The following is a 130940-nucleotide window of genomic DNA, read 5'->3' on the forward strand; positions in this document are numbered from 1 at the left end:
GCATGCCATCTCCCAAAAATGATCAATTTGCATGTTGTCTTCAGATTGTTTGTCCAAGCTGCAAAATGTGGCAGTGTCAGTGAGTGCCCTGATATACTTCAAGTTTTTAAGTTGTTCTTCTTCAGTCTCACCAAGGAAATCTTGGCACAGGCCGAACCAAATGAATTGGATGACATTGCACATTACAAACAGGTGTTGAAATTTTGCTTTAATTTCAACCTTCCCATCCTGAAATAATTGAGTGAAGTCTCTGGGCAATGGATGAAAATGACAATGTACCTGACCAAAAGTGTAGATGTGCATGAAAACCAGACTGTTGGCATCCATTATGACCTTTTGGATCACTCATTTGCAATAAATGATAGGTGGTGTAGCACTGTGGAGAGGAGGGAATAGGTGATACACATTGAAGATGCCTTGCACATGAATTTAACAAATTTCCTGTACATTACTGACAACACATTTGCAACATCTTTGTAGTGTTGACTGGTTATAAAATGTTTGAATGTAACTAGGGATATGCACAGGTTTTGGAAACCTATGTGGGTCACAGGTGTGGGTACACCCTGGGTATGGGTGGGGGTCTGGTCCCAGCCCACCTGTACCCTTACCTGTACCCTTGCCTTGGGTTGACACATGAAACCATGTAGACTTACAAAACCAAACTCTGCTACTGTACAGTTGTCAAACCTTAATGATACTCACTATGTAGATTTACAAATGAAAGTTAGTGCACCCTACAGCCTACACACCATGTTACAGTAACATCTGCTCATTTAGCCCCTATTCATTTTCCTCACTCATGCCCTCACTGGACTCCTTCCTCTTTGGGTAATTGCCCCCTTTCTCTTTCTCAATTATTCTATCTCTTTCTCTTGATTGTTCTACTGACCATTCTGTCAGTTGTACCCTATCTTTGGTTCGTCCAATGACTCACTGACCATATGCCCTTACTGTCCAACTGGTCCTTCTTACTTACTATGGTATTCTGACTCATTATGACTCACTATGACTCATGTCTCCTTTACCCTTACCACTCAACTAGTACTTACTACTTACTTTGGTATCTTGACTCATTGTGACTCATTCACCCTCTACCCTTACCACTAATACAGCAGACCTGTCCTTATCCCTTCCAATGGTATATACTTTGTGGGTAGCACTTGTATTATCTAACTTGAATCTACTTGGTTCATACTGTTTACTCTTTGAGCCCTAAGCAAGCTCTCCTCTTATCAAGTACTTTCATTGGAGCTCATTACTGCCAACATCCTTAGCCTTGAAAGAGAACAATTGATGACTTTGCTGTCATAATCATTGATAATCAATCATAGCCCTTGTAGCTAGATTGATTGCTGTGAACTCATACCTATGAACACTTGCTGGTTGCAGCAGGCTTGGTGCAAGCCCCAATCCAAGTTCTATGTTACTCACTTGCTTCATCCATGTGTTGCAGACTTAGCCTGATTGTAACACACCATACAGCTCAACTTGCTTTTGAAAACTGCTAAATGAGTCACCAAATTGACTGACAAGGCTGGAGCTACTATTGAAGAGAAGCTTGATGGTGCCTTGACCAAGAAAAGGAAGAACCACACAAGCAGAGAAAGCACAACAGCCATAAGTGCTGTCCAAATATGAATAAAATAATCCTAAGGGTGTATTTTATTCTAATCATATTTTATTCTCTATCTGCCCCAAGATATTTAATGATAGCATTACTGTATTCATATTGTATTCATAGGTATTCATATCTAATCATATTTAATGGATAGAAACACCATTGAGATACTGAATTCCATCACCAAGGCCAAGCTTCAACAATTCCTTTGTAATGATGGCAGTGGAAGCAGTCTCTACAGTCATTGAAGAGCATGAATCAGAAAGTGTGTTTGCTACTAGAAAACAGGTGCTCAATGGCAACACTGACAGCAGGAATAGCAAGGACATCATGAGCAATGTGCAACAGGATAGGAAATGTTGTCTCATGTTGCTGCAAAGACAATAGTTAGACATTTTTGATGGGAATTATGTGAGAAGGTCACTCACCTTCCACCACTGAAGTGAATTGGTCATTTGTTCAGGTGGACAAGGGTAGAGACCACCTAAATAGATATCTACCTCATTCTGCACTGCAGAGGAACCACCACTAGACATGGTTAAAGCTGCAATGAGGGCAGACTTTGATGGTGAGATTGGGGCTGATGCAGGAGTGGTGGCTGACATAGTGCTGTTGTCAATGTCATAAGTCTTGTAAAGGTGTTTGAGCAGGATCTGACCATGACTGCTGAGATTCCCAGTAGGCCATAAGTTCTGGTCTTTGAAGTATGCAACTCATATACATGGATGCAAAACTAGTACACAACATAGTACTATGAGCTTGGTGACCCATAAGACAATAAAAACACTTACAGTGGCTCAAAAAACTGTCCACATATTTTTGCATTTTTTACTATTTACAATATTGTATGAGAATACATAAAGACCTCAGTGACATGCTGACACCATATTGTAGTGCTGCTTCAGGGCTTTGGATTGAGCACCACATCGCGGGAATCAGAGGAGATATGGTGGAGATACAAGGCTTACAAAATCATGACTCATGTGGACAGTTTTTTGAACACATATTAAAACTATATAAATCATCATTTATGACACCATAACAATCATGCCACCATTAAATAAATTATAAAGTGGTGTCATTATGTCATTTTAAAACCATATCTAACTATACAAACCAAAAATTTCCATATGTCATGGTTATATTCACCATGAAAGCCACCCCCCCTGCTCAAAGGGATAATATCCTCTCTCTTTCCTATTCTGGCCTCTCTGCTTGTCAAATTTCCTCTAGAACTGGAGTATCCAAGTCCACTGTGGCCAAGTTCATCAAAGAAAGTCACACAGACAAGGAAAACTTCTGTGAAGGGCATCCATCCAAGCTCACCTCTACTGATAGGAGGGCTATTATTCAACATATCACTACAGGAAAGGCTGATAATGCTGTCCAGGTCACCTATTACATCAATTCCACCATCACATTCCCTGTCTCTTCACACACTGTGAGAAACATTCTCAAGACAGCTCATCTCAGGTCAGTAACAAGGAAGAAAAGGCTCTCCTCTCTATCACACATATGCAGAGAGGACTAGCACCCTTCTTTTTTCACATATATACCTTGCCATCTGACCCAATCCTGTTTATTGTGGTCTTATATGATCATATAACATGCTTCCAGTCCATGTAATCCAATTCTGATGGGCTAAGGCAAAGGTTAGTCATCTCTGTTTATGTGTGATAGAGAGGAGAGCCTTTTCTTCCTTGTTACTGACCTGAGATGAGCTGTCTTGAGAATGTTTCTCACAGTGTGTGAAGAGACAGGGAATGTGATGGTGGAATTGATGTAATAGGTGACCTGGACAGCATTATCAGCCTTTCCTGTAGTGATATGTTGAATAATAGCCCTCCTATCAGTAGAGGTGAGCTTGGATGGATGCCCTTCACAGAAGTTTTCCTTGTCTGTGTGACTTTCTTTGATGAACTTGGCCACAGTGGACTTGGATACTCCAGTTCTAGAGGAAATTTGACAAGCAGAGAGGCCAGAATAGGAAAGAGAGAGGATATTATCCCTTTGAGCAGGGGGGGTGGCTTTCATGGTGAATATAACCATGACATATGGAAATTTTTGGTTTGTATAGTTAGATATGGTTTTAAAATGACATAATGACACCACTTTATAATTTATTTAATGGTGGCATGATTGTTATGGTGTCATAAATGATGATTTATATAGTTTTAATATGTGTTCAAAAAACTGTCCACATGAGTCATGATTTTGTAAGCCTTGTATCTCCACCATATCTCCTCTGATTCTCATGATGTGGTGCTCAATCCAAAGCCCTGAAGCAGCACTACAATATGGTATCAGCATGTCACTGAGGTCTTTATGTATTCTCACATAATATTGTAAATAGTAAAAAATGCAAAAACATGTGGACAGTTTTTTGAGCCACTGTACCAGCACCTAGCAAAGGATAATTGGATTCTAAGGCTTTGTTCATGTGGTGCTGAAGCTTATCAAGGCCAGCTTGCAAAGCCTGTGTCAGTCCATACACTCACCACTTCTTTGGAACTTGCTTCAGGTGCATCTCAAGATATTTCTCCATTTGTATGTAGAGTGGGAGTGTTTGGCAGATTGTAGGAATGCCTTTCTTCTGCAAAAATAGTGTTGAAGTATGAAATACCTTTGAGATCATGAGCACATGGAGTACACAGTCAAAAAAAAATACCTCAAGGATATCAGATTACTGGCCCCAAAACTCCCAGTCAAGCAAGCTGAGACACCATTTCTTTTTCTTTTGTGCTGCCATGTCCTTTTTCTTTCCAGTGAGACCATCATCAAGACATTCAACCCAAAGGTTAATTGCCTGCACAACACATGAAAACCACAAGTAAACAAATACAAGCCAATGTGCACACCAGTTTGAGTTTGATAGACTGCTCAATCTCTGCATGAGTTGTGTTCCAACATATGGGCATGCTACAAATAGGAATGAGATGACACATCTGTTTATGATGGACTTCAGATGCAAGGAAATCAACAACAATGGCATGAAGCTGTGCATGCCCACATTATGAGTCAATAGCCAATGGACGAGGTATGACATACCTTGTCAATAACACTGAATTTCTTTGTCTTCTTGCAAGCAATATTTGACATCTTCTTGCTTTAGAGCCTGGCCCTGTGTGAAATCCAGTCTCAGGAACATTAACCTCTGCTTGATCTAAATCTGTGTCATCTCTATCCTGTCCATCATCAGTCTCAGATTCTGTGTCACTTGCACCGGAGACAGCATCAACATTAGTATCTGATCCCTCTGCCTGAACTCCCTTTGCTCATTCCTCTTTCATCTTTGCTGTTTCTTCCTGGACTTTGGGGTCATTGTCAGGGTCAGAGGTGAGTGGGAACTGATGGGCAACCAAGTAGAGATCATCTTCATCAGGGTCTGGTATGCAGCTGAGCTTATGGTGCATAGCTCTAATGAATAGCATATTTGGTGAGCTACATTCCAGAGTATTTTTTGCCACTCACTGCATGTCAAGGTTGATGACATGGGCAGCATACCCAATTTGCACATTAATTTGATTCAAGAACACATTTTCATTTCCCAGCTGCTTGACAAGATTCTCATTCAAGACTGTATTACTGGCTGTATTATTGGTAGCATGAGCAACTATGCAGATTGTGAGAGTAGAATGGTATGGCATGATTTTTATATGTACTGAGTTTGTGTGTCACTTTACATGCCTGCAATGCCTTGAAAAGAGCACATCCTGTTGCCTTACCAGAGTAATTTCCATCAAGTGGGAGTAGTTCAATTGGACAAGTATGTAGGTCCCAGTTGTTGTCAATCCAGAATGCGACAGATCCAACAAAGGCATGCACAGAATTTTTGCTTGTCCAGACATCACTTGAAAAGCCAATCTAAGATGAGTTTTCCTGAAAGTGAATCAATGAGACTTGGCACAGACAAACATAAGGCTTGGAAGGCACAACCTGGAGTATCTTGTTAATCTTCTCATTCATCTTGAGTTCTAGCCAGTCAAGATCACACCAAATGGTCTGATGAGATGGAATTTTGTACCTGCAAGGTAAAATATATGTCAAGGTTTTCATCATACCCACTCGTTCACCTAATGAAAAAGGCAGATCATCTTCTAAGATGCCCTTGATGAAGTGTTCTCTCCAACCCCTCTGTGTCACTTGCTGGGCTGGGTTCTCAAAACCTCACTTTGTGTATGCCTGGATGAAATCTTGCTGGGCAGTGGACCCCAATGTGGTGGTGGTGCAGGAACTATTATTACCATTCTGCCATTCTACCCATGCTTCATAGGAGTGGTCAGCAGAGATGTTTTTACAGCCATGAGAAGGATGGGAAATGAAGTTACTTGTCATTGGCAGCTTGATGGTCTTATTGGCATAAGATTTGCATTTTAATGTTTGAGGGGATGTTCAGATTGTGCTGCAACACTTTAGTTGCAATATTAATATATTATTTAGCAAGGATAGCCCTCACCTGCACCAGCAACAGTGCCATTTCCAGATCAGCCTCCCATCATGTATGGCAAGCTTTGGTTCATCATGTTGCTCTAAGGCCCACTTTAATTTTGTTGGGGCTCGACCAGATTTGACCTTCACATCCTCCATCTCTTCATCTACAGATGTATCACCATCTTTCATTGTAGTACACTATGAACATGTTAGCAAACCATGATCCAATATTGTCACACTCACATTATCTTCTTTTTTGCCACTTGTTCTTTTCCAGGCTGCAGATTTCATCACTATTAGTACTAAGTATAAGCATGATTTTATAAATAACTTACTACTACATCTTCATCAATTGAAATATCAATGTCTGAGGTCAGATGTGTTAAGGTTGCATGCTCAAGGGGGGTCAGATCACAAGGGCTTGGCCTCAGCTCATACACTGTGCCCCTTTCCTGAGTATGTGCCCTCAATTTCTGGGGGCTGAACAGTCTTCTGGAGTTTCCAGGTTTTGACTAGGGTGGACAATGGACATCTAGGTATGAAATGTGAGATAAATCTGGTGGACATTCCAGATATTGATTGGGCAAGGAGATAAGGCTAATCTGGACAAAGTCCAGACTAGAAACTGACAGAGGATAGACTACCCTAAGGTAGAGCTGGAGATATAGTCTAGGATACAATCCTAAGACTCAGATGATGACAAGAGACTTAAATCAAGTCCAGAGTGTTACAGTGCCCCACTCTTTTTCTCATCATCACTGTGGACTCCTATATGGCTGTACTTCTAACGCTTCCTTTTCACTGTGCTGTTCCCTCATGGTCTCCCTTATCTTTGACTCATACCTTGTTTTCCCATGAACCTTCTTTTCTCAGTAGTCGCTACCCTTTGACCAGCCTGGTCTGTGCACAATTCCCTTACGTATATAAACCCTAGTTACCACTTGTATTCTCTCTAACTTGAATCTACTCAGTTCTCTTTGATACTCAAACTCTAGATCCTGTGGGAGTCTAGACAATTGCTCCTGAGGGAGGCACTTGACTCGATAAGGCTTAGTCCTTGATCAACCCTGATCCTTGATTCCTTTATTGGAATGACGCTCTATCCAAGTTCGTAACACAGAGGACACAGGAATGAGCAGGAACTAAAATGATATTTGAACTGAAGTATTTCTGAGAGTTACAGGAGGTTTATATACTGTAGGTATCATATAGGAATCAGTCAGCAAACACAAAGGCTATGTATGAAGCATGTGCAAAGTCTATTAGTAAGTAGGACAGATCACTAATAATGAATACTGGAAATGAAATGTATGTAACGGATCAGTAATCAGAAGGGAAACATAGTTAACCAGAGTCCAGAGACAGGGGAAGTCTAAATGGGGTTGGGTGCTGATATAAGGTTTTGGATTCCAGAAGGAAGATAAAGATAGAACAGATCATTGGAGATCCAGATTTAGAGTTGAGAGTCTGGAATGGCATATGACAGGATGATTCTTTGGAGGGTGATAGTCATGGTCATCCTTGTCAGTGTCTAGAAAACAATTGAATAAACTGACACTAGACAAACAATACTAATGGACATACCTTCTTGTCAAGGTCTCATAATCTGGAGTACAAGTTTCTCAGCAGTCACAGTACCTTTGTTTTGGACTGGGCCTTTTGCTAATTGGGTTTGCACACTGCTGGCAGCTATAATAGCAGTCTTCTGAAGTGTTAAAACCCTGATAGGACAACTATAAGTGATCCAGTCGAAGTGAATAATGGTAGTAAACATACACTTTATAGATTAGACTTGACAATGCTTCCACCCGAGCTTGTATGAGAGTCAGGCCATTGTTTGCTTCAATCCCAGGAACTCAAGTAAAATGTGATGTAAAGCCGTGGGCAAGTTGTAGACCATACTTGCCATGTACAATGAGTTTCTTTTTCTCATCATTATTACATTGTTCCCATGAGCGATTGAAAGAGTAAAATGGCCCCTCTTCCTCATCAACTTTAAAATCACAAAGATGCATAGTGAGAGGGCCATCTTCTGTTCCTTCTGGCATAGTCATTGGCAGGTTTGTGATCACATTTTGAAGGTCAATAAATAACCATGAAAGCTGATCCATGCTGCCAGATATGGCCATGTTTGTGATTTGAAGCACTTAACTGATTCTACTTGCAGATTTTGGTGGGTGGGAAATTTAGAGATAAACTGTACAGTTTATAATATATATTCTATGCATCATTTCATTCATGTTCCTGGTCAGGCCAACCTGGGTCCTAAATGTTGGTACCATATTCAGAATATGAATAAATACAGCGACCATAATGTATTGTAACCTATCTGCTCGTATTCCTCAAGACCGAGAATATGGGGCCAAGGTATTATATCCAGGGTATTCAAATATATTCACAATAATATTCAATCACATCCTACATATACTTTCTTTGACCCAAAACTGTGCTGAAGGAATCAACTACTAAGCTATGGCACTACAAGGAATACCAAGTCAGAGTATATGTGTGGTCATCTCTGCTCTGCCTAGACTGCTATACTTTGCAAAGGCAAGTGCATTCAACCCAAGGGGAAGCGAGTGCAACACATCCACAGGTTGTGTGAAGCATGGGAAAGTCACACACACGGAGGCAAAGGCATGCACAGAGAGTGGTAGGGTACACAAAGCACAGGAAAGTTGCACACTAATAGGCAAAAGTGTGCAGAGGGCTAGGAATGTGATGGGGACTAAGGGAAGATGATGACTGATACTGATGGGCATGAGAACGACAAATGTGATGATGATAGAGTGTGATTGCCAAAATGCTACTGACTATGGCTCAAAAAAGTGTGCACTATGCTGAGGGATGCTAAGGGATACTAACTGCCCACTAAGTGATAGCTAACTAACTGATAAAAATGCAAATGCTAATGTGCAAAAGCCAACTAAGCACATTCCCACAATATGGAGCCAACACGAGTAAGGTGCGGGAACAAAGAAGGTATATGTAAGTAAGGGTCCATGATGGAATATGGTGTCATGATAAGAATAAATGCAAAAAACATACCAGTAGGACTTGCTGGACAATGGATGGATGCTCCTGGATGATGGGTGATGAAGCGTGGGAAAGCGCGTGGGATGTGCATGGGAATGTGTCACAAGTTGCACAATGCACTATAGGCTGAGTGAAGGAATGATATAGGGAATGATGCCACAAGTTCGTGCTGTGAACTGTATGCAGATACATTGCAATATAGGGCTCTATGGGCATACAGAGGCGCAAGTCTCTACAGTGCATCATTGAGAATGATGATCAGTGGGCACATGAGTTCAAGTGTAGTGCGCAAGGATGCAAGACCACCATCTGACAGTATTTGGACAAAAAAGATGCCCAGTCCACTGGAAACATGCAGAAGCATGTCAAATTGTGTTGGTGTGGTGCAGTACTGCAAGCTGCTGATGACACAAAGGATGCCAGCAAGGTCTGCACCAAAATCATTCCAGGAATCCTGTGAGACAGATCAATAACAGCATCTGTTACAAACTAGGATGGTCATAACAACAGCAGCTCGATAAGAGCGATGGCTGAAGTTATAGTCAAGACCTTTGCAAATGCAAAGGTTGTAAGACAAGATGAAGAGAGTGTCTTCGGCTTGAATATCGGTTCAGATGACTTAGGATTGGAGGTCCTAAGCAAGAGAAGTTTCTGGGTGAAAACCTAGTAAGATTAAAGTGAAGTTCTACTAGGTACATGACCAGGTTTATATAGGACATAAGTACTTTAGGGCAAGTACTATGAGTCAGAGATAAGAGACGCGTCATAGATAAGAGACAAGTCACAGATAAGCGATGAGTCATCTAATGACAGTGATGGCAATTGCAATGTAATACAAGTATAGAAACAGATGAGTCAATGATGGCATGGCGTGGCGCAGTCATGACGTAATACAACTGTAAGTGAGGGAAAATAAGTAGGGGCAGGCATAACTGTAACAGCATCCTTTGAATGCAAGGGGAAGGGGAAGGTGACATACTCCTACTGTCAACACACCTGTGCTGAGACCAAGTAAGTCTTTGATACTATGCAGCCAGACAAATTTAACATGACACGGAGCTGAGCTTGTGTGTTAGGTCTCCAAAAGCCTGCAACTATTCAAGATAGTCAAAGACCGAGGATTTCAATCATTAATGAAAACAGGCTGACCGGAATACTTCTTACCTTCCCCAATCACTATCTCATGTGACGTACAGCTTGTTTTTGCATGCACTCAATGTCGCATTGCTAAAATGTTGAGAGTTAGTGACTTCATGCTCAATATGAATGAAACTGACTTGACTTACCAGGAATATGATGGCAAGATAAATTTTACTATGGACACTTGGACATCCACCAACCATAGAGCCTTTGTGGCAGTATTGGTCCATCTCAAACACAATGGAATCCCACTGAGTCTGCCATTAGATATTGTTGAGGTGGCAAAGGTATGTGAAAGACTTATGACTTGGAGGTGCCCACACACAATGACATGACAACTTGACCAGTCCCATACCAGTGTGGAACTTGCTGCAGTATTTGCAAAGATGCTACAAGAATTTGGAATATCAGACAAGGTACAAGGTGTTTAGGAGAAAAAGGAGAAAAAACTTACTTGCTAACTTGTCCCACAGATACTGAGTGTAACATATGATAACACCTCAAACAATGATGTCATGGTTGATGGGCTCAAGGACTTGCTTCCTGACTTTGGGAGGGCAGCAAGTCACACACAGTGCTTCTTCCACACTGTAAATCTGATTGCCAAGTCCCTGCTTGGTGAGTTCAACATAACAAAGAAGGCCAAGGCTGGAAGAGAAACAGACAATGATGTTGCAAGTGATACAAGTGATATGGAGCTTGCTGATCTGAGCAATGAAGTTCAGAGTGAAGATGCCAGTGCCAATGTTGGAGATGAGGAGTTGCCAGATAATGAGGATGGTTGGGTGGATGAGGTAGCACTGTTGGACCAGGATGAACAAATTGAGCTGCAAAGAAATATCCAACCAGTAAAGTTAGTGCTTTTGAAGGTAAGACAAAAAAAATGCAAGCACACCTTGATATTGACTGCTCCCTCTAGTTGTGCAAGCTTTCTTACAAACTGATCAATTCCATGACCATCTTGCTTCCTGCCTGGCACAAAATCCTCCTCAACCTTCAAATGACTCCAATGAATATGCCATGGGACATTTGCACCCACTGGAACTCAACCTTCAATATGCTGGATTATGCTGTCATCCATCAGGAAGCAATTGACACAGTCACTCAGTGGCATGACCTAGGATTGTGCAAGTTTGAACTTGTCAACAGTGATTGGGAGATAGTCAGCCAGTTGCAGGATGTATTGAAGGTAGGTGTGGGTCACTTACTGGAAATTGCTTACTAAACATGTCTTTCAAGATTCTCAAGGACACCACATTGTTTTTCTCACAGGGGACACCTAACCTTGCAAGGGTTATTCCCACAATGGATTTGATTGACAAGCAACTCACCACCTGCTCACACAACAAAAAATATTCTGCTTCTATTTGTGTGGTTGTTTGCCTTGCAAAACAAACACTCAACCAGTACTACCAGTTGATGGACAAGTCTGAGGTATACTGGATTGCTATGGGTGAGTCTTGTTTTGATTTAAATAATAATATGATACTGACCTTTGTTTATTTATTACTACAGTACTGCATCCACACCATAAATTGGCCTATTTCAAGAACACACAGTGGGAGGATACCTGGATTGGGACTGCAGCCACACTTGTCCATGATGAGTTTGAATGGTCATACCTTGAGGTGGGGATTCAAGAGAACAGTGATGATATTGAGATGTTGAATACTATGGCTCATGAGGTATGTGTTTTTCTTTATGTTTGCATAGCTCAATATCATTAACTGCAACTTGACCTTTGAGAATTTTTTTGACAATATGCCAGCACTGGTGCCACCCAAGTTGAGTGACCTGGGGGATGAACTGGAGCACTACCTCAACACCAATATCAAGGATGTCCCTGATCCTATTGCCTGGTGGTACAAGTACTGTGCAGTATATCCCCACCTTTCTCATATGGCCTTAGACTACTTAACAATACCTGGTGAGTCCATGCCCACCCTCCTTTATGGGTTCATTCTGACATATTTTTGTCACACATTTTTCATAGCTACATCTGTTGATGTCAAATGTCTGTTCAGCCAGGGATGCCTCATTCTGTCTCATGTGCATTCATGTCTGATGGCTCAGTCTACTCAAGCGCTCCTATGCCTCAGTTATTGGAGCTGCCTCAACCTCATCAAGATGGAAGACATTGTCAAGATTAGTTCCCTACCTGATGTTGAAGATACTAATGAGAAAGAGCTCAAGGATGGCTGGGACTGCATTGAATAGCTACATAGTACATTTTTTGTATCATTTCATTATAGTATTCTATACCCACAGGGTATACCCACCATGGGTGGTACCCTGGGGTGTTATATCCTCCTACCCATCACTACACCCATACCCTCAGTGTGGGTATGGGTACATCTCAGGGTAAGGGTACAGGTGGCACCTGTGATACCCTGGGGTTTACCCATGCACATTCCTAGACATGACAGATGCATTGTTTGCCAGACCACCAAATGCAGTAATTCTCCCCCTAGATCTTTGGTGTAAAAATTATATCACCTCCTGCAGCCACTTCTTCATGAACAAGTATTCCTCATGCTTGTCAAAATATGTTCATTTATACTATAGAAAGATATCCTCTTACAGCTGATTCCAAAACTATGCGGAATCGCAAAATCAAAACTTGAGCGTCAGAAACAGCTGAACAAGGACCCCATAAGCATACTGTGAGATTTGCGCTGCACAGTGTCTGTGTCATTCATTAATGCCACCACACACTGTTTCGAACAATCTAGAGGCTCAAATCCCTGTTCTCCATCAATGTGGGCACTCCATTAAACATATCTGCCATCTACTTGGAGTAAAAAAGACTCTGGTGTACAAGGTTTTACAGCTCTGTCCCTTGACTTGGAGTTTACAGCACTCTCGTATCCACAGCAAGCATACAGGCCAGTGTTGCACCCTCACCATTGATGACATTGCCTTCATCACTGCCATTCTTCATCACCACCCTACTATTTATCTCGATGAGCTACAGCATGAATTGCACTCTCACTGTGGTGTGCTTGTGTCTCTGCAAACACTTCTTCACACATTTTTGCAGTTGCATTTCAAGCACAAATGCATTTCCACTTATGCTCTCGAATGGAACAAAGAAAAACATGCTATTTTTATGAATAGTATTGCTAACATTGCACCTGACCCTGAAATGTTGATGTTTGGTGACGAGGCTGCGAAAGATGAGAGAACCCTCATTCGATGCTATGGCAGATCAAGGATTGGAATGAGGTATGTCAAATTTTACTGTGATTGACATGCAATGACCAGTCTAAATCAGATGCATCCAGATAAGTTTAATTTCTATGATTAATACAAAGATCACTTGCCCACAAGAGTTTCCAAGGAGGTACTTGAAAGTATATTTTTTCCTCTCAGTGATCCTATAGTGTGATTTGTCATGTTTCATGAGAATTGTTGTCAGAAATTTGATGTAGTTGGACTCAGAGACTTGAAAGACCAGTTCCTTGACTTTTGTAGATTTCACTTCCTTGGTTTTTGCTTTGCCATTATTTTCAGTAGTAGTCTTGGTGTATGTATCAAGGTAAATAATGAATGTTGCCATGAATCCAGGTGTCTCTGGGGAGGAATCTGATGGTGATGACATTGTCTTTCAGTGAATTGCATATACTACACTAGCGCTACTACAAATCTCGCAGTCATGTGCTTACAGGGTCCTTGTTCGGCCATTTCTGATGCTCAAGTTTTGATTTTGCGATTCCACATAGTTTTGGAATCAGCTGTAATACATCATGTTCAAACATACGAAGAACAAAAAGATAGACAAAAAGTCAAATCTGAGACCCTGAAAGTGAACAAACAAGTGCAACTAGGTAGGTTGGTGTTCAAATTCATTAGAGTCCATTCAGGAGGTCAGATTTAGGCCAACTTAGCTAACTTTTTCGAACTTCAAATCACATCAAGTAAGCTGGAGCTTGAATTCAAGTCACGCTGTTATCTCTGATACATACTACCATGTTGCTTCACCTGTTGCACCATAGCAGTGACCCTGACTCAGATCCACCATCCCATGATACTAGAAGTGATGAAGTCTCGGAAGATTACTTGAACTCTTGGGGTGATGATGAGGTGAATGAAGGGGATGAGGAGGACAATGAAGATGATGTAGAGCGGGCACATAAGAAGACTCTTCAAGTGGTCATAGGCCTATTCCACCAAATAGTCACATCAGGTTCTGAAACTCTTGCCATCGCGATGGACACCTTCAACTCCTACACAAATACCCACTACAACAAGACACCCTACCATACCTCAGCACTATGAGGGATTGGCTGGGTTACTGAACTTATCGATGGTCACACTGAACATATCCGATGTGAGCTGGGCATTCACTGCCATGTATTTATTGTATTACTCAATGTACTTCAGGAAGGTGGGATCAATGATTCAAAGCATGTAAAGCTGGAGGAGCAATTGGCAATTTTTCTGTATGCTTGTGTCACCAGTCTTTCTGTATGCCACATTGGCAAGCATTTCCAATGCTCTAATGACACTATATCAAGGTATGTTTTCACTGACTCTCACATCCTAATGAAGCTAATTTCTTTCCAGATATTTCAAGCGAATCCTTATCGCATTCTCCTCCCATCCTATCTACCCTGCCTATGTTCAGCTTCCTGAGGCAGATGCTCCAACCCCCCCTAAAATCCTCAACAGTCCTAAATTTTACCCTTACTTTGCAAATGTCATTGGTGCCATTGATGACACACACATCACTTGCCACCCATCAGCCACTGATCGCCAATCTTCCCATGACTGCAAGGGAAACTTATTGCAAAACTGTCTTGCTGCCTGTGGCTTCAACATGCAATTCACCTACATGTTGAGTGGGTTCCAAGGGTCTGTGGTGGATGCTCATGTCTACCATGTGGCTCATTTGTCAGACTTCATGATCCCTCTGGGAAAATTGTATCTCACTGACACTGGATTCACGGCATGCAATGAGTTACTTGTACCATATTGTGGTGTTCACTACCACCTTGCTGAATGGGACCGTGTGGGCCTCTTGTATGTTGGCTCCCAACTTACCACACTCTAGTACTTACATACATGGCTTGTAGACCCTGCAACCGCCAGGAACTCTTTAATCTATGTCATGCAACACTCTGCAATGTTGTTGAGCAAATTTTCAGTGTCATCAAGAAGTGCTTCCGCATCATTCAGCTCCCTCCTGAGTACAGCTCAGATATTCAATCCCACATCCCTCCAGTGCTATGTCTAGTTCACAACATCATACGTATTCACGACCCAGATGATTTATTAGACTACCACCATGTGGAATCAGACGAGTGGAGCACTCCTTACTATAGCAGTACACTTTCTGATGGGCCTCCAACTGAAGCAGCACGCACTCATGCACATCCACTATGTGATCAAATTGCACAGGACATGTGGGAGGATTATTTGGCAGAAAGAGTTCATCGAGGGCTGCCAATGCCGCCTGGTGTAGAAGAATAGTCAATCTCACATTATCACTCTCAAATGTAGCACAGCTGGTTGAATTGATGAACTTTGGATATGCTAATACATCGAAAACCTAGTTACTGCTGCTCACATGAGCCTGTAGGTAGTCTGCTAAGAACAATTTGCAGACACCAACTCATGTGATGTTAAGGTAAGAATCAGCAACTATAACATCAGATTGAAACACTTTGATCATCTTGAGAACCTCATGATCATCAAGATCAGGCTCCTCTTGCACCAGGCAGATGGCCCTTTGCTTGCAGACTGGGGGCGGCTCATGACCTGCAGCGACTTCCTTAAGCACAACAGTTGCAGTGTCAATGCTGCTCTTCACCTGTCCGCCCAACTCCTCCAATGCATTCAGCAAAGTGCACTGGGATTTTGATGACCCTCCTGCACTCTTGCCAGACTTCAAAGAGTGAGGAGGGTGAGATTCCTGGCATGAGGTATCATTGTCCATAGTCTTGTGTTTGATGGCCATTGAAGAAGCTGGTGTGGAATTGGACACCAATGAGGGTGCGGAGGGTATGAGGAAGCGCGGCAAGCGTGGCGCTGTATTGGAGGATTGGGCCACTGAGATGAGCTGAGGTTGGACAGTGGAAGATGGGGTGGGGGGGTCTTTGGGGACAGGCATCATCTCAGTGTTGGTGTTCTTGTGGAACTTGATGTTTTCGAGCAAGTTCTCTAGTGACTTCATTATGATGTCACTAGCACTTGTGCTGTCGGTGGGCATTGATGTGTTGGCGTTGATGTCGAGGCTTGTGTGGAAACCAGTCCAGGTACTGGTGTGAGATGGGAGGATTTTGGCGAGGGCCTTGTAGTGTTCCCAGCCCGAGGATTTGATGGACTTTACTTGAGGATCTGCTTATGAAAATTGTGAGCACAGCGGTGAAGAGATGGCTGAAAAACACATACCTTAAGTAAATCCACCCAAATTGTCTCAGATTCAGTGGTGATATTCACACCCTTCTCACGAGTGTAGGATATACCGGATGAGTTGGCTATCTTGTCAACAACTTTGAAGAACTTGTGCAGCTATAAGAGTAGTGGTATCAGTAATCATAGTGCCACTGGAGATGAATAGAATACTTACCTGCCCCCACTTCTGATGGCATGCATCAGGGCTTTTAGGGGCACCCACCCCTGGAGTGCCCTTATTAGCCATCTCTGCAGCTGCGGCAACCCAGAACGATTTGTCGAAGTTCATCCCATCACCACCCTTGGCTCGATGGGTGGCGATGTATGTGATGAGGGCACTCTCATCCACCTGGGTCCAGATGCAATGGGATTCTTTTTCAACCATTTCGTTGGTTTGGGCAGATCTCCTCTTTGCCTTGACCATAGTGGTCCTAGTATGTACACGGAGGTGTTGGGATGAAGCTCGGGTTGCAGGCATGATTGATCATTGATAGGATAAGTAATTGTGTGACATGTGTTGGTCACATCGACCAGCAGTTCGGCAAGCTTACTTAATGTGGTTTGAAGTTCGAAAAAGTTAGCTAAGTTGGCCTAAATCTGACCTCCCGAACGGACTCTCAGTCTCGCAGCGCTGGTCGCATGCCCGAGAGAAAACGACCCTCCAAGTTTTCTCAAGAACTTGAAGATAAAATTCAACATGCCTGCTCTATTCTACATGCTTCTCCTTCTCCTAATATTCGTGCCATTGCAACAGAGCACAAAGTCCCATATGACACCCTTCATCGCATCCAGAACTCAAGAACAACAAATGCTTTGCAGGCCTTTTTACTGGCCGCTCTCGTGCTGGACAAAAACGGACCTTTAATGAAGGTCCATCTGACGAAAATGATCAGAATGTTCAACCCCCTGCCATGCGCCCTTGTCTCGATACTACTCCTTCCAATTCAACTGGTGCACACTATTTTTCAACTTACTCGACTGCCGCTAGTCAACAGGCATCCCCTCTAATTTTTCCTGCAGCATACTATACATAATTTCATATATTGTACCTACCTAGGTAATACCTTACAGTACTGTATATACCCATACTTACTTGAAACCCAAGCCTCAGCGCTGTATTACTCGTCAACCAGTGTGAGGTTCATCAACGGCGTCGGAGAGTCAAAACGGCAGTGTGATGTTGTGTGACACCATGCCTTCTGTACGGGTGAGAATTTTTGCAACTTTGTGCTCAAACACTGTTTTGCACCGGCTTCTCTCTGGCAATGTAGCTTTGACATATTTCTTTATTTTTTAAACATAGCATTAAAGCAGGTACTGAATACTACCTGCTCCTGTTTTCGCCTTATTTCAATGTTGTGTAGTTGTTGCGTTATGAAAACCAGGTCGAAAAGTTTTGCAACTCTGGGCCAGAGATAGCACCCCCCTGTAGTGACGAGCCAAAAACAATGCAGTTACACAAATGATGAGATAGGGTAGCGAGGAGATGAAAGCAACAGACAGGATTACTGAATGAAATGCGAGAACACGGATGAAACTAGACACCTATGTGAACAAATACAATTTGCTGTTCTAATGAAATCTTCTTGCGCAACGATTTCATGGCCTTGTGCAATGCTACCGCAGCCTGTGTGCAGCACAATCTCCCCGAACTATCAACCAGGTGGCCATAAAAAGCTGACACAACCTGGCGTGCAACATCGTCATCAACAGACCACATGGAACCTATGACACTGCGAAATCCGCTGAATTGCATAGCCGCAGCAAGATGGATCGACTCATCGGGACTGTCCTCATCGCCCACGGTAGTGTGGCAAGCTGATAAGAATGCAAATTCTGGATTCTGCCAGTCTGATCGGATGATGTCCTTGATCATCAATGGCCCGTCACGCATGGCGAAGGAAGACTCGAAAGGTTGTATCCGATTTGGCATTCCGTGGCAGGCAAGATGGAGCCACTGATTACGGTTTAGTGCATCAAGTGCACCCTGCACTGTTGCGTCGCTGTCCTCGAGCAATGTGAAGGACGACACGACAGGCTCGAGACATTGAGCTACGACAGTTAGTTCGGGAGCGACACATTTGAGCTCCTTCCCTCCCTCCGGGTTTCCTTGACCAATGGCAACAAAATGTTGTGGGGACACGTCCCGAAAAACCCGCCGTCTCGCCCGAACGAGCGTTGTCAAAGTGGGAGTATAAGAGGAGATGTAAATGTCAGACAAACTGTCTCTGTGCTTCTCATATGGTCCTGCTGCATGTAGAGGAAGCAGCGTGAACTCGGCAGTGGGACACCACCAGATATGCGAACCAGGACAAACATCTGACTCCCTAAGAGCTTGGACCACGGGGTCAACAATATCATTCCAAAGCTTGCGAAGGATGCCAACAAGCTTGTGTTGACGATCAGAAGAACCAAACAGCTTTGCGAGTGACTGGAACTCGGAGGACAACTCGGACACTTCGGCTTGTGTAGTGTCAAGCGGAACATGGACAGGACCTTGCCCACTCAAGATAATCAAGGCGTCGCAGCTGTACCGACTAGCATTGACAATGATGACCGGACCTTCTTCAGCCACCTTCTGTAGGTCAGAGAAAAGGGGAGGTAGGAGAAACCGAGAAAAGTCAGGAAGTATGCGGATGCGCAAGACGACGTCGTCCCATTGCATGGTCAGTTGCCGGATTTGCGGAGACTTGTCTTCAGTAGCCTGATCGAACATGTTACGAAGGCAAAAGCTCAACCGCTTGAACTCTTCTGCCAAAGCCATGCCAGTGTCACCTGACACAGAAAGTTCATCGAGTAGTGTGCTGAAGCGTGCCAACTGGGTCCAGAATACCGCACGACCTTGCTCAACCAGCTCCACCGCAGTCGTCAGGGCACCATGACGAACACTGCATGAAAAAGTATCTGTGGCAAGGGAAGAGACAGCCTCCCTGATGACGTCGAAATGATGCGAAGAGGACGACAAGAGAGCAACTTGCTGATCTAGGAATTTCAATGCAGTCTTATAGGCAAGCAATGCAGAGTCGTGATTGAGGGTGTGGGCAGAGGCCGCCCACGACTTGGCAACACCAAGATCTGCGCGAGATGCTGCATGTGATAGGTGGGAGAGTTGCGAATACAGGCTAAACGCTTCATCAAGGTCAGGCTGGACGTTCTGCTGCCGGAATCTGTGTGCTAGACTGAGGGCAAGATTGTCGAGAAACACAGATCGATTAGAATGACATGAGGGGAGGAGCTCCAGTGCAGCTCGATGGTGCTCGATGGCCTCATCAAGGTCAGACATGATGCCACGCTGCCGGAATCTTTCTTCAAGGCTAACAGCAAGATTATTCAGAGACTTGGATCGTTCTGAATGACGGGAGGGATGGAGGAATAATGCAGCGCGATGGAGCTCGATGGCCTCGTCAAGATCAGATATAATGCACCGCTGCTGGAATCTGTCCTGAAGGCTGAGTGCAAGATTGTTCAGAGAGATGGATCGTTCAGAATGACCAAGGGGACGGAGGTGTAATGCATCCCGATGGAGCTCGATGGCCTCATCAAGGTCAGACATGATTCCGCGCTGCCTGAATCTCTCTCCAAGGCAGATAGCAAGATTGCTGAGAGACATGGATCGATATGGGTGATACGGGGGGAGGAGCTCAAACACAGCCCGATGGTGCTCGATGGCCTCATCAAGGTCAGACATGATGCCATGCTGCTGGAACCTGTCTCCAAGGCTGACAGCAAGATTGTTCAAAGACATGGGTCGCTCAGAATGACCATGGGGATGGAGGAGTAATGCAGTCCGATAGAGCTCGATGGCCCCATCGAGGTCAGACATGATGCTACGTTGTAAGAATCTGTCTCGCAGGGTGGCAGCAAGATTGTTCAGAGATATGGATCGTCCAGAATGACCAGGGGGACGGAGGAGTAATGCATCCTGATGGAGTTCGATGGCCTCATCAAGGTCAGACATGATTCCACACTGCTGGAATCTGTCTCGAAGGCTGAGTCCAAGATTGTTCAGTGACGCAGATCGATTTGAATGATGTGGGGGGCAGAGCTCCAGCGCAGTCCGACAGAACTCGATGGCCTCATCAAGGTCAGACATGATTCCACGTTGCAGGAATCTGTCTCGAAGGCTGAGTGCAAGATTGTTGAGAAACGTGGATCGACCTGGATGACCTGAGGAATGGAGTAATGCATCCCGATGGAACTCAATGGCCTCATCAAGGTCGGACATGATTCCACGCTGCTGGAATCTATCTCGAAGACTGAGAGCAAGATTGTTCAAAGACGTGGATTGTTCAGGGTGACCAGGGGGATGGAGGAGTAATGCAGTCCGATTAAGCTCGATGGCCTCATCGAGGTCGGACATGATTCTATGCAGCTGGAATCTGTCTCGAAGACTGAGAGCAAGATTGTTCAAAGACGTGGATCGTTCAGGATGACCAGGGGAGCGGAGGAGTAACGCAGTCCGATTGAGTTCGATGGCCTCATCGAGGTCAGACATGATGCTACATTGCAGGAATCTGTCTCGAAGGCTGAGAGCAAGATTGCTCAGAGACGTGGATCGTTCAGAATGACCAGGGGAACGAAGCAGTAATGCAGCCCGATGGATCTCGATGGCCTCATCAAGGTCAGACATGATACTACCCTGCTCGAATCTGTCTTGAAGGCAGACAGCGAGATTGTTCAGAGATGCGGATCGATCTGAATGGCCGGCAGGACAGAGGGGCAATGCAGCCCGATGGAGCTCGATGGCCTCATCAAGGTCAGATATGATGCCACCCTGCCGGAATCTGTGGCGAAGGCAGGCAGCAAGATTGCTCAGAGACGCAGACCGATCTGAATGACCGGGGGGATGAAGGAGTAGTGCATCGCGATGAAGCTCGATGACTTCATCAAGATCAGACATGGTGCCCCAGTGCTTGAATCTCTCTCGAAGGCTGACAACTAACCTGTTCAGAGACAAGGATTGATCTGGATGACCGGGGGAACGGAGGAATAATGCAACTCGATGGAGCTTGACAGCCACATGGTTTGCTAGGTTAGTGAGGCAAGATGACCACTGCCCCATCTCGCTGTGAAATTTAGGTCTCCCACTGAGTCCAAAATGGAGTGAGATCAGAATGAATACACACTTGGGGGAGCTGAAACTGCAGCACTGGCGCACCAAAGACCCACCAGTGCAAGGGAAACGATACAGTGAGTACTCGACGATCCCTGGAATTTAACGGCGAGCTGCAAGGAAGGACCTCATACCCGTTCCCGCGCGGGTGCCGAGCCAACCATAGGTACCCGCGAGTCGCGAGGGCCCGGAGCTCAGGAAAAGGCATCCAAAAATATCCGAGTCCTTCACTGCCAGCTGAAGAATGTGCGCCAGTTAAACGTTGACGTGCTTCAAAGGGAGTCCAGAGAGGAGGAAAGAAAATAATCATTGGTTGATGTAGCTAGTAGTACATCCCTAACGTAGAACACTGGCGCATCAGTACCAAGAAAATAGTCGTTACACTCTCTTCCGAAACTCTTGAATCACATGTTTGTGGCGGTTCAAAAATAGTGAAAATAGTGGGATTCAAAGTAGAATTTGGGATAATATTTTGGATTTCGCACGAGACACTGACAAAATTTGAAGTTATGTACCCAGATTTATGTCAATTTAAATTTCAAAAATATTCTTTGCATTCTGTACAACATCAAAACCTATCTTAAATATCTCTAGCGCCGCTGTGTCATGTCAGCGGGTTTGCCCATGGTCGTCCAATGTTGCAGGATACAACCTAGTGCTTCTTGCCAATAGTACAAATCCTAAGTGCGCATGTACAAGTCACTATTTCGTGTTCAAGATCCTACAACCCTTCCTTGTAATGAGCCATCGCGCCTCTCAGAGATTCCTCATCCCCAAATCGCGGCTGAAAACGCGCAGTGAACGGTTTGGGGTGTGCAACCACGCCGTCCACGAAGCCCATGTCATCAATTGGGTTCTCTGGGTCCTGAGTGATCTTGAACGACCACAGAAGGAGCGCGATGTTGATAAAGACCGAACGATCCGCTATGTGCCGCCCGGGGCAGATTCTGCAGGTTGTTTTTCAACAAGGTTCTACTCGGTCCGATATCAGGCAAGGCCGTACCTGCGTCCAAAGCCATATGAAGGGAACTTGATGTCGTCCCGAATTTTGCCTTCGCTGTTGAGCCACCTCTCAGGATCGAACTTGTCAGGGTTGGAGTAAACAATCGGATCACGTGAGATTGCCCTGTTGAAGGGTGAGCAGCACATTCTTTAACCAGAATGCATATCAATCTGTACCAATGATTGCCAAAAACGATAGCGCCCTTTGGGATACACATGCCTTTCTGCTCGAGCAGCCATAAGAATCGGAAAATCATGCCAAGGAAATGGAAACGTACATAAACGATATCGGTCGATGCGCAGTGAGCAAATCCAAGGGTTACCACAGGCCTCCAGCGAAGACACTCCAGCATGAACGCCTCTATCTGCGGGAGCGAATTGTAGTCATCGAACGTGGGAGCTGTAACGACCGGGTTGAGATTCGTTCACTAAGATGAGCTTTGACACACTTCTGTCACGACCAACGACGATGTCCAGCTGCTCTTGCACTGTCTCCTGCGCCTTGGGATAACATGCTGAAGCCATCACGACATACATAATCGCCACAGCTGTCGTGTCTGAACCAGCGCCAAAGAGTGATCCAGCGAGATAGGCCATTTCTTCTTGCGAAAGCTTGTGCGAGGACCGGTTCTCAAGGAGGTACCGAGCAAATGAAGGACCAGCTTTTCCAGTCGCCTACGAAGAACTGGTCAGAAGGTGTTTAAGAAAGACATCGAATGAACAAACCAATTCTCTTGAAACGCGATTGAGTTGGTCATGGAAGACTTGACTCTCTTCTCTTCTCCATTCCTCCAACTCGGTCGTGTATCCTGGGACGTATTTTAGGATTGGGAAGCGCTCTATCAGGAATGCCCCAGGTCGCATGAGCATCTGGAAGCGCTTGAGCATTTTGTGGACGACGATGATCTCGGGAGCATTCGTGGCGGTGGGCGTGGACTTCCCATACATGACACGCAAGATGACCGAGGCGGCATAGCTTGCGTTGGATGCGTTAAGTGGTCATAGAACAAGGCACGAAGAGTCACACACCGATTCGCAGCTGCTTGATGTCCTTTAGGGTTATCAAGGATGTCAAGGATGACATCACGGGCGGCGTCCATCTGGATTGGCGCATAGGATTCTGCAGCCTTCACTTGAAGATGAGTGTGTGCTGCCCTAATGAAACAACTTTAGCCAAAAAGTTCGGCAAGAGAAGATATCAACACAACTTGCGAAGTCTCCGGAACTGCTCTCCTGCGGGTGAAAGGATCATACGTAGCCCACGAGACAAGATCTCTCCTGCTGCAACCGCACGAGGGCGGTCCGCTAACTGACCACCTTCCTTCTCCATTATGTCATTCGATTCCTGCGCAGGTGAGTATGAAAGTGCACGCTGACTAGTATTTGAACAATCTTACCTGATATCTGCCAATAATGACCATGACCTTGCCAGGCCCAACCCGAAGCGAGATGATGGGCCCATAGGTATTGATCCATTCAGCAAACTGTTGAGATTGGCTGTAATGCGTTTACTGTCAGCGTCCGCGTAGACCCAGAGCGTCCTCTATTTATGTTCTCACTTGACTTTTGGTAGAGGGTTTCGGAATAGCCAATATCCAGGAGGACCTGGGGGAAGAGGCAGGCGTGACCTTGATCGTATTTTAGCGCGGAGGACATTGGCTGCCAGAACGAGAGCGACCAATGCTGCTAGAGCCTTGAGCCCAAATGACAAGCAGAGCATTGTCTGATAGTCTATCAGCACAAATATGATAACTTCAAGGGAAGCAGGGGAGGAATGAAGGAAGGTGAACACGCGGCGCACCAGCCCCCATTTTATTAATATCCTAGATGAGCTGATATGGGGGAACCCTATTAGGAGATAGGTGGTGGCTCGCTAGCGGTTAGTGCGGTTTCGGGAGGATCTACATGATCAGTATCGAAAGACCTTTAAGTTTACTGGCATCGTGCCGAGGCTCACGTTTAGTTGATCAGGCTTTTGAAAGCCAAGAGGAAATCTAGCTATGTGTCCCCAGTGACCTTGATAGAAGAAATCGTTCCTTCTTTGTCAAGAGTGAGGTCGTCCATGTCTGACATGCAGGCTCGAGCTTAGCATCAACGGAAAAACTTGAAGCTTTGTATTGCAGCAATATATTTCAAACCCATGGATTTAGCGGATATCTATGATGGGTCGAACGTACCACTTGATCTCTCTGAGTGAAAATCTACCTAGTGAGATCACGAAGAACACACCTGCATGCAGCTTCTTGGCTGACCAAACTAGTCCAACTCCTTCCTGACGAAGTTTGATCATATGATCATGTATCCTAGCTATCACCGCCGGCCATAGCATTATTATCTGCAAAATCATGATCAGAGGGAGTCTAACACATTGATAGATGTAATTCACGCACTTGATGTTCCAAGTCCATTGTCCATTGTCGAACATCAAATTCACAAACGTCGCAGTGGCGAAAACAAGTGAAAATGTGCTTACTAACCTGTTTGTCAAGGTACTTACTACTTGGCCAGAAACGAGAAAGCGAAGACCACCGAAATACGGTGCCGAAAGGACGAGCCTCACTTCGGCGGGCTAAAACTAGTCATATGTCATTGCAACGTTCTCCATAGAAAGTGTGAACTTCTGGATCATGATCAAACCATGCTTGCTCCTCATGTTGCACAAGCCATCCCCAAGTCTGCGACACTTTGACTTGCGGATTTACAGGCGCAGAGCTCGTTAGCTTCGATCTGTCAGGATGCTATGCTGGATTGGTGGCCGCAGTGGACACGTGCAACCTCTTGTAGTTGCTCATTCCTCTCACAGGTTTCTACAACTTCATTGCTCGGATTTCTACTAATGTGCGTACGCATTGCGATTCAAGCTTATCTACCTGGATTTTGTGCTGATGAAATGCGGATAACATGACAGTGTCCTCAGTTTCGTCTTCGCCCACTTGCGCTCCTGATCTTCATCCTCCTCCGAGTCGTGTTCCTGACAGTCCTAACTTAATTGTGGTACCATAGCATGGCAGATGATGTAGAACAATGTCGAGCGGCCTTGAAGAGATGTGCCCCTGTATTCTCTTCGATCACAATCTCTCAGCAATCTCGCTAACAGCCTTCGAGACAGATTCAAGCAGCAGGGCGTCCAGTCTAACCTTGATGAGTCCGTCGAGCTCCACCGGGCTGCACTACTCCTTCGTCCCCTCGGTCATTCTGATCGACCATGGTCTCTCAACGATCTCGCCGTCGGCCTGGGCGACAGATTCATGGAGCAGGGCGTGCTGTCTGATCTTGAGGAGTCCATCGAGCTCCTTTGTGCTGCACTGCTCTTTCACCCCCCCGGTCATCTTGCTCGATCGTTGTCTTTCAACAATCCCGCCCCCACCCTTCAAGAAAGATTCAGGCTGCAAGGCGCCCCATCTGACCTTGATGGGTGCATTGAGTTCAATCGGGCTGCACTACTCCTTCGACCCCCCAGTCATTCTGATCGACCACCAATCTCACCTTCAGCCTTGGAGACAGATTCAGGCAGCGGGGTGTCCCGTCTGATTTTGATGATTGCATCAAGCTCCTTCGGGCAGCACTACTCCTTCACCCCCCTGGTCATTATTATCAACCATTTTCTCTCAACAATCTCGCCCTCGGCTTTGTAGATAGATTCAGGCAGCAGGGCGACCCATCTGACCACGATGAAGCATTTAGCCTGTTCTTGCAACTCTCCCACACATCCCATGCAGTCTCTCGTAGCGATCTTACTGCTGCTAAGTCATGGGCCACCTCTCCCGAGGAGACAAATCATAGTTATGCATTGGTTGCATATCAAACTACATTGAAAGTCCTAGATCAGCATGTCGCCCTTTTGTCGTCTTCCTCACGTCATTTCGATGTCGTAAGGATGGCCTCGGGTTCGCTTGCTGCAAACGCTTTCTTGTGCAGCATTCATCATGGCGCGCTGAAAACTGCTGTGGAACTGGTGGTGCAAGGTCGCGCAGTGTTCTGGACCCAGTTGGCACGCTTAAGCTCGCCGTTCGATGGACTTTCCCTACCCAGTTACACTGGTGCAGCCTTGGAGGAGGAGTTCAAGCAGCTGATCTTTCGCCTTCGCATCGCATTCGATCAGTCCACTGAAGACCAGTCCCCACACATCCGATGACTGACCATGCAATGGAACAATTCCGTCTCCCGCATCCGCATGCTTCCCGATTTGTCTCCGTTTCTCCTGTACCCCCTGTTCTCCGACCTACAGAAGGCCGCTGAAGAAGGTCTTGTCATCGTCGTCAATGCTAGTCAGTACAGCTGCGATGCCTTGATTGTCCACCGTGACCACAATCCTGTCCACATTTCAATTGGTATCACGCGGATCGAAGTCTCTGAGTTGTCCTCCGAATTTTAGTCCGTCGCAGAGCAATTTGGTTGTTCCGATCGTCAGAACAAGCTTGTGTGCATCCTCCGCAAGCTTTGGTATGATATCATTGACCCCATGGTCTGAGCCCTTAAGATGTCGAATGTTCACCCTAGCTCGCGTATCTAGTGGTGTCCCACCGCTGAATTCACTTTACTTCCTTTACATGCAGCAGGACCCTATGAGAAGGGGGGAGACAGCTTGTCACAGATTTACATCTCCTCTTGTACCCCCACGTTGGCGATACTCGTTCGTGCAAGACAGCGCGCTTCTCCATATACATCTACTCAATATTTTGTTGCAATTGGTCAAGGAAACCCGGACAGTGGGAATGAACTGCGATGTGTCGCTCCCGAGTTAGCCGACATAGCTCAGCGTCTCGTACCCATCGTGTCGTCCTTCACATCGCTCGAGGAGAGCGATGCAACAGTGCAGGGTGTTCTCGAAGCAATAAACCATAACCAGTGGCTTCACCTGGCCTGCCACGGAATGCCGAATCGACAATGACCATTTGAATCTTCCTTCGCCATGCGTGATGGGCCGTTGATGATCAAGGACATCATCCGATCCAACTGGGAGAATCCGGAGTTTGCATTCTTATCGGCTTGCCACACTACCGTTGGCGATGAGAAGAGTCCTGACGAGTCGATCCATCTCGCCGCGGCGATGCAATTTTCTGGATTTCGCAGTGTCATAGGTTCTATGTGATCCGTCGACGACGAGGTTGCACGGCAGGTTGTGTCTGCTTTCTACGATAAGCTGGTTGATGATTCGGGGGGATTGGACTGCACGCGGGCTGCGATGGCGTTGCACAAGGCAGTGAAGAAATTGCGGCGCAATAAGATTTCACTGGAACAGCAGATCGCCTTTGTTCATATAGGTATCTAGTTCGAGGCTCATTCGCTATTTTCTATGATCCTGATCTCTTTCATTCCCCACTGTCTCAATAATATCTCAGTCATTTGGATCATGTCTGCGCAATACTTTTTTGTACATTAATCATGGCTTGCTCCTATATATTCCTTTCTGCAAACATGTCTTAATCATGAACGTTGAACGTTTGAACAATGAAACACAAGACGTGGTACACTCCGCCTTTACCTTTACCAGATTGGTGTATTCACCTTGTGCATGACTCTTCTTCGATGCGTCCCTCTGTTACCGTGTGTTCGTGTCGCATAGAATGCAGAAATCATTGAGCACCCCCTCTGCATGAGTAAAAGGGAACGAGCCACAACCTCGCTGCCCATTAACAAGGTCATAAATACAACAAGCATGTCGCATAAAGATAGAGAGAAAAAGCATATCGAAAGTGTGTGATTACGATAAAATGATCTTGAAAGGATCCGATCCACCCCAGCTATCGTCGCCCGGCACACCGCATCAAGCCTCCGACTATTGAGATGCAAGAAATCATCATACAGCTTGTACCTCGAATCCGCAATGATGTTGGCAAGCTCCAATGCACGCTTCACATTCCTGTCCAAGATGTATTAGAACTACAGGCACTGCATACAAAGATATGCTTACTTTGTGACATCCAGCCGCAGTGTAAGCTCAGGAACGTATATCTGCCGAACGGGAGTTACACAGCTCACAGGAACAGCGATCTCCTGTCTCGTCCAGCATCATCCAATCCAAGGTGAGTAGTTTCACAACGGCATCGTAAGCCTAGTTGATAAGTCCCTTGTAGTCGCTTAACCAAGTAGCTCTGGTGTCCCGGTTCATTGTCGACACCTCTAGACTCCAGCACTCAACAACGTAGTCAAGACTGTCCCAGATCGTGAAGAACTGCCTGTAGTGAAGGTATTACGTGGCTCGTTCCTCAAACTGGTGGATGGTCCAAGGCAAGTTCACAGGGAAGCACCTCCACGAGGTTCTTGGCAAGTGAAACCCTCTCGTCATCTGAAGCCACGGATTAAGCCGTGATAGTAGAACCTCCACAAAAAGCTTACTTATGGAGTACCGCAAAACAGCGGTACCGGCTTGTTCCAGCGCAGCATGATATGTTCCACCCTTAGACGTCATCCACTCTATGGAACGAAGTAGCAGGAGCTCGATGATGGGAGGAGTGACCTGCAACACAATGACAGAAGGGAGGCGTCCCTCCATTTGGGGTAGGAGCTGCAAGTAGCACTCAGAGCATGAGTTTCGTGGGGTGCGAGTCTCATTCAAACCACCTCTAGAGTCGACCGATTGATAACCCGAAACGGCCAGCGATGGCCCGGACGCTAAATTACATAATGCGGCAACAAACAAACATATCTAAACTTTGATTCTCTCCCCTGAAGATGGAACTGCTTTCAATCAACGATGAAAGCATTCGACAAGAGGAGCATGAAATTACTCCGTGAGATCCGCACAATAAAATCCTTCTCTTGTTCAAGTCCTCCCGTTCCGACAGAGCTGGCGTACATCCATCGGCTCCCAGCGGAACTTCTACAACAGGTCTTCTTGCTCATTGTTAACGACATCCCAGGCTGTCCCAGCATCTTCTCATTAGAATATAACACTATTTCGCTCAATGTTTCCAACCCTCCCTTAGTCTTCACCAGAGTGTGCCGTCTCTGGCGAGCCGTTGCATATTCAACACCAGAAGTCTGGTCACGCATCCTGGTCGCGCTCCCTGGGAAAGTTAAACCATGGAAACCATTTCTTCCATATTTCCTCCAGTGTTGGCTTGCTCGCTCTGTCAGGCTGCCCCTCACCCTTTGGATTGTTGACGATTTCCAGAACCGCAAGTGCAATTGGATTGAACCAGTGGCAGACTCTCGACTTCTTGATATCCTCCTTTCTGAGAGCCAGCGTTGGGAAACGGTGTCTATGTCACCCGTGCAAGGCTGGAATCCTGACTTCAACACACCTCAGTTGAAAGCCTTGGAGTGCAATGAATCAAATCTCAGGAACATCGATGCACCAAAGCTTTCCTACCTACGCGTCGATGGTTATTTTTGTTTGACCGTCCCAAACGGACAGTCGACCCTTACTTGCAGAGATCTATGTCATATCCGCCTGCGGGCCGCTTCTGCGCCTGCTATATGCTCCACTATAGCCAGTTTCGCTCATCTGGAGACCATCGTGGTTGATAAAATCATACCCTTTCATTTTGGGGACGTTCCTGCCCCTATAAGTAATTTGGTGCTTGAATCGATGACTCTCCCCCTCCCCTTCTATTTTCTAGAGGACACCCGACAAGAGTTTATCAAGATATTCACTCGACTTCACCTTCCCATGTTGCGGAAATTGACTCTGGTGGGGGCGCCGGAAAAACTACAAGTGGATTGTCTTTTAGCGATGCTAGCAGTTGCATCTTTCCAGGTGCCAGTGGTAGAGTTTCGGACAGGCACTGCACCGCTGAGCACAGTTCATAAGAACAATATTACGTCGTTGCTCTCAGTTGTGAGAGAGGTTACTTATTATGGGTAGGTGCTCTGCTATCTCGCCCCACGCACTTGATCATGCCTTGTTTAGATATTCGCTTCAGATCGATTGAGTATCGGAATTCACAACTGGGGAAACTGATATGTATATGTACACGCCGATGAATTCTGTCATGCGTTCGCGACGGATGTGAACATCCTGAGATTACACGACTACGACTACAGAAATACTATGCCTCACTACAGATTTCGGCCTTCCGTCTCTCGTCTTGTTCATAGGGTGCCTATAAGTATATGGGGGTGTGATAAGATTGCGATTTGTCAGGTGCAGCTAAAGGTGGAGCTTTATCTTTATCTATAGCGTGCGATGTCAAGATAACGGTGAGTCGCATGTCCGATGCCCTTTGGGGAGCGTAACATTGGTGATTGACTAGCCGCATGTTCGATGAGGGTGTGGGCACGGCGATGGTGGTGCTTGACGTACATGGTTGACTTCTCGAATGTGCTTGTATCAAGTATTAGGGTACAAATTAAATTAGAGTGGAAACCGCACTCAAGTGGAGCGTGAATGACATCATGTGAGAAAAGTCCGGTTACGTTACGTCCACCTCTTCCTCAAGTACTTAGTCCAGTAGATCAAACCATGAGAGCTAAAATATTTCCTTTAGGTGACAACGTCGGCGACGGTGACCGTAACCGACGCGGACGGTGAAACGAACAATTAGTGATTTTGCAATTCCGTGGAGTATCATTTGAATAATCACTAAATAATCATCAACGGGTGCGTATTTTCTTTCATGTCTTCACCGTCGCCTCACCGCTCTAATACGATGCCAGTCAGCATCATGTCACCAACGCCTGGCACCCGTACTCCCCGTCGCGTGCAATGGGCAAGCACAGAACATGTCCACGAACCAGAACCAGAACCAATCAGTCCACACGCACTGGACGAGATGGCTCAGGATGTGAGTACCCTCTTGTTTTTTTTCAACCGTTGCTTACATGAAACGTCTAGCCGAACGCGTTTGAAACTCTCAAAGACGCTCTCGAGCGCCACCGTTCCTCTCGTCCACACTCCCCATCTGCCCAAGTCGTGCCCCCTACGGTAGACATACATACCTATCCCCCAAGTACACCTTCTTCATCCGTGCCTACATCCCCTACATCTTCTACCCCCTTCCTCCCACGTCGCACACACACCGTCCCAGGCGAAGTCTTTATTGACCCCCTAGAAAGCGCTGGCCTCCCTCTCTCTTCAAGACAAGCAAGTGGGGACTCTGAAATCCCGGCAGATGGCCGCGTTGAGCACCTTGCCGTACGCGAAGCAGCAGGCGTCGTCAGAGCACACACGAAACGGTGGGGTATCCTCGGTCGTCGTCACCGCTCAAAATCACGATCACGAGTCCCAATCGTAGAACCAGACTCTGAAAAAGAGAACCTGGATGCAGACGGCAAAGTCGAAGAAGAAAAACGCCATCCAACTCCCCAGCAACCACCCAAGAAATCATGGTGGCATTTCCACACTCCCCCCTCAGTCGCTCCTACCCCTCACCACCCCCCACCTTACGCACAATCAAGCGGTCCTTACGACCCCGAATCTCACCCTCCGACACATGCCTCCCAACCGAAACTCGGGTCTGGCGTGCTGAGTGCGTTGTTGGCGCTCTACGGCCAGGAACACGATGAGCACGATCCCGCGCATAGTGAAGACGAGTCAGACCTCTCCAATCCCGAACGTCCATGGCTCTCCCACTCTGCCTCTCGCCCCAAGTCTGAATCTAAACATAAAAAAACACCCTCCCAAACCCTAACCCAAACCATCCACTCCGCCTCAAGCAGCACCGTCTCTCTCCTCGCCTCCCTCAAACCCAAAGATAAAGGCCCCTCGAGTATGGCTGCGCTCATTACAGGTGCGGGGACCCTGAGCGGTGCTGCTGCCCCGATGCAATTGGGGTTAGCGCCTGATTTGAAGACGAAGCGAGGGTATGGGCTTGTTAGGTATCGATTTGAGGATGGATTTGAGGGGGAGGGGGCTGGGGAAGGGAGTGCAGAGGAAGGGGGGAGACAACGAACACCAACACCTCCACGTCTCAGCCTCCGTCTCCCCCGTCGTTCCAAGAGCACCGATACCGATTTTACGAGGGGGGTCGGTGGGCGTGTTGAGGAGGTCCACGAGGGTGAAGGGGAAGTTGATTCTAAAGCTGCTATCCAATCTCAAAGCGACGCAACAATTATAGACCCCGAGGAAGTGATAGATGTCAAGGAGGAGGAAGAGGAAGAAGAGGCTTCACCAGATACACTCGCTCCTCCAACGACCGCGACTACTTCTACCTCTACTCCTACTTCCACCCCCTCTGAATCAACTCCACCAACCCTCCCCCAAACTTTGACTTCGACCTCCACCACGAAACCAAAGTCGAAGCACTGGAAAGGGGTTCTGAAAGACCTCCCACTCCCACATCACTTGCCTAGCGGGCACTTCAAGGGGTTTTCGCTGAGTTTGCCCGGGACACCTTTAAGGTATCCGGTCAGTGCGAGTGGGGCTTCTACTCCTGAGACTAGTGGGACTGGGACGAGGGCGAGTAGCATTGTTGGTTCGCCTGATGAAAAGGACAAGGAAAGGGACGGTGGAAGTGGTGAGGACTATTTCGGTGCGAAGTGGATGGAGGAGCAGAAGGAGAGGGAGAGAAAGGAGAGAAAGGAGAGGGAAAGAAAGGAGAGAAAGGATAGGGAGAGGAGGGAGAAGGAGAAGAGGAGGAAGAGGAAAAGGGCGGAGGTTTATGTGCGTTTCTTTTATTTTTCCCTCCTTCATTCACGTCTCTACCTCACCTCACTTACACCCACCCCACAGATAACCCGACACGTAGCAGCCATTCTCCAACGTCAAGAATTCATCCTCAAACTGGCTCGTGCAATGATGATGTTTGGGGGTCCTTCACACAGACTCGTCGCGCAGATCCAAAGCACAGCACGTGTCCTCGAGCTCGATATGAGTTGTCTGTACCTCCCTGACGTCATGTGGATCAGCTTCGAAGACAACGCAACGGGGACGAGTCACGTCAAGTTTATTAGGCAGGCGAGTGCGTTGGATTTGGGGAAGCTGGGGGAGGCGCATGGGTTGTATTGGGATGTACGTTTCTCTCTTCCATTCGAATGCTAAACAAACTAATCTCGTCAATGAAACCAACATATCTTACCACTCAAAACGCGCAGGTCATCCACGATGTCATCTCTGTATCCTCAGCCAACACCGCCCTCGACACCCTCATGCGCAAAAAGCCAATCTACTCCTTCCCCAAACTTATATTCCTAGGCGGGTTGTGTAGCAGCAGCATCTGTAGCGTTAGCTTCAACGGGAGCTTCATTGACACCCTTGTCTCCTTCCCCCTGGGTGCGCTCCTCGTCACCATCCAACTCCTCAGTGTGCGCAACGAGCTATATGGAAACGTGTTTGAGATAACGGTTGCTACGCTTCTGAGCTTTGTGAGCGCTGCGCTTGCTAGTACAGAGAGGATTTGTTATGAGGCTGTTGCTAGCAGTAGTGTAGTTTTGATTTTACCTGTGAGTTTAACGTCCTTCATCTGTCTTTCCTCACCCTGCTTCTTTCCTTTCCATCCATCCATCCTTCACGTCGCATCCCACCGCTAACGAACCCCACAGGGCTTCATAGTCCTGAATGGCTCCCTCGAAATCTCCTCCCGGTCCCTAATAGCAGGCTCCGTCCGTCTCTGCTACGCCCTCATGTACAGCCTCTTCCTCGGTTTCGGGCTGGCTATCGGAGCTGAGCTCTACCAAACAATACTCGGCAAACGTCTTGTAGGAGGCACAGATTACATGTGTCTCTCGAGCCACGATCCCAAAGGCGGGTGGTGGCAGCGCACCCCGAGTTTGTGGTGGGCGTTCCTCAGTGTGCCGTGTTATAGTCTGTTTTTAAGTTTGAGATTTGGGGCTGTTGTTGGGAGGAGGGAGTTGGTGAGTTTTTGGTACTGGTTTGGTTTAGTTTGGTGGGGGTTTTGTTCCTGTTTAAGATGTCAAACCTCTTTTGAGATGATACTAATTCCGACACGTACTAGTTCCTCCTAGTCGCCATCTCATGCATTGGATGGGTGACGAACCACTTCGTAGGCGTCAAGTTCCCGAACCAGAGCGATATATCAGCTGCTGTTGGAGCGTTTGCTGTAGGGTTGGTGTCTAATCTTTATGGGAGGTTTTTTGAGGGAAATGCGTTTGTTGTTATGGTGCGTTCTCTTTTTCTCGTGTTTCTCGCATCGAGGAATTGACAAAACTCTTACCTTGCGCACCAAACTCGCATCACAACACAAACGCACACACGCAGATCACAGGCATACTCTTTCAACTCCCTTCAGGCCTAGGCAACGGCGGACTGTTCAACTTCGTCGTTGATCAAACCTCAGGGTCGAGTTCTTCCTATTCAAGCGGGTTCAACACTGCGCTCCAGTTGATCAGCACGAGTGTCGGGTTGACTGTGGGTCTTGGAATCAGTTTGGTGCTCGTTCATCCTGTTCAGAGCAGGAGGAGGGCTGCGGGGGTGTTTAGTTTGTAGGCGGACGTTGGTGTTGGTATACGTTCCCGCTCTTCGCGTCGCTTTGCTTCAAATTCGTACGTATACTTGCATCGTTCTCGCTCAAGTGCATATCGCATTTAATCTCAATATAAATCTAATAGATAGATATCGATGCCCAGGTGCATCCATGCTTCCCCAACTCATCGCTTAATTTCTTTAGATTCAGATGCTCATCTAATTACTAGCATGGTCGTCGTCGTCGTTTATGTCTACGTTTTCCTACATGGACATCGTCTTCATTTTCATACATTCATTTGTCTCTGCGCACGTTCATTCTCATTTTGATCGTTAATCCACGACACAATCGCACGCAATGAACATTCTCTTCATTTTTTTGTCCCAGCTCTTTGTCTGGGCTCGATTACTCATTAGCAATGTATGTATACACCACAATTCATTGGGGAGCTGCGTTGATGTGTGGTAGGTAGACTCGTGAGTACTGTCTATGCGAGCCGCCGTAGAATAGGGGTCAATTGCGTGAGGACGATTTGAATCATTCGAACGAGTGACTGCACATTGACACGCTTGGGGCGCAGGTGATGTAGACATGAGAAAGTGTCAGGTGTACGTAGCCCACAAAACTTCGCAAAGCAACTCCGAGTGAGCTCGGTAAAACGACTGCAAAGAGTTGACACAAGATATTATTGCCCTCAAAGTTATATCTTCCATAATATTAATGTCGGGGTCAGTATGGGGTCCATATAAGTGCAAGTGAGATCTAGTAAGTTGCGCCGCTGAGCTTAGAGTAGAAGAAGACTTACGGATCACGATAGCTTGACCTGTATGGATCCCCGGATTGGAGGTTTGGAAAAGGCTTCGTGTCTTTCAGGAGAAACATACGGAGTCTCCTGCCTTCTGTGAGCAGATACCGCTTCTCTCTCGGGGGAACTTCACGGGATCTGGTACCATTTCCTTCTCCATCGATAACACCGGTGCACCGGTATCGATATACGCTCATATAGCAAAGGCGAACAGTGCCAGGAGCAACATAAATTTTGGACTTGGGAAGTAGGTTGACTAGATGACCTGTGCGAGGATCGAGGAAATCAGAGTGGTGCGTAAGCGAGGACTCGGATCCTGCACAATCGGTATACAACTGATGGACCCCCGTAAGCGAGATGTAAGGTGGCATAAGTACCTGCCACCTAGAGTGGCGGAGTACGAGTCCGCATCAATCACCCAATAGACCCCAACCCAACAAAACAAAGCGAAAGAAAAAAGCTCACGACGAATTAAATGTCCAACTTAGGGTCAATGACCCCAGAGAACTACAATCTGAAGCGAAAAAAAAGCTGGCATAAGCTCGGGAGGAAACCACGTTTTACTCATGTCTATTGTACGACCATCATAACACAGTTAAGTTGTGATTCGGAATCAGTGCGTGACATGTTAAAAAGGTGGGCCCGGCGATAGTCCTGGAGTGAGTAAGTAATTGTTCGTCCTGATACGATGCGTCAGCTTGAAAGAACTGCAGAGAATACGAAACAGACCTTCATAACTGCCAGCCATCGCTACTGGCCGTGGCTCTGGCGGGCCATTATCTCTGAAATCTACAAAGATCAAATACCTACCAATTGGGTTCGTATTCCATATGTGTCCTGAACCTCTAGTAGATGTATTTGAAGCGATCGCGAGTATGAAAACCGAGTTTAGAGCTAGTTGACGATCGTGACGCGCCTGTGACGCAGCATTGACGTGACTTATGTGACGCAGCAATATCACAAATCAGACCAATACAAGTTCTTCCTAACATCTTGAATTCGCAGCCTCCATATCAATATAGGAGTCCTCCACACTCACCTATGATATATTATATGACGCGTCACACCTGACCCTGCATGTCAGCACTTTTTAACTCATCCCTGACATGTTCTTACGCTGTGAGCTCTGTGCACAGACCGCCTTCGATATAAAGTAATGAACGATAACGTTATCAACGGCACTATGACACATTTGCCTCTGGCAGTTGCTTGATATTTCCATTGTTCAATTTCTACTTTGGTATTCATGCAAGAACCTTGAGACGGACCCTCCTATCCTCAAGAGCACTGGTAATGAGGATATTGTCAGGGAATTGGTGTCGGGGGAAGTGTGTCGCAGATACAAGGAACGTAAAACTCGTGTGAGTTCCCCAACAGCTTCTTGACAGCCCCCATAGTGAGATCAACTAACAATCTGACACATACAACTGGGAGAAATTATTCTTTCCAACCTATTTCTTCCCCACATCTGACTTGAACATTCCTCCGCGAATTCTGTTCTAACGAAGAGCATGGAAACAAAGGTTTACGACTTAGTCGTCGGTAAACATGAGACAAGGGACGCTGCAACCACAGATCGAGCGAGCGACGCAAGGATTTAGCCGGGCTCCTCAAGATCTGGGTTTCAGCTGTTGATGCGTGGTTTGCGGAGGACGAGTGGATTTACGTCCATCTCAAGGATGCTCAGAAGGTCGGTTGACCTCGCCCCAACCCCAAGTTTACAATTGCACGATTGAGGGCTAAAAACGGCGAAAGGCCACAAACCAAAGGGTGTAGTGTTGTAAAGAGTGTTTTCAATCTCGATTGATCTGATCTAGGATCACTCAATGCGCAAATGTGCAAAGTGGACGTTGCGACGTTGAGAGTGTGCATCGGCAACCCGGAGAGATGTGCGTTGACTAGTAAGTACTGTTACTTTATAGCATTTTCTTCTTCATTTCTGACTTTCTGATAACGTGCAAGTAGTCACGGGTTTGCGACTCAGCCAGCTGGCGTTAATCGAAAACCCCACGAGTCATCGATGTTCATGACATCATGGTGCCTGTCCAACTTCAAGGCTGTGGTCAGATAAGGGCAACGCCCAACCTTGGGTCTTCTTTTCCACTAGTCCCTCTCTTACAGCCACTGAGTTCGCCGCTCACCCATCCCCATTCTCTACCAACATGACCATAGTCTCAAATGATCCCACTTGGTGGCCGGCCATTAATTTGTACTGTGTTGTAAACTATTTTGTAGGTTCGTGAGGAGTAGTCGGATGTTGACGCCGAAGCCTCAATCTGACATTGATAGCGGTTTCGCAGTTAGCGCCTTTGCTGGAGTGATGTATGATTGGGTTGAGCATGATGATATTAAAGGACTGCTGATAGCCTACAAGTATTTTCAGCACTCACATTCGGACAAGAGGTATGTTAATGCTATGACTGGAGCAGCCATCTCGCTAAGAATGGTTATATAGGTTGAACTGGTCTGGGTGAGTAGAGTCTCATGTCAGAGGAACTCACATGAAAATACGCTTATTTCCAGAGGCAACGCTGGTCCCTAATGACAGTTCTGTATCTCGGTGTATGTAGCTTGCCTGTTACGATTGTCATGTTGTGCTAACTTGAAAGTACCCTAGGTGCGCTATCTTGGAATGTTATATACTGTGTATGCTCGGAAAGTTAAACAATCGGTGTTGTGCTAATCGTCTGTCTCTCATAATCAGCCTCGGCATGCTGGGTATGTCTTCTTAGTACATCATTCACTGTCTTTGCTTCTTCTCACTAACGGTATGCAGGCAGTGTTCCGACCATCTCGCTGACAGATACAGTGAGTCTTCTGCACAGATGCCTGCTACCCCCCTCCAATTGACCGTGGTGCCCTGTAGGAGTGAGTATGATGCCACCCGAGGCTGATCACTGACTGGATTCTGTTTGGCGTATGGAATTGGACGGGTGTTTTGGTATTTCCAATGCTGTGGGGTGAGCTTGGCACTTGCGAGCACTGAGTGGTATTGACGTGACTGAAACATGCTGCAAGTCATCATTATTACTCGGTTGTATGCCATGTATCAACGGTCCAGAAAGATCCTGGTATCTCTCATCGTCACCTCCCTGGCTGACAACATTTCGATGTAGTGGTACCGTAATGACAACAATGCATACTTCAGGAGGTACGCTTAATTGTGGATGACAAAAAATATGAATTTCATTGATGAATACCAGAGGAACTCATTCTCTCCGGCACCTATCAGTGCTCGATGGGCTATGCGGAATATGACCTACTTCTGGGCTCCGTTGCTTGGATACTTTCCACTGTGTCTCGCAGTCTGGATTGTGGTAAAACACTTCTGTGAACTGCGACAACATTCGGCAGGAGGGATTATGAGGAACTGTTTCACTGGTGTTGATGAAAACTCACGTGCTTTACTTTGCGAGGTGAGCTCATGTTGTGAATACGAGTTCCCATCCCGCTAAAGGATCGAACATGCCAGCCAGCTTTGTTGCTGTTTCTTGCTTCACCCTCATTCTTAATTTCTCTCCAACGCTCTCGGCGGTATGTCAAATTTTCACCTACCTCTGCATACGACCCAGATTCATCATCGTTACAGAGTTATTCACTGGATACTCAGATCGATATTGGGTCTCTTCAGGTTGTGAGGGTGGTGCAGATGTTCGTGCTAGGACCCCGCCTGATCCTTGACGTTCGGGAATATCACGCCAAGCTCGTGACCGAGTCTGACGCAGCACCCGGCATGACCTCAATCGCTTTCCAGAAGCGCGTGCATGTATCGACTGGCAGAGGTGTGTAACACGGGAGATGTTAACGGTTGTCTGGAGCTCTATGGGGAGCAGGAAAATTTCTTTTTCGCTCCATTCCCAGCCTCGTTGCGGTACTTATTTGGTGTCCCAAGTAGATTTCAGGGAGACATAGGTCTGGGCAATATTTTTGCTGAGTATGTATACGAATCGTTTGCTATAGGTCCTGACACTGATAATGTTTTAACCAATTATCCTGGATATCCCTACTGTACTAATGAAGAAAAGCTGTATACTGAATGGAAAGGTCGAGGAGCGAGAGATTTTTATAGACAATGTCGTCGGAACGTCAGGGCGCAAGTCTCAATTCGCTCTTACTTCTCATCCTCAAGGATAACTCGTGGCTCACCTCTCGTTGTATCGGAAGCATTATGGGATATTGGCTTTCGTCATGTGATGTGATCGCCTTGTATCATGTATAAGTTCCACGTCTGGGCACGCATGAGGCATGAAAAAACATGATAATTCACACGCGTGAACCCGCTGGCGTGAGCGGGGAATGGAGGTTGAACGTTGAATATTTTGAATGATGGTGTAGTACGCAAGTAGATCGTGAACATCGATACGGATCCCTGGGTAGGCCGACTGGGGCTGCAGACTTTGGTGATCATATGGCCAGGCTCTGGACATCCTCTTCACGCACCTCTTCAAGGTTGCGTCGGTTAGTGTACTCGAAAGCGGTCGAGGATGGGCCTGATACCATGAGGGAATGTGATCTCCGTGCAATATTCAATGGGAGGATACGTATGTGGTTGCGGTATCAAGGGGTAGTTGATGAGTTGTCACTGGTGATGGGGACAATATTTCGGAGCTGAACTTGAAAGCCTGTGAGGTTGAGGCGGGGACTGTGAAAAGATTTCAAGGCCACTCACAGCGATCACCACTCATTGATATCTCTGCAATGTACAGCACACTAGGACTGCTGGCGAGTAGGGAGAGCGATTTGACAGCGTAGATATCATATGAACTTGGACGTGCGTCACTGGTAAACTCGGCCGGTCTATTCAATTGAGTGGGCGTAGTTCCGTCGATTCTCGAAGAAGCTCGCAGTGATAATCAATTCGAGGGTACTTATTGAAGGAGACGGTTGAATGGCTCTATGAGACCGTATAATATTGTGAGAACACTGGAGGATTTGGTGACAAAATCTGTCAGTGGGAGTAGGCAGCGCTACTAGCCATAGCCTTGCTCTCTGACATCTGCAGCGGTTAAATACCTACCGATTTGGTTCGTATTCCACCTCGTATACATGTGTCCCGGACTTGTCGTAGATGCACCACTATTTGAAGCGATCGTGAGCTTGAAAATGTAGAGCTAGAGGTTGGCTTCAAGCCTTCAACGAGTGGGCGCTTGTGTATCCGGTTGCTATAAATGGCAGGGTCTCCGCGAAAGGAGTCTGAACTTGAAGGCGCGTCTTTACAACTTCAACTCAAGGATTCTTGCATCGTGCACACACTATATGTCAGTTAGAGTCTTCCTGAGATAGACCCAAGCTCAAATTATATCCAAATCACTAAGTACCATGCCCGCCACACGGAATGCACGCAAGAAAAATAAATTCGAACCATCTTCAAGTCAAGGCTCCAGGAAACAGCCTCACAAGCGCGTCAACTTGAAGAAACAACCTGGCGAGAATGTCCATGATAAACAAGTTGCTATGTCCACGGATGATGCCTACAAGTTATCAAAGCTGGCTGACGCACAGACCCCTATATCGTCGGTACCGGTGGCGCAGCTGCTTCCTTTGACTCCTTTGATATCTTCTTCATCTGCTTCCATGGCACCTACAGCAAAGCTTTGAAAGGCCGTAAGAGATTCAGTGCTGATCTTCACGAGCTGCACACGAGCTGCCCATCTGACCTTGATAGGGGAACATGGTCTGCGCAAAGTAAGTGTGGTTTAGCGCCTCCGATACTCAGCACCACTAATATTGGTATTCTTAGGTTTCAGAGCGGGAGATGATGATGGCTCAGTAGAGTTTGACCTCATAGAGTCTAGAGATCGGACAAGGATAGTGATGCACCTCCTATGTTCTGGTTAGTCGTTATCGAGAGGGGAAATGTCATCGGTATTGATCGTCATCCATATAGATACTTCCGAGTACCCCAACACTCACTCATTCTTCTGCCATTCCCCAGAACCTGGCAGTTACGGGGAACAGGTGAAGGAGATTTGTGACGGGGTACTCAACGACAGTCCCAGTACGATTCACGACGTGGCGAAGCATTTCTTGATCAGTATTTCTGGTGACGATGACAGCGAAGATGACCACAATTACGATATGACTGCAGATGAGGACATGAGTGCGTTCACCAGACCAGAGATCTGTCGCTCAGTCTTGCGCAGGTGCTCCAATTTCTACACAGATGACTATTCACTTACATGATCACAGAGACTTTGAAGGCACTCATGCAGCTGGTTATACCCCAGGAGCCATTTGGAGTGGTAGCAGCGAGTTCTTCTTGACAATCTCTGTCCCTGTGGTGGAATTAACTGACAAAATTCCTGCTCACGTCCTGATGTCTTGGGATAGCCAATTCCTACTTCCTCGCCAGCATCTCGTGCTGGTCACCTCTGGTTTCTGTGGCGTATATCCGCCTGTTCAGAGCGATGGGACACTCTCCCCTGCTGCAATCCATTCTGCACCTCGTTAAAATTCTATGTCGGCCTTTCTCGACAGTACAAGCCGTCAAAAGAACACGTCGTCGCTTCGCTCCGCCGATATGGTCTCCAGTCCGACCAGCAGAACGGTATTGAAGATGGCGTGGTTGAAGAATATATCGACGTTGACAACGCGTCTGAAACGGGATCGGCAGAGGATGACGGTACCTTTGATAAATTTAGTTTGAGCAGCTCGCTTGAATCGTTACTTGATGAGCACTTTCTTCAACTGCTTCGAGTTCGACGACAGTTCAAACTTGGATGGGCTGCAGCTGAAGAACTCCTCTGGAGATCACAGGAACTTCAGAGATCGCCTGCAATTCTTGTGAAGGAGATGCAGGAGGTATGTCTTAGATCGACATAAGCAACTGCCATATACATATATTCATCTTTGTTCCATTTCTACTAGGAACTTCGTCAAGCTGAGGAGGAGGAGCAATGTCTAGCTGGCTCTCGCTACTTACCGCATGATCCCTTGGAAACCCAAGATGGTCACGTCAACTTACTCGAGACTGCTTTTGCGTACCTTCTCCGCCGATTCACAGTCAGTATTACCATCGAGATGGTCGCATTGACTTGCGCTGATTTAAGAACAGCTATGCAATCGTTATTGTGTCGTCTGTCACAAGAAACTCAATACCGTGTTCGAGGTCCTAAAGCCTTATGTTTGCAACTCTGGTCTGTGTGCATACCAATACTATAGCCTCAACTTTGGGCCCTCCCTAGAGGTCGGCGACTTTTCGCTTGAATTATCAATTGCCTGCTTATTAACTCATTCAGTATGATATTTGCAAGAATACTGAGACGGTAGATCTCTTGGTTTCCCTCGCTTATGTTGCTGCCGCAGAACAAGTTCTCGATGAGCCCCTTCCGCAGTGGCTTATTATTGAAGGTTCCAGACCCCGTCCATAAAAGTCCCATGCGTGACTTCGATAGCTTGACTGTCAACGAAATGCGTACTGCAATTGTGCAACTTATCGACACACTGCCTCCGGTTCGAACGTCCCTCTTCATTGCTGACGCTAATGCTAAGTAAATGCAGATTCAGGGACATGAAGAAACACCTTGAAAAGAAAGTCATCGTAGGGACTAACAAGCCGAAGTTGAAGGATATGGACTCCAGTATCTTGCCCGCCGCATGGTCCATCTTGCGTTGGTACGTTTCATGCCTTTGAGTCATTCACCTAATTTAAACTCCACTAGGTGTGTTGCCTCTTGCACGGCACACCTACAAGAGTTGACCGAAGAGGAAGATCAAGTACAGAACATAGGTGCGTGCGATTCATTCACTTCCACTTCATTTGTTTATTCGGTGATGGTATAGGCTCGCAGTGGCGACAATTCCGCTTTATGGTCGGTGCCCCTGATAAAGAAGCGAAGTTCAAACATGCCTTAGAGCAAGAAACACGTGATGATTCTAATGCGAAGAATTACCCCACTCTCTATGTATGCTTTTTGGTACTTTCGTCAGTCGCGATCTTTTTGATGATGCATATCAGGCTTTCCATGGGTCACCCTTGAAGAACTGGCATTCCGTAAGTCGTCCGAGACGTCTTTGAAAGATACCACTAAGATATTCGATAGATCATACGGCACGGACTGTGGTATAAGACCGTGGCACATGGCCGAGCATACGGAGATGGCAAGCAGACTATCTTATAATCGTCAATAATTTGTCTTATTCTGTTCAGGTGTTTACTTCGCCAAAGACGGTGTGATTTCGATGGGATCCTATGCTACGGCTAGCTCACAATCTTGGAGGAATAGCACGATCGCCCCTTCGGCCTGTGTAGCTCTCGCGGAGATCATCAATCTCCCGCAAAAATTTACCTCGCATAATCCGTATTATGTGGTCAAGCAGACAGAATGGATTATGTGGTAAGAGTCACGCTTCAGTTCGGTTATCAAGGGCTGACGGTCTGCTTGTAGTCGATACTTGCTAGTCAACACATTCGATTACTCACACTCTAACAGTATATTTACCAGCATCAACACCACTACCTCCACCACCCCCTCCAAGTCAAAGGTCCGAAATGTTCCTTTTATCAAACACGATCCAAATTGTCGTCCCCTACTCTCGAATGCACAAGTCGAAATCCCACAACCTTCTTACAAACTTGAGAAACTTCTTGGGCTTTGCCAGGACGCATATGTCCCTCCTAAACTCGATGAGGATGACAGCGCTGTTTTTAGCGCACCTGATGAAGTGGAAGTGAAGCCAAAGAGCATCGCACCGTACATCAACGGAAAACCAAAGCAAGATTGGGTACATGATGCCAGTTGGGTGGAGAAGAACATCAACCTCTTGTTACCTCCGCCTGCTGATTCGACCCCAGGAGCGACAATGGCACTACAGAAAGAGTTCAGGGCGATGATGAAAGAACAGGGGGGCGCGGAGTCACTTGCTACCTTAGGATGGTACATGCCTCCAGAGTTCAATGAGAACTTGTTCCAGTGGGTGGTAGAAATGCATTCGTTTGATCCTGATCTGCCTATTGCAAAGGATTTGAAGTCAAAGTGAGTTTGGGCTGCGTGTTATGGAATTGACTATGTTGATAGATTGTTTCTCTTTCTTAAAGGGGTGTCAATTCGCTTGTTTTCGAGATACGTTTCCCGTCGACGTTCCCTCATTCTCCCCCGTTCTTTCGACTTGTAATGCCTCGGTTCCTTCCTTTCATGCAGGTACGATGTGAATTTTCCAAACGCTCGGTGTAGCTGACTTTTGGTGTCTAGGGCGGAGGCGGTCACATTACTGTTGGTGAGTATCGCTAAAGATTTATTGTTACTCGCTGATTTACCGGTATTTATGTAGGGGGTTCTATCTGCATGGATCTTCTAACTTCAGCTGGTGAGTCGTGACTGTCGGTATGATCTTGATATCTTGATAGCATGTACCGACGTGTATCTAGGATGGCTGCCAAGTTACAAGTGTGTATCTCGCAAGGTATTATTATAATGCTGATCTGACATTCCCTCTATGTAGCATTGCTTCTGTACTCTTACAAATCAAGCTCGCCATCTCGAGCACCGACCCCAAACCTGCGCGGCTAGACCAAAATTGGGAACAGTACGTTTTATCGCCTGTCAGATAGAGGGTCCTAGTTCTGACTCTTAAAGACCGTATCATCCACAGGAGGCGTTGTCAGGGTACACGAGGGCGGCAGCTATCCATGGTTGGAAAGTACATTCGTCCTTTGTTTATTCATCGGGCCTTTTAATGATTGCCTTCAGGTTGCAAATCCGAGGGAAATGGAAAGACTTGTCACCCAGGGTTGAAGTGGTCGTTGCATGGATGTGTGTGATCTTGGGACATTGTATTGGAAATTGTGAATATACCGAACCAACCGAATGTCTTCAGTCTTCTGACAGTAATTGATAATATGCGTGCAGCCCTGTCCGTGGGACGGGAGCTTGGGATGCAGGGTCCTGGGCTGATCCATTGTGGTCACGGGGATGTAGTACTTGCTGAGCCGTTTTTCTGCACTTCTTGCTGTAGTCAGTAGTTTGTTGTTAGTTTTCTTTTGGCGCTCCTCTTCCCTCTCTCTTCTCTCCTTTCCTAAGTGCTGCAAAAGTTAAACTCGATCTGGATGAGGATGACATCAGGAAATTTGCATATTCCTTATTTTGCCCTTCAATAGACTTACCGGTGTCCATTTCCCAGACAAAGTTCTTACGGCATGCCTCACACCCAAAACGGCCAACAGTTGTATGGTTGGAATTTGGGACGCGTATTTCTGATAGTACTACATACTACTGCCCGTATTAGGATAGGATGGATCGCAAGCACGTAGCAGTATTCTGAACGGCAGCCTCTGATTGCGAATTATCCCATGCTCTCATCATCGACATCCACTTCTCAAACCATTCCCAGAATGGACCTGACAACTTCCCTCTATTCCTGTAGAGTTCCTTCCAAAGATCGTCCAAAAAGTCCTGTAGTTTGGAGACAATCGTCAGGAACGCGGCGCGCGGTGCTCGTTGTTTCCGTCTCTCGTCAAATAACAATTGTTGGACTGTTGAGCGGAGAGTACCGAGGGACCTTTCTACCGCACTGCTAGGCGTTAGGACAGACCATCAGCATTTCGCAGGAATGAGCACGTACTTCGGGTTGCTTGTTTGCAATACTTGTAATGCGTCGCTGATCATCTTGATGTCTTCGACGAGAACATTATACGTGTGACTAACTACCGCGTTTTCTGTTTCCTTGGAATCCCACTGAGGTACGACATGACTTGTGTCGAAAATGTCGTTTAAAATGACAGATACAGCGGCCTGAGCCTGTGAATGAGAATCGACAGCATGTGTTACTCTTCGCGCACCTCAGCAGCTTTCGTAGGATTCCGCGAGCGACGCAAACCGACTGCCAAACTTGCCTGTATATCTGGAGAAAAGTCAATCTTAACCGTGATGACAGTCGTCGAGTATACTAGCCTGGAGGTAATGTATCGCCCGGAGAGAAGTCTCTGCGGCTCAAAACCAACCGAGGCTTTGAACCGTCTGTCTTGCTCGATCTCGAGTGCATTTCCGCTGTAGTCAAGGAAATAGCCCTGAAAGGGACGTAGAGAGCGAGATTGACATCTACAAACTCGAGAGCTTCGTTCGTTGTCCTGCGATTCTGGGGGATTTCTAGCCAACACCCTTGGATGAACTGCCACTGCTCCCGAGTGATGGATTTGTTCGAATCGGAAGGTGATGCCGGGGCGACTCCTATAAGCAACTCGACAAGGACGTCACTGTCCTTCAAGGTGGAATATGGTAGAGAGCCCGAAAGGACCTGCATAATTTATTGACAACGCGCGTATTTGCGTGGTGACAGGCTTACGAGATAAATGATACTGCCCAGTGAATACCTATCACTGGATATACTTGGCAGGGGCACTTCTCCGCGACTGGACTTTTTGAAAAGTTCGGGGGCAGTAAACCGTATAGTGCCAGATGTTGACAGGCGAAAGTATGACATGCCTAAGATTTCTGGAACTAGCACACTGAGACCGGCGTCCGCTAGACTAGCTGTACCAAGGGCATCTACCAGCACGTTATTCTTCAGACATATATTAGATTGATTTGCGGGATTAATGGGAATTACCCTTACACCAGAAAGATTTCCATGGACAATGCCATGAGAGTGCACTGCGGAGAGGAAGCATGGCTCAAGCTCACGTCAAATATTGAACGGAAATGGCTGAACGCACAATAGTGAAGTCCCGAGACGATGTTTTCAAGCTATTGTTTGACAGGGGTAAGCAGGAGGTCTCAGTCAAAATGGTAATGCAACGAGAAACCGACACAAACGAGTTTGAATTTATCTTGTACAGTTAATGTTGCATGTTTGCATGATAAATAAGTCGAGAGGGTTCCGTTTTCTTTCCAAGGATGGACTATTGATACTATTGGGCCGAAGTCCATGACAATGCCATATAAAGGAAGTATATTTTCATGTTCAAGCTTCGCCCAAGCATAGATTTGCTGTGACCATCTCTATCATATCATGGTTTATATCAAGGCTTCTGAGAATATAAACATTGGTACGTGCTTTGTGTGTTTTGGCGAGTTCACCCTGGTTTGTGCTCTCGATCCGGAACGTCTTCACTGCAACCTGTACCAGCCAGATGAGTCTCAAAACAGTTCCGTGTAAGCCAAAACGAACCTTCGTGGAACCGGTGTCCTTGAACCATGTACATTTCCAAACATCCGTGGTACCTCCTGATGTTGTCAGAACGCTTGTGTCTGCGACGACATCGCCTGATAAATCAGCCACATGTCTTTCATTGGTAGCTGAACTAGAAGATCCAAAGCACCGTACGTTGCTGGACGACGACGAAGCAAGTAGAGGAGCTACTGGTGGAGCATAAAATACGAGGCCACTCATGCTGACAGTTTGGAGCGGAATTAGCATGCCTCCAGTACTTTAAAGGAGATTTACAAGCCCCCAGCCCTAGTTCATGAGGTGATCCGTTGACCACGCGTGAGCGCCAATACATGGATATGTTGCATGGTTGGAGGCACCCAACTAATGCCTTATCAGCTAACATTCATACATGCTTTAACCTCGAGCCTTGGTGGCTAAGGAAGCAAATGATATCAAACTTTCCGAACACGAGTTCTGCGCTCACCTTACCTTGTGATCCCACAAGTTGTCTGACCAGACAAGTCTGTGAACATTAACTATTGCTTTGGCGTTTTAATTGTTGCCATGGGCTGTTTGGGGGTCTTGTCTGAGTTTTAATATCAAATACGGGATGGACGCTGGCGGCCTCCATCACAACCAGCCCTATTCCCACTACTACTTATCTCCTCCCGCCATTCCTTTCATCCGACCGCGCGACACAGCGGATACGCTCTTTTTCAGAAGGGGTTCTTATACCCAAACTTATAAGAAAAAAACTACATTTCAACGATATGAACAAACGAGGATTGACACACGTTCGCGTTGGGCATGCTGGTGCACCACAAACGCACCAAAAGCGTTCTTGTAAGTTTACGAATGAATGAAATGTGCATTGCACTAGATCTGATCTTCGCAGCATGCGCCACGGGCGGTTTTTATATCAGCCCCTCTCAGGGTCAAACCGTTTCCAGCAGTAGTCCCTTTAACATCACCTGGGATGCATCCTGCTTGTCCAATACACAAGCTGTTGATATCTATCTTATCGCCCCCAGCTTGAGTAGCAGTCGTATTCACGAGTGGCAAAACGTCAATTACGCCCTGGGGACCTATCAGACCAACCTCGAGACCAAGTGGTGGAATGACACCTCCACAGTCAACCTGCAGCTTTCCATCGTCACTTCCAACACACAACCATTCCTTAGCCCCTTTCCCGCGGGCCCTGTATTTACTGCTACATATACTGCACCATCCGATGGCTCTACCCCAGCCAGCGCCGATCTTAGTTCTCCTGGCGGTGTCACTTATGTCGGAAACTTCCCTTCCAGCAGCTCTTCCTCTAGCGGCAAGATCGCTGCAGGCGTCCTGGTGCCGCTGATTTTCATCGGATTGGGCGTAGCCGTCTATTTCAAATTAAGTCGCGCCAAATCCAAGGAAAAGAGCAGGCGCTTCAGCGAGGCCATCGACAAGCGTATGTCGACAATCTCCGTGGACTGGAAGTCCATGTCTGCTGCTGGTGCTTCAGCAGCTATTCGTCACAGCATGGCAGTTTCAACTGGAGGAAATCGCAACTCATCGTTTTCCTTTGGTCCAATTCGTCCCGTCAGCACTGCTGCTGTCGAAGGCGTTCCTTCTATATCAGACAAAGCCAGTTTGGACGTGCCAAGGATGTCTCAACTACGTTCCGGCTTGCGTTCTCAGACTACCTTGGGCGAGCGGGTATCACGAGTATCATTCGCTACAGACATTCGTCCATCAATCGAATCTCGTCGCACCGTCGGAACCAGTCGTGCCTTCCATACTGGCATTGTACCTCCTCTTCCTTCTAACGATGATAAGGAAGAGACGGAAGAGCTCTCCCCCACACAAACCAAGGGACCCTTTACTCTCACTCCGGATGATATTCGTGCCCGCATGTCCATTAGTGGAGCATCGGAGGTGCGTCCGAGTATGGATGAAGTTTGGCCATCCTTGAGCAGTAGGTTTCTTAAGTTGCTTCTTGTGTACTTGAAAATTGACTTTAAAAACAGTGATGCGCACGGGAAATGAAACCAGTGGAGACGATTACTTGCTGCCCCAGGAGCAGCAGAGCGTTGACATGCCTCTTCCTCCCGTCCCAGCACATCCTGCCCCGGAATCAGGTCTCACTATGATGCCCATGCCTGCCAGCGTCATGTCTCCCGACGAGATGCTCCGCGCCTATGCTGAACGGAAAATGAAGTCCCCCACTAGTTCCTTGGCATTCCCTGCCCCAGCTGCCAGCTACAACGGTAATGGTATGCGGACGTTGTACACTCCCAGCCTCTCCACCCAGGAGGGGGGAGAGCAAAACAATCGTTACACTCAGGTGTATGATGACCCCTACGCTGGCACCGCTACTTGATTCTGCAAATCTTTGGTCTGATAGTGTATCTTTACATAAGATAAAAATGTCGCTTCTTTTGGTCTATCGCGTTTCGGTTCCGTGGCCTCGGTTTCATGACGCTTCTGTACTTTTGCAGTGTTACGTTGCCTATCTGATTCCCCCTTTCCTCTTCCAGAATCGTTATCGATAAGTACGTGCCCTCCGTTAGTGGTTCTTATTGCGTATCTATTTACCTTCATACCCACGTCTCCCCATTGAGGACCTTGTACTCGCTTTGTCACGGCGCGCCGCTGGACTGGCAGCCTTCAACTATGATTACCCACTTGTGATTTGTCGGCCTGGAGCTCAGATAGCCGATCGTCACCTTGACCCAAATTTTACCATTATGCGAGTTACATATTGAAGTCTGTGCATGCATGATTGCATACGTGTGCTGTCGATCATCAATCTGAAAGTTTCTTCCCTCCGTCCTTGAGATCCCCAAGTTCGTTTTGCCACGGCTCCCATACTTTTTCATATTTCTTGAGCAGTGCCACCAGCTCCTCCTGCTGTTCCTTCTGTGGCCAAAATGAGTACGCGTCACTGACTGATCTATATACTCACTATATTCCAAGGCTCCTCCGCGTATACATCAGTGAACATGTCCTCTAGGCGAGGCTTTTTGATAGTTTCTGCGCGCTTGAATGCCTTTATCACATCACGTCTCAGACGGGACGCGAGCTCCTCCTCATCCGTCTCGTTCCACCATCCCCGGGATTCCATGAATAGGCGGAATCGCGTAATGGGGTTGTCATTCTTTTTTCTGTCTTCAACTTCCTGGCGCTCCCTATAGACATATGAGTCGTCCGATGTCGAGTGATGGCTAACCCTATAAGTCATCAGTCTCCACTAGAACTGCTCGACCACCTTCCAAGCACCGCTTTCGTGCCTCCTTGACAGCGTTCATTACCGCGAGCACGTCATTTCCGTCTACACGAACTGTATCCATACCATAACCTACAGGTGATGTTCGATTACTATTCACATGAATGCGCGAGGCGTGATCAAGTTACCTGGGCCTCTTGCACTGATACCATCGCCGTGAAATTGTTGCGAGTTCGGGGTACTGATAGCAAAACCATTATTTCTTGCTAGAAGCAATGTTGGCGAGGGTAGCGTCGAAGCAAGGAGCATTCCAGCATGAAAGTCCCCCTCTGACGCTGCGCCTTCCCCGAAAAACACGCAGGCTACATTTTTGGAGCGCCTCGCTGGGTCACGTTTAAGTGCAAATCCAACACCAGCAACTTGTGGTATTTGAGTTGCGAGCGGAGAAGATATGGTATGGAAATGATGTTGCTTGGAGCTGTAATGCTAAGGGAGCGTCAGTAGATACGAGCAAAGCTGCGAAAGGGAAAATACAAGGCGACATACCACACCTATCTGGCGGCCTTTGCTAGAATCCTCATGATTTCCAAAAGCTTGCGCCATGATACCGTCAAGAGTGAAGCCACGCCACAAGAGCACCCCCGTTTCGCGGTACTGTGCTGTAGCAGAATTAGCAAAAACATAAATAACGCAGAACTTAGTCCGACATAATACTCTGAAAACAAGAGTGTCTCGTTTTAAGTCAAATGAGACTACGTGTCTGGAGAAACTCACTCGTCATCATCAGCAAGTGCAGCAGCAGAGCCAATTACAGTGGCCTCTTCTCCATACTTGAGAGACACGAAGGTCAGCGACTAGTATTCATACCCGCACGACCAATTATCTTACGGAAGTCGCCTAAATTTAAGTTATGTAAAGGAATATCTGAGGGGTATTCTTGTCCACGTACATAGAAGGGTATTCTGCCTTGGCGTTGACCACTGCAAAGTATATCATCCAGCGTGGGAAGCAACTGCATGTTTTCGTATCTTCAAGACACTGTAAGACACAATCCCGAGTCATTGCGAAAATAACCCACAATTGCCGCGCGAACTGCTTACTGATCTGAATGAATTTTGATGTCAATGAATTTGTTTGGAGATGGAAGGGCACAATACCTACCTTAGGCACTTCAGCACCTTCTACTGGAACACCAAGCGTATCGAGAACTCTATAATTCGGTATCTTGCTACCGTCGCCAGTTACAGAATTGAAGAACGCGAGCTTTGACACGGCTGATGAATGCGTCGTGGGTACGCAGCCTACCGAAGTAGAAGCTGGTGAAGTTGAGAGCGTCCGACCATTCGAGCAAGCCCTTGTCAGCAAAGAGGAATGCCTAAATAACAAGGAATGCAGCATGTCTGGCTAGTTGCGCTGATACTGAGTAGGATCCGAGTCAAGAGCGTCACTTGGCTTGGGCCGGGTGTCGTCGATTGCGGGACGAATCCCAGGCTATCAAACGAATATCATCAATCTCGTAAACTTCGAGTCTGCCTGATAACTTCAAGATAACCTCCTTACGTCCGAACTGACTCGGCTTCATCTGTGCCGCTTTGTCAATCTGGAGTTAGTTCCAAAGCACAAAGTGTAGTTTGAATGATACTCTATTGGACCTGAGATTTGACTCACGAGTGTATGATCATTGAGACAGACTGGCTGAAATTATTCAGAATGATGATAAATGTTTTTTGGTGAAATCTTTGATCGCAGGAGGTCGATCATACCCCGCAAGGTTGAAGGCAGGGCCGCCATCGTGGTAGCATCCACGATCTTAATTTGATGGAAGAGGGCTAGCGCAGCCTCCAGAAAGGTCCGTGCGGCTGAAAAGGCTGTAGCCATAGCCACATTGTGGCCAAAATAGAAGAGGTAGAATGTCACACACATGAGGTTTCGAAGCCAACTGACTGGGTGATCTAAGTTACCAGAGGAAAGAAAGCAGCTCAGAATACGTACAATTATGTAAGTTTGAAGATTCGAAAAACAAGGGGCCAAAACACTTGGTCAAAAGTCGTTCTCCTACCCGTGTCATACCATACTCAACCCGCCGCAATGCCATAGTGAGGAGGAAGATTGCGATGCTCATATATGGGAGCAGCACTACATGCTCATATTGAAACCCGTCGGGCCTCCGACTCCAGGATTGATCGAAGATCATTGATTTCGCTTAAGATCATCGAGGTAGAATGTTTGATCGTCGTCGACGCTTTTGAGAGCCTGGGAAAATGAGGCGATGCAATAGACACCCAGGCTGGTGGTGTTCTGGACCCAAACCGTCACCTCCTGCCAATATGTCGACCAGGCTACCAAAACTGGTCGCTTTCGATCTAGAGTAAAGGATGCCTCCCATCGAGGCTTGATTGTGACTGATCGCAAAACATGTAGCTATACGCTTTGGGATTTCTGGGTCGACACTCACGTACATCCCCCATTGAGGCGACATCACGTCACTGGCAAAGTCACCGATAGCCAGCGCAATCCCAAGACAATCGAATTCTACAGGGATGTACCACAGATCATGCACCGTCTACAAGCAGCAGGCGTGATGATTGCTGCATGCTCACGGACAGATGCGCCGTCATTGTGAGTGATCTGGACGATTCCACTACCTGCTAGTAGCTCTGCACTAACATGTTGTACCCAAAGAGCTCGTGAAGCCTTGGATCTCATACTTATACCCCCAAGGACTGGTAGCGACAGCAGCGCGAAACCAATCCCCGCAATTAAGTTTTTTGACCAGCTAGAGATTTACCCTTCTTCCAAGATTAGGCATTTCAAGAAACTTCACGAGAAGACTGGGATACCCTATGACGAGATGGTAAGCAGGTGAACGTTATGCATGGAGGTCGCTGTCACGCACGTTTGGGTAGCTGTTCTTCGACGACGAATGGAGGAATCAGGAAGTAGAAGAACTTGGTACGTGAACTTACGAGCTGATGAAATACGTTTACATTAACATCAATTACACCAGGCGTGACGTTCACGCTTGTCTCAAACGGTCTCAATGACCAAATTCTAGAGAAAGGGCTAGAGGAATGGAGAAAGAGGCACCCTGTTCAAGTCATCGAAGACGTGGTAGGAGCAGATGGCACTCTTATCTAATAGTGTTTCATCAGGATAGCGTGATCGCTGATATTTCAATTGAATACATGATCTCGATGAGAGAACACTGCCTATCTGAGTTGATCATATCGATGAGCACGATGGACGATCCAGATTCTATGAAGGGGGGTTTCCCCTGCGATGAACTTATAACTTGATATCTATTCCCCGTATGACAAGCCTAGAATGCTCTCGACCGGACACAATGAGTACTCGCACCGGGGCCCTGTGTTCGTGCTAGGGACATGCCATGGTGATTTTTCGGGGCGGTGTGAGGAGTAATGTTAACATGATTGTGTCATGAGGAAATCATGTTCTGTAAGCACCTCAACAATTATTGTCAAGAGTCTATAAATGTGACTATGTTTCGGGTCTTTCCCGTCAACAGCGAGGCAGACTGGAAGCTAAAATCGCGCAATCCTAGCTTCCACGTAGATAAGCGAGGTCACAAGGAAGGACACTTCCACCGAAATGAATGCGCAAGGGGAGAAGTCACATTAAAACGCCCGTGCTACGATGCGATTGGTGGGGATGTAGAGGAGTGATTAAGAATGATATTTGGTATAGGTGTGGCCTATCACAAGGTGAACCATCCGGTTCAGGATGCAGATCAACAACCAAACTGCAGAGCTTGTGATGAAATATAGTAAGTTTCGACGTACATAGCTCCCAGATAAGGGGAAAGGAGTTGGTTGGGAGGATAAGCTCTGCTGGCTTCATTTCCGCAGTATCTTCCCTCCAGCAAAGATCATTGAAACTGCCACAAACAAACCAGAGCGTAAATGGCGCGAAAATATCCCTGAACTGACACAGTCCAAACTCATCTTGGACATCGATAGTTCCGGAACTGGATACAGCTGCGAAATTTGCGATCCACAGGGAGAAACGGTACGAACTCTGCCGAAGGTGAGGGCAGGGCTGCGCGAGGACTATAAAAGATTGTCTGGTTGTACTCCATTCGACTACCACAACCACACCCTCGCTCATACTTTTCTCTCGTGCAAATAATACACGATGGCCGCTGCAAAGAAAGCTGCTAAGACTGGTATGCCTGACCTTTGTCTCTATTTGGGTGACGTCTGACAGGCGTTTGATATTTTACAATCTTCGATTACTTTGCTGGGATCACTGTTGATACACAGGCGCTCCCACTACTGGCGGTGCTGCTTCCGGAGCTGTACCAAGCCCACCCACCAAGGGTGCCCCTACACCAGTGTGTGACCTGTCCAATGATTATTGACACCAATAAATTTCGTCAATCTTGCAGAGTAAAGGTGCCAAACCTCCTGTACCTGCCGCAGAGGCTCCTGCCGCCAAGGCAAAAACCAAGGTTCCGAAGAAGAAATAAACCCCGCGCGCTTTGTGGTTTTTGTTTGGAAGCACCAGGACGATGGCGGTAATGATGACAGACCAAGCGCCCCTAGAATGCACATGTACACCTGCCGCGATGTATGAGATTTAGTAACATATGGAATTGAGGCTGTACCACAAATGCTCCCTGACGCCTGTGCTCAGCATGTCAACGTTTCGACTCAGTGGGTCCTGAAGCTTGGCCTTTAAAAACAAATAGTAGCGCTTATGCACAATTAAAAAACCGAAAAGAAGTGCATGAGCGCCAGTTGAAGTATTCGCTTCTAGCACTGCTGGAAGCAATCTGGAAATAGACGACTTGATCAGCTGAAGCCCTATGCCAAAGAAGTCGTAGGTCCATGGCGCGCTAGTATAGCCTTCAGAAGAGTTGAACGTTACAAAAGGCAAGAAAAATAAAACAAGATCAAGTGTGTCATAACATTACGTAAACATGCATTGCTTTGTGCAAACAGTCTGCAGTCCATTTTCGCCTCCTCGAACGATTCAAGCGCTTCAGCTACTGGTTTAGCTTCCTCTTATACCCGCCGTTGTAATATCCGCTCAGTGGAACACCAATTATACTGACACAGGCTTTTACCACCACAACCTATTATGACGCCGACTTGCCCGTCCGATAACACTATAGACGTGGACCAATCCAGCTTCTGGAGCTCTGGCAATCTGAACTGGGACGAACATCGAATAGGATGGGCGATTGCGGGAGGATGTGCTATGCTAGTATGTTCATCTTCATTGGTTCATATATATCCCAGGTGGTTTATCATCAATTCCACACAGACAGTTCTTATTTCAATGGTTTCGGTCCTGGGGCATTGTCGGTAAGGCGTCATGAATGTTGGAAGTATCTTTCGATTCCAATTCGTTACATCAGAAATTATACCAAACCCAGCGAGCAGCGTCAAATGTGCGTCCGTCACTTCTTCCTTGAGTGCTTTTCTTCATGCCTTGTCCTACTTTCAGTCTGCGAATCCTGTACATGCCACCAGTATACGCTGTTATTTCATTCTTTTCCTACCGATATTTCCGGAGTTACACATACTACTCGCTCATCGAAACCGGTAAGTTGTCGTGACAGCCCTGTCGCATGCTGAGTTGATAGCGCCCTAATCCTTTTAGCATACGAGGTAATTGATTGCCGTATACACTATCTTTGACCATTGTCTCATAAAAATTTCATCAGGCTATCACCTTGAGTGCATTCCTGTTTGTGGTTTGTTTTTGATCGCATAGACACCCCGCTTACTTGTCGACCGTATGATAGACTCCTTTTGATCGAATTCGTGGCAGACACGGCCGCAGGTCGCGATGCCACAAAGGCAATTGAACGAAAGGGTAAAAGGAGTTTACCGATTCCTGTGCGTATTTTACTTCACATTCTCTACAACTACATGTTAATCTCCCCATAGTTCTGCTGTTGGAAATATCGACCAACAAAGGTATGCTGTTGCTGATGCCTTGGGAGTCTTTCCCTCACACACTTCTTCAGCCTTACTTCATGTACACCGTCAAGGTAAGTCAGTTACTGAGTGCTTTGACAAATACCCATTTTTAGTGTAGTGGTCAGTTTTACAATACGTTATCTTCCGACCAGGTGAGGTCGAATCAGTCCACACACAGATAGACATCTCACGTTATAGCAGCTGTATCTATCGCTGGAATCGTCTGTGAAGTATACAACGTGCTTTGCGAGTCTGGCCCTTACAGCATATATTTTGCCAATGTCTATCTCGAGGCCATTGATTTCGTCAGTATCAGGTGCGTCCAAGCCTTGATGTGATAGAGATCTGACCCATAACGTATCGTCGCTTGAATAGTGTGGCACTCTATGGTCTTTTGCTGTTTTATGGACTCACCAAAGAGGAATTGGTTGGGCGACGACCAATGGCTAAATTTCTCTCCATCAAGCTCATCGTGATGTTCACTTTTTATCAGTCCTTTGTCGTGAGCTCTTCCCTCCTTTATAGTTGTTACCCACTTTACGCCCGAGTCATTTTCAGTTTAGCGCACTGGAAGGCCGTGTCATCAAAGGTGTGTCTTTTCAGAACCCTAATTTACTCGATGCTGACATGAGCGCCGAAGCTACCGAATACTGGACTGCGGCCAATATCGCAGATGGTCTTAATGCGCTGGCCATTTGCATTGAGGTTAGTTACCACCCCCTGCATACAACGCGGGAGCCTCGTGTTGACTTATCGCGCCACAGATGGTTTTCTTCTCGGTACTGATGATGTGGGCATACACAGTCAATGAATACAAAGCGGCAGAAGACAAGAAGACAAGCATATGGCGTCCATTATGGGACAGGTGCGTCTATATCCCATGACAGATGAATATTTCAATTGCTGATATCTTCATAGCGTCAATTACTGTAAGCGCTCCATGATATCTTTCTAATCTATTGCCTAACACACTGCCAGGGGATTTTATCACAGAGATAGGAGGCTCATTCAAGTTCTTCTTTAACTACACCCGTGGCGCCTCGTCAACTCACTCAAGTAGGAAGATGAATTTTGCACAGGCATTTGGGGTCGGCGGTAGGTCAGTGAAAGATGGTGATAAGTCACTCACCGAGGAATCAATAAGGCTAGCTCCATATCCCTACAGTGACCCCCACAACGCCAACAGCGCCAGTCCCGTGTTGTCATAATCAGGTCAAACCAGTGTTACATATCAAGGACATCTTCATTATCTATCTCACTTTACTTGCTTGCTTTTATATATCCACACTCTTTACCTGCGTATAACTGTGTTATCGACCTTTAATACGTCTGACTACGCGACACCACAGAAGTTCGGCAGTGCCGAACATGTCTGCATGTATAACATTGTACTATACCATTTTGTACATAGAACGCGATGAGTATAACGTGCCAGCTTTTATAATTATATTTACAAGATATCTCATCTTCGATGAAAAGTGCGCGTCTGAAACGGCTGGTAGGAACTGCGGACTGGTGGAAACACGCTTCGCGCCTGGGCATTTGCAACTTCTGAATGGACTTGGGGCAAAGCCCGATGTAGACAGTACATGCTATATACTATGGCATTCTATTGACATTGCTAGCATTGGTATAATTGAGACCATTGACTCGCACTCCGTACGAAGGTTTGAGGTGGTGGAACATCGGAAACCAACCTAAGGCTGACGGGGATAGGGTGTATGCGCGGTTACACTAGGTTTTCACGGGTACGGTTCTTTGCAGGTGCGCTTGGGAGGTTGAGTCTGGGTATGCGCGAGGAACGAGAGGACTTAGTTCCTTTTCAGTCGTTGTCTGTGACGTTCCCGAAATCTCGTTCTAGGCGTTTCGTGGCGGTAATGTACTTGAACAAGTCGGAGATGTGCTTGTTGCTACTGAGAATACTGCGGATATGGTAAGCGCGGTTGGGGAATGATCTTTGTAGGGAGCCAAGGTGCCTAAAACCTCAGCGTGTACAGAGGACAAACGAGGGTTAAGGGGAGCCGAAATTGGGGATTCGAAGAATCAGAACGATACCTTACAAGAGTGGAGCCGCGGCGTTTAGATACTAGTAACGCGATGTTGCAGTTTCGCAGCTGCTTGGCAGATGGAACAGCGTCTGGTCCTCGACTATCAAACCTACGCCACCGTGACAGATGTTTTTGAGAAGATCGATCGCATTGAATTAGGAAATTAATAAAGTGAGAAACATAATGCATGACATTATGAAACCACCATGGGTATAATTTCTAGATGGCTGGGAGGTGAGGCGTCGTCAATGACTCAACAGTCTGATCATGAGGAACACGGACCTCTCCCTTCTGCCCTGTCATCGCGACCGCGACAGTTTAACACCCCATTTACGGTCACTCGCGCTAAGACGAAATTTCGATTAATTCATAACTTAAACTATAGTGGGATAGTGCGACTACACTCTGTATATTTGCACCAATGAGGATCAGTAGGGAGTCGGCTCTCAATCAAGTAGCTCCTCTTCATAAGGCGTGCGAGTCTACTCGGGACTCGAGACCTGCATCTAGGTGACCAATTTTGCATTGAGGCGTCTGGGCAGAGGGGATCCAGAGTCTCGAAGGTATACATCAAGAAGTGAGTTTAAAGAGAGCTTGACTCTACTGATCTTTGTTAGATGCACCGGTGCATGCTTCCCGATGCTCCAACATCTCGGACATGGTCCGCCTGAGTTCAGGTTATTAGCCTAGGATATCAATGATCAATAGTCGGAAAATGCCTCACGTCATTGAGTACCAAGTGGATACGACGTCTTCACCCTCGGGTCGTACGATCACGAAAAGCGATATCACGATCGAGCCAGTGGGTGGAATGTATAAAAAGGTATGACGAAGCGGAAACAAAATATGACTGGTGCAGTAACAAGGGATATGATGAGCACCTCGGACATGAGTAACAGAAAAATGTTCACTAACGTGGAACTACTTTGTATACTTGGAACTTGGAACTTGGAACAGTGACTTCACGACCTCGTTCAAAAGCTCTGCGACTTTTATATTTCTTAAAGGCTGATAGTAAGGTTGCTGACAGGCACGGATCGATCAGAAGGGCCGGGGATAGCGCAAGTGTGGTGCTCAATGGTTTCATCCAGTTCGAATAGGAAGCCCCACTACTGGAATCAGTATCGAAACGGCTGATGGCAATGTTGTTCGAATGGCAGGTCAAGATTGCCACTTGAGGCCCTGACTCGGTCAGTCTACCCATAACTTGAAGTATCGGAAATCATACCAACTAGATATCGCTCATCAATCGATGGAGGGCACCAGTGACGCGAAACCGGATGACCAGCTCGGCGAGGAGTATTTCAGTAGTGAGCATAAACCAGATCAAGATAACGTGGACGCGCCAAATGGATCGAAACTTGAGCAAAGGGCGAGCTGAGTGATGGTTGATCCCACGATTATCGACTTGAAAGCGAAAGGCCCTACTTATTGGGAAATTTTAAAAGACCACATGCTCAATTTGCGACTGCGTAAATTAGCCACCCTGTCCGAATCTCAGACCGGAACTCTCCCATGGCCAGCCTCGAGGTAGTGAATTGCATTGCGGCACTTCGGAAAGGCGATGAAGCAGGAACCAACCAGAGATATTCACAGTAAGAGGCGCAGCCCGATTCAGATTAGGCAAAGGCACTGGCTTCCATCTAGGCTATGACCTCATCGATGTACTCAATGTGCTGTGTCGTTCCAGCAAGTTTTGATGACTGTCTGTTGCGGTCGCACAGCAGCATACTGCCTTGAGCAATCTTTATATATACCTCCAGTTTGCGATTAACGTTCATTAGCAACTTGACAGCATACTACTTGCCATGCAAATGTGGTCCTGGAACACGCAACCCAATTCGCATGCGCAACGCAAGTTCATCGAACTTATATTCGATCGAACTGGAAAGTATGCCAACTGGGACCCACCCTCCGAAATTCAGGTGCGTGCTATTGTGGCTTAAATACCTATCTGTTGCATGCTAATCTCGAGCAGGTTGGGTCGTACGGAAGGATTGACAAGGCCACGGGGAACTTGTCGTCGAAGGCAACATCTACTCAGATAAATTCAGGCATTCTCTCATCAGTGCAGGTATCGACCCTGAATCTGATGAGCATCATGCTAAAGACTGTCCGGATGAGACTGAATTCACGACTTGGTCTAAGAACGTGAAACGCATCGAGATGAACGTCGATTCTTATGCGTGAGTTCCCAATTCCCTAGTGTTCAATCCGCCTGTCTTGATACTAATATCGGGTTCCGATCGTTTCTATCAGAGGTGTACCTGGGATTGCCGCAGCAAGTATCAAAGGGACATGGCAGGTTAAGAAAGGCACCACTGGCGCTGTCTTGCTCATGAATAACCCTCGCATGAAACACATCACGTCTGACGTTCTTGGGAAGCTCGCGAGCATCAAATTTCTTCAGACCATGCATCTCGTAACAAAGGTGTTTTATTGTCCTGCGTTCTCTTGTACCTCTCAGATACAAGTGAGAGCATTATCCAATCGCAAAGAAAATCATTGCTGATACAGGTGCAGGCGGCGAGAAGATCAGTATGGCTCTTGTAGCTTCCGCACCCGTTGTAGCGCCCGTAGGCACTCTTGAAACAAAGGCTTCGATGAGATGGTGGAGTGACACACAAACTGGATTGGCACGTCACGGATGCAAGACGGAGCATTGCTTTACCCCCTTGTATGAACTTTTACATGTCAGGCACCCTCGTAACAGGCGGTCGTCGCCATCCCCAGAACGCACAGGCGAACAGTTGTGAGTGCACCAGTGCTGCGGTCAGGCTGACGTTTTGGCTGACTGAGGGACATTCTAGGTGGGTTCCCGCTCCCGTCCCGTGGGCACCTCTCCTCGAGGACGGCTACAGAGGTGCCAATATACATCAACGTGAGTTATCGCTATCTAACTGGCCAAATGTGTAGTTAAGAACTCTTTGCACAGGAGAATACAGATTCCAGTGACTCTGAGGAAGAATGAGGTCGTCAAGAGTATACCAGAAACAACACGACTGTCACACGGACTGCACATTGTAGATAGTTTCAATGTAACAGAATATCATGCTTCTATAATCTCCATCAGGGTTCATGTGTCTCAACAAGTTATATAGACCACCCAGATCTGGACAGCTAACAAGAGCGATCAACGTTTCACTGTTCCAGTGGAATCTGCCTACGCACTGTCTATACAGCCCGATACAACGCTACCTGCAGCGCGCGTGCAATCCAATCGCCCTAGACCACCAATTATGCTGTAAAGGGGAGAAACAACCTGGCATCGACAGACCACAGAGAGCCTATTATAATCCAGAGAATTGCATTGCTAGATCTCCTCATCGGAGCTCGACACATCGCTCATGGTAGTGTGACAAGGTGATAAGAAAATATACCCCGATTCTTCCGATGAGATGGGAGGGTATCCTCAAGAAAGGTCGTCCCATGACTATGGATCGTGTTAAACTGAGGCCAGTATTGCCCAGGACTGTTGGGGGTAACACCGATGAGCCAAAACGATGCCGGATGTGACATTGGAACTGACTTACAGAATGTTCCCTGCGTTCATAATTAGCAAACAACGTGTATTTTTGTGATAGGACTTACTTCTAGATGAGTTCGGGTAATGAGAAGAGATCCATGAGTACTCGAGGCAAATGGAACAGCGTGAGGCAGGATAACGTTGTCTGGACTTCAACCTGTCCTATGATGTTGTAACGGAGGCAGTAATGAAGCTTCCCTATCATAGTTTGATCTGGCCACGATTGTTCGTGATACCAGCAAGCTATTTCACTTGGATGTGTGCTGTGAGCTGGCAGGTCTGCCAAGTAAATCAAGAAGGACGGTCAACATTATGCATAATTAGAGGCAATCAAACTGTTCGATATGTTGAACATCGATCATTGCATCGCTACGCAAGGCTAGCTGATAAGATTGCACTGAGATGGAAGATAGTCTGATGGACTGGTAGGCCGATAGAACGACACCCTGGAACTTGTGTGGTTGCGGAAGTTGAGAGCCGGGTGGCTGGAGTTCAACACCTCGTTGCAAAGGGGGTTCAGATGAGCCTGGTCCAGAGAAACAGTCGAATACATAGTACTGTTATATATACGCACCTGGAAGATTTTACACATGTGGCCAGATCGAATCATATACAAAGCTCAGCACCTAGCGATGATACTCTGACGAGTTAAGTTTTGAATGATATATGTACAGTTAAGGTGCGGCATTTCAAATTCAATTTGAGTGTCCAATGTAGCGCCCTTCTTACAAAGCCCTCATCTGTCCATATTTCCATAATATATAACTAATTCAATAGAATGACACCCATCTTCAATATCATGGCTGCGGAAGTTGCGAGCCGGTTAGCTGGAAACTCCACACCTCGTTGCAAGAAATCGGCGGGTTCGTGCTAGGAGGCCTGAGGAATCAGAATCCATCAACTTGGTTCGAGCCTGCACTTTGATCGATAAAATATAAACTTCCAACTCCAACCCTCCAAGCTCCAACAATCCCTGTGTCTGCGAGTGACTAGCGATCACTGACTGGCACGGCGGTCCATGGAGGGACAAGTTGAAGTATGCAGCTCGGAAGTCGAAGATCGCGGGATATACATGTCATTACCACATGACGCACAGTCATGTTACAACCTCATTTGGCGCATGAATAAGAACTTGGAACGAGAGCTCGAAAAAGTTGGTCGAAGAGGAAGGGAGGGTTACGACAAGGACCTTCAGAGATGGAAGGCTGAAGCACACGATCTCGGCAACTGCAAACCTCGGACTCGAAAGCTTGCCTTTATCGGTAGGACAGGAGCTGGCAAAAGTACAGCTATCAATGCCATATTGGGCGCGCCAGTGTTATCAACGCGAGCAGACGTGAGTGATGATTGTTACCTGCTACTACTATTATTACCGTTAAGTTTGAGCGCTCACTGATTGGAATTATCGGACTGCATCTCGCAGGGGTTAGCTTATTCATTGATACTTACCTTATTTATTCTGACGCTTTTGGCACGTTGTGCGGGTAGCGCGTGCACGTCTGTTCAGACTGAAATAATCTACGAAGATTTGCACCCTTCAACTTGGAGAGCAAGCGTTAACTTCATCGAAAAAGATGAGTGGAAAAAAGTGAGTTTTCGTGACTTTCTCTTATACCCAACATATGGGCCGATGTTCCATAGACTCTGCAAATTCTTCTAGATGATATCGCGTAGGTGTTCACCCAGAAAGCTTTTTTCCCACATCACATCTATCACACGCAGTCCTGTCTGTGAAGTTGGTGCTTTGAAGATCGAACATGATGATTTCAGGCCTGCGTTGGATGCATGGGGCATCCTAAAAGAGGAATGATCTTTCGATGCTACTATATGAGCTATGCTGATGTCATTGTCGATATAGGTCTATCCTCAGTAAGTCGTGACTTCAAGCTGAATTTTCATTCACGGTTGCTTGCTGCAGCCTTCGTGCACTATCATTCCCACCGCCTCATCAAGACGTACATGCACTCCTGCAACACGAACCCGTGGTATCCATACTTGGTACCACCATTCAGACGACAGGCACAGGCTTTGATAGCCTGGAATTGCAGGAAAGTCGGCAATGAATATTTCGTACTCCATTGATCTAAACCATGCACAGCTCCGGCCATATTTAACTTCGTATGTAACAGAGGAACAGCCGGTGCGTCACGCAAGTCTTAAAATCGTAGATGACCCTGTGATTGTTCAAGATCCTCCAGTTGGAGCCATCTGTCTGGCATCTGGTAGACAGGTATACATCTCAGCGACACTAATCGTGTAGTATCCTCACTTTGCAATTTAGTGTTCGTATTTATGGAGCATTTGAAGTGCTCGCATCCGGTGCTGTCACACTCGTGGACATCCCTGGTTTCGGGGATGCCAATAAAACAAGGTTTTGTAGCACTATGGATATTTATTTCCTTGCACTGACCGTGTTTTCACAGAACCAAGCGTACCAAAGAATACCTCAAAAATGTTGAAGTAGTAATACTAGGTTTGAAAAACGAGATGAACGGATTTGTCTTACCACTAATATTTGCATCAGTTGCAGACATCAAGCGCGCAGCTGATGACCAGGTAAAACGGATGAACATACTGATCTGATTTGACTTATCAATTCCGTTGCTAGGCCATGCACAACTACGTTGAGAAATTGTAAGTGCTCAACAACTTCCCGGAACTGTGTGCTCACGTTTCAGCTTGCATCAAATGATTGCAATAGATGGCCGCATAGAATCGCTGTTAATTGTGCTCACCGGAGCGGACGTATGTTGCCATTTTTCTCCAGTCCATGTACCTCACACATTCAGACTAGGTACGAATCAACGAGGACCAGCTGCATCACCTCAGTTCAAACCAACGCCAGATAATCCAGAAAATGCATCAGGTGCACAAGCTAGATTGAATTGATACCAGCTTCGCAGCACTTATGCATGCAGTAGGAGATCGTCCATCTCAGCAAAAGCCTGGATGAGCAAGAGAAACAATTCGACATGTTCTTTCTCGACTTCTATATGGCTCCGAAGGATAGTCCTGAGTTTGTGGGGCTGTCGGAGCGCCTATGCTCGACCAAAGAGATGGTTCGACGTTCATTTACTTCGAGCATGAATGTGTCTGACCTAATTTGCGATCCAGAAGGGCCAGACAGCTAGTAGACTGCATTTGGCAAAAGCTGCCAAAGACACATACATTGCAGTACGTATACCTATTTGATGCCTTGATATCTACTCACAGGCATTTTGTCAGCACCAACGATCTGCTCGGGCACGAAGTGTCTTTCTGGAGCTCTATCGTCAAGTATACTGTAGTATTAAGCAGGTGTGAAGATCAACTTCCTGAAATGTACCATAGTCAACTCTTCTTTTGTTAGGACTCTGCCAGTCAACCCCCTTTGTTACCTATTTTCTGCATTGGAAGTGTGGATTACACCCAACTTTTGGTGACAGATAGACAATACCGAGCTCCGGTGGTTTTTACTGACCTCGAAGATGTTTGTTTCCCCTCTGGCTAACCAAAATCTTTTTGCTGATGATTTTTTGAGTGTAGACTGGTATTCCGCATTTGTGTCGTTATATTCATGATTTTGGTTCCGAGAAAGCGATCTCAGATATCAATGCCCACGTGCACAGGTCAACATTGCTGTGGGAATCAATTGAGAGCTACTTTCTTTCTTCACGGCGAGATTCGAGGCTCGCAGCCTATGAGGATGCAGCAAGAAACCTGGTGGAAGCTCTCAAGGATGTAAGTCAGAAGTTATTGCTTTATAGTACAAATGTACTAATTCAAGCAAAAGACTGTCAACGAGATACGCAAAATTTCAGGAGCGAAGATCGACAACAACATGAACGAACTGGAACAAGCTCTTCGAATTGAAGCTGAAAAGGTGAGCACCACACTCCTCGTCTGTAAATGACTGGTTAATAAAATATCGACCGTCCACTAGGTAGCTGAGCGCAGTCTCAACACCATCAAGATGCTCGGAGAGAATCGTCAATGGTGCAGCTACCGTTCTCTCATGCGCCGAGAGGGTGAATGGCGATCAACAGATCTCAATGAGGACCTCGTTCACGGAATGTTAGAAGGCAATGCATCAAGGTTTGTCACTTCACGACAGTAAAGCTGCTCGCCTAAATTATCGAGAAAGTGTGTGGCACAGGTTATTCAACGATTTTATAAGAACAGAGCTCCATTCGCTCGTTGTGGTGAGCACCGTGGCGCATGATTTATAATCTACTCTGACTTGATTGAAGGATATTTCGAATCTTTGCAACGACACAGTTCAATCTATCAGTAAGTCACCTACTCCATGAATGAGACAACCTGAACATCAACCTCATTTCTGTGCAGAGAACAGAGCCCAACGAACGACAGCAATTGCACCACACATTGACAATGCATGTAACTTTATACATCCATCTAATACCATCAATCCTGCACGAGACCAATACTTGTCAGCCCTTTTGACAATGCAAAGGTAAGGTCTTCTGTCACCATGATCTGTTTACATTGACTGTATCATCGCAGGGAATTTTGCGGTTCGTTCAAGGGACTTCTCCGCGCTGCGTTGGAGGACCACTATCACGTTGTTGGAAGGGAATCTGGTGTAGGAATGTTTTCACGAATGAAGGTGGGTACAACCCTGACTCTTTGTAAAAATCACAACTATTGTCTCACATTAGGCCCAGGATCTGAATGAAGAACAATTTAGTCCAATAAAGGCCCGAGAATTATATACTAGGCTCGTCGATCAAGTCATGACAGCTGTCCGAATGGCAAGGAATAAGGGGGAAACAGCACTCGACGAAGCACTTGCCCGTTTGTACGCAATCATTGACCGTTCTCTTGTCTGTACGTCACGCTGCCTTCAACCTGAACAGGCATGAACTGATTTCGACGTTAGGCGTGCAGGGAGATGATCAAATATGCAAGGTCACACGGAGGAATATGCAGAAATTTCTCGACAAAGAATACAGTACCCCACTGGCAGAAACGATGATGATCATGGATAGGTATCAAGAGCGCAACACAGCACCAAGATAGGTGATAATATAGTAATCATAGATCAATGTATTGCACTGAGGTTGGAATCGTACGTCATGATACGGTTTAGATTCGATGCCAAGATCCAGCTTTGCAAATACCCAAGGTCTTAGCTACGAGTGAATACCTACTAGTACAAACATAGCAATGTATAGACAGCAAACATGAAAAGTGTGAAATGCTGGACAAGAAAGCAGTCAGGACTTAAAGGATGACATGTACAGCTAATAGCAGAAGTGTTACCCAGGGCCCCAGCATGCACAAAGGACTTTGCAAATGTAGGTGAGAGACAATGGTATGAGGTGAATGACAATAGCATGGGCAGGGTAGGAGGAGCAGCGGTCCTAATGGAAGGAGACCAACTAGTGAGGGAAAAGAGATTCTATCTGGGAAGTGATGAGGAGCACACGGTATATGAGGGCAAGCTAGTGGGAATGATACTTGCAGTCAAATTGCTGAGAGAGGAGATCAGAAGAAGGGGAGGGGAGATACCAACCATGGCCTTGGGAGTAGACAACCAGGCAGCGATAAAGGCAACCAGAGCATTCCAATCCAAACCCGGCCATTATCTGATGGACATCTTTCATGACAACCTACACCACCTCCTACCAAATGCAGACAACAAGAAGCTCATCATCAGATGGTCCACAGGCCACATCAGCATCCCAGGCAATGAGGAGGCAGACGAACAAGCAAAACACACAGCCTGAGGAGAGACATTGGAACAGGACAGACTCCCCCCATCCCTCTGCAATAAAGACGGCACCCCCCATGCACTCCCACACAGCAAATCAGCAATCAAACAGATGTTCAAAAAGAAGATCAAAAGCGAGGCAATCCGTGTAGCCCAAAAGTCACACAGACATGCAAAATTCAAAGACATTGATCCATCACACCCATCCAACCACTTTGCCAAAATGTCAGACAAGATTCCCAGACACCATACCTCACTATTGATCCAGCTCCACACCAGACACATCACCCTCAACAAACACCTGAATCGCATCTTGAAAGCACCCTCCCCAATCTGTCCATCATGCCAAGAACAAGAGGAAACAGTACACCACTTTCTACTAGCATGTCCAGCACACACAAGACACAGAAACACCATGCAAGCAGAGATAGGACCCAAAGCGAGACAACTGAAACACCTCCTAAGCAAAGAAAAAAGCCTCAAACCACTCTTCAAGTTTATCACATGCACCCACCAATTTGTCAGCACCTTCAGAGATGTACTCCTGGAAGACAACAAAGCAGAATGTAGAGAGAGAGATGGTTAGCCAGAAAAACCACCAAAAAAACCCCAGCCATGCCTTAAGACAGCACCCATCATCCCTGCACAAGCCCAGACCAGTACTATAGTCACCACCACAACCCATTGCACATACAACCATAGAACACAGTAGATTACCACATGTAATGTCCAGCATAGGGCCCTGCCCCACCAGACAATAAACAAGGATTAAAATAAATAAAAAATTGCATGGGCAGTGAGAAGGTTTGATGTCATGGTAGGTTCGTCGATAACTGGTGCATACGCTCCGTGAGCGCGAGACGACATATAAAGAGAATGCAACGAGGAATCCGACGGCGGTTGTGCGAACGAGAGCTAATCTCGACATCTCCTCACGTGATGTTTTTAACCGGTGCATCGCGTCGTGATTATAGTTGCAAAGTTCCTCCACCTGTCAGGGTTTATACGTATTAGCCCATGGGTCAGAACAGGATCCTTATCCATGTCTCCAGATATGGACCACCCACTGGGTTCAGTTTCGTGCCATGGCGGAGTATGGCCACACTGCACGAGGCGGAACCGTGGAAGCTGTCAACGAATAAACAATATATCAATAGAACAACTTGAACATTCCTACTAGAGCATGCATGCATGAATGGTTGCCGAAGCTGGAGCCAGTTGGCTGTAGATTGAACATCTCGATACAAAGAGGTTCAAAGATGGACTGCTTACCTGTATCGAAAATGACTGAAGCAATAATTATTGGTGGTCCGGGAGCAAGCTGAAACACCCGCCATGAACTTGGTTACTGACGTGACGGCCGCGTTCCCACCAATTTCATCTTATGAAGTCAGCGATATCAGTAAAAGGTCTTTGAATGATTGTATTGTCAGTGATAACGTTTCGCAGCACTAATCTTCAGCCTACCAGTGAGTTGTATTACCGTACGTGACATCATGCGTCAGTGCATTATAACCCATGTGAGCGAAGAGCCTAAGACTCGTCGAGCGCACGACTCGGCGTGGAAGCTTTTCGGTGATAGACCTATGTCATGGCAAACGAACATGAAAGAAGCAAATAATCAGCGTCGTCAGGCGAGAATATGAGGAGTGGAGTGACTGTGCAGTGGCCTGGGCTCATTCGCGAGTCTATCAATCTAGCAACCAATCATCAAAATCCAGAAACGAGCCACTGACTAGACTCCGACGGGTTGCTTTGAAAGTGAGAGCTCTCATCGTACTTTTCCTTCAAATAGACAAAACGCTTGGGACTGACTGGTTGTGGTGAGAGACTGCGCATATCCAAATTTGTCGCAAGAAGTCTAATCTCAGTATATTACTTCTACTGCCATGCTTACACGTATAGTATAATCTAATGCAGTCCAATCCCAAGATTGTCTGCAACAAATAAGGAACAGCGTCCTTAAATAGTCGGCACAATCTTCCGGATATGAGCTGGAACAAGCGCGGCAGGTAAAGGCGCGATCTTGTCAAGTGGGGCGCGTTTCGCAAGAGCCAACAACGTCAACCTCAGCTTCTTAGCTACAGGGTCCTCCTCTGCCTTATCCACATCCATCGCATCGTCCTCTACCTTTACCCTGTCATTTTGCTGCACCTTCCGGTCGAGCTCTTCTAGCGCTTGAACGGCACACTCCAATGCCTGTTCCAAAACTGCAGGACCCTCGGGAATTCCAAGTTCACCTAAGCCAGCTTTCTCCAACTCATCCGGAGATCGGATGAGCGCTGCCATGTCTAACTGCTCGTGTTGTAAAGCCTGTATCAGACGGAACACCGTTGGTCGGAATGTGAGGCTGGCTGCTATTTGTGCTTCCATCGTTGGTGACAGAGGCTCTTTCAAGATTGAGTGCAGGTACGCCGCTGTGGTACAGAGCAACTCGTGCCGGCCGCGAGTGACGACGTCAACCAGATGTTGCTCCACATATCGAGCCACGGACGTGCCAAGGGGGTGGGTATGCTCTGTGTGATGCTGTATGTCGTGTGAGCGGTCAAACAACTTCGGGAAAGTAATAATGGGGTGACTCACAGAAATCTCTTCTGGCGGGCGTACAAACTCGGCTATGCTTCTAACGTAGGCGAAGCCATTAACTCCACCGTATACCACATCCCGTATGTAGTCCCATGCCTCCTCGGCTTTCTCATCCGTCCAGTACTCACTGTCAACCCCCGCTTTCAAGCTTCTTTTGATGGGGCGGTTCTCAATGCTGGCTCGTATAGACGTAGCCAGTTTCTCTTCAGAACATGCCGACGCACCTAACTCTGCCCCAAACGCCGCAAAAGAACCAAAGTCAGATGGAAATGGATCGCGTAGAAATTCTATTGACTGAGGCTCGTCGTCCTCTTTCTCTTTCAGTTTTGCCCGTGTTGAGGCATTGCGGACGATTGTCCAATGCCTGCGCCGTGGTGTGGATTGCGAGGTCGAGGCCGCAAGAGTGGCCAGTGTTAGAGGGGGACGTGTGGAAGGCACATTAACCGGCCCTGGAAAGAGGGGTTGCGCCGTATTATTTACTTGAGGAGAAGGGTAAAGTGGATTAAGTTGGGGTTTAGATAGCGGTTCGGGCACTAAGACGTTGAGTAGAGAAAACGGATCTTCCACTAATCTATCGTTAGAAGTGTGCAGCACGCATGAGTAGAAAGTTTCGCACTCTCTGTGTAGTCGAGACTACCGTCATGAAGATGGGGCAGGCCCTCCTTCTCAATTCTCAGCCGTTCTTTCTTAGTTCTATAACGTTTGCCTTGACACGCAAATTATATCAGGGACTTTGACTCAAAATGCTGCTCAGAGACAATACCTTTTATTTTCAACGCAATCATCATTTCTGCCCAGTCAGAACCAGGGGGAAATGCTCCAACACCATCCTTGGAGCCAGGAAGTCTCCCTTCTGCATCAATGCCCTCAGAGATGCCCATTGATGTACCCTTTTTGTAAGGTCCTCGAGGCCCACGCTTCATATACTGTTGGGGAACGGAAGAAGGGGCGGGTGACGCGGCAACTTGGCTCCCCTCAATCTCTCTCGGAGTGGACGATGTGACATGATCCTCATCCTCATCAATATTCAAAGCAGCATCCTCGTCCTGCTCTACATCGATGTTCCAATCCGTCTCGTATTCAATAACATGCGCAGATGCCTTGGCGATATGGTCAAGTCCCCATACTTCAAGGCGATCAGCTTCCGTGTGATAGATCGTTCCTGGAGGATTGAACATTTTGGCATTGGTGACGACTAGGCGAAAGTCTGTCTGAAGAAAAGAAAAAATGTAGAGTTCAGCTCGTGTCGCGTGAGGTCCCCTCTGCAAGCGTTTCATGCACCCGTGCAGTCTAGCCACCGTGTTTTTCGAAATTGTTCGTGCAAAAACATAGTTGTCTGGGTCGCAAGATCGCATGGAAGGCGTGGAGATAATCCACTGTAGCAGGGTTGAAAGACAAAAGGAGTGTTACTCACTGTAAACTCTTCCAATGAGCGATACTTTCCCCTGGCAACTTTCGTAGACATAGTCCCAAGATCCATAGGATGTTTAATCATTTCCGCGTATCCTTGAACTCGTGATGGATCCACAGGGGAAATAAAAAAAGCATAATCATCTTTCCTGTCATGCCACACATCCATCAGTATACGCATAAAAACCAATCACCCCTGTCACAAACGGCAACTCACTTCTTCAACTGCACAATTAGCTTCATCAATACCTCCTTCAATGGTTTGAGCTTCATAGGCCTTGGCGCTTTCTTCGCCTCTGTATCCTGCGTGGAACTAAGGTTTTTCAGTTTTGACTTCTTACCCATCTTCGCAGCTTTGATAGCTTTGAGCGAGGGCAAGACAAGCGTAATTCCAGATGGGACATGACCGTTCTGCCTAGTTTCGACAGCTGATTGCGACGTGGAGGCACCATCTTCATCTGCAGCAAAAGAGTCGAAATCGTCCATGCTCGAACAGTTGGTGAACTGATTATGTAATGCTGGCCGAGATAAGCAGGGACGATGATCTGAATCTTAGCGCGGCTGGCATAGCCTGCCAAGCATCGTCCATATGGCTCGCCATCGATACATCGATGCATTCCTGGTTTCATACACAAGTCAATTCATTCGTGTTTCAGGGTGGGTTTCTATTTATGCCGTATCGATTTTTACCGAACCTCCCGTGCCCATCGCCAGGTAACGACTTCTTGGCATCTTCAAGTTGCAGTGACAAATTCTACTTATTCCCGCACTATTGATCATTTCAAAGTGGTCGTTTATGACTGTGGAATTTAAACGAACCTCCTGCAGCGGATGTTTGCGATATATATATATATATGCGCCAACCTGTAGGCGAGGTGACCGAGTACTAAATAATCACACTTCATTGTGCGGTCACCGCGGGACCTCAGTGAGGGATCTTCGTCCATGTCGATTTGGCTTTTCTCACTCCCGGGCCGGCTCCACACAACAGCAGTGACACGAGGCTGCAAACGTCATGTGTTGCTCTGCTATAGGTGCGCAGTGAATTTCAAAACCATAACGCTTGAGGTCAATTAATATTTTATGACGGTTCATTTTGGAATCGGAGCGGAAACCTATACGGTTGGCTGCGGAGTACCCCGAACGAAGCCTCAGGTCAGGTCATTATTACTTTCAAACGGAATATTATTAACGCGTGTTTTAAGCCACCGAAATCGGTTTCAAATTCCAATGTTGTGGTCGGGACGCCCTTCAGGGTTGATATGTCTTCCACAGGCGTCGTGGCGCAGCGACATTACGGGGAGATTGCCGCTGATTAGCTATCATCATCGTCCCTGTATAAGCCTCATACTTGACTATTTTTTGGGTGGAAGGCTGTATCTGGGCTGTTCTCATCGTCTTCGGACTCTGCATCATGACGCACATTGCAACACTTCACACCGGAGCGGTGAATTCGCGGCTATCGACGTTCAGTAACTATGTGCGCGTGCGTAAAGAAATGAGGTTGCCTTCGTTAGGCACGCGCGTGATTGTTTACAGACTGGACATTTGAACATTAATAGAGTTGCTTGTCACAGACGACAACCGTCGGACAAGAACTCTAGCCTGTGCACGCATCGGGTTCGTTGCGTACCGTCGTTCCCCTTCTGCGGCGTCGAATCGATTTCACGTGAGTCTTTGGCCCGCGCTAGGCAAAATGGCTTTTGCGATGACTCACATGTCAAGGCTCATATGAAGTTTCGCTGTACGTGTGCGACTGCGCATAGTATGTCACGACGAGATGGTCGGCAAAAGCATACTACATATCTGGCAGGAGTGTGACATATTGCAACATATGAGAAAATGGGATCCGCCTGTCGCTATATAACCCGACGGGTGCCTTTCAAGCCACAATGATAATGCTAACCTGGATGCTAGACTCTATGTATTTACTAGTGTCGTGGCATCGAGTAACGACCAAGATTAAAGTTGGGGTATCGGAGGATTACGGGATATGATGATTGCTCATGATTTTTGACTCGTTCCCATGGACTAAACGTCATCTCGGGGAAATGAATGCTTCTCGATATCATTTTCACAGCCACGGAGCTTAAATGAGAGTTCGTGCAGGAATTAATGGACCTTTAATATGAGCCAAAATAGGATTGTTCCTGAAGAAAAAGCATGTAACTTTTTTTGCTGCAAGAGATTTCTCGGTTGCCATTGACGGCGAGGGAGAGAGATTTTTTGTTGCCGTTGATGCCGGTGCAGGATTAGTCCGGGAATGACACGTAATAGTTTATTTGGAAATCGGGGGCGGATACAGTAATAAACTATTACTTTTACAATTGTCAAGTTCGCAAGTGACCGTCAAATTTTGACCCGACTCGTTCGTTATCCCTCCTCTCATTTCATTTGAGTCCATGTGTCTTTAATCTTGATCATTTCACGACTAACTAGCAGCTTTTTTCGTTCTTTTATTTTCGTTTATTCAATGTCTAATCCTCTCACTCCGACAACGGTTAATATTCCATCAAACTGTCATACGCCCCCTCCGATTCCTTCACGACGCATTCAACACGAGAGAATCCATCCTCTATCCACTCCTCCTCATCATCACGATACGCTACACACAACCAAACGTCCACGAAGGAGCAATTCAGGAAATATGACTGTCGAGAATCTTTCTTCTGCCTCTGACTCTTCATCACAAAGTGGTATGGCAGACAATGAAACAGAGGCAGAACAACAGTCAGAAATATCTGCTCTTACTGCTCCAGCTCCTAAGAAGAAACGCACACGCACTCTCACGACTCCACACCAATCTGCTGTCTTACACGCACTCCTCTCACAGGTATATTTCTTCACTCACAACCATCCTTATCAGAGCGTCTAATTGTTTTACTTTAGTCTCGCTTCCCGACAACAGCGATGCGTGAGGAGGTAGGGCGCCAAATTGGTCTCAGTGCTCGTAAAGTCCAAGTATGTAACATGATCATGTGAATATCATATCTTCAAGTTACTCACAAATCCTGATGACAGATCTGGTTCCAAGTCAGTTTTTTCTAGGTTTTTTTCGAGCCCTTCCGTTTAGACTCATAAATTCGTAATAGAATCAGCGTCAGAAAGCCAGGCGTCCGCAGAGTGATTCTGCACCATTATCCCGTCCAGCTCAATTTGGGCCCTTCCCAAGCGCGCCACAATCAGCTTCTTCCTCCCATACAGCTCCTGATGTTCCTATGTCGGAATCGTTTCCTGACATTTCAGAAGCTTCTGCTTCGCGGAACCCCGTGCCTGGATCAGGCCCGTCACTTGACCCTGGACTTTCAGGTCCTGGTATACCCGGACGGCGCACGTCACCATACCCCGCCTCGTCAGAGTATCCCCGCATCGCACAGAGTCCCGACTCCACCTCATCAATGCCCAACCACAGTTCTCGCGGCCTCGAGGAGTTCCCCAACCTCACGCTCTGTGAACCTGTTCCCCGCATGCTTGCGTCACGCTCATTTTTAATGCACGAGGGCGCACAGTCCCCTCCCTCCTCGCGAGTGCTCCCACCCATCCACTTTAGTGCTTTGGAATCACGCATCAGTACTGACCCTTACGTGTCACCAACGTCCTTCCCACTGCCTTCCTCTCAACCCTCATCCTCTGCCAGCATCATGCATCACCACGAGCCCACACGCCATACAGAACACCGCATCTCCACAGTGCTAGGTATCCCGCCCCCATTCGCACTGCAACCGCAGCCGCAGTGGGATCCGAATAGCTTCGCGCCATTCACCCGCCCCGAGTTCGCTTCATTTTCGAGTCCATCAAGGTCCACACAATTTGCGCCAGGGGGCTTCTTCCCCCCTAGATCTCGTGACCGCTTTGCTCCCCACGTTTCCCCAGAATTTCCCCGTACAAGGGAATATCATTCATCCTCAGGCGAGCGTCAGCTCAGCTCATCCTTGGTTCCGCGTCCTCCCAACACTTTCCGCGATATAATCGATCCCCAAGTGTACCCTGCACGCGAGTCCTCATCTGCAGACCACAGCCGCATGCGCTCAGACGCTGACGAACCCCACCACAACTGTTAATAGTCTCTTTCCTCACCCGTGCATGATGCTGACGCTGACGCTTTTGCGCATTTCGATTCACGATTGAAATATTTACGCATTCCATGAAGAAAAAAATGATGAGTTTCCTAGCAAGCCCGATATACCATGCTCGTTCTTTACCACAAACACACCGTACAAAAGTACAATTTTTAATTGTTCGCTTGTTTCTCCGCACTCTCGTTCGTTCCCGTTATTGTCGTCTATTCGATCGTTGCCGCGCCCTTTTTATCCATATCATCTCTCGTGTCTTAATCGTCCATTTCTACGGAACTCCGTCATACTAATTTCAGTACAGCCTTTATAACCACTGTTCTTTTACCACCTGTTTGTCATTCTGTTCGAGCGCTTCCCCATCTTCACGGAACTATCTCTATCACCACTATCTTTGGCGTCCTGTCAACAATGCATCTAATTCTAGCATACAGAACTCTATTTCTACCAACACTACCGATTTGATACCTTGCAGATACCAACTACCGTTACCCCTCAGTCTTGGCCATTAATGTTGATTTATTACCCGGTGCGACTCTGAAAAGGTACTATCGATCCAGGCGCGCGCGGAGCCATTTACTTCCAGAAAAGCCAAACGCGGCGGTGAACGGGAAGAATTCCGTTACGCACGACACCGTGTTCTGCGATACGCGATCCATCCACCAAGATATTTGGCGAAAAAAAGATTTGCAATCACGTCGGGTCCAACATCAATTGAACCATCCACTGACTGGGTGACCGGGTGAGGATGTACCCCACGGTCTTGCGACTAATGCCCCCGCCGCCCTCTTCTTCTCCCTCCTCCCGATCCAGCCAGAATAAATGAATTACAATTCGATCAGAGTGGTATTGGAACTACTTTTGATCGCCGCGAGACGGACGCGCAATAAGGCCCGGGTTCGCAGCCTCGTTTCTAGCGCAGAAGCTTCCTCACCACCGGAAGAACTTGTCGACGGGGGCTCTACAGTTAGCGACGCAAAGTGCGAGGTCGGGGTCGTGACATCTCTCTGAGCTAACCGTTGCTCCTCTTCAAGTCTCTGCAACAGCACTGCCCGCATGTCCGTGGAAGTGCGTGCTGATCGTTCGGTATCTCTGTTCCTGTATTCATATGTCGCAACTTCCCGATTGCCACGCCGGAAATGCTCCGCCACATCCAAAAGGATATCGACATGATTAGGATTAGAGTAGTGCGGCGTTGAAATAGGGTTTGAGTTTGGGGGTGGGGCGGGATGCGGGCCAGTGGTTCTAGGGTTGATGACGGGGGACGGCGATGTATTGGTGTGCTGTTCTTCTTTACTTTTGTTTCTGTATTTATCTGTGCCTCCACCCGGCGTACCGCACGGACAAGCGATAGTTTTCCCTCCAACTAACGTGTTCTCTTCATCGGTGCCTTTAGCGACAGAATCGGCAAGCAAACCCCGGATTCTTTCGTGTTGATGTCCTACCGCCGACGTACATGCTTTCCTGAGAGGCATCAATGCATCTGAGTGCCGCCCGAGAGAAAGCGAAGATAACGGAGCAGGCGTCGCATTGGTGGGAAGGCCCGACAATTGTGAAAGAAGGATAGGCGTACCATCACCACTACCATTATCATCACGGGCATCTCGTTGTCGTGGTAAATGAGATAAGTATTCAGAAACAACAACATTTTTCCGTGCTGTGGTACCTGCGTGATGATTGTTTCTCGATGATGTGGGTTGGGAGAGATGAGCCTGGACTGATTCTAGTAAAGTACGGTTTCGAGGGGGGCGACCGAGCGTGCTTGGGCGTTTACGCGACGTAGGAGCTACGGGCTCTGGATCGACGTCCATCCTGTCAGCACCTACTGGGACATGAACCGGCGCGGGGGCGACAGGGGAGGGCCTAAGACTGGACTCTACAGAAGGTGTACCGAACTTCCGATTTCCGGGGTTATATGACTCCGTTGTCTCTTTGGATTCGACAACAGCGTTCGGCACAAATTCACCTGAAATGCGTGGTGGCGTGCTACTCGAAGGATGTTCACTCTCACCCCGAAGGGATGTGTCATGGCCTTCTGGTTCTTTTCCTTTCGCCTTTGTAGGATTATTCGTCAGCTGGTCCTGAGTGTCGTCAAGGTGACTCTGTTGGTCATCCGAGGTATCAGGTACATCTCGACACTTGCTGAATGCGCTGCGAGTTCGTCGGCGGTTCCTGCGATCTTGGGAGAGATGGTCTGGAGAGCTTTCTTGAAGGTAGGTTGCGGGAGGAGTTCTTCTGTGCTCAGGACGCAGGATTGAGGAAGGAGGTTGAGATAACGGAGATCGAGATCGGGACCGGTGATGACGGCGATGAGGCGACCGGGATCGAGAACGGGACTCGTAACGCCACCGATCCTCTCTTTTTGGTTCATGGAGCGGACGATCTGGGGAGCTATCATACTGCCTAAATTCAGTGCGGATCCCCGAGCTCGTTCGGAGAAAGTGTCACACCTGCACCAGATTATCATAAATCGATAGATCACGGCCACTCCGTATATAACAGTATATTTCTAGGAGCAAGTCAATGAGAGAAACATAATAGCGTTGCATATGGGTGAAAAATACTACTGACCATGTGCAAAATGTTCGGCGTTTGGGTGCCTCTGGCCCTCGATGTAAGGAGTATCGAGGTCTAAGAACTCGGAGAGAAGTTTGACAGCAGATTCAGCTCGTATGTCTATCGCCTTCATGAGAGAGATGATAAACGTCGTGAGGAACTAGAACATATATGTATCAGCGATGTAAGGCGCAGAGGCATGCATAAATCTGCCAAGCGGCTACGACGCACGTACCTCAACATCAAGATTTTGCCAGACGCGCAGTTCACGACGGAGAAAGATGGTGGCTCGACTTATCATGTTCGGAGATGCTGTAAACTGGGCTGGACTGGGGTAAGGACGGTACCGGGTGAATGAGTTGGACGCGACATGCTAATCCATGACGAGATGAGACGTGTCTGTAGATGCGAAAAGAAGCACATACCTTGGCATAAAGATGATTCTGGTACACCCAACGTCTTCTGGCGATTGCTCGTTCAAGTTCATCAGCGTCATGACGAACCCTGCGGCCCCAGTAGCGATCCCTACGCGCCCGTCGGGCCACTCGTACATGAGATTCCCCTGTTGGCAATAACCGTGGTGACGAGGAGCGTGGTGGGGGTAAATAATGCTTTTGATAGTCGAACTGCGAGCGTATATGATGTATAACATATTCACCGATTAATTGGGAGCACAATGGACACTTTCGTGATTGCTCTAAAAAACATGGTTACCAACTACTGAAGTAGAAACGGAACAGGCTCACCTGCCCAAATCGAAATGCATTCAAAGCAAAACTCATGGGAGCAAGTTGGGATAACAGTTCGGTCTACCAGGGATTGCAGACAAATGACGCAGTGATCATGACTCAGGTCTTCATCATTCAAAGTCGAAGGGTCGTCTGCCAATCGTGGAGAGGTCGGGGACGACTCGAGTTTGATGCGCTTAGGGCTAGGCTGGGTAGGGCTGGCACTCATTCCAGTAGTACAGGTAATAGAGGCATTCGACAGACTTGCACAAGTTCAACCTTTAAGTATTCGTCGATTACTCATTGGTACCGGTATTAAGTCAATCATTTAGTATATAACCAAACTCATTGAAGTTGAGAAGTATTTCCTCGTGAATAGTTTCGTAGTACAGTACACTATCTCATAATGCATACTAACGCTGGGGCCCCTTCATTAGTACATATGTCACGCTCGTGACAAGTTGTGACACTGTATGTGAGCATCACTTGCAATGGAGTATCTAGTGATCTACAGGCGAGCGCAGACGCGAGAAGTGAGCTAGAAGAAAATGTATTATCTCAATCTCGATGAAAGGACTCATTGTACAGGAGAAGAGAATCTATTCTAATGGTATTGTTAGCTTGATGAAGGTAATAGAAACTAAGAGGCTCACATGCCAGTCTCGATAAAAGGACTGAGATGTTCCTACGACGGGAGACGTTCTTTTATGTAAGATACGGGTAGAATGGGAATTGACGAACATATTTTTGTGAAACATATGAGAGACGTTTTGGCCGAGTACTCGACTCATTGCGCTCGCATTACTCCGAGTTCTCTCTGTGTGCGTCGACTGCTTCCGAATCCAACAGAGTATATATCTAATGTGTCAAGTATAGAAGCTCCTCGTGTTGCAGTTCAGCATGGAAAAAGATAGATTCAACTCAAGTGGAAGTGTTGAATCAGCATCTCCGTCGCAGCAGCACAGTGCGGGAGCCGAGAGATATTCAGTCTCCGACTCGAGGCTCAGTAACATTGATATTAATTATAATCATGTAATGCTCCCATGTTCAACATCTAGCACTGAACGCCCTGGAGCCTCCTGATTTTCGATGGTCAGTCCCTCTTCCTACTATCAAATCTGTAGAGTCTAAGGCGAGCTGCTAGGCAACTGAATCATCTCCGCAAGTGCCCGATCATGTCGTAACTCCCACACAGTCCAATACCAACAGTTTGCCAGCTGAGACCGTCAACTTTGCCCACCGAATGTTTGACGCTGCGCGGGAGGGAAACACAGAGCTCCTCTTTCAAGCAGTTGATGCGGGCTTGCCAGTCAACCTCACGAATGATAAAGGTGCGTCTGAGTATCGACATCCCAGCCCCCTGAATGACGCACGACACGTTCATTTAGGAAACACGTTATTGATGCTCGCAGCATACGCGGGCCACGCGGAATTGACTAAAGGACTTCTGCAACGGAAAGCAGATCCAAACAGGCTCAACGATCTTGGTCAATCTATTATTGCTGGCGCTGTGTTTAAGTCGCACGATGCGGTTGTGCGTATTCTGGCCAAAGCTGGCGCAGATCCGAGAATAGGCAAACCTACCGCAATAGAGGCGGCTCATATATTTGGTCGGAAGGAGTTGATGGAAGTACTGGGTGCACAGCAGGGTGATATCGGCACAGATGTGCCCACCCCTCCTAGTGCACGTCCCGAGAAGTGATCGCAGTTAAGCAAGTTTGAAGGTTCCGATAGCTACCCATTCAAGTCGATCGTGGCAGGTCCATAGATATTATGTATGACAATAAAATAACTCTCGCAAAGCAGACGGAAGCATCCATTGCTAAATCGCGCCCATCTCCTTCCCAAGAACCTGTAACGCCTTCCTCGCAAGTGTTCTTGCATCTACCTCCATTGCATCGCCACCCTCTTCCAGAGCACCGATATGAGGCTGCAGAGAATTGTCTCTCCTCTTCTGGTTGGTCTTGGGTGGCGAGGAACTCGTGATCACCCATGCCGATGGTGTCTTCCGTGGGATAGAAGCGATTTCACACAACACCAAATAGAAATAGAAGAGATGAGCAACTGGTGACCGTTTCACCACATCCGCAATGAGTGCAGACGGTGAAAGAGTAACGTCAACAGCTGGGCAGACGTTCAGTGTAAATTAGATCACAGAGCAAGAAAACAGGTACTGGGTTGAGAATCGCTAAACTTCGATGGCGATTCTGACAGTGCGGCCCACAGAGTTCCTGACCAAAGCTGTAGATCCAGGACCTTGCGAAGTACATACAACAGTTCATCTTCACGGGCCCTGTCAAAATTCAGCAACAGAAAATAATGCGACGCGATCACAATTTACCTCGGAAAAGGCATATAACCCCGAAGAGTCTCGTCAGCAATATAGCTCACCATCGTAGTCTTGCATCGATCAAGCAAGGTCGGCAGACACAGTGCAGCAATTCGTTTCCTTGAAGACTCTTGATCTAGGAGAATAGTTAGCTCTGAAAATACGCGCAGAGAGATTGGGCTACCGCTTGTAACAGTAGAACATATCAAGAACAAGAGATCAAAACACCAAAACGAAAATCGCTCCCTCGGAACCAGGACCCCAGGTGCAGTTGTTCCGATGTTGAGGTCCACCTTCTCGAAGTCGTGTGATTCCCGAGAACCGTTTGACACATTCGTAGTATCTGTCGAGGGCGAATCAGGGCATGAGAGATCCATACTTGACTTATACAGCTGGCTGCCCTTGTGCAAGATCTTGGCCAACTGTGCGATGAGGTGATCAGGGACTCTTGTGTCTCCCAGGTGTGGTACGAGATCAATCTCCAATGAGCTGATGAGAGAGAGATCGAAGTTTTCCTCCGCTTCCTGATCTTCGAGTGAGAAACCCTCTGTCGCAGTGCTGCAAACAAGTTAGTTGTTGGGTACGAGAAAACGACAGAACGAAAGGAGAATAAGATGCATACCAGTCAGCCAAAATGCCACCTCGGAAGACTTCAATGATTTGTCGCCATATGCCCTCAACTCGAGTATCAGATATACCTGTATTTTATGATCAGATGAAATCAACCAGATCACTGACTACGTACGATCGCCGAATGCTGCCATCCTTCTGACCGAGTCAGTGACTATACGGAGAAAACTTGTTGTGGCGGTCTTCCACAGAGGAGGATCTTTGCCGAACTTTGATGGAGCAGGGCACTCGTACTTTAGCTTTATCGGTATTGAATAGGCCTGAACACGAAACCACATGAGCGTCCGAAAACCAAGGATATCATCAACGATACACACCGAGAAGACAGCTTCCAAAGTCCCATCTTCATAGATCTCAAGCTCATCCTTAAAGCGCATGTACAACTCAACGATAAGCGGCATGACCTTCTTGGACAATGCAATGTACGTGACTTGTTTTTGAGATGATACCGCAATAGGCGTTCCCGGGGAAGCGGGAGACAAGATGGGCACATGAAAAGCAGCCAGAAACGGAAGTGTGCTGAATTCCGAGAGATCTCGTAAGACGAGAGATGGGACACCAGATCCCGTTAACTTAATATCCGCGATGGCATCCAAGACCACTACCTATCATATCAATAAGACGGTGGTGTTCAATGAATGCTGAACATTCACTCACTTGAACGGGTGACAAACCGTCAATATCTGGGCGGTAGTCCGTCGAGTTAGGATAAGTAAGAACACCTGTGCATGGTTCAGGAAGAGGGACGGCGACAGAAATAGAGAGACGCACCCTTGAGGATTTCCATCAGACGATTGAGGCGCTGAAGCGGCCATTCCTTTGACAGAGTTAGACTAATAGAACGTGTGCTCCGTATGACATCGACAAGAGCAACCAAACTCTCCTGAGTAAATGCGCGGTGGTGCTGTGTCGTATTCGTACTCGGAGAGAGCTGAGAACTCCCACCCTGGAGAACCATGCTCCCCATATCACTGCATGCCTTCCATACACACTCCCAAGCCTCCGACACTTTGACTTGCAGAGAGGCGTCTGCGCCAGAAAGCGCTTTCACCACTTTCCCCAAACAAAGCAGTGCAGGCGGACTCAAGTTTCGGCGGTCCAAGGATACGGTATCGTGAACATGGTTAACAAACACAGACCATGCTTTCGAGAAGGAGTCCAGATGCATGATCTTGATGACCAGGAACTCGCTGATAATAGATCCGATCGACTGCAATGCGAGACTCTTCGATTCGTCCCATGCATGCTCGGGAGATTGCGCCGCCAGACCAGAATTCAGCAGAGCTCCGGGCTCAAAGGCACTGCGCCGGGTTTCGATAGATATTGCGTCGAGTAGAGGGAATGTGATCTTCCATATGCAGTCATTCCACGTATCCAGCGTAAGCGTGGCGCCGTAAAGTTGCATTGCACGGAAAAGGGTCTGGATGGCACCTACACGAACTTCGTGCCTAGCGTCAGTACAAAGACCCAGAACTTCTAGCAGCAGACACATCCACAGCGCGCTATATTCAGGTTCCATTTCTGCATCCTTCCGCTTCGCCTGGATCGAATCCGACACACCCCAGAGAAGGCTTTCTGCGGCAGTAAGCGCAATGTTCGTGTCGGCTTGTCGACCGAATTGTCCGAGAGTTTTGATGCAAAGCCGCAAGTCTTCGGGGGATAACACAGACACGGAGTCACAGACAAGTTTGAGGGACTGAAAAGCGATCTTCACCAGTGCTGTGTAGCTGCGGTCGCTAACGTACCCCAGGGGAGGTGGTTTTTGACGGGGCGTTTCTTGAAGCGATAAGGTGCTGATAGAATCGACCGACTGAGATCTGGAGAGAGCCGCGGGTTTACAGATGCTCCCTAGCATCTCAAAAATGCTACCCCACCCGACGACAAAAGTGTGTCCTGACGCCTGTAGAATTTGGTGCAAGGTCTCCAATCCCATTCGCCGGAGCTCGATATTTGTGCTCGTCGCTGGGACGTCGGATGATACGGGTACTATCTGTTTAAATAGAACGTCGAGAACACGACGCTGAACTTTGGCCTGCAGGTCTCCAGTGGATGACAAGTTACGTGGGACCACGGTAAGAATTTCATCGAGGACGCGTGCTGCCTGCACTCGTATTGGCTGCGGCGCCGAGGATAGACCCATGATCCACAGTAGATGATTTGTAGTAGTGTTCCATGCAACCTCAGGCGCACGATAGATGAGGCGATGGAAGTTTAGCATCGCTACTGAACCCAGCCGCTCTACACCGAAATCACCCTGACGCTGAGAAGATGTTAGATCTCAGTGTGACGCATGAGGATTGACCCTAACTCACCAGCGTACGCGGCAGGTGAATCCCACTGACGCGCCTTCTGTGAGGAGAAATCGGTACAGGACTCAGGGAATCATCCGATTCCATCAGCGTGCTACTATCAGATTGCATCCCGACCATCTCTGAGCTAAGTTTACAGAGCGCAGTGACAAAATCCTGGAAAGCTGAATCCTCCAGGTTTTTGGACGCATCAAAAAGGCGCTGCACGGCAGAAAGCACGCTCTCTGAGTCAATATCCACGAGGAGGGGGTGACGAGCTACTTTCCCCTGTTCAGCAGAGCTCATCGCTGACACGGATCGACTGGGTGTCATGGGTGTGTTCATCCGCCGGTTGGTAGATGCTTGCGCCGCTTTGACATTCAAGACGTAGTCTGCGTTCTGTAGAGCTTCCAGAATTCCATACCAACTCTCTCCTAGGCTCCCGGCGAGGAAAAGGGCACTTGATACCAATACTTTGAGACATGCTAGATTTCGCTCAGAAAGTCCTGGAGCCTGAATAGGTGCTGTTAACCCCAGGTTATCTGTAAAGGAGGTTGACGTTCGGGGCGTTGGAGGTTCAACGTATGACTCCAAGCTGGACACTACTCGCGAAGGTATCGCAAATTTAGAAAGTGAGTTGAACAATGCATCGCGAGGAGTGCTGAGGGCGAGCATTCCCGCAACATTCGTCAAAGCTTGATAACTGCTAAGAACGTCTATGAAGAGCTCGTCTGACAGATTTGTCGAGATAATGAAGGAAAGGGCTGCGAGAAGCGCAGGCCAGCCATTCTCAACCATAGAACGCACGATGACGAGGTGCTGAGTTGCAGGATCATCCTGCGAGAGTGTGGAGAGGTTTAGAGCGGCAGGTGCACGAATGACAGGCTCGCCAGCGGCTCGAGGACGTTGAACCATGATGGACGTGTACAGGGGGCCAGTGAACGACGCGAAACCTTCGCACAAGGATACAATACACTGCACAGCGAGAAGGTAAATGTATGCTTCGGGGATTGGTGGCGAGTCCGCTTTGTCTAATTGATCGATACTGGTCAGGAAAGATGGCTCAGGGTAATCTGCGAGATGTGAAATGGTGACTGTACCATTGGAGCTTCATGGCCGAGTTCTGCACGCTCAGACCAATACCAGACCCAATTATTCCGACAACTCCCGATACAGTAGCACTTGCAGCCGTAGCGACCATTCCAGCAACCCCACCGACATCCAGACTGTAATTGGATCCCGATGGTGTAGCACTATCACCTGCATGAGAAATCCCGACCCCCATCATCTGCGCGCTCACTCCAAGTAGAGCAGGTTTCTCGGTAACAAGGCGTTTCAACGCAACTATAAGAGAGCTGAAGACCTTGGAGCCCGGCTGCTGCGCATCATAGCGATCCCATATGTTTCGCACAAGTTCGGCATCGCTGCATACCCTGAAAAGAAACATTAGTGCAGGCTTTAGGGTGTCAAACTTGAGACATACCCTCTCATTATCTCCATCGCAAGGACCCTTGTCCATATTGGACGTGAACCAGGGTGGTCCGGATTCGAGGCGTCGGAATCTTCTGAGATCATTCTTATGAGAAGCATTAGGAATACCTCAGCTTCCGTCTCTAGCTCGAATGAGAACTGCTTCAGGATCAGGAACACAACTCGTGTGCATCTGAGTGTCAGCGGAAAGACATGTCGGTCGGAGAGAGATTTCAGAATGAGTGGACAAAGGTGGTGTTGCAGCAACATCAAAAGCTCCGTGTGCTTCGATGAGCATCAGTATGAACGTAGCTGAATGGGACCGATAAACTTGCCTTCCTGAACAGCTCGTGGTAGTTCGTGAGTACACTTTCAATTAACTCCAAGGCAAAGGTCTTATGTAGGTAGTCGAGCTTCAAGAAATTGGGTTTCTCAGAATTTGCGAGGAGACAGAGATCTTCGAAGACAGAGAATGCATCTTTGGCACAAGGCCCCAACGCTTTGGTGCTGCCGTCCGGCAGCGTCGCCTCAGACAACTCCGGAGTACCGTTGCTCTCTTGACGATCCCCGTTGACCATTTTTTCAAAGATAAACATGACCAGTTGTCGGAGGGTAGCTGCAGCTGTTGAAGAGACTACTGCGATCCTGGAATCCTGCAGCTTAAAACAGAGAAGCAATGCCTTTGACAGGTGATCAGATATGTACCAGAAAGTATAGACAGAGTATACCTCTCCCAGAAGCTCTCCGTGTATGGAAGGAAAATTGGTGATCAGGGAGACCAAGGTTTGTAGTATCCGAAGTTGAATGTCCACGCCTTGGCTCATGGCATCGTTCATCGTGCTTACGATGAGTGCGACAGCAGACTGTGGTACAGCCTTGAGGGCTATCAACCGCTGCAGCGACCCCAATGAGATGGCGACGACTTTCGCGTTCTTGGTCGCGCATCCCATGAACACTGGACGAAGAAGATCATCTGACTGTGCGCTGTCTGTGGGTGAACGATGAAGAAAGTGGAGCGCACGTTAGTGGAATCACGTACCAGATGCCAAAGATGCTGTCGCTTGCTCTGGAGAGGACCTAAGTATCGCAAGCGACTTCTCTGCTGCCTTTGCGTGGACATAAGACACCAGTACGTGGGATGAGTGCTTTCCATCGTACCTCGCGTATTTCTGGATGCTTTCTTCTGGACTCGCTGGCAAGGGACTTTAGACGAAGGTATGAGTGGACGCTGGCGGGTTATTATTGTCAACACAAACACACCTGCAATTCAGTCACTAGAAAGGCTAGTGAACTCATCCCGTCCTTGAGTTATTATGATATCCTGAACGACTTGGAGATTTGGAAGAGCCCCAACAAATTCCAGCAGGTGTCTGTCAATTATGGGGGAACACGACCCAGTGCGCAGAAGATCAAGGATTGAAAGAAATGGTCAACCGAAGAGTCGAATGATGAATTGTGTTTGGCGAAGTGTATGGGCGCTTGTAAGTTGTTCCTGCGCAGTGAGCGCTGAGCTTGAGGTTTATACATAGAGGGCATCATCACATATGATACATCGCGGCTGCAGTTGTTACACAGTATCATGACTTCAATAGCCTGTACGTTCAAGTCTTTTCCAAATCAAACATTGACCGTCATGATATCACGTCACAAATGGGGACTCCGAGCTCGATTGTGGCTGCCAGTTATGATTCGGAGCGGTGCGGGCCTACCACTTTCCATCATGCCTCACATATTTTTGGATACCTTTTCTTGAGCTCGCTGGCAAGGGCATGCAGTAAACTAAGGTTTGAGTGGATCATCATCGTGAAACACGCCTGCAAGGTGCAAGACCCTATTTCCGGAGCTATAGTAGTATGTAACTGGAGGCCAGTACTTGAACACATCGTGTCCTCGTGTTATCCTGAATGAGGTTTTGACGGGATGCACAGCTGCGGTGTGGTTCCTCATATTAAAGTTGCACGTGGACTTTACAGGCTGCCGTCGCAATGCCCCAACTCCATGTCACAGTTCTCGAGCAGAACCTCAAACCTCACCGTGGCCTTGCGGCTCGCCGTTAAATTCCTGGGATTGCTGAGCACTCACCGCGTCATTTCCCTCTCACTAACAGGTCATCGGTGTGCCTGTTCTGCAGTTGTAGCTCCTTAAGTATGTGTTCGCTCTGTTCTCACTCCATTTTGCACTCAATCGGAGATCTTTCACAGCGAGATAGGGCAGTGGTTATCTTACCTCACTAACCTAGCAAACCGTATGATGTATCAAGCTGGGTTGAAGCTTTGTCCTCCATCTCATCGATCCTGGCGTCTCAACAATCTTGCACTCAGCCTTCGAAACAGATTCCTGCAAGGGGGCATCGTGTCAGACCTTGATGGGGCCATTGTGCACCATCGGGCTGCGCTGGAGCTTCTCCCTCCGTGTCATTCTAATCGTTCCATGTTTTTCAACAATCTTGCACTCAGCCTTCGAGACAGATTCCTGCAGCGTGGAATTATGTCTGACCTTGATGAGGCCATTGAGCTCCATCGGGCTGCATTACTCCGCCGTCCCCCCGGTCATTCAGATCGGTCCTCGTCTCTGAACAATCTTGCTGCCAGCCTTCACGACAGATTCCTGCAGCGTGGAATCATGTCTGACCTTGATGAGGCCATCGAGCTCCATCGAGCTGCATTACTCCTCCGTTCACCCGGTCATTTAGATCGATCCTCATCTCTGAATAATCTTGCCGCCAGCCTTCAAGACAGATTCCTGCAACGTGGAACCATGTCTGACCTTGATGAGGCCATCGAGCTCCATCGAGCTGCATTACTCCTCCGTTCCCCCGGTCATTCAGATCGATCCTTGTCTCTGAACAATCTTGCACTCAGCCTTCGAGACAGATTCCTGCAGTGTGGAAACATGTCTGACATTGATGAGGCCGTTGAGCTCCATCGGGCCGCGCTGGAGCTCCTCCCCCTGTGTCATTCTAATCGATCCATGTTTCTCAACAATCTTGCTGCTAGCCTTCAAAACAGATTCCAGCGGCGGGGCATCATGTCTGACATCGATGAGGCCATTGAGCTCCATTGGGCTGTGCTGGAGCTCCTCCCCCTGTGCCATTCTAATCGATCCATGTTTCTCAACAATCTTGCTGCAAGCCTTCATGATAGATTCCTGCAGCGTGGAATCATGTCTGAGCTTGATGAGGCCATTAAGATCCACCGGGCTGCGCTGGAGCTCCTCCCTTCGTGTCATTCTAATCGATCCATGTTTCTCAACAATCTTGCTGCCAGCCTTCGCGATAGATTCCAGCAGCAGGGAATCATGTCTGATCTTGACGAGGTCATTGAGCTCCATCGGGCTGCGTTACTCCTCCGTCCCTCCGGTCATTCAGATCGACCCTCGTCTCTGAACAATCTTGCTACCAGTCTTCAAGACAGGTTCCAGCAGTATGGCATCATGTCTGACCTTGATGAGGCCATCGAGCTCCATCGGACTGCGCTGGAGCTCCTCCCCTCGTGTCATTCTAATCGATCCCTGTTTCTCAACAGTCTTGCTGCCAGCCTTCACGACAGATTCCAGCAGCAGGGAATCATGTCTGATCTCGATGAAGTCATCAACCTCCATCGGGCTGCATTACTTCTCCGTCCCCCCGGTCATTCTGAACGATCAATGTCTCTCAGCAATCTTGCTGTCGGCCTTCGAGACAGATTCCGGCAGCGTGGAATCATGTCTGACCTTGATGAGGCCATCGAGCTCCATCGGGCTGCGCTGGAACTCCTCCCCCTATGTCATTCTAACCGATCCGTGTTTCTCGACAATCTTGCGCTCAGCCTTCGAGACAGATTCCGGCGGCGGGGCGTCCAGCCTGACCTTGATGAAGTATTTAGCTTGTGTTCTCAACTCCCCCACCTATCACATGCAGCATCTCGCACAGATCTTAGTGTTGCCAAGTCATGGGCAGCCTCCGCCCACAGCCTCAATCACGACTCTACATTGCTTGCCTATAAGACTGCACTGAAATTCCTAGATCAGCAAGTTGCGCTCTTATCAACTTCTTCGCGTCATCTCGACGTCATCAAGGAGGCTGTTTCCTCCCTTGCCACAGATGCTTTTTCATGCAGTGTTCGTCATAATGCCCTGACGACTGCTGTGGAGCTAGTGGAACAAGGTCGTGCAGTATTCTGGACCCAGTTAGCACACCTCAGCACACCACTCAATGAACTTTCTGCTTCAGGTGACACTGGCACGGCCTTGACGGAAGAGTTCAAACAGTTGAGCTTTCGCCTTCGTAACACGTTCGATCAGTCTACTGAAGACCCGTCTCCGCAAACCCGGCAATTGACCATGCAATGGGATGACGTCGTCACGCGCATTCGCATGCTTCGTGGCTTTTCGCGTTTTCTTCTGCCTCCCCTGTTCTCCGACCTCCAAAAAGCGGCAGAAGAGGGTCCGGTCATTATTCTTAATGCAAGCCAGTATAGCTGTGACGCCTTGATTATCTATAGCACGGGAGATCCTATCCATGCTCCGCTTGTCATTACACAAGCCGCAGTATCCGAGTTATCTTCCGAGTTCCAGTTACTTGCAGAGCAGTTTGGTTCTGCTGATTATCGAGACGAACTCATCAGCATCTTCCGCAAACTTTGGGCTGTTGTTGTTGGCCCTGTGGTCCAAGTTCTTAGGGAGACTAAAGTTAACCCTGGCTCGCGCATCTGGTGGTGTCCCACTGCTGAGTTCACGCTGCTTCCCCTCCATGCAGCAGGACCCTACAAAAAGAAGAGAGAGAATTTGTCTGATATTTACATCTCCTCTTACACCCCCACTTTGGCGACGCTCATTCGTGCCAGACAGCGGGCTTCTCGTGATGTGTCCCCGCAACATTTTGTTGCCATTGGTCAAGGAAACCCGGACAGAGGGAGGGAGCTCAAATGTGTCACTCCAGAGCTAGCCGTCGTAGCTGAGTGTCTCAAACCCGTTGTGTCGTCCTTCACATCGCTCGAGGACAGCGACGCAACAGTGCAGGGTGCACTCGATGCACTAAATCATAATCAATGGCTTCATCTCGCCTGCCATGGAATGCCAAATCAGACACAACCGTTCGAATCTTCCTTCGCCATGTGCGACGGGCCATTGATGATCAAGGACATCATCCGACCGGACTGGCAGAATCTGGAGTTTGCGTTCTTATCAACTTGCCACACTGCTGTGGGCGATGGGAGCAGTCCTCATGAGTCGATCCATCTTGCTGCGGCCATGCAATTCTCCGGATTTCGCAGTGTGATAGGTTCCATGTGGTCTGTTGATGACGATGTTGCGTGCCAGGTTGCGTCTGCTTTTTATGGTCACCTGGTTGATAGTTCGGGGAGATTGGACTGCACACGGGCTGCGGTAGCGTTGCACACGACCATGAAATCGTTGCGCAAGAAGATTCCATTAGAACAGCAAATTGTATTTGTTCATATAGGTGTCTAGTTAGACTCGATTCGCCACATTTCTAGTTGTTTTCATTCCCTCGCTCTTCTGTTGGTTAGTTGTTTAATGACATTTCCGCATGATCCTTTGTTGTTCTGTTCTGTAGTAGTACTGCACACCGTTCCGTTGGATGAATCTGATTTACTCCTACATCATCACAGTTCTACGGCTGTAGCGGATGATTCAGTGTAGAAGTGTTGCCCGTGAACTACCCTTGCTGTCCCCATGGCGTATGTATCTGCTCATGTCCTGTACTGATTATGACTCAGACACCATCACGCTGTACGATACCGATTCCTCTGATGAAAGATCTGACTTTTAAAGAAGACCCGACAAGAAAACGAGCGAAATCGACTATAATCATATACATAGCTTGAGCGTGTAGAGCACTGAACAAAGTCGTAAGTGAAAGAATATTACTTCAAGAACCGTTGAGGGCGCTCACAGGCTTAGCCACCGTGACACGGGTCGTACTCCAACGTTTTAGATGATGACGATATCACCGATGTGTTACGAACGACAAAAGCTACAGCTGGACGTTCCTGCCGCATCGTGAAGAAAATGACGAGATCACTAACTGTTAATTCGTCGCTCTCTCCGTGCCTTTGGACCGTCTTGCTATCGCCGAGTCGATGATTCAGATACGCATTTCGTAACTGGCACTACCAAGTTATAGATATTAAGACAACGTTAGCCAAACGACTCGAGGTAGGTCAAATATAGCACACCAAGCCAAAGTCGTACCAAATGAAGATGAAGTGACGAATGAAACCTCGAGAAGTTCTTAAGGATGGCGATAATGTCTGAGTCATGGTAATCTTCAAAATAGCAGCCTTCCCTCCATTGTTATTACTCGTTGTTCAATGCACCTATGACCCTATGAGAATCTTCAAGTTGAACCTGTTTTTCCCATCGCTCGCTTAGCAAGAGCTAAATGTTGGCAGGCTCAAGTATAGCCCATGGCGGCCGGGTGACCACTACTCCGGTACGCACGCTTGGTCCTCTATGTATGTGTGCATTCACATTCAACCTTGTCTAGGATTTTTGTACTGATAATGAGTGTAACATGATAGTCACAACAATATACGAGTCGTCGTCTTCAATGCCCAGTTCCGCTCTTCGGCTTCATGCTCAGCGTCCTTGACAACCTCCTGTAACTTCTTTGGTAAAATAGCATGGCAAACAATTATCGAGTGGCCCCACAGAGTTGTCCCCCCTGCGATTATTCTTATTCCACCTCTCTCTATTATCTTGCTACCATCCTTTATTGCATATTCGACCAGCCGCAGGGCGTCCCATCTGACCTTGATGGAGCTATTGCGCTTTATCGCGCTGCGCTGGACTTCCTACCCCCCGGTCATTCTCATCGATTCACGCCTCTCATCTTCCTCGCTATTGGCCTTACTCGCAGATTCGAGGAGCGGAGTGACCCGTCTGATCTTGATGAGGCCATTGAGCTCCATCGGACTGCACTACTACTCTGCCCACCCGATCATCCTGATCAATCTACATCTCTGAACAATATTGCAAACAGCCTTCGAGACAGGTTCCGGCAGCACGGCGTCCCATCTGACCTCGATGAGGCCATCGAGTTCAGTCGGGAAGCACTATTACTCTGCCCACCCAAGCATCCTGATCGACCCATGTCTCTGAACAATCTTGCCCTTAGCCTTCGAGAAAGATTCCAGCAGCGGGGTGTCTCATCTGACCTTGATGAGGCCATTGAGTCCGATCGAGCTGCACTACACCTTCGTCCACCTGGTCATCCTGATCGATTCGATTCTCTCACCAATCTTGCACTCAACCTCGTTGACAGATTCCAGCAGTGGGGCATCCTATCTGACCTTGATGAGGCCATTGAGCTCAATCGGACTGGATTGTCACTCTGCCCACCCGGTCATCCTGATCGATCCATGTCTCTCCACAATCTTGCCCTTAGCCTTGGATCCAGATTCAAGCAGCGGGGCATTCCATCTGACCTTGATGAGGCCATTGAGCTCTATTTGGATGCACTACTACTCCGCCCCCACGGTCATTCTCAGCGATCCTCGTCTCTCCACAATCTTGCCCTCAGCCTTCGAGACAGATTCGAACAACGGGGCATCCCGTCTGACCTTGATAGGGCTATTGGGCTCAATCGGGCTGCATTACACCTCCGCCCCCATGGCCATTCTGATCGACCCATGTCTCTCAACAGCCTTGCCATCGACCTTAAAGAGAGATTCCGGCAGCGTGGCATCATGTCTGACCTTGATGAGGCCATCGAGCTCCATCGGGCTGCGCTGGAGTTCCTCCCCCTGTATCATTCTAATCGATCCATGTTTCTCAACAATCTTGCCCTCAGTCTGGTATACAGATTCCCGCAGCAGAACGTCCAGCCTGACCTTGATGAAGTGTTTAGCCTGTATTTGCAACTCTCCCACCTATCACATGCGGCATCTCGCACAGATCTTAGCATTGCCAAATTATGGGCGGCCTTCGCTGACATCCTCAATCACGACTCTGCATTGCTTGCCTATAAGACTGCACTCAAATTCCTAGACCAGCGAGTTGCTCTCCTGTCATCTTCTTCCCATCATTTCGACGTCATTAGGGAGGCTGTTTCTTCCCTTGCCACAGATGCTTTTTCATGCAGTGTGCGTCATGATGCCCTGACGACTGCTGTGGAGCTAGTGGAACAAGGTCGTGCAGTATTCTGGACCCAGTTAGCACGCTTCAGAACACCACTCGATGAACTTTCTGTTTCAGGTGACACCGGCACGACCTTGGCAGAAGAGTTCAAACGATTGAGCTTTCGCCTTCGTAACACGTTCGATCGGTCCACCGAAGACAAATCTCCGCAAATTCGGCAATTGGCCATGCAATGGGACGACGTCATCTCGCGCATCCGCATACTTCCTGACTTTTCTCGGTTTCTGCTACCTCCCCTTTTCTCCGACCTACAGAAGGTGGCTGAAGAAGGTCCGGTCATCATTGTCAATGCTAGTCAGTACAGTTGCGACGCCCTGATTATCTTGAGTGGGCAAGGTCCTGTCCATGTTCCGCTTGACACTGCACAAGTCAAAGTGTCCGAGTTGTCCTCCGAGTTCCAGTCACTCGCGGGGCAGTTTGGTTCTTCTGATCATGAACACAAGCTTGTCGGCATCCTTCGCAAGCTTTGGAATGATATCGTTGACCCCGTAGTCGAAGCTCTCAGGGAGTTGAACGTTCGCCCTGGCTCGCGCATCTGGTGGTGTCCCACTGCCGAGTTCACACTGCTTCCTCTACATGCAGCAGGACCGTACGAGAAGCACAAAGACAATCTGTCTCACATTTACATCTCCTCTTATACTCCCACTTTGACAACACTCGTTCGAGCGAGACAGCGGGTTTCTCGAGACGCGTCCCCGCAACATTTTGTTGCCATTGGTCAAGGAAACCCGGACAGAGGGAGGGAGCTCAAATGTGTCACTCCAGAGCTAGCCGTCGTAGCTCAACGTCTCCAGCCTGTCGTGTCGTCCTTCACATCGCTTGAGGACAGCGATGCAACAGTGCGGGGTGCACTTGATGCACTGAACCATAATCAGTGGCTTCATCTCGCCTGCCATGGAGTGCCAAATCGGACACAACCCTTCGAATCTTCCTTCGCCATGCGTGACGGACCATTGATGATCAAGGACATCATCCGATCAGACTGGCAGAATTCGGAGTTTGCATTCTTATCAGCTTGCCACACTACCGTGGGTGATGAGAACAGTCCTGATGAGTCGATCCACCTTGCTGCGGCTATGCAATTCTCAGGATTTCGCAGCGTCATAGGTTCCATGTGGTCTGTTGATGACGATGTTGCGCGCCAGGTTGTGTCAGCTTTTTATGGCCACCTGGTTGATAGCTCAGGGAGATTGGACTGCACACGGGCTGCGGTAGCGTTGCACAAGGCCATGAAATCGCTGCGCAAGAAGATTCCATTAGAACAGCAAATTGTATTTGTTCACATAGGTGTCTAGTTTCATCCGTATTTTCATTCAGTACTGTCTGTTGCTTTCATCTCCTCGCTATCCCATTCCATTGCTTGTGTAACTGCATTGTTTTTGGCTCGTCACTAGCTTTGTTATTGGATATCGCATACTACTGTTGACTCAATGAGATTCACTCATACACTGATCGCATCTGCAGCATGTTCAGTGTGTGGTAAGCCCGGGATTGGTATGTGGCGAACAGCTTCATGAAAGGATCGAAAGTGGAAAAGTAGAAGATGACGAACCCTGCAGTCTCCTGGTCTGGTGAATGATCAGGATTGGTGGCAACCAGGAGTAAGCTACACTTTCCGCGGTGGAGAAAACAAAAGCAGATGAAAAAAAAAGCAAGAGAGACACTTCGACGACGACTGTTGGGGGAATGGCAGTCGCGGCACGAAGAGAAGTTTTCATTCTGCTACATCTGACTGCATCTGACTTTTAGTACGATCATCCACTCGGTATCAAAAGTTTCTGATAAGTATGCTGTTCCTCGCTAGAATAGCAGCAACGCTCTCTTCGAACTACTCTAACGAACGCAGTTCGGTGCCCATCTCAGCAGAACAAGAGAACCTCTCTAGGTGGCGTCGCAGATTCACATCTAAGAGGTGTTGACCCATCAGTTTGTGACACCGGAAAACAAACGAACCAAATTCTCAGCGCGGCCACTTGAATAGACGACGGCTGTGTGTATGAATGGTATCACAGGTGCATGTTCTATACACGGTACCAATGAAGTTTCCTCAGAGGTTCCGACATTCCTGGCTTGTACGAACGGACTGTATGCGTGGAATTGTCAACTTTTGGGACATTCAAGATCGCGTCAACAACTCTGTAAAACGGTGCGACCGCAACAAGATAAGTTTCCTTGCTCTGTAGTGAAGAGTTCGAGGAAGCGTGGCTAGATCGCGCGCCCAGTGAGACCATGGGTGATATCACAATTGGATGTATGACACACAATCATTCCAGCTCGATGCTGTCCGCTGCGAGGATTGGGATCTTTATCGATGGTACAAACCGAGGTACCGTTCTGGAGGAGTGTCAATGCTGCTACCAGACCGACTGGCCCAGTGCCTACCTGAAGAGGAACTCCGCTGAGGCGCAAACTTCCATTATCCGCAGGTTACTTACGACTAGTCTAGGTGGACGAGTGGAATTCATATGTACTATGTAAATGCTGATGAGTTTACAATTTTCGGATGAGAATAACATACAGTCACGTCTTGACACATAGGGGCACAGCCAATCAAAGCGGAAAGGTTGGGGGCAGGTAGCATGTACCGAACAACTGTGTGTCCTGTAACATTGGCATCCTGACAAAAACAACTCAAGGTTGCTGACGTCACACAACCTATCAGCTAATCTTTCAAAGAGCCCACCAGATACTTCATACCGGACGGCTGCGGACGTGCCTCCATGCTTTTGATGCCAACAAGATATGAGATTTGGCAAGATTGAATGTGTCGGGGGAAGAGACCAAGTTAATCTTCAAGTAGGAGATGGAAGAGGGAATAATATTTATTGAAGGAAACGATAGTAAATATCACAATCGCGGTGAATGAGAATTGTAAGGAGGACAAATAAATCTTCGTGTGGGAAGGGCTGGTGTTGCTTGATCGAGACATGTTTACGAAGCTCGATAGAAGTACCTGAAGGCGCGTGCACCGAGACAAAAGTCGACACGGATCGGGAGCCCTTCGGAGTGCTAACTGATTTAGTATCGGGAGCAGATGTTAGGTCTGAAGGAGAAGCAATACTAAACCAAAAGCACTGGAATATGAGAATGGGAGGCGGGCGGGCACACAGACCAGTGCCATTGTCGGTCTGAAGCAACAAGAATGCGAATCTTCAGTGATGCGCTCGGAACATACAACCGTGTTGAGCTTGACGACGTATTACTAAGGCTCTGTGGATGTTGGGAACGAACGAACCGGTACAGCCTGAGTAAGTCACGTAGCGGTGCTTGCAAGTTTTAATTCAACGCTGCCCCGGTTTTCTCCGATCGTCCATGGAGAACTGACCATCTTCATCTAACTTTAAGCTTTAAGCACTGCCTAGGGGAGACTCAGGCTAATGCTCGTAGGTTTCATTGCAACTCACTTGCCCAATCGTTGACTTCAAGCATAGTATATACACGACTCGGTTTCGAGTTGGTGGTCTACGAATTCAATCTGATTTCACTACGTTGGAAGACCCTTCACAGTGAAATCAGGTAGTCCGTCATCCTGTGCCAGTCTTTGGCTGGGATCCATGGGGTTGCTATCAACCTTCAAAACAGATTCTAGCAGCAGGCTCTGACCTTGATAATGCCATTTCACCCTCCCTGGTAATGCTCTCAACAATCTTGCTATCGGCCTAGGAAACAGATTCCTGCAGCGGGGTATCGTTTCTGATCTCGACGAGGCTATCGAAGACTTCACTGCTCCATTACCCCGATGATTCTAATAGATCCGGGCCTCTCAGTAGTCTTGCTGTGACCTATCAGCCTCAAACACAGATTCCAGCAACCTCACCGACATCCAGACCGTAATTGAATCCTGGTGATTTAACACTATCACCCGCATGAGAAATTCCGACCCATATCATCTGCGCGCTCACTCCAAGTAGAGCAGGTTTCTCAGCAACAAGGCGTTTGAACGCAACTATAACAGAACTGAAGACCTTGGAGCCCGGCTGTTGCGCATCATAGCGATCCCATGTGTTTTGCACAAGCTCTGCATCGCTGCATACCCTGAAAAGAAACATTAGCGCAGACCTTGAGGCGTCAAGTTTAAGACATACCCTCTCATTATCTCTATCGCAAGGACCCTTGTCCATATTGGACATGACTTGCGCATCTAAAACGGCCGGCGGGAACGGCGGACTAGTGGAGGTCACCCCTTCACTAGGGCATTTGCGAAGTCGGAGACGCGGTGGGGGACACGGGTGTCCCCCTTTCCCTAGTTAGTAATGTCCTACATAGGGTACCACACCCCAAATGGACAGAAATTGGATTTAAAAATAAAATAAATAATTGGACGTGAGCTAGAATGGTCCGGATTCGACGCATCGGAATCTTCTGAGATCATTCTTACGAGAAGCATTAGGAATATTTCAACTTCCGTCTCTAGTTCAAACGAAAACTGCTTCAGGATCACATCTGAGTGTCAGCGGAAAGACATGTCGGTCAGAGAGAGATTTCAGAATGAACGAGCAAAGGTGGTGTTGCAGCAACATTAAAAGCTCCGTGTACTGCGACAAACATCAGTATGAACTAGCTGAATGGGACCGACAAACTTGCCTTCCTGAATAGTTCGTGGTAGTTCGTGAGTACGCTCTCAATTAACTCCAAGGCGAAGGTCTTGTGTAGGTAGTCGAGCTCCAAGAAATTGGATTTCTCTGGAGACAGATCTTCGAAGACAAAGAATGCATCGTTCGGAAGCGTCACCTCAGACAGTTCCGGAGTGCCGTTGCTCTCTTGACGATCCTCGTTGACCAATTTTTTCAAAGATAATCATGACCAGTTGGCGCAAGGTGGCTGCAGCTGTTGAAGAGACTACTGCGATCCTGGAATCCTGCAGCTTAAAACAGAAAAGCAATGCCTTTTGCAGGTGATATATACCAGAAAGTAAAGACAGAGCGTACCCCTCCCAGGAGCTTTCCGTGTATGGAAGGAAAATTGGTGATAAGGGAGACTAAGGTTTGCAGTATCCGAAGTTGAATGTCCACGCCTTGGCTTATGGCATCGTTCATCGTGCTTACGACGAGTGCGACAGCAGACTGCGGTACAGCCTTGAGGGCTATCAACCGCTGCAGCGACCCCAATAAGATGGCGACGACTTCGCGTTCTTAGTTGCGCATCCCATGAACACTGGACGAAGAAGATCATCTGACTGTGCGCTGTCGGTAGGTGAACGATGAAGAAAGTGGAGCGTGTTTGAATGGAATCACGTACCAGAGGTCAAAGATGCTGTCGCTTGCTCTGGAGAAGACCTAAGTATTGCAAGCGATTTTTCCCCTGCCTTTACATGGACATAAGATATGCCAGCAGGTGGGACGAATGCTTTCCGTCGTACCCCGCGTATTTCCCGATGCTTTCTCCTGGACTCACTAGCAAGAAACTTTAGGCGAAGGTATAAGTGGACGGGTGAGTAATCATCGCATAAACACAAACATACGCACAATTCACTAGGAGGGCTAGTGAACTCATCCCGTCCTTGCGTTATTCTCAACGGGATTTAGACGAATCCCAAAAAATTCCAACAGGTTTCTGTCAATCATGGAGGAACACGGCCCAGTGCGCAGAAGATTAAGGATTGAAAGGAGGAACCGAATGATTTGTGTTTGGCAAAGTGTGGTCTTCGGTGTTCTAGTGCGTTTCAGCTCTCTAAGTGTGTATTCACTCTGACCTCACCCCATTTTGCACTCAATTAGAGACCCTTCACACTGAGATGGTGGAGCTGTCATCTTTCCTTGCCAATCCAGCAAACGATGTGGAGAGCTATCGGGTTGCGCTAGAGCTCTCCTCCTCGTCTGATTCTAATCGATCCAAGATTCTCAACAATCTTGCCATGTGCCTTCAAAACAGATTCAAGCAGCGTGGCATCATATCTGACCTTGATGAGGCCATCGAGCTCCATCGGGCTGCGCTAGAGCTCTCCCCCCCGTCTCATTCTAATCGATCCATGTTTCTCAACAACCTTGCCATGTGCCTTCAAAACAGATTCGAGCAGCGTGGCATCATGTCTGACCTTGATGAGGCCATCGAGCTCCATCGGGCTGCGCTAGAGCTCTCCTCCCCGTCTCATTCTAATCGATCCTCGTTTCTCAACAATCTTGCTGTATGCCTTCAACACAGATTCGAGCAGCGTGGCATCATATCTGACCTTGATGAGGCTATCGAGCTCCATCGGGCTGCGCTAGAGCTCTCCCCGTCTGATTCTAATCGATCCAGGTTTCTCAACAATCTTGCTATGTGCCTTCAAAACAGATTCAAGCAGCGTGGCATCATGTCTGACCTTGATGAGGCCATCGAGCTCCATCGGGCTGCGCTAGAGCTCTCCCCGTCTGATTCTAATCGATCCAGGTTTCTCAACAATCTTGCTATGTGCCTTCAACACAGATTCGAGCAGCGTGGCATCATGTCTGACCTTGATGAGGCCATTGAGCTCTATCGGGCTGCGCTAGAGCTCTCCTCCCCGTCTCATTCTAATCGATCCATATTTCTCAACAATCTTGCTACCTGCCTTCAAAACGGATTCGAGCAGCGTGGCATCATGTCTGACCTTGACGAGGCCATTGAGCTCCATCGGGCTGCGCTAGAGCTCTCTCCCCCGTCTCATTCTAATCGATCCTTGTTTCTCAACAGTCTTGCTGGCAGCCTTCGAGGCAGATTTGAGCAGCGTGGCATCATGTCTGACCTTGATGAGGCCATCGAGCTCTATCGGGCTGCGCTAGAGCTCTCCTCCCCGTCTCATTCTAATCGATTCATATTTCTCAGCAGTCTTGCTACGTGCTTTCAAAACAGATTCAAGCGGCGTGGCATCATGTCTGACCTTGATGAGGCCATTGAGCTCCATCGGGCTGCGCTAGAGCTCTCCCCCCCGTCTCATTCTAAACGATCCTTGTTTCTCAACAATTTTGCTACCTGCCTTCAAAACAGATTCAAGCAGCGTGGCATCATGTCTGACCTTGATGAGGCCATTGAGCTCCATCGGGCTGCGCTAGAGCTCTCCCCCCCGGTCTCATTCTAATCGATCCATATTTCTCAACAATCTTGCTACCTGCCTTCAAAACAGATTTGAGCAGCGGGGCGTCCACCCTGACCTTGATGAAGCATTTAGCTTATATTTGGGACTCTCCCACCTCTTACATGCAGCATCTCGCACAGATCTTCGAGCTGCCAAGTCATGGGCGGTCTCCGCCCACATTCACAACCACAGTTCTGCATTGCTCGCCTATAAGACTGCACTCAAATTCCTAGATCGGCGAGTTGCTCTCTTGTCGTCTTCTTCCCATCATTTCAACGTCATCAGGGAGGCTGTTTCTTCCCTTGCCACAGATGCTTTTTTATGCAGCGTTCGTCATGGTGCCCTGACGACTGCGGTGGAGCTGGTGGAGCAAGGTCGTGCAGTATTCTGGACCCAGTTGGCACGTTTCAGCACACCACTCGATGAACTTTCTGTTTCGGGTGATAACGGTCCGACCTTGGCAGCAGAATTCAAACGGTTGAGCTTTCGCTTTCGTAACGCATTCGATCAGTCTACTGAAGACAAGTCTCCGCAAATACGGCAACTTACCATGGAATGGGATGACGTCGTCTCACGCATTCGCATGCTTCATGGCTTTTCGCGTTTTCTTCTACCTCCCCTGTTCCCCGACCTACGGAAAGCGGCAGAAGATGGTCCAGTCATTATTCTGAATGCAAGCCAATATGGCTGTGATGCCTTGATTATCCATAGTACGGAAGATCCTGTCCATGTTTCGCTTGACACTACACAAGCCGAATTGTCCGAGTTCTCCTCCGAGTTCCAGTCACTCACAGAGCAGTTTGGTTCTTGTGATCGTCAACACAAACTCGTCAGCATCCTCCGCAAGCTTTGGAATGATATCGTTGACCCCGTGATCCAAGCTCTTAGGGAGTCGAACATTCGCCCTGGCTCGCGCATCTGGTGGTGTCCCACTGCCGAGTTCACACTGCTTCCTCTACATGCAGCAGGACCGTACGAGAAGCACAAAGACAATCTGTCTCACATTTACATCTCCTCTTATACTCCCACTTTGGCGACCCTCATTCGTGCAAGACGGCAGGTTTCTCCGGATGTGTCCCCGCAACATTTTGTCGCCATTGGTCAAGCAAACCCGGACAAAGGGAGGGAGCTCAAATGTATCTCTCCAGAGCTAGCTGCCGTGGCTAAACGTCTCCAGCCTGTCGTGTTGTCCTTCACATCGCTTGAGGACAGCGACGCAACAGTGCAGGGTGCACTCGATGCACTAAACCATAATCAGTGGCTTCATCTCGCCTGCCATGGAGTGCCAAATCGGACACAACCCTTTGAGTCTTCCTTTGCCATGCGTGATGGGCCTTTAATGATCAGGGACATCATCCGATCCAACTGGCAGAACCCGGAGTTTGCATTCTTATCGGCCTGCCACACTACCGTGGGCGATGAGAAGAGTCCCGACGAGTCGATCCATCTTGCTGCGGCTATGCAATTCAGCGGATTTCGCAGTGTCATTGGTTCCATGTGGTCTGTTGACGACAAGGTTGCACGCCGGGTCGTGTCTGCTTTTTACCGCAACCTCATTCAAGTCAATGGTTCGGGGAGATTAGACTGCACGCACGCTGCAGTAGCGCTGCACAAGGCTTTGAGGTCGTTGGGCAACAAGATTCCGTTAGAACAGCAGATTGTATTTGTCCACATAGGCGTGTAGTTAGAGACTCGGTTTGCCATATTAAGTTATTCCATTCGCTGCATGTATCGTTGATCTCACTCCCTCGCTCTTCCGTTGATTAGTTATTTGATGATGACATTTCCGCATGATACTTTGTTGTTCTGTACTGCAGTACTGGTGCTACACACACCGTTCTCGCTGAATGAATCTGATTTACTCCTGCATCGCCACAGTTTTAATTGAATCGCGGCCGTAGCATTGTTACCCGTGAACTACCCTTGCTGCCCATGGCATACGTATATGTTCACCGCTTCGATACTGATTGTGGCTCATAGATACCATCACGCTGCATGGAGCCGAGCTCATGCAAGTAGGCTTGCAGTATATCCTCAGGCTCCCAATTCAAGGTCTTTTGCCTGCTATTTTAATACGGTGACCCAGCATCATTAAGGTGAAATTTATACTTCCATAACTTCCCTTCTCCCCTTGCGCACGAAGACCACGAAAGGCTTCATTTTTATTCCTTCTGCAGGGCGAAACTCAGTTGCAGCACACCATCCACTCACTTGGCGCAGCTCGAATATGGTTACCACCAATGGAAACGCAATGTGATGGGACATTGTCAATTCTGTTAACGACTGCCCAACGCACATCGTATTCGACATCCTCGGCTTTGATCCTCATTTTGAACCTGGGCCACTCAACCTCTTATCGTCGGACAAGGTGCTAGGCATGTCGTCCACCCCTCACCGTAGTTATGAGCAAGAGGTCAGTGTTTGCAGTCAAGACTGACTTGAAGGGTGATGAACAAATAAGCTCATGATGCATCCCTTGAGATGACATGCCATCCTGCCCTGCTGATCAGATGCTCGCTTACGACTGCTGCAGCAAAGGTCGAGTCACTCCACAGAAAGACAGCAGGTAAGGTCACGTACTGAATGCTGCAGACAACTGTGGGAGTCCCTGATAAATCATACCGGCACGGTTGCAGTTGCAGTTTGACCGCTCTATTCTGAATGTGCAACGGGCCGCGGGGGTAGGTACAAAACACAATTTTCATCAGTAAATAGTACATGAATACCGGGAAAAGAAATGGAGGTAAAAGTTATCATCGATCGGTATAACAAAACGCTCTTCACCCGCTTCAACAACTAGGGTCGTAGATGAACCATTGCCCATAGACACCCCAGATCTAGACGTATGTCAGATAAAATTTAGGAGCGATGGCTCAAATGCACGTACACTATTTACGCACGAGTCTGCACCAGAGAATTCCCGGTCTAGGAAACGAGCAGGCGTTGTCGCACAAAATTCCTTATAGTCTGCGTTGGCCGGCACGTTCATGAGATGTTGCTCAATGTGCTACAATAATGATCAAATAAAGTCTCAGAGAACAGTGCATGCCTCTCACCCTCTTCTTCGAGCCTTTAGCGGTACATCCCTATGAGGTAGAACGGTGAGTTTAAGTGCAAGGTGAGACTTTTAGCTTACCCAATTCCTATATCCACTCCAGTAGGTGACACAGTCTAGTTCGTCATGGTCGATAGCGAAATGTCCGATCACCGTGCTTGAGCGCTATACCAAGTCAAACGCTGCTATCAGGACTAACGAGAAACGTCGACCAACATATTCGCATCTGGATGGCAAGTGAGACCGGCCATGGATAACCATCGGAGTACTCATACAGATTTTCGTCCTCTGGGGGTTCCAAGGTGAGACGTTGAGTTCTGCTACGTACTCCCTTGTTGCATAAGTGGTACAGGAATGAGATTCGAGATTGGTCCAAGTTACTTCATCGATGGGCATAGACGAGACGAATTGGATGATATAAAACACCACAACAATGAATATAGCTCCAATAATTGTGAAGCAGCAACATCCTGGGCCATCGTTTCTATGCCTTCTTCTCGGAAGGAGATGATCGGTTTCATTGTACCTGAAGACGAGTATCAACAGCCGCCCATGCTTTCGTGCTACGTACATCGTACCTAGAATGAATGCTAATAGCCTCTATTGAGTACTGATAGAGATATGTGAAGAATGGAAGCTTACACGATCTGAGACACAGGGCGGGTAGGTACCATGATCGAGGGCTGGTGTACATGTCCATGTCCGTAATTTCTATGACAATTATAGCCATGGGAGTGACCGTTATATGTGTGTCCTTGCGCAATGGAGTGAGGATAGTTAGGACGGAATGCTTGTGTTGGAGCATGTTGCTGGTATGGAGGAGGAGGACTAAACACCTCAATTAATATTATGAGAGCTGCAGCAGCAACCTCGGAATCTCACCTGGTATAATGCGACATCGTATCTCTCAGTATCTCGCAAGGTGGATTAACACGAAGCTAGAGTGCTGAGTTAGACGCCATCGGCACGCGGGCTTGCCACAGGCTTTGACGTAACTGAGAAAGCACATTTCCGTGGGAGACTCGATTTTTTGGGCATGTTGATTTCGTTTTTTCATCACAACTTGAGGACGACGTCTCCGAGTCCTGCAGTCAGCTCCGAGTTTGCGACGAGACTAGGCAAACGCAAAGCAGTCATAATAAATTCGAAGTAACATCTGCACGCGTCCCATCTCTCACACGACTCGGTCAGCATGCCATCGTATATATACCAGCTAAGACTATCATGACTCTGCAGACCGGACGTTCCATCGACGGCAACACGTAACACTCTTCGGGCTTACCTGTTATCATAGTCTATGATATTCGGGACAGCCGCGGAAGACAGTCTCAGATAGGACATTGCAGGACAAAAGTCAAAGTCCATGATCGATGACGGGCGTTCAAGTCGTGTTTTTGAGCGGTGAAAAATACCTTTTGTATTCAGCACATATCCAAAACGTCCCGGTTTTGAGTCTATGTATACACAATTTAAACAATCATGTGGAGCAGCGGAGTCGGGGGCTGGCGCGACCAAGCGTCACTACGATTTAGACGATCTTTCCACTGCGATAACCAACCCGTAGGCTGCAGCGGCAGCAAATCCGCCAACAGCCATCGTACTGACCGCTCCCCAAATGTACCCCCAGATACTTTTCGCTACTCCCGTGACTCGACCTTTGACGGCACCAAATATGAGGAGAACTATCCCAGTAATTATGCAAGAATATTTCAGTGCTTCAATTGCTCGAGGAATGAAGAAATATGGGAGAAGGGGGATGATACCACCAAGGAGGTATCCCATGCCGATAGTGAACGCGGAGATGTACAGTCGGCGAGTCGGAACTTCCTCTGAGCAAGAAAAAGGCAGTGACAATCAGAACCACGTCAAACGCAGGAATAATAACAAGATACACATACCCATCCCCTCTCCAAATTTCAGTAAGAAAGGCGTTAGCCCAGAGTCGCTCTTCATCCCCCGCGATAGTTTCTCCTCATCGGCAGGTGCAGTTTTACCTCCGTCAACACCGCGCTCATCTTCTATTTTCCGCAGGCAATTCGCAACAGCATGGGAGGTCGATTCATCGACACCGACGGGACTCAAAACGGCGTATACCTCTCTCTCCATTTCCCCCATACAACTCCGCATCACCCGTGAGTAGGTATGACGTTGCAAGAACCGATAATGATCCCGCTCAGCCTGGGATGCAAGGAAGCCACCTATTCCCATTGATATGGCACCAGCAATGAGTTCTGCAAGGCCACCGACAACGACTATTCTTGAAGTCCCTAAGCCAGACAGACCAGCTGTCAGCGCGAAGGGAACAGTCAGGCCATCCGACAATCCAATAATGCTATGGAAGGCGTACAAAATATGTCAATAACTTGCGAGAAAAGCACAAACAGAAGGTCGCGAGCTAGTAAGGGGAAAGCTCACATGTCGCGGATAACATCAGGATCTATCAGAATTCTATCGTCTTCGTCCTTGAGTTCCTTGCAACAAATACCATCCTGGCGACTAAGTCTATCGCATTTTTCGGTGAGTGGTGGAGTTAAGGTTCCGTTAGACTCCAGTGACCACACTGGTAGTGTTTTATTGACCGAACTGCCAGACATAGCATCTCTGCTCGGTAGGGGAACCACAGTTGCGGTAGTGCTGGTAGACACCTGGTGAGTTGAAGTCATGGCTGGTTAATGGTTGAATGGGTGGCCAACGAAGGCAGTAAAGAATTTATGGGAGCGAGGCAGGTTATATATAATGACATGACGGGCACGAAGGAACTAATGATTGGACATTAGAAAAAGGCTGAAATCAGATGGTGGCTATCTTACACTCGTCTGGCTGCCAGCAGCATGCCATGATGCAAAATTGAAATAGAGCTGGCTAGAATCGTGTTTTACTTGAATCCCCCTCCGCGACAGTCGTGTCTCAACAACTGCAGGGTGTGACGCGGAGCTGGTAGTATGACATCCAAGTGCGTGAGTGGCTCATCCCGGGAAGAGGGTCTTGCAATTGTCGGATCCAACCCTGACTGATCCGTGGGAACCCCCGAAAATATAGTTGATGAGGACTCAATACAAATTTTGAAAATGAATGATAGCGATGGCATCCATAGTTCGTCGTTGATGTTATCCAGAGTCTGTCATCTCTACAGTGAAAGTCTGCTTTATCCGTGCCTGTCTCTGCGTGGTGCTGCAGTGCGAGTTGGAACTAAAAGGTCAGGTGCGCGAAATAAGGAATGTGCCATGGTGTTAATGTAATCATGTCTCATTTCACTTTTGAACGCACAGAGTCTGCAAGTATGCCGGGCCCGGCTGATATCCTCTTTGGCAAGATTCTCTTGACGACACCCGTCCCGCCTGCTTGCACAAGAGCACGGGACATTTTGCTTGCTGCTGGGTTTTAGAACTTGTACAGCCTGCAGGTGGCCAATGCTCTACCGTGGCGTACTCCTCCTGTCATCGGCGCTATCGACTCAGCGGCTACACATCCCTCTAAAGCCATGTCCTCACGGTGGATTTCGGGATCTATTGATGATGTTGCTCTTTGTAACAGTTTAGAGAAGCTGAACCGCACTGACGTCCGAGCACAGACGTGTATTCGTCGATTTACGCCACGCTACTGCACACTCTACAACAGGCTCTCTCGTCGAAAAACATGTAACGAATCATGTTCGGCAACGTGTACTATACCTATTTCATGCCGGAGCAAGTGTTTTGGGCGACGCTCGTCTGCAGATTCTCGCTCGTGAGTTTAGTGTATTTGTTACCGAACGTCTGTCACAGGAACTTATCTCGCACTCTGTCAAGCTCAATTCAGCCCATCCAGAACGAAACCAGAATGCGCTGGCAAAGGTGAACGATTTAGACGTATAACGATATACTGCTTGCTGCCAATCACCATCATTTCTTGGAGTCGGGGACCGGCCCTTCCCAGCGCCACTACGATCCAATACTCTTATTGAAAATTTCCGACTTGCTACCCCACATTCGACGTCGTCAGTCATTAGTGACGGTGATGGTGCTACTCTCAACCCTAAAATTCAGTAATGACGAATCTCCGAAACTTCCTCGCTGTTGGTATGCGATGTCTTGGCGAATTGGGAAGGGGACTGTTTCTGTCAGATCGCCAGAACCCATCTTCCACCCCCAACGATGCTGAGGCGACCGCGGAGTTACGGATAGATATCAGCGGTGGTGTGAAAGACATCAGCAGCTCTCCCAGACCCAGCGCAAATGGCGATAGTTCTACGCATCATTTTTACAGAGAGCGTACGGATAGCCCCTAAGTAAAGAATGATCTGTAGTCACTACTGTCTTTTATTATCTCACATCGTGTGACAAAAAGATCCTGTCAAAAAGACTATCTCGGATCCCGGTGTGTGCACGCATTTTTGAAATTGTTGTGGGTTTTTATGCATATAGACGCAGGATAAAAACAACTGCGTCCCTATCACGAAAACGTTTGAATGATCATCGATTATCTCGTGTTTATTATCAAAGACCATCAAACCGCTTCAATTAACGCGGTCTTCTTTCGTACGCCTGTCCCCCACGCCGTTGTCGCCTCCTGGGTCTTAAATTTATGTTCGATGCGAGTATTTGTTGTCAATCAAGTGTCTTATAATAGTCAATCTTCCAATCGATCAATGTTTAGAGCCTGGGAGATAGAACCTCAGATCTGCGGACCCAGTCAATGATAGTGTGGACAATACTAGGAGCATAGAAATGACTGTTAGTTATACGTGATCTGTGTATCTATGAGAAGCCCGAGGGAGGTTACAACATTGTCCCTTGCCTGAGAATCTGACCATCCAGTGCTGTTCTCGGGCAACTGTCATTCCATGTTATGGCTGGTATGGAGACTCGGAGGTGCAGTAACAGCACCTTTAACTTCAGTTTCTCTGTGCCTTATTTTGAGACCAAGATCTGTATTTAACCTCATTTATACCATTGTAATCGGCACTCACATACTGCAGTTGCCACATGCATGATGAGATGCGAAAATTTTGTCATTCCTCTGACAGATAGCGCCAATTTACAATGCCGGGAAACGCTAGAGGATGACTGGCAGGTCCTGACGCCTTCCGCGCCTGGAAGCCGAGATGTTCGGGAGTTGGACTAAATTCTTAATTATTTGGCACTATGCCATCCAATCCGCGTCCAGCCATTTATTAGCGGAGATGATCATAGGACAGATAACGGTGGTAAAAATGAATTGCCTCCGCCAGCAGCCTTAAGTGCTCACTAAGTAACTTCATACTGTACAGAAATATATCTGTGTATTCCTCCTAGGCCAGGCCACTGGCAGTACTAGTTGTACCATTGAAAATGCCGCGGCGCACACGAAGGGAGTGAGTAGAAGTGCAGAATCTAATTATGCTTACATTACAGGTCGAAAAACAACGAGTACAGACTCGTTTGCGTCGCCGATAACGGGTCGCAGGACCGACCGAGGATGACTCCAGGAAATTTAACGGTTTGCCTGATACCATTCTGGCTTCGACTCTACTACCTCCATGAGCTCTGACTCCGAATCCTTGACTTCCTCTCAGGCTGCACGTGCGACATCAGGAAAATACACATACTGTACCAATGCAATCAATTCGATAGTCACGCGTCGCACAGCTGCCAGTAGTGCATTGTCTGTGTCGAAAATAAGTCTTGGTCACAGGCCAGGGTCTTCAACGCCCAGTTTTACAAACAGCCTCAAAGATAAACTCCGGGGTGTCGTCCAGGGGGATGATTGGAATTTATATGTAGAGGCTGATGAGTTTACAATTTGTGGATGAGAATAACATAACATACAATCACGTCTTAATACATAGGGGCACAGCCGATCAAAGAGGAAAGGTCAGGTAGCATGTGCCGTACATTGGCATCCTTACAAAAACAACTCAAAGATGCTGGCTTTACACGATGTACCAGATAATCTGTCAAAAAACTCATCAGACATTTGATAACGGACAGTCACAGACGTGCTCCCATGCTTTTAATGCCAACAAGATATGAAATTGGCTGACGTGCGAACTTTGAGCATGATATTGGTGTCTGTTCTCACTCTGAAGGCGCGCCTTGAAAGTTGTAGGGCTGCTTCTCCATGGGGAAAGGCAAAAAAATACTTTTAATTCTTCCACGTAGACTGCTGGCATAGTTCCACTTTCCAAGGGAACTAGAACATCACAATCACTTAGATATCGAAGTGACTAGTGATGGCCGCCACCATCTTGGACTGATCTTGAATTCGACAATGATCTATTTCACCTTGACATCTGTACGGCGATCTCCTGCCAGGCAAATGAAATCCACCAGTACACAGCATCAAGACCCTCAGTCTCCTGATTCGAAACATTATGAAAGGTGCAAGCCGTTGATAGAAAACTTGCGACTGCCCCATACGCCTGCATGCAGCACTCCAAAGGTTGCGCGAGTTGGGTGTGTTGATGATGAGCGAGAAGGCTCAGATGGAACGGGGTATGACAAGTAAAACCTGATTCTAGAGTAGCAACGATACCCGGGTTGTACCAAGTCCTAGACCGGAGCGGTGGTATCCGGCCGTTCATATCACTATCACCCTAAAAGGGTAAGCGTCTTGAAGTTTGTCACGAGAGACAATCGTCAGCTCACGGCGAAAATAAGCCTATCGCCCCGCTTTTTGAAGTGATATAAATGGAGCGTGCGCGCGAGGGAAGATGTAGGTAACCGAATAACGCGAACGTGCTACCAGTGGCAGTTAGCTTGCATTAGCTTGAAGTGCCCGGGATAGACACCGTCTCGTCGATTTTCGTTACGGATCCTGCAATTGATGGCGGATGGGATACAATAGAGACACTAGTGCTGCTGTCGTCATGTGTTACATCTAACGAAGGTAGTGTCGAATCCAAGTGTATGGTAGTAACCCCGTCAGTATGGAAGAAGATACTGTTGGTAATTCGATCTATTATGTGCGAAAGGTGGGGCCTGACCTTGACCAACGCGACATGTGGGGTATGTAACGAGGCACTGACCAGCACCGTATTGAGCTTGATGCGGCATGAATGAGGCTCAGTGACGTGTATAGTACTGATGCTCTGTGTTTTAATGTTGGGAACGAACGAACCTGTCATGGTACAGCGAGTGGTACCAGTGCCCAAGTTCAACGCCACCCCGGCTTTCTCCGTTCGTCCATGCATGCCGCGGAGTAACATATACTTGGTTGGGAAGAGTCAAGGTCTGCCTAGGGGGGACACAACCCGCTTGCCCAATGGTTGACTTCAAGGTTAGCACATACACGACTCAGTTTGGAATTGGCGGTCTCCCTTGCACTACTTTATTTCCGAAGCAGGTTGAATTCGGTATCCTAGTAGGTCCTCTTTCGCACCTTGCGTACAAATTCAATTTGATATCAATTTTGCAGTCATTAGAAGGCCCTTCACAGTAAAAATGGGGCAGTCGTCATTCTGCGCGAGTCCTTGACTCGGATCCGGGTTTCTCAATTGGGGTGACCTTCAAAACAGATTCTGGCGGCAGGGTCTGACCTATTTCGCTCTCCCCGGTCATACTCTTCCGATGCCCCCCACGATCTTGCTGTCAGCCTAGGAAACAGGTTCCTGCGGCGGGGTGTCGTTCCTGACCCCGATAAGGCCATCCAGCTTGATCAGGCTTCATCATTCCATCACCCCGGTCATTCTGATATGTCAGCAGTCTTGTTGTGACCTGTCAACCTTGGGCACAGATTCCAGCAAGTGTCTAACATCGATGAGGCCATCGAGCTCCATCGGGGTGCACTCCTCTGTCCCGCCGGTCATTCTAATCAATCCACATCTCCCGATGGTCTTGCTGCCATCCTTAGAAATAGATTTCTGCAGCGAGGCGTCGTATCAGACTTTGATGAGGCCATTGAGCTCCATCAAGCTTCACTACTCCTGTTCCAGACGGACCATTGGTGCGTTTTCTATGATCCAAGTCACTTTCAAATGTCTCCTCTCTCTTCCGCTGCTTAATTATTTAATATCATAACTGTATATGCAATACTTATGTTGTTGCATTAATACTGTAAACTAGTGCTATGTGCACCATTCCGTTGAATTTAGTGCTTCTGATTTACCCCTGCATCCTCTGGGTTCTCAGCCAATCGCGGCCCTAGTATATGTATCCAGTGCAGTGCTCGGTGGTGTTAGAACTCCATCGGGCATAATATATGACCGCGATCCACGTGCAATCCCTCAAAGTAATATCTCTAATCACGCACTACTGTTTCGCATCCCTTGTTGGCATCGCTCGAATTGGTTCATACTCATGATAAGTATTACCTGGTGCACAAACACATATAATCTATTGATTCAGCTCTAGGAATTTTTTACAAAAGACACTACAATAATAGGATGTCAGACCAAGGTCGACCATACAGTAATATACAGAGTATACATCCAGTAAATCAGTAAAAATCAGTCCGTGTCTAACTTCCAACCGCGACATCTGCAGTCTTAAAGACCACGAGATTCGAGACGGTTGCGGAAGATCTTCTGGAATTGAGGAACGTGGTCAAAGTCCATGAGAGTGTAATGTTGTCCAGGGACATCAGTGTATGAGGCCTGGCCACGGCTGAAGCCGTCCCAAGGCTTGAGTTGCTTGTTGAGCCAATCAGCCTTGGTTCCCTTTAGGGGGATGGCGTAGAAGACATCAAGAGCGGCTTGACACGATCGTCAGTGAGAGAATAAAACTACAGGATCACGGGCACTCACAGACTGAGCCAGATGGGTTATACTCCTTGCCACACTCAATTAGGGAGCCAGCAATGTCGACCCAGTGGTCAAGCTTCTCTTGCGTGAGCTGGAGCTCAATAAGACGCTCGGGAGGTGATAGCTTCCAGACGACCTCCAGTTGTTCCTTCCGCGAGAGAGGTCTCAAAGTGGGTGTGAGGTCATTAGCATCTTGCTTCGTCACAAGGCCAAGGAAGTATGAAAGGTTGAGCATGCCACCAGTCCAGTCGATCTCATGCATGCGGTCGGCGATATGAGGGGGGATGTTGATGAGACCGACGAATTTGACTTCATCACCCATGGCCTCGAGGCGCTTAGCGACCTCAAAGGCAACGACACCACCGTAACTGTAACCGGAGATGGCGTAAGGACCGGTGGGTTGAGTCCTCTTTACTGCAGCAGCGTAGGTGGACACCATTTCGTCCATGGAGGTAAAGAAAGGGTGACCTGGCTCGAAGCCACGAGCACGAAGAGCATAAAAGGGACGTTCGTTCTGGAAGTACTTGGCGAGGTTGACGAAAATAAGGACCTCGCCGACACCGGGGTGAACGAAGAATATGGGTGTCTTGTCACCCGTGAGTTGCAAGGGAACGATAGGGTCGTACTCCTCAGTGGCACTGTCCTTTGAGAGGAGAGCGTTGATATAATTCGCCAAGCTAGAAATGACGGGGTGCTTGAGGATCTGGATAGTGGGTATCTCAGGCAAACCAAAGTGTGCTTCGCCCTCGCGCTTGAGTCTGATGAAAAGAAACGTGAGAGGCATTCGTTATCAAATATCCGGTATTGCTTACCTGATGACATCGATAGAGGTACCGCCGAGCTCGAAGAAGTTGTCGCTTGCGGACATTTCATTCTCGCTGAGGTTAAAGATACCAGCGTAAATCTTGGCAAGAGCTTTCTCGGCCTCCGTGGAAGGGGTGACAAACGAAGAGCCCCGAGCCTCACTCAGAAGCTCCTCAGCACGACCGATGTGCTTGGCAAGTTCTCCCTGTTTGAAGAGACTGACAAGGCGGGCCCTCGAAAGCTTTCCAAGAGTAGTCTTCTCCATCTGGTTGACGGGAATGGGGATGATGAATTGAGGAGGGAGGGTGATCATTTTGACACAGATGTCACGGAGGGCGCGGTGCGTGGCAAATAGTTTCATGGAAGCATCTTCGCCGTTAAGGTCGAAAGTAGGAGAGTAGAAGATAATGAAGCCTTCAGTCTCCTGTCCGGGTGCACGGTAGGGAGCAGCAGCAAGGAAGGAATGCGTGACACCCTCGACAGTCTGGAGGTGCGTTTCCAGCTCTGGAATACCATATGACACACCGTGGACGATAACAGTGTCTTTGATGCGGCCACTGAGACGCATAACACCGTCCTCGATAATGCCGACATCACCAGTGCGGTACCAACCATCAACAAAGCTGGAAGATGTGGCCTCTGCGTTGTTATAGTAGCGGACGAAAATCATGGGGCCGCGGACTTGCAGCTCGCCGCTCTCTCCGTCCCTGCGGACCGTTTTGCCGTCTTCGGGGTCAACGATACGCATCTCGCAACCGCGTACAGGGCGGCCCAAGTCGAGGAATTCGTGTTTGGGCTCGGTAGTGCTAAGATCCACTGGCTCGTAGATACACCCGGCACTAAGATCAATTAAGTCTTGGCGCCACGATGCAGGCCAAGAATAACTTACCAAGTCTCGGTCATACCAAATCCAGGTGAAATGACGAAAGAAACTTTGAGAGGGTCTTTTGCAAGTTTCTTCAGGACAGTTACAAACGACTGAGCAGTCTTCGAAAGGACAGCCTCCCCTCCGCTGTTGATGCGCTTGATTGAAGAGAGGTCGAAGGTTCCACTGAGATCAGACCTCTTCTCCAAGTCCCGCGTGAGTTTCGCAAGCAAGAAGTTAGGGCTGAAGGTAACGTTGATGGACTTCTCGTCGATCAGACGGAGGAAACGAAGTGGGTCGGAGAGAATAGCGGATGCATGGACATGAATTTGAGAGGCACCAAACAACAAAGGAGTGATGTGCATCTCCAAGGAGCCCGCGACATGGTCGAATCCAACCCCTGGGAAAATATCAATATCGGTAACGACGGCGATTAAGTCGACTTACAGTTGAGGACATTAGTCTTCGGAGTTAAGCCATAAGCCTCTCCTTTAGCGGAGCAAGCGGCCAAAATAGTGCGATGGCTGTGGACAACTGCTTTGGAGAAACCAGTAGATCCAGAGGTTAAAAATAGGATTGCCTCGTCATCCGGCTGGGCGGTACGGGCGACCCAGTCGGCAGAAACGCGGTATTTCGAAGCCGATGCCTTGAGCTGCGAAAGGAGGTAAACCTCCAGACCGCTGATGGAATTCACCTGATCAGCACCGGACTCATTAGTGAGCCAGATCGCGGACGAGAACAGGTTTTTGATATGAGCGACATGGCCCTCCTTGTGAGCCTGCTGGGCACTAAGGGCGGGTTGCAAGCACGGAACGTAGCCTGCAAGGAGACAAGCCCAAACAGCGGCCATGTTATCCTCGTGCTCAGTTAGGTAGACAACGATAACTGAGCCAGCGGGCTTTTCCCAATCCAGCATGGCGCGAGCGAGGTTGCGCACATACTGGTTAAAGGAGCTGAATGTTGTCGCTCGAATGGAAGAGTCATGAGCGGAAGATGTGATGAATCCGAGCTCGTGCGAAGGATACCGCTCAGCAGCTTGAGAGAGAACGTCGTGCAAGGTGACTGGGAGTGCTGCAGACATTGCGATATTAATCTATGTGTTACGAGTGATTAGATGTAAGCTGATGTGCTTTATGGGAGAAGAGGGAAAAAAATAGAGAAACAAGAGGCTGCTGGTAGATGCCAATAGAAGAAGACTGGACATCCTTTTTATGCAAGAAGAGGCGATAGACTAACCTCAGAGCGCTGAAGAAATTGGAAGGTCGTTGCCGATGGTTTCAAGCTAGTAGGCAAGTGGTTGTATGGTGACAGAAGACTAGTCCAAAGCAGCGCACAGTAGATAAGTGGTTGTATGGTGATAGAAGACTAGTGCAAATCAGAGCACAGAGTCGCACAGGACGACTGAGGCTAATAAGGTTGGAGATTCGGGATACTTGCGGAGAATAGATTGTCGTGGCGATGATGAATGGTACCACGTTTTTGCGCCATTAGTGTTGTGATTGTCTGTCACACCTGAGGCACGACAGTATCCGTCTGTCAATGTCATTTGTCTGATGGAGTCCTGAGGCCGGAGATCTCATGATACCAAGATCATGCGGCACATGCTCATTCCATTTTCAGAATCAGTTTCTGCAAAGCAGCAACATTTGGATGAATGTCGAGATACCTATGGACGCAGTTCGTTTACGTAAAAAAAATTAGCAGGCGTTTCATAGTTTCAGAGCTGAGCGCTATCTATCCTGAAATTAGTTCGAGCACAGCAAATTGATCAGTCTAGTACCGTATCGTTGAGAACGGGTTTCCTCTAGTAGAGGCTGACCTAACAACGACCTCTGCGTGGGCGGACCGCTGCAGTGAATTTTCCGCCTCTGCCGCGATTGCATTTATTGGGCGCTGAAGATCATACTAAGATGGTTCTAGTGGACGGCCAAAAGTTGGATCTAACCGCATAGACGGTATATGCTTTGATTGGCGGATAACTTGTCGACACCTGAGGCACGGCCAAGAGTCGGTGACAGATTCCGTTCAAACTGAGGGACGCCCTACAGGTCTGGTTAGATAAGAGCCTGGACAGCTCAAGAGGTGTGCGATGAGTAAAGACTAAGTCGTTGTACCGTGACTGTAACGCCACAAATTCTTACGTAAGTGGTGTTGCATCCAAACTGCAGCACGAATTTTTCAAAATTTGGCCCTTTACCGGGACCTTTGCATCCAAATTAGGCTAAATGACGTGACGGGTGGGGCGAAATTTTTGAAAAACTCATGCTGCGGTTTTTTATGCAATATCACTGTCAGTCATGTTTTGACAGTTGAAAATTCAAAACGATCGAACGGGATCGAAAAAAGGTCCCGGGGAACCGCTGATACATGAGTGCAAGTGGTACGAGAGCGTACAAACTAGAGCTTAACGTAGAGGGCATGGTGAAAACATAGCAACTTCAAGATCAGGGAAAACCTCCAGAAATTCTTGAAAGACAAGTTTTCTTTATATATTATATCACATGTGTGGTGTCAAAATTTTCAGCTGTTACATAATACATGATCCTAGGGTTACCACGTCGTCAGCAGCTTTGATGATCGTTGGACACCGGGGCCTGTGTAGCAGCTGAAACCATATCATATGGCTTATCTTCGCTGTGAACAGGTGTAGCGCATTATCTGCAATCAGATTGGATACTGCTTTTGTTGGGCACGGACATGCCAACTTCCAAGACCTGGCCTCAGCCTCGGAGCGGTAGAAGGTAAGCTGGAATGGATGTGCTAGCCGCTGCAAGTACATACTGAGTTTTGGACCTGGATGAGTTATACGAGTCGGGACTCGGGACTGAAAGTAGAATCTTCTTATATAATAAGCTGACTAATAAAATGATCGATCCGTAACAAGTATCTTTGAGGTATCTACCACATCCATACGGACCAGTCGATAACATCACTATGCGTGCCTATTACTTCGATGACATTCCAGGCGACAAACGGCTGCTGCACGATTCCGGAAACCCTGTGTCAGACAATATCCTGAAATCTATCGGAGTACTGCACTGGCACATCCCGACCAGCCAACAGGATCAGATTGATACTGTTGCAGAGGAAAGAAGCTACAAGAACAGAGACACTATTACAATCACAAAGCAAGGCCTTGGAGATCTATACGAGGCCAAGTTAAAGAGCTTCTATGAAGAGTACGCTCTGCTTTCACAACATCGTGTCTGTACTCGGCAACAACTTGAATACCAGGCACATGCATGAAGACGAGGAGATAAGATATATTCTCGAAGGTAGCGGCTTTTTTGATGTTCGAGGTAAGTAGAGAATTACGCATTCCATGCATACTCTGATGGCTCGCCATCCAGAACATCCCTCAGATTCATGGATTCGTTGTCAGCTAGACGCGGGCGATCTCTTGGTTCTCCCCGCTGGCATCTACCATCGATTCACTCTCGATGAGAATAACTCGATCAAAGCTTTGCGTCTCTTCAAGGTTCGTATTTACCATTATTTATTTATGGGTTTTAAAAGAAACATTCACAGGATGAGCCCAAGTGGACTCCTCTCAATCGCGGCGGCTCGACAGATGTGAACCCTTACCGTGTCGATTATTTGAAGAGTCTAGCTGTCAACTGATTGAAGCGGGTAAGAAGTCCAGTCTTTCCCATGGGGATGCACCCAGGGGGATATACCAGAGGTCTATGTAAAGGAGAATTGTGTAACAATACGAGTGGAGGTATCATCGTCATTGCTGAGAACTTTCCAGAAGGCACACCTTCTTGCTGGCAATTGCGCGTCACAGCCTACTTGCATAGACGAGAACGGTTGAGTCGCAGAAACCGATTGGTGCACCACAATGCACGATGTGGCACACGAATGTCCTTAAACCGCGACATCAACGAAAGTTGGCGATGACACAGGCCGAGATGGATTTCTTAACATCTTACCGACTTTGTCAATCGTGCTGGCTTTTTTGGTAGCGGGAATGACTGATGTAGGACGAGTAATGGTCCAGAAACCTCACAGAATGTTTGCCTGCTATACGTACTGACTACGCTGCAAGCCCTGAATTTAGTGATAAGTTGTGTGGAGAGTAGAGTTATGTAAATTCCCGACATCTTGTCGAGAAAATGTGCTCCCCAAGTGACTGAGTTCGTATTGGGATATTCATCGAGCTACGTGGTATAGTCAACTTGTCGTTGACGCATACAGTGAATTCACAGGCTCTTCTGAATCTCTTCCCCCTGACTTTTTGTTGTGAATAGTTGTGAGAGCTGTGACAGTGGTGTGGTACTTATACACGTCTTAATTAACGCATCGACGCCCTTACAGCTTCTACCACTATGACCGGAGCTTCGCACGTCTGTCCCAGGTACCTTTCCACCTGCACTCATGGGCACTCGCGGGTATTACGTGTACCACCATCGAAATATGAATTTCGCTCACTATTATCGCCCTGATTTCCAACCGCCCGTTCTTGGCGTAGGCGTGCTTGACTCCATGAGTTTGCCCTATGGAATTGAGGGAGCGGCAGGAGTCGGAACGAATATTAAACGAGTGGGACTGTCACATTCGCAGTCCAGTGGAACTACTTCATTACAGTAGCTACTATGGAGGACAAACACCACTGGACAGCAAAGATGTCGTTATTTCCAGTCGGTGACCACGAAATGGCCTCGACGTCGAGTGGATCTACGAGATCGAAGTTGATTGTAATGTTTTCCACAATGAAGGTGGGGGCTAAAGACAGAGTCTAGAAGCGAATTAAAATAAAACAAAGCCGGCGTGCAAGATAAACGTGAAACATACCTCAGCGTCTAAGAAGAACTGCTGATGTATAAACAGACGCAGACAGAGAACCTATAAGGTAATTACGTAAAGAGGCGGTGACGACAAAGAGAAATCTGAGTGACGATGTTGTTCATCCAACATTCTACGTCAACAGGTACCAGTTTTTGACACGGAATGCCTTCCAGACAAATTTAAAGGGGCTCTTCTCGCACACGCACTAAAAGAACGTGTCGACAATCGCGAAAATATAGCTTCGAAAGCGGGGTACACCCCTGAGCAGCTGTACAAGTAACGAGAGACCAGGGCCGCCGGTTGTGGACGGTCAAGACTTCGCAACATACCAATCATTAGCGTCCACAGCCACAGGTGAGTTTGAGCGACCTATTCGCCATCAGTGATGTATTGTCTTCAGATGAGCAGGTTCGGGTTCGTTTGTTAGAGATGATGGCTGGGCAGTGCATTAAGTACCCTGTCGGTCGAGGAAACATGAAACCGCCACACGCTCGTGCATCCGTTATGAAAGGAGACAGCCATGTGATCACACTCTCAACCAAGCTGAGATTAATCTCGAGTAAGATCAACTAGAAACAATATTTCGTTCTTCACGAGTATCCTGTTTTACACGATAAGCCACACCCATGCATACAATAGTTCCACTGTTTCACGCTCTGGAAAAGATGATATCGTTAATCAATATACACGCCTAGCAGAACTAGTTGTCAACACACCATTTACGCTCAACAAGCGCCCAAATCTGATTAGCACCATGCCACCTCGTCCAGAGCTGAACCGGCGTGCCTTCCGTCGCATTCCCCTTATCGGACAAATCTACACTGAATTTCTTGTCATGGAGTAATATCCTAGTGAGGGGTAACAAATCAATCCACCGTCAAACATACCACAAGAAAGGCGCACCTAACACCTTCAACGCCTTCCATATCAGAATCTTTGATATCCCACTTGACAGGAGACGGAACGGCAACGACTCTAGTACCATTACCAGCATCGTTCACATCGCCTTCGATCCCGAGATATTTATCGGCCCCGACGGACTTGATGAACCAGCCGTTATCAGCTTGTTGGAAGATCCACTGCGAATGGTACGCAGCTCGTTAGTGAAACTTTTCTGTGATGATTATTAGGAATTTAGCGTTACCGCTTGGTTGGGACCGTTGTGGTCGCGATAACCGATGACTACAGGTACAATAGCGTTAGAACTGCCTTGGATCGGCTGGAGACTTGAAGGGAATACTTACTAGAGTAGTTGTCCCCACCAGAGAGATCGATAACAGTACCCCCCTGACAATTCCTAAGGGTGTAAATGCTTTGGTTCTGAATGCAGGACATGGTAGTACGTGCTCAGAATATTCGCTACCAACAGCTTTGTATTTATACCTGGCAAAGCAATACGTCAACGATCGACTTGGGCGCTCCAAGCTCCGGGTGGTCAATCACGAATCATCTTAATCAATACTGAAAGGGGCTCGTTTAGTCCGATGAGTTGGATTTTATCAGCAAGACGCCGCTATCGATGGCACTATGACGAAAGATCAGTGATCAGACAGGGGTAGAATAGAATCTCCTTGCGCCTGGGTCCCAGCCGTATCAGGAAAGAAGCCAGCCCCCCGCGTGATGCTTGTACGCATGCTCGTCATACAAGGGACAACTATGTTCACGCCAAGTTGGAGAATCGAAATACAAGCAGTCAACGTTGATCATCAATAGAAATATCCAAGGCACGCGTAAGTATTGGTGAGACCCTATATATACAACAAATCGTAAAATCTTGTAGTCTTTTTTTGTACCAACTCACATACACACAAGCTTTTCACCCCCACCGATCATACAAGGGACTTGCAGAGCATGCCCTCAAGTCGGCAATACTCAGGCACGATAGCAGCGTACGTCATGAACGCATCTACGTCCGCCTCAGCGACCTTCGCCAACCCAATCTGTGCCTCGGCATCAGAAGTGGGCAAAGCAGTTACAGGAGTCAGAGTAGTTGTTTGTGGCACGACAGCTCCAACTCCGCCACCTGGACTCCCTGCGCCTGCATTGAGATCGGGGGTTGTGAACGCAGTCGAGGGTCCGATAGATCCACTGCTCGTCACAGTATCAAGTGTAGAACCTGTGAGCGTTCTCATGCGGCTAATGTCCCTGCCAAGATCCCTGTCTGCAAATCCACCTGCAAACACTGAAGAGGCGAGTATACCGTTCTCACGCTCCAGCTCCTCGTCTTCCTCTTCCTCGACAAATACAGTGGAGCCTAGTCCCGAGCGATGACCATAGGGGGTGCTAGTACCGCTGTTGGCTCCACTGCCTCCGCTCCCACCTAAAGGAGCATTTACATTGGTCCGCAGCGGGTTACCACCGCTCGCGACCCAGCGCTTTCCATGCAACCTCCTAATCTCCTCCTCAAATCCGCCGAGTCCTCGACCGGTACTTGATCCACCAATAGCAGAACTACGCTCCTTTCCCCATATCCACCGGGCGAAATAGGCACCCCCTAGTGATGCACGGCCAGGGAAGCCGTTGGCAGGTGCGTTGCGGTGGGGCACTACTTGTGCGGAATCAACCTGGGTGCTGGGCATGAACACGGGTGCGTTGAACACATCGCCTGCAAGATTTGCGACGGAGGGGAAGTTGGCAGCTGCGCCAGTGACGAGTATTCTTGCAGGGAGTGGGGAATAATCATATGGATCAAAGGAGAGTCCAAGGCTAGATGCGATGTTTGAACGGGGATTCTGCCCTTGTGGCGATGTAGGACCAGGTGTCTGGGCAACGTTCCCTCGAGACCGGTTGATATTCGAACCAAGAACACCGGTGGCGATCATCCTTGACCACCGAAAGCGGAATGAGAGGACCTGGCTCTCAAGAAGACATCGAGGGTTTGCGCGAAGGTCCCGGAACTCGTTGACTTTGATCCCCGTCTCAAAGCGATAGATGCCTTTGACGTGTGATAGTGGGTAGCTGTCGCCCTGTAGGAGCCAAAAACTGAAGAGCTTATCATCGAGACTGCGAATTATTTCAGAGAAATAAGATAAACGTTTCAAATTCATTTGCATGCACGTACCCTATGGATCCACCAGGTGGCACGATGGCAACTAGCCGATCAAATGCACTCCAGCTCTTCGTATACATGTCTCTTACAAGGGCACGCGGAACGTCAGCATTTCTGCAAGCAAAACATGAGAAGCTGTCCAAGGTGCGAGGCTATGTAATTGCATACCTGCTGCTTAACATAGCGATGTATCGTCGCTTTTCGCTGGCATCCTGAGCAGGATGGGGGAATAGGCTGTAAAGTCGAGTTGGTAGGTAATGTTGAGCAGGAGTGAGAAGGGTATCCATTGGTCCAAATGAAAGCACTGCATCCCCTGGAGATGGACAGAGAGATAGGTATGAGGAAAGGTAATCAGAGGTGAAGGGTGTGACAATCGTATCTGCAAATACATTAGTGGGCTGCACACATTGTGGTGAATGAGTCTCACCGGGTTCGAATCCGTATCGTTCACATAGGTATCGCGAGATATGGGCCGCCTTTCTCCCTCCAGCGACCTCTACGTCGCCCAACCACGTTCGGATCCTCCGACCTTCTTCCCGGTTCCCACCTACGATTTCCAAAACACCCTCGTCCCAGCGGCCCAGTCCAGGCGCACCTTGTGCGCTGGCGCCAGCACTGGCATGCACCCACATACCAGTCGCGCAGGCCTCTGACTCTCCCATATTTACCCACTCCCCTACGACCATACTTGCAAGGAATTGGCTGGCAAGCTGTATCTTCCCCGTTCGCGACCAGACATCAGATGTCCACGATTCGCGAACTCGGAGGAGTTGGGCAGCTAAGAGTGATGCGTTGGCGCATGTGCCGACGCGAGCGGCCATGAGGTCTGGGCCGCCAAGGAGGGCTTCGAGGGCGAGGGCATGGGTATGTGCAGGACGTATCCTGAGCGACTGGTGTATTCGGTAATGAGAAAGTGTTGGGAGGAAGTTGGGAGTGAAACGGGAGTCGGGGGTCCAGTGCTGGAAATGAAGGAATGGGTGTCGATTTCCACCACACGAGAGCATGCTGTATGTATCACATCAGGACGGAGTCTTCACAGCTTAATATGAGCGAGTCACCTGAGCACAACCACCGATTGATTTTATCCTCGTTACATCATGATTCCTAGTCAATTTTTCCAGTAAAAAGTCTGTTACCACCAACAATTTAAAATCCAGTTGTGTTCAGGGGGGGAGTAAACAATGTTCCCGCGCACGTGGTAAGTGATCGGACAAATACCCAAAAATCCAAATTGGTTAAGTCGAAGCAAAAAATTTGCTTCCGCCAGTTTACGCACCAAGAGCCTTGACCCACATATCTACTGGTGTGGTGTATGCATCTCCTGGAGTAGTGAAAATTCCTCCCTGAGTCCTATTAAAATATTAGCTCTGCAATAAAATGACTCTAGACGCGATGTGAAGAGAGCATGTGGCAATATTTGAGCGCGTCCAAGTCACTGACAGTGGGAGATGGAAGAATAGAATATATGCCAGAAGAACACGTACTGATATTCAGGCAATTCGGTGTCAAAATCAACGCATTCTACTCCCACAAGCTCCAAGCTCTCATCCACGATCGAAGCGCGCAGTTGATCGGTAGCAAGTTCAAGTCCGAGGAATAGCGCAGGGCCTGTCTTTGGACCTGGTGCCATCGTCGACCAGATCAATTGATGGTTCAATTAGGGATCGACGTCGTGATTGCGAATCTATAAAACAGAGAAGATGATGGTATCGGGTATAACAAGCAGATGATGATATATTTTTTGGAAAAAGATGCAAGCAAGTCCTGCGGCTCCTGTTAGCGACGGTGATCCTGTGGTCGTGAAGAAAAAAACAAGAGAAAGTAGAGAGAGACAATTATGAAACGATTCGTTGAATTCGATTCTCAGGCTCGCATTCGCATGTCCAAGTGTAGGAGTACATTGATCTAGACGGGCCGTTTCCCACGCCTTTATCTTACTTTGAAATTATCGTCATTTCAATGGCACTCTGAACCGCGCAATAAGGAGGACAGGGAACAAGGTCGCCTTCGCCTGTATCAATTCTGGCGTACGAGACTTCCTGGCCTACTTGGATGCCTTCCCCGCCAGATGTATACTGCGTAGCTCGTGTCGAGCTACGGAGCGCTCCTTCCTCCACCTAAGCTACGTAATCTACTCTCCTGGCTTACAAAACCTCCCAACGCCTAGTACGATTGACTCCTTGTCATTATCATCGCGAGCCATTGGATGAGCTGGACTGGGCCTGGCTTATGCATCAACAACTCTGATGAGACAACACGTCTTATTTATCCATATTTGCCTCGATGCCTACTTATACCAAACCACATATCAGATCATCGCTTCTTACTCCGCTCACATTATCTCTGTCTGATCCAGACCTCAGTGTTTCCGTCCCCTCACGCTGGCACTGGTTTTGCCTTGCATATCTGCCTATCTTTCGACAAGTAGCTCGGGAGATGGTTCTCGAGCTTTCGAGATGTCACCTACTTGAATATTCTATCAGCAGACACGGCGTTTACTGAGTAGAGTATTCAGGTAGATTGGCTGGGGGAGATAATGAGAAGCTCGTTCGAACATCTAGTCACCGATTCCTACCTCGCATGAATGCTTGCATGGGTGAACTCCGGATGATTTGGTACAAGAGACGCGGGAGCAAAAAAAGAGGACCATCAGAAAACGCAAGCGCCTCGAGTCAAGGAAACAGGCAATGTAAGCATCATGACCAATCTAGCAAAGCGTTCAGGAGGTGGCGGACTGACTACTGCATAGGGAGGGGCGACTTTTGTCTTCTGAACCAACACGTCTGTGGAGCGGGAAGAGGACCATTAGTATGTGTAGATGCTGACCAGATCTTATCGACTAGAGCATGGTAGGACGGATGACGGATTCCGCAAAGAACCTTAACCGGTCATGGTGATGTGTGAGAAGTGCGGTATCTCGAGTCAGATGTATGGTTTCTTTTGGCGTGATACTCCTTCGACGTTCTTCGTGCTTATAAATAAATTCATCTCGACGCGTCAGTCACGTGTTTCCAAATCGATCTGTGTTCATGATCGGTGCCGAGTTCACCTCCTGCGCAAGTCGCCTTGGTAAACCTTTCCGCGCTCTTGAAATTCTACAATTAGGATGTTATAGTGTACACATGCGACGGGGTTGCAAGCGACAAGATTCATCAATGTAATGCAGGGGAAGGAAAACGAAGGCACAACAAAACTATTCACATCCAACCTGGCTCATCCATGCTCTACAGCGCTCCAAATCGTGCTGGTAGAAATATTAGGTGGCTCCCCATTAGGCAGAATATCATGAACAGTACTCACGTCACGTATTCGAAGAACATCCGTGACATCCAGAACGACATCCTTCACCGCATCCATCGCCTTGGATACATACACCTGCCAGGAAACTTGCTTGGTTGTGTTTTCTGGGGTGCAAGTTGACGGCGCAGGGCAACGACACCCAGAGTTCCGTTGGAAACGCCATGTTTTCATATCTGCTTCAGTTTTGTAATGGTGAGCGACGGCGATGATGAGACCATCAAGCAGGGCAGAGGCCGTTAGCAGCGAAACAGGAAACTGTAGGAAGTCAGGTTCTGGGGCGTGGTCAGACAATGCTAATGCTGATGAAGTGTGACCAAGAGAGGGTGGGTACCTATCAAGGCACCGAACAGCCTGTCCCATATTTCAACCTGAACTGAAATCCAACCATCTTTCACAGGCTCTGTAGCCTTCCGCAGCGTAGGCAAAGCGAGCCAGAGTTCATCCATAAGACCTTGTGGCGTGATGCTACCGAGACTGAAATCGCAAGCGGAAAGTATATCACGTTGTGAAACCTGATTGGTGACCACAGTATGAGAAAAAAGAGATCTGTATTGACGCATGATGAGTCGATGGAATGATACCTCGAGGTCCTGATACGATACGGAATGCCGTGCTAGATCCAAGAATTCGTACGCATATACAGGACTAAGTGGGCCCAGGAAGTCGCGATGAAACTGCCAAATATAAATAAGGGTCTATGAATGTTTGATCTACAAATGATCCTACCTTGACGCATAGCGCTAATGATCCAAGAGCGGTATCCCATATAACCGCCTCCTCACCGTCCTGCCAATTATCTGACTCGGACTCGTACCCACTTACTTGTTCTCCTTTCACTACGACTGTATCATCAGATGCAGCGTCTGATTCGTCGTCTGAGTCTTCGCCAGTAGATTCGTCATCACTGTCTTCCGAGCTTGATACCTTGCTATTCATTGAAGAGTCTGTGCACCCTGTTGGAGATTGGTCGGGCGACGCGATCGTTGACACGTTGATACTTAGTTTCTTTTCTGCAACACGGAAGAAATATCTGTGAAAGAGATGAATCGCGTGAAACCTTGTGTTTCGACAGGTGTCTAGTTGATCAAAAAGATCATCGATTTCAACGCTGTCTTTTCTCATTGGAGGGATGTTCGGGAGGACCTGTGAGTTTGTCAGCAAGCCCGATCACAAAGGGTAAGTCGACTCTTGCATCCAACATCCAACCAACGACTTCTTTGCGGAAGCAATAATCGAGTCCGAGCGCCCTTGACCATCGTTCGCGACTTTGAGACTTTTCTGTGCACAGAGATGGACCCGAGTTTCGACTCGCCACGGATTCAGATTCAGAGGCGGAAAGCGAGCTCTCGTCGGTCCAGTACTCGTCGTCGGATACGGAGCTCTCACTCTCACTTCGGGTGGAGCAATCATCAGGAATTTGAGGAAGGTCCAGGCCATCGCTTGTACGCTCTTCTCTTTCTTTCGCGAGAAGAATTTTGATCCGATCGCCCGCCCAATCTTCCTCACACTTGATGATCAAAGGGCTAGGAGACCTGGGAGGCGCAATGATGGGGACAGGTGGTATCTTCGTCGATTGTTTAGAAGGCGCGCGGACGGCGGGAGTACGTAAAAGAGGGTTTCTCTTTGCACGAAGATAGTCAACTGTGTCAGGAAGAGGTGTGGCTGGCACAGTAGGGGGGCATTTAGGTGAATCGAGCTGAGCCGTTTCGTACAGGATGGTTGGAAGAAGCGATCCAGTTGGAGGGTCCGACCCGTCCAAAAGCTGTTTTATTGTGCGTCGTCAACTTCCGCGCGAAGGAATATACACGGCATTTTGACAAGAGATCGTTTCAACGAACCTTGGCTACGTCCTCGACATCCCTATCAGTGGAAGTTTGTGAAACAAGAGACTGGCTCTGCGTAGACTGGCTGGTTCCTTTGCCAAAAAATGAGTCCGTGTCTCGGGTAGATCAGGACGATCACTGGCTAGACGATCGATCCTAGCTTTCTTTGTTGGAGGTTCCTGCTCCACACATTCTCCTAGGTCTTCAAGTGGAAGAGTTCCGCGGTTGTCAAAACGTCCTTCGCTCGAGTCGCCAACGGGCGATTGGGGTCTCAATAGCGACTTTGCTGTGCTCAAGGTCTTGTTGGTTCTTAGTCGACTTGATGGATGTGCCATGGTATTATAAGAATTTGAACGTCGCTCAGAACACATTCTGCCGTGGTGCACAAGGCCAGTCAATAAGGAAACTGAGGACTGGATCGTGTACCTCTTCTCCAACTGGAGTCTAGCGGAAGGAGCTTGAGAGGTGAATTTGACAAACGGTGTGTTTTCTTGAGTGTTGCTGAGCAGTCGACGTTTCGTTTTTAGGCAGTCCGAAATCTTCGCAGATTCCGCTTCACCATGGGCGGTGGAATCCGGGGAGTATGTGCAAGAGACAGGAAGGGAATTAGAGGTTGTCTCCTCATTTTCGTCTTCATATGAAAGAGGTTCTTGATAGGCAATCGGAGAGGAAGAGGGTGGTGGTGGGCTTCCAGATATATCGTCCAACTCGCATTCGTGGCCAGGAGTGACTGGAGAAATTGGACTAAAACAGAAGACAGGTATCCAGTGTGGATATATGCGCGTAAATTGGAGAGTTCGATGAGGCTTCCTTGGTCAACTGATGAGATTCCGATGCATGGCTCCGATATATCGTGGTGGCCTTCGATACTAGCCGATGGAGAGCTGGATGGCGTGCTAGTGTTACTTGAGTAGCTGAAAGACGCGGACATCGAGTTACGGATGTTTGACTTCTCCATCCCAACCTCCTAGCCGATTGCGGTTGAAAGATTAACAAGTACTAGCTCTTCACGAGAAAGACTTTGGAAGGTGGTTTAGGTGTGATGAACGACCAAAAATGAGTGTTTTCAAGTCTCTTACGTACTGCCTCCAAGAATGGTAGGCATGACTTTCGATTCCTCGACTCGAGGGGGGGGGGCATCTTGGTGTATATCATAAACGACTGTGTAACAAAAAAGAACGTGTAACAAAAAGAGCGTATAACATGATGACTGCATGCAGCTGTATGTTTTTTGACCGCAAGGAAGCTAAGCGCTAGGCCACCTCACTAGTACTGTGTAAATCCAGTAATAACATTGTTGTTAATGATAGATCCGGCTTTTCCACCACTCGCCTCCAAACCGGACCAATCCCAGTTACCTATCGTGATCTGTCAGAAATGGACTGAGGGAAGCTATAACTCGTATACCTATGCACGATCCACTTCCACAGTTCACTGCAACCCTGTAAGCACCGCTGTTGGCCGTCAAGGAGGTAGTGCCAGAGCTGAAGTTGATATCCTGAGACGGTCCCGTGAAAACCATTGTCGATATCAAGCTAAAATAACACATACAGAGATAGTGACCCCGTTACCCGGGGTGCCCATGTTGGAGGGATAGCTCTGTAGGTATATTATATGATTGACAACGGAAGAGCATAGGTAAAACACACGTACCTGGGTAACCAGAACGCCATAATAGGTACAGTTGGTTGCAGTATTGGCCTGCAAAAAATTCAGTCCACGATCATCATCATCATCATCATCAAAACCACTCACGATATATGTAACATTTTTTACTGCACTGTTTGTCGCAGATGTGTCGGTCTTGATACGGAACGAGTATGCGCTACTCATGTCAGTACAACCCTAATTCACCCTCGTGCTGTAGTCACCTGCTAACAACGTTGTTTCCGGAAATCTCGATATCGGAGACGATGACATTTGACGAGATGGAGCCCTAGACGACAGATATTTAAATAATTTGCACAAAATTGATGAAACGGCTCACGATGGAGACACCGTGACCGCCTTCACAGTAGTTGTCGGTAAAAGTGATGTTTGTTCCCCTGCCGATGGCCAAACAATCGTCCTGCAAAAAAAAATTACCTTGTAGGGAAAGGGAAGTCAAAGCCCAATCGTCAGACGGACCTGATTGAGGACGGTGCTGAATGACCGTAAGTGTCTGTAAGTCGACAGAGTAACACGAAAGTAGACGAACCAATTTTTAATGATTAAATTACTACCGCCAACGTCAAAAGCCGTCGGTGTTGTGTGCTTTTCAGCTGGCAAGTTCAGAAATTCCCAGATAGATGGATGCGCCACTCACCAGCAGAAGATTTGCCGCTTCGCGAGTTAGGATAGTTACCCTGCGCTGTTCTTGATGTCAAAATAAGACACCCCATGAATAACATGCAAGCACGTACAATCATCGACGGTGACGCCAGAGACAGTGAGAGGTCCTGGATTTCCGATCGAAAAGGCGTGGGCAGGAGAGTTTACAACATAAACGTCCTACATGAACAGATCAGCTATCTGTCTGGAACGGCTGGGGCGACTCGAGCGCATACGTTCAAGGTGCCCGAGATAGATATTCTAGCAGACGCAAGATTTAAAAAAGAACACAGTATAACAGTAGCTAATGAACTTACGCCATCATTGGGTGTGGCTTTGTCATGCCGCCACCCGTACCTCGACCATCCTGCAACAGTGTAAGATAAAGAAAACCCTCGCGAGTGAACCAGCGGACTTACCCAGTAGAAAGGCCCTCCGCCATCCCACCTCTGGTTGTTTCCATTAACTGGGAAAGTTAGGAATTGCCACAACTTTCAACAACCCACGTACAAGTGATATCATTTCCTCTGTTAAGACGGTCTGGGTCAGGTTTCCTGAGTCACTGAAGTAGCAGTGCCTGCACTCACCTGACTTGGAATAGGGGACCGGCCCAGCTTACGTTTCCGAACT

The 130940-nt window shown here is 47.7% G+C and overlaps 39 protein-coding genes across 39 annotated transcripts in view; 20 read left to right on the forward strand and 19 right to left on the reverse strand.

Annotated features, from left to right (window-relative positions):
- Positions 1-4304: 4304 nt before the first annotated feature.
- Positions 4305-4720, reverse strand: BJ212DRAFT_1476132 (uncharacterized protein; the record flags this gene model as incomplete). The annotated part of the gene is made up of 3 exons (XM_041339325.1): positions 4305-4427; positions 4480-4617; positions 4670-4720. The coding sequence occupies 3 exons, from the start codon at positions 4718-4720 to the stop codon at positions 4305-4307; spliced, it is 312 nt and encodes a 103-aa protein (XP_041198558.1).
- Positions 4721-10698: 5978 nt separating this feature from the next.
- On the forward strand, positions 10699-11172 carry BJ212DRAFT_1260535 (uncharacterized protein; the record flags this gene model as incomplete). The annotated part of the gene is made up of 1 exon (XM_041330117.1): positions 10699-11172. A coding segment is annotated over one exon (474 nt), but the record flags the coding sequence as incomplete, so codon positions are not given.
- Positions 11173-11455: 283 nt separating this feature from the next.
- On the forward strand, positions 11456-11955 carry BJ212DRAFT_1261602 (uncharacterized protein; the record flags this gene model as incomplete). Its single annotated transcript, XM_041330189.1, has 2 exons — positions 11456-11681; positions 11744-11955. 2 exons carry the CDS (start codon positions 11456-11458, stop codon positions 11953-11955), a joined length of 438 nt encoding a protein of 145 aa, XP_041198560.1.
- Positions 11956-15842: 3887 nt separating this feature from the next.
- BJ212DRAFT_1476136 (uncharacterized protein) lies at positions 15843-17102 on the reverse strand (the record flags this gene model as incomplete). The annotated part of the gene is made up of 3 exons (XM_041339326.1): positions 15843-16553; positions 16622-16741; positions 16800-17102. The coding sequence occupies 3 exons, from the start codon at positions 17100-17102 to the stop codon at positions 15843-15845; spliced, it is 1134 nt and encodes a 377-aa protein (XP_041198561.1).
- Positions 17103-17895: 793 nt separating this feature from the next.
- On the reverse strand, positions 17896-22029 carry BJ212DRAFT_1455110 (CHAT domain-containing protein). The gene is made up of 3 exons (XM_041338860.1): positions 21751-22029; positions 20467-21690; positions 17896-20196 (listed from the first exon to the last, which is right to left on the reverse strand). Exons 2-3 carry the CDS (start codon positions 21684-21686, stop codon positions 18162-18164), a joined length of 3255 nt encoding a protein of 1084 aa, XP_041198562.1. The 5' UTR covers positions 21687-21690; positions 21751-22029; the 3' UTR covers positions 17896-18161.
- A 257-nt stretch (positions 22030-22286) lies between these two features.
- Positions 22287-24294, reverse strand: BJ212DRAFT_549493 (cytochrome P450). The gene is made up of 9 exons (XM_041343477.1): positions 24137-24294; positions 23948-24084; positions 23769-23894; positions 23466-23715; positions 23189-23414; positions 23018-23139; positions 22917-22963; positions 22741-22863; positions 22287-22684 (listed from the first exon to the last, which is right to left on the reverse strand). The coding sequence occupies exons 1-9, from the start codon at positions 24158-24160 to the stop codon at positions 22459-22461; spliced, it is 1281 nt and encodes a 426-aa protein (XP_041198563.1). The 5' UTR covers positions 24161-24294; the 3' UTR covers positions 22287-22458.
- Positions 24295-25856: 1562 nt separating this feature from the next.
- Positions 25857-26159, forward strand: BJ212DRAFT_1322783 (uncharacterized protein; the record flags this gene model as incomplete). Its single annotated transcript, XM_041334475.1, has 1 exon — positions 25857-26159. A coding segment is annotated over exon 1 (158 nt), but the record flags the coding sequence as incomplete, so codon positions are not given.
- A 213-nt stretch (positions 26160-26372) lies between these two features.
- BJ212DRAFT_1322785 (uncharacterized protein) lies at positions 26373-27019 on the forward strand. Its single transcript, XM_041334476.1, has one exon. The coding sequence runs from the start codon at positions 26617-26619 to the stop codon at positions 26872-26874; it is 258 nt and encodes an 85-aa protein (XP_041198565.1). The 5' UTR covers positions 26373-26616; the 3' UTR covers positions 26875-27019.
- Positions 26904-27359, forward strand: BJ212DRAFT_1322786 (uncharacterized protein). Its single transcript, XM_041334477.1, has one exon. It carries the CDS (start codon positions 26914-26916, stop codon positions 27112-27114), a length of 201 nt encoding a protein of 66 aa, XP_041198566.1. The 5' UTR covers positions 26904-26913; the 3' UTR covers positions 27115-27359.
- BJ212DRAFT_1322787 (uncharacterized protein) lies at positions 27210-28156 on the forward strand. Its single transcript, XM_041334478.1, has 4 exons — positions 27210-27420; positions 27450-27561; positions 27679-27813; positions 27847-28156. The coding sequence occupies exons 1-4, from the start codon at positions 27227-27229 to the stop codon at positions 28009-28011; spliced, it is 606 nt and encodes a 201-aa protein (XP_041198567.1). The 5' UTR covers positions 27210-27226; the 3' UTR covers positions 28012-28156.
- Positions 28157-28948: 792 nt separating this feature from the next.
- BJ212DRAFT_1476140 (uncharacterized protein) lies at positions 28949-29235 on the reverse strand (the record flags this gene model as incomplete). Its single annotated transcript, XM_041339327.1, has 2 exons — positions 28949-29028; positions 29079-29235. The coding sequence occupies 2 exons, from the start codon at positions 29233-29235 to the stop codon at positions 28949-28951; spliced, it is 237 nt and encodes a 78-aa protein (XP_041198568.1).
- A 201-nt stretch (positions 29236-29436) lies between these two features.
- Positions 29437-30549, forward strand: BJ212DRAFT_1476141 (uncharacterized protein; the record flags this gene model as incomplete). Its single annotated transcript, XM_041339328.1, has 1 exon — positions 29437-30549. The coding sequence occupies one exon, from the start codon at positions 29437-29439 to the stop codon at positions 30547-30549; it is 1113 nt and encodes a 370-aa protein (XP_041198569.1).
- Positions 30550-33144: 2595 nt separating this feature from the next.
- Positions 33145-35067, forward strand: BJ212DRAFT_1260447 (DUF1212-domain-containing protein; the record flags this gene model as incomplete). The annotated part of the gene is made up of 6 exons (XM_041330109.1): positions 33145-33285; positions 33355-33633; positions 33717-34064; positions 34164-34475; positions 34577-34741; positions 34840-35067. Coding segments are annotated over 6 exons (1473 nt in total), but the record flags the coding sequence as incomplete, so codon positions are not given.
- Positions 35068-41055: 5988 nt separating this feature from the next.
- BJ212DRAFT_1322854 (uncharacterized protein) lies at positions 41056-45900 on the forward strand. Its single transcript, XM_041334479.1, has 24 exons — positions 41056-41107; positions 41165-41362; positions 41437-41534; positions 41590-41682; positions 41737-41992; positions 42039-42295; positions 42343-42650; positions 42717-42851; positions 42904-43035; positions 43088-43159; positions 43200-43309; positions 43350-43463; positions 43511-43578; positions 43632-43753; positions 43807-43842; positions 43892-43949; positions 43999-44185; positions 44237-44824; positions 44887-44989; positions 45041-45065; positions 45120-45159; positions 45291-45374; positions 45425-45488; positions 45539-45900. Exons 2-24 carry the CDS (start codon positions 41169-41171, stop codon positions 45581-45583), a joined length of 3189 nt encoding a protein of 1062 aa, XP_041198571.1. The 5' UTR covers positions 41056-41107; positions 41165-41168; the 3' UTR covers positions 45584-45900.
- A 100-nt stretch (positions 45901-46000) lies between these two features.
- On the reverse strand, positions 46001-48458 carry BJ212DRAFT_550237 (kinase-like domain-containing protein). The gene is made up of 11 exons (XM_041343478.1): positions 48426-48458; positions 47955-48317; positions 47841-47903; positions 47600-47785; positions 47500-47530; positions 47400-47437; positions 47130-47348; positions 46739-47081; positions 46627-46688; positions 46410-46579; positions 46001-46358 (listed from the first exon to the last, which is right to left on the reverse strand). The coding sequence occupies exons 2-11, from the start codon at positions 48201-48203 to the stop codon at positions 46070-46072; spliced, it is 1650 nt and encodes a 549-aa protein (XP_041198572.1). The 5' UTR covers positions 48204-48317; positions 48426-48458; the 3' UTR covers positions 46001-46069.
- A 72-nt stretch (positions 48459-48530) lies between these two features.
- Positions 48531-50425, forward strand: BJ212DRAFT_550328 (uncharacterized protein). Its single transcript, XM_041343480.1, has 3 exons — positions 48531-48773; positions 48832-49890; positions 49943-50425. Exons 1-3 carry the CDS (start codon positions 48707-48709, stop codon positions 50293-50295), a joined length of 1479 nt encoding a protein of 492 aa, XP_041198573.1. The 5' UTR covers positions 48531-48706; the 3' UTR covers positions 50296-50425.
- Positions 50426-50720: 295 nt separating this feature from the next.
- On the reverse strand, positions 50721-52539 carry BJ212DRAFT_1476147 (branched-chain alpha-keto acid dehydrogenase E1-alpha subunit; the record flags this gene model as incomplete). Its single annotated transcript, XM_041339329.1, has 10 exons — positions 50721-50834; positions 50881-51145; positions 51195-51273; positions 51330-51627; positions 51688-51856; positions 51916-51971; positions 52030-52038; positions 52091-52169; positions 52220-52245; positions 52303-52539. The coding sequence occupies 10 exons, from the start codon at positions 52537-52539 to the stop codon at positions 50721-50723; spliced, it is 1332 nt and encodes a 443-aa protein (XP_041198574.1).
- Positions 52540-52767: 228 nt separating this feature from the next.
- BJ212DRAFT_550394 (uncharacterized protein) lies at positions 52768-53477 on the reverse strand. The gene is made up of 2 exons (XM_041343481.1): positions 53134-53477; positions 52768-53084 (listed from the first exon to the last, which is right to left on the reverse strand). Exons 1-2 carry the CDS (start codon positions 53333-53335, stop codon positions 52843-52845), a joined length of 444 nt encoding a protein of 147 aa, XP_041198575.1. The 5' UTR covers positions 53336-53477; the 3' UTR covers positions 52768-52842.
- BJ212DRAFT_1455121 (magnesium-dependent phosphatase-1) lies at positions 53429-54351 on the forward strand. The gene is made up of 5 exons (XM_041338861.1): positions 53429-53509; positions 53563-53760; positions 53824-53995; positions 54048-54093; positions 54149-54351. Exons 1-5 carry the CDS (start codon positions 53469-53471, stop codon positions 54277-54279), a joined length of 588 nt encoding a protein of 195 aa, XP_041198576.1. The 5' UTR covers positions 53429-53468; the 3' UTR covers positions 54280-54351.
- A 704-nt stretch (positions 54352-55055) lies between these two features.
- Positions 55056-56086, reverse strand: BJ212DRAFT_1322887 (uncharacterized protein). The gene is made up of 2 exons (XM_041334480.1): positions 55563-56086; positions 55056-55501 (listed from the first exon to the last, which is right to left on the reverse strand). Exons 1-2 carry the CDS (start codon positions 55710-55712, stop codon positions 55391-55393), a joined length of 261 nt encoding a protein of 86 aa, XP_041198577.1. The 5' UTR covers positions 55713-56086; the 3' UTR covers positions 55056-55390.
- Position 56087: 1 nt separating this feature from the next.
- Positions 56088-58553, forward strand: BJ212DRAFT_1322893 (organic solute transporter Ostalpha-domain-containing protein). The gene is made up of 17 exons (XM_041334481.1): positions 56088-56367; positions 56428-56468; positions 56522-56554; positions 56611-56708; positions 56767-56774; positions 56831-56853; positions 56912-57005; positions 57057-57086; positions 57137-57160; positions 57208-57241; positions 57291-57405; positions 57465-57591; positions 57648-57678; positions 57730-57794; positions 57854-57954; positions 58008-58018; positions 58068-58553. The coding sequence occupies exons 1-17, from the start codon at positions 56242-56244 to the stop codon at positions 58295-58297; spliced, it is 1191 nt and encodes a 396-aa protein (XP_041198578.1). The 5' UTR covers positions 56088-56241; the 3' UTR covers positions 58298-58553.
- A 1836-nt stretch (positions 58554-60389) lies between these two features.
- On the forward strand, positions 60390-62385 carry BJ212DRAFT_1295924 (uncharacterized protein; the record flags this gene model as incomplete). Its single annotated transcript, XM_041332374.1, has 10 exons — positions 60390-60447; positions 60639-60732; positions 60933-61062; positions 61116-61211; positions 61235-61323; positions 61397-61593; positions 61655-61889; positions 61948-62018; positions 62054-62175; positions 62239-62385. The coding sequence occupies 10 exons, from the start codon at positions 60390-60392 to the stop codon at positions 62383-62385; spliced, it is 1239 nt and encodes a 412-aa protein (XP_041198579.1).
- A 1018-nt stretch (positions 62386-63403) lies between these two features.
- Positions 63404-67732, forward strand: BJ212DRAFT_1584865 (uncharacterized protein). Its single transcript, XM_041342345.1, has 26 exons — positions 63404-64000; positions 64151-64251; positions 64305-64333; positions 64386-64467; positions 64522-64532; positions 64582-64711; positions 64762-64803; positions 64853-64893; positions 64945-65034; positions 65087-65219; positions 65272-65297; positions 65342-65408; positions 65458-65529; positions 65585-65722; positions 65778-65837; positions 65877-65960; positions 66013-66132; positions 66189-66383; positions 66436-66525; positions 66586-66737; positions 66787-66844; positions 66893-66932; positions 66990-67116; positions 67167-67269; positions 67322-67490; positions 67543-67732. The coding sequence occupies exons 1-26, from the start codon at positions 63682-63684 to the stop codon at positions 67680-67682; spliced, it is 2619 nt and encodes an 872-aa protein (XP_041198580.1). The 5' UTR covers positions 63404-63681; the 3' UTR covers positions 67683-67732.
- Positions 67733-70197: 2465 nt separating this feature from the next.
- On the reverse strand, positions 70198-72930 carry BJ212DRAFT_1322924 (uncharacterized protein). Its single transcript, XM_041334482.1, has 6 exons — positions 72590-72930; positions 72377-72521; positions 71726-72173; positions 71579-71668; positions 70960-71528; positions 70198-70902 (listed from the first exon to the last, which is right to left on the reverse strand). Exons 1-6 carry the CDS (start codon positions 72856-72858, stop codon positions 70339-70341), a joined length of 2085 nt encoding a protein of 694 aa, XP_041198581.1. The 5' UTR covers positions 72859-72930; the 3' UTR covers positions 70198-70338.
- Positions 72931-74845: 1915 nt separating this feature from the next.
- Positions 74846-76433, forward strand: BJ212DRAFT_1476153 (uncharacterized protein; the record flags this gene model as incomplete). The annotated part of the gene is made up of 4 exons (XM_041339330.1): positions 74846-75205; positions 75262-75333; positions 75394-75405; positions 75465-76433. 4 exons carry the CDS (start codon positions 74846-74848, stop codon positions 76431-76433), a joined length of 1413 nt encoding a protein of 470 aa, XP_041198582.1.
- Positions 76434-78700: 2267 nt separating this feature from the next.
- BJ212DRAFT_1260915 (uncharacterized protein) lies at positions 78701-79958 on the reverse strand (the record flags this gene model as incomplete). Its single annotated transcript, XM_041330149.1, has 6 exons — positions 78701-78844; positions 78896-78954; positions 79017-79161; positions 79237-79374; positions 79427-79698; positions 79748-79958. Coding segments are annotated over 6 exons (969 nt in total), but the record flags the coding sequence as incomplete, so codon positions are not given.
- A 794-nt stretch (positions 79959-80752) lies between these two features.
- BJ212DRAFT_1322942 (ankyrin repeat-containing domain protein) lies at positions 80753-81541 on the forward strand. Its single transcript, XM_041334483.1, has 3 exons — positions 80753-80821; positions 80874-81060; positions 81118-81541. The coding sequence occupies exons 1-3, from the start codon at positions 80819-80821 to the stop codon at positions 81429-81431; spliced, it is 504 nt and encodes a 167-aa protein (XP_041198584.1). The 5' UTR covers positions 80753-80818; the 3' UTR covers positions 81432-81541.
- On the reverse strand, positions 81542-88037 carry BJ212DRAFT_1566454 (uncharacterized protein). The gene is made up of 16 exons (XM_041341971.1): positions 87707-88037; positions 87605-87649; positions 87486-87552; positions 87175-87434; positions 86782-87126; positions 86460-86731; positions 86077-86409; positions 85001-86021; positions 83460-84948; positions 83346-83410; positions 83006-83293; positions 82804-82948; positions 82681-82756; positions 82071-82616; positions 81904-82022; positions 81542-81853 (listed from the first exon to the last, which is right to left on the reverse strand). Exons 1-16 carry the CDS (start codon positions 87740-87742, stop codon positions 81552-81554), a joined length of 5409 nt encoding a protein of 1802 aa, XP_041198585.1. The 5' UTR covers positions 87743-88037; the 3' UTR covers positions 81542-81551.
- Positions 88038-88515: 478 nt separating this feature from the next.
- Positions 88516-92310, forward strand: BJ212DRAFT_551266 (TPR-like protein). Its single transcript, XM_041343482.1, has 2 exons — positions 88516-88591; positions 88648-92310. Exon 2 carries the CDS (start codon positions 88694-88696, stop codon positions 91892-91894), a length of 3201 nt encoding a protein of 1066 aa, XP_041198586.1. The 5' UTR covers positions 88516-88591; positions 88648-88693; the 3' UTR covers positions 91895-92310.
- A 435-nt stretch (positions 92311-92745) lies between these two features.
- Positions 92746-95880, forward strand: BJ212DRAFT_1573996 (CHAT domain-containing protein; the record flags this gene model as incomplete). Its single annotated transcript, XM_041342101.1, has 2 exons — positions 92746-92879; positions 92934-95880. Exon 2 carries the CDS (start codon positions 93070-93072, stop codon positions 95878-95880), a length of 2811 nt encoding a protein of 936 aa, XP_041198587.1. The 5' UTR covers positions 92746-92879; positions 92934-93069.
- A 2496-nt stretch (positions 95881-98376) lies between these two features.
- BJ212DRAFT_1476159 (uncharacterized protein) lies at positions 98377-98715 on the reverse strand (the record flags this gene model as incomplete). The annotated part of the gene is made up of 1 exon (XM_041339331.1): positions 98377-98715. One exon carries the CDS (start codon positions 98713-98715, stop codon positions 98377-98379), a length of 339 nt encoding a protein of 112 aa, XP_041198588.1.
- A 1432-nt stretch (positions 98716-100147) lies between these two features.
- On the forward strand, positions 100148-103302 carry BJ212DRAFT_1584874 (CHAT domain-containing protein; the record flags this gene model as incomplete). Its single annotated transcript, XM_041342346.1, has 3 exons — positions 100148-100259; positions 100303-101609; positions 101677-103302. The coding sequence occupies 3 exons, from the start codon at positions 100148-100150 to the stop codon at positions 103300-103302; spliced, it is 3045 nt and encodes a 1014-aa protein (XP_041198589.1).
- Positions 103303-104407: 1105 nt separating this feature from the next.
- Positions 104408-107336, reverse strand: BJ212DRAFT_1476161 (VIT family-domain-containing protein; the record flags this gene model as incomplete). Its single annotated transcript, XM_041339332.1, has 11 exons — positions 104408-104455; positions 104506-104625; positions 104675-104704; positions 104755-104838; positions 104886-104899; positions 104949-105199; positions 105252-105263; positions 105316-105501; positions 106232-106502; positions 106572-107005; positions 107089-107336. The coding sequence occupies 11 exons, from the start codon at positions 107334-107336 to the stop codon at positions 104408-104410; spliced, it is 1698 nt and encodes a 565-aa protein (XP_041198590.1).
- Positions 107337-112943: 5607 nt separating this feature from the next.
- Positions 112944-116249, reverse strand: BJ212DRAFT_551582 (atromentin synthetase). The gene is made up of 5 exons (XM_041343483.1): positions 115488-116249; positions 115065-115440; positions 114184-115014; positions 113375-114129; positions 112944-113322 (listed from the first exon to the last, which is right to left on the reverse strand). Exons 1-5 carry the CDS (start codon positions 116119-116121, stop codon positions 113117-113119), a joined length of 2802 nt encoding a protein of 933 aa, XP_041198591.1. The 5' UTR covers positions 116122-116249; the 3' UTR covers positions 112944-113116.
- A 1678-nt stretch (positions 116250-117927) lies between these two features.
- BJ212DRAFT_1323009 (1,2-dihydroxy-3-keto-5-methylthiopentene dioxygenase) lies at positions 117928-119138 on the forward strand. Its single transcript, XM_041334484.1, has 4 exons — positions 117928-118219; positions 118275-118339; positions 118391-118518; positions 118569-119138. Exons 1-4 carry the CDS (start codon positions 117975-117977, stop codon positions 118659-118661), a joined length of 531 nt encoding a protein of 176 aa, XP_041198592.1. The 5' UTR covers positions 117928-117974; the 3' UTR covers positions 118662-119138.
- A 1217-nt stretch (positions 119139-120355) lies between these two features.
- Positions 120356-121179, reverse strand: BJ212DRAFT_1455155 (ricin B-like lectin). The gene is made up of 5 exons (XM_041338862.1): positions 121073-121179; positions 120973-121010; positions 120732-120907; positions 120545-120676; positions 120356-120484 (listed from the first exon to the last, which is right to left on the reverse strand). Coding segments are annotated over exons 1-5 (438 nt in total). The 5' UTR covers positions 121164-121179; the 3' UTR covers positions 120356-120483.
- A 298-nt stretch (positions 121180-121477) lies between these two features.
- Positions 121478-124787, reverse strand: BJ212DRAFT_1323017 (uncharacterized protein). The gene is made up of 8 exons (XM_041334485.1): positions 124362-124787; positions 124154-124227; positions 123936-124006; positions 123818-123882; positions 123284-123759; positions 123046-123256; positions 122890-123012; positions 121478-122831 (listed from the first exon to the last, which is right to left on the reverse strand). The coding sequence occupies exons 1-8, from the start codon at positions 124505-124507 to the stop codon at positions 121658-121660; spliced, it is 2340 nt and encodes a 779-aa protein (XP_041198594.1). The 5' UTR covers positions 124508-124787; the 3' UTR covers positions 121478-121657.
- Positions 124788-126090: 1303 nt separating this feature from the next.
- BJ212DRAFT_1261559 (uncharacterized protein) lies at positions 126091-127113 on the reverse strand (the record flags this gene model as incomplete). The annotated part of the gene is made up of 4 exons (XM_041330183.1): positions 126091-126449; positions 126509-126689; positions 126759-126851; positions 126904-127113. 4 exons carry the CDS (start codon positions 127111-127113, stop codon positions 126091-126093), a joined length of 843 nt encoding a protein of 280 aa, XP_041198595.1.
- Positions 127114-129061: 1948 nt separating this feature from the next.
- Positions 129062-130940, reverse strand: part of BJ212DRAFT_551859 (glycoside hydrolase family 28 protein) — a 2284-nt gene continuing 405 nt past the window's right edge. The window contains exons 2-17 of the mRNA XM_041343484.1: positions 130898-130940; positions 130821-130837; positions 130730-130776; positions 130628-130677; positions 130547-130571; positions 130403-130490; positions 130306-130350; positions 130198-130261; positions 130128-130143; positions 129988-130068; positions 129872-129936; positions 129756-129825; positions 129654-129701; positions 129552-129599; positions 129408-129498; positions 129062-129358 (exon numbers count right to left, since the gene is read on the reverse strand). The exon at positions 130898-130940 is cut by the window's right edge and continues 12 nt beyond it. Coding sequence (XP_041198596.1) covers positions 129267-129358; positions 129408-129498; positions 129552-129599; positions 129654-129701; positions 129756-129825; positions 129872-129936; positions 129988-130068; positions 130128-130143; positions 130198-130261; positions 130306-130350; positions 130403-130490; positions 130547-130571; positions 130628-130677; positions 130730-130776; positions 130821-130837; positions 130898-130940 — 890 coding nt within the window. The 3' untranslated portion in view covers positions 129062-129266. The remainder of the gene's footprint in view (positions 129359-129407; positions 129499-129551; positions 129600-129653; positions 129702-129755; positions 129826-129871; positions 129937-129987; positions 130069-130127; positions 130144-130197; positions 130262-130305; positions 130351-130402; positions 130491-130546; positions 130572-130627; positions 130678-130729; positions 130777-130820; positions 130838-130897) is intronic.

The sequence above is a fragment of the Suillus subaureus genome (assembly GCF_016647635.1).
Source record: "Suillus subaureus strain MN1 chromosome Unknown BJ212scaffold_3, whole genome shotgun sequence".
NCBI classification, from domain to species: Eukaryota; Fungi; Basidiomycota; class Agaricomycetes; order Boletales; family Suillaceae; genus Suillus; species Suillus subaureus.

Coding starts and splice junctions, on each gene's coding strand:
- BJ212DRAFT_1455110 (XM_041338860.1), bottom strand. CDS start 21,686: ATGGGGCAGTGGTCATCTTGCCTCACTAACCTAGCAAACCATGTGGCT. Junction 20,197..20,466: donor GCTGCCACCCTGCGAGACAG/ATTCTTACAACG, acceptor CCTTGGAGAGAG/ATTCAGGCAGCGCGGAATCA.
- BJ212DRAFT_549493 (XM_041343477.1), bottom strand. CDS start 24,160: ATGGTCATTATTGGCAGATATCAG. Junction 22,964..23,017: donor CATCGACCGATATCGTTTAT/GTACGTTTCCAT, acceptor CTGCTCGAGCAG/AAAGGCATGTGTATCCCAAA. Junction 22,685..22,740: donor TCATATGGCTTTGGACGCAG/GTACGGCCTTGC, acceptor AACAACCTGCAG/AATCTGCCCCGGGCGGCACA.
- BJ212DRAFT_1322785 (XM_041334476.1), top strand. CDS start 26,617: ATGGCCTCGGGTTCGCTTGCTGCAAACGCTTTCTTGTGCAGCATTCAT.
- BJ212DRAFT_1322786 (XM_041334477.1), top strand. CDS start 26,914: ATGCTTCCCGATTTGTCTCCGTTTCTCCTGTACCCCCTGTTCTCCGAC.
- BJ212DRAFT_1322787 (XM_041334478.1), top strand. CDS start 27,227: ATGTTCACCCTAGCTCGCGTATCTAGTGGTGTCCCACCGCTGAATTCA. Junction 27,421..27,449: donor ATACATCTACTCAATATTTT/GTTGCAATTGGT, acceptor AAACCCGGACAG/TGGGAATGAACTGCGATGTG. Junction 27,814..27,846: donor AATTTTCTGGATTTCGCAGT/GTCATAGGTTCT, acceptor GTCGACGACGAG/GTTGCACGGCAGGTTGTGTC.
- BJ212DRAFT_1322854 (XM_041334479.1), top strand. CDS start 41,169: ATGCCCGCCACACGGAATGCACGCAAGAAAAATAAATTCGAACCATCT. Junction 44,186..44,236: donor CAGACAGAATGGATTATGTG/GTAAGAGTCACG, acceptor GTCTGCTTGTAG/TCGATACTTGCTAGTCAACA. Junction 45,160..45,290: donor CTTCTAACTTCAGCTGGTGA/GTCGTGACTGTC, acceptor CCCTCTATGTAG/CATTGCTTCTGTACTCTTAC.
- BJ212DRAFT_550237 (XM_041343478.1), bottom strand. CDS start 48,203: ATGCTAATTCCGCTCCAAACTGTCAGCATGAGTGGCCTCGTATTTTAT. Junction 47,904..47,954: donor AGGACACCGGTTCCACGAAG/GTTCGTTTTGGC, acceptor TGGCTGGTACAG/GTTGCAGTGAAGACGTTCCG. Junction 47,082..47,129: donor TGGGCAGTATCATTTATCTC/GTAAGCCTGTCA, acceptor TAAATTATGCAG/GTCCTTTCGGGCTCTCTACC.
- BJ212DRAFT_550328 (XM_041343480.1), top strand. CDS start 48,707: ATGAACAAACGAGGATTGACACACGTTCGCGTTGGGCATGCTGGTGCA. Junction 48,774..48,831: donor ACCACAAACGCACCAAAAGC/GTTCTTGTAAGT, acceptor TGATCTTCGCAG/CATGCGCCACGGGCGGTTTT. Junction 49,891..49,942: donor AGTTTGGCCATCCTTGAGCA/GTAGGTTTCTTA, acceptor CTTTAAAAACAG/TGATGCGCACGGGAAATGAA.
- BJ212DRAFT_550394 (XM_041343481.1), bottom strand. CDS start 53,335: ATGATCTTCGATCAATCCTGGAGTCGGAGGCCCGACGGGTTTCAATAT. Junction 53,085..53,133: donor ATCTTCAAACTTACATAATT/GTACGTATTCTG, acceptor TAGATCACCCAG/TCAGTTGGCTTCGAAACCTC.
- BJ212DRAFT_1455121 (XM_041338861.1), top strand. CDS start 53,469: ATGTCGACCAGGCTACCAAAACTGGTCGCTTTCGATCTAGA. Junction 53,996..54,047: donor GGATACCCTATGACGAGATG/GTAAGCAGGTGA, acceptor ACGTTTGGGTAG/CTGTTCTTCGACGACGAATG. Junction 54,094..54,148: donor TCAGGAAGTAGAAGAACTTG/GTACGTGAACTT, acceptor CAATTACACCAG/GCGTGACGTTCACGCTTGTC.
- BJ212DRAFT_1322887 (XM_041334480.1), bottom strand. CDS start 55,712: ATGTGCATTCTAGGGGCGCTTGGTCTGTCATCATTACCGCCATCGTCC. Junction 55,502..55,562: donor CTCTGCGGCAGGTACAGGAG/GTTTGGCACCTT, acceptor ATCATTGGACAG/GTCACACACTGGTGTAGGGG.
- BJ212DRAFT_1322893 (XM_041334481.1), top strand. CDS start 56,242: ATGACGCCGACTTGCCCGTCCGATAACACTATAGACGTGGACCAATCC. Junction 56,555..56,610: donor CCCAGCGAGCAGCGTCAAAT/GTGCGTCCGTCA, acceptor TCCTACTTTCAG/TCTGCGAATCCTGTACATGC. Junction 57,006..57,056: donor AAAGGAGTTTACCGATTCCT/GTGCGTATTTTA, acceptor ATCTCCCCATAG/TTCTGCTGTTGGAAATATCG.
- BJ212DRAFT_1584865 (XM_041342345.1), top strand. CDS start 63,682: ATGGAGGGACAAGTTGAAGTATGCAGCTCGGAAGTCGAAGATCGCGGG. Junction 66,384..66,435: donor TGGTGGAAGCTCTCAAGGAT/GTAAGTCAGAAG, acceptor TTCAAGCAAAAG/ACTGTCAACGAGATACGCAA. Junction 66,738..66,786: donor TTAGAAGGCAATGCATCAAG/GTTTGTCACTTC, acceptor TTATCGAGAAAG/TGTGTGGCACAGGTTATTCA.
- BJ212DRAFT_1322924 (XM_041334482.1), bottom strand. CDS start 72,858: ATGGACGATTTCGACTCTTTTGCTGCAGATGAAGATGGTGCCTCCACG. Junction 72,174..72,376: donor GCTCATTGGAAGAGTTTACA/GTGAGTAACACT, acceptor TCTTTTCTTCAG/ACAGACTTTCGCCTAGTCGT. Junction 71,669..71,725: donor GATTGCGTTGAAAATAAAAG/GTATTGTCTCTG, acceptor TTGCGTGTCAAG/GCAAACGTTATAGAACTAAG.
- BJ212DRAFT_1322942 (XM_041334483.1), top strand. Junction 81,061..81,117: donor CAACCTCACGAATGATAAAG/GTGCGTCTGAGT, acceptor ACGTTCATTTAG/GAAACACGTTATTGATGCTC.
- BJ212DRAFT_1566454 (XM_041341971.1), bottom strand. CDS start 87,742: ATGAGTTCACTAGCCTTTCTAGTGACTGAATTGCAG. Junction 84,949..85,000: donor TTCACCTGCCGCGTACGCTG/GTGAGTTAGGGT, acceptor ACATCTTCTCAG/CGTCAGGGTGATTTCGGTGT. Junction 81,854..81,903: donor GTTTAGCGATTCTCAACCCA/GTACCTGTTTTC, acceptor ACGTCTGCCCAG/CTGTTGACGTTACTCTTTCA.
- BJ212DRAFT_551266 (XM_041343482.1), top strand. CDS start 88,694: ATGATGTATCAAGCTGGGTTGAAGCTTTGTCCTCCATCTCATCGATCC.
- BJ212DRAFT_551582 (XM_041343483.1), bottom strand. CDS start 116,121: ATGTCTGCAGCACTCCCAGTCACCTTGCACGACGTTCTCTCTCAAGCT. Junction 115,015..115,064: donor TTTGGTATGACCGAGACTTG/GTAAGTTATTCT, acceptor AATTGATCTTAG/TGCCGGGTGTATCTACGAGC. Junction 114,130..114,183: donor ACCTCTATCGATGTCATCAG/GTAAGCAATACC, acceptor TCTTTTCATCAG/ACTCAAGCGCGAGGGCGAAG.
- BJ212DRAFT_1323009 (XM_041334484.1), top strand. CDS start 117,975: ATGCGTGCCTATTACTTCGATGACATTCCAGGCGACAAACGGCTGCTG. Junction 118,220..118,274: donor TTAAAGAGCTTCTATGAAGA/GTACGCTCTGCT, acceptor CTTGAATACCAG/GCACATGCATGAAGACGAGG. Junction 118,519..118,568: donor AAGCTTTGCGTCTCTTCAAG/GTTCGTATTTAC, acceptor AAACATTCACAG/GATGAGCCCAAGTGGACTCC.
- BJ212DRAFT_1455155 (XM_041338862.1), bottom strand. CDS start 121,163: ATGTCCTGCATTCAGAACCAAAGCATTTACACCCTTAGGAATTGTCAG. Junction 121,011..121,072: donor TGGTGGGGACAACTACTCTA/GTAAGTATTCCC, acceptor TTGTACCTGTAG/TCATCGGTTATCGCGACCAC. Junction 120,908..120,972: donor ACAACGGTCCCAACCAAGCG/GTAACGCTAAAT, acceptor TACCATTCGCAG/TGGATCTTCCAACAAGCTGA.
- BJ212DRAFT_1323017 (XM_041334485.1), bottom strand. CDS start 124,507: ATGGCACCAGGTCCAAAGACAGGCCCTGCGCTATTCCTCGGACTTGAA. Junction 124,228..124,361: donor ACCGAATTGCCTGAATATCA/GTACGTGTTCTT, acceptor ATATTTTAATAG/GACTCAGGGAGGAATTTTCA. Junction 124,007..124,153: donor TATGTGGGTCAAGGCTCTTG/GTGCGTAAACTG, acceptor TGGTGGTAACAG/ACTTTTTACTGGAAAAATTG.